Raw genomic sequence first — 115,837 nt, 5'->3', positions numbered from 1 at the left:
AGCGTCACTCCATTTTAACCTCGTCTAGAGGTTTTTCATCTCTATTGACTAGATCGAGAGGAGAGTAAGTTCATCTGACTTTGTTATGAAAGAGAAGAGTAAGTTTCTTTCGACTCAAAAATGGTTAAAGGCGAGTATGTTCATTTTTGGTGGGTCCTCGCGGTTTTCCACGGTTTCCGCGGAACTGATAAGAGATAACAACTTGGTGTTTTCGGCAAAGTTGTAGCACTCGAGGTCTTCTATAACATCGCTAAAGACAGTTATCTCTTATCTCCTATCAGTTCCGCGAAAAGCGCGAAAAATGATAAGAAAAAAAAAGTTCTATATAAAATTTGCTTTTTTATGTGCGCGATTTGCGCGCAACTGATAAGAGATAAGAGATAGATGTCTTCAGCAATGTTATAGAAGACCTCGAGTACTACAACTTTGCCGAAGACACCATGTTGTTATCTCCTATCAGTTGCGCGAAAACCGTGAAGACCGCAGAGGCTAGACGGTACTACAACATACTCTACTTTAACGCCAACAGAATCATCAGAAAACATACTCTCCTCTTTCAAAATATATTAGAATTTTTTCACATACTCTCCTCTCGATCTAGTCAATAGATCTGATATCACTAATTTTGTAGGGCTTTTTTTGAAAAAATACATTTTTATGTAGAAGTATGTCTATTGTTAAGAACGCCACACACAATCAAGCCCATACACACGAACCCATATACACAAACACAACCAAACGAACGACACATGTATAACAGCGCACAAGTCACTGCGTAGCAATGACAGAGCCAGACCCACTACGACCTTCAAGCGAACAAGACCATTGTCGATGTCGAGCGCAAGCAATAAGAAAACGAAAGGAAACACATTGTCATAGTTATTAAGTAGAAAAATAAATAGTGATTCAGTTAACAATTTAAAGCCATTGCATTTTATTGCCCCAAAAAAAAACCTTCTTGTGCACGAACATCTATTTTAAGATTTTTTTTAATTATTAGGAAATTTCAATTTTCTGGGTAACACATTTGCATTCTAATTTCACAAATTCTGGAGATTGCACTAATCTAATTTCCACCACCATTGAAAAAGTCCCATTTTCCTCTAATGCACATTATAAAATGCGGTAAAATATGATTAAATTTCAAAATAACCATAAAGAGAGTGTTAAAATGATTGTGGATTCTCATTATTTCATTGAAAAATATTAATTTCCAACAACCAAAGCTCTGGAAAGCGCATTTTTTATGTATCACCCGAACAAAAGTTCAATTTCATACATTCAGATGCAAAAATGCCGATTTATGACCAAAATGACAACGAAGTGGGTATTTTGGTGTTGATAGACTCCAATTATTTTTACGAAAAAATAGCAGTTTTCTAAGACCAAAATGTCGTCAGAGGTGTATTTCACGTGTTTTCCGAACAAAAATGTCATTTTCGGTGAAAATAGAGCAAGTTGAAAAATTCACTTCAATCCGACCTATTTTTCGACCATTAAATGCCTTCAGACCGCATTGTAACCACTTCTAATCGATTGTTCGTCGAAAATTGAGCGAATATGGTCTTTCGGTAGCCTTTTCCAGCCAGTAGATGTGTATTTTTGGCAGCAATTTCATCGTAGAATGCGACTTTTCGTACAAATTCCGTTCATTGATGAATTGCCTATGTCCAGAACTTCGAAATATGAATTTTCCCGGATATATGGCATATGCCATTTTGTTGGTATGGTAGCCTGCTCAAACAAACGCTCAGTTGTTGGTAAAAATTGTCGGACTGATTTTTGAGAAATCGCCTTTGGCGTGAAATTTAAGGGGGTCGATTTTTCATAAAAATCGACTTTTTTCTTTTATATCACATAAACATTGGCATGTATTTGATTTTTATTTAACACCGCCAGCTCTGGCTGAATATAATGAGGTTTAAATAAGTGTTTGGACGGAAAAGAGTGCAAGACTGTTACATCAATTTATAATGATAATAATTTACACCAATTTAGTACAACTTCCAATTCTTGCCTCGTTAAAAACCTGGCTCTTTCCATAAATTATACAGTATTTACAAAAGTAGGCACATGAAAACCAAAACATAGTCATACAACCAAGATGGAAATGCTTGATAGTAGTCAGATAGAAAACGGTCCAAAATAACCTTTGGTAAACGTTTCCAAAGGACAAAGGCTATGTGAAGCGTTCAATTTTACACTTTAATTGGTGACTCTAGGACAGCAAAAGTCGTCACTCAATTTATACCTGTGGATAAATTGACGAGAAGTTTTACGTCGGTTTAGGCAGATCCATGTTGGCTGCAGAGTGCTTTGAGTTAAATAATTGGCCATGATTTGAAGCGTATAAATTGCTATATGATGCTAATATGAAAATAATTCTAGAACTGGAATAATAACTCGCCAACTCAATGGATGGCTATGACAAAGATCAATATCAAAATTTACAATGAATAGAGTAAAAATCACAGTTAGGTATCATTATCTCTATACATATAGGACGATGTGGGGGGACAATTCGTCAGTCATTTAATGATAATTTGTGTCATTTGTGCCGTGTGAAAATGAGTTGAATCGCGTTCGGATGATGGAAATTCTGGTCATGACTCTTTCGTGATTGTTTTCATCAGCAGCATTCCAATCAAGAGTGGTGTCAGGGCATATGCTGCGTTGTCTTTGGTGGACTCGAACAGGTTGACGTCATGGTTCGGGTTTACGGTAACATGAAAATTCGCAATTCCATAATTAGTGAGGGTAGTATCAACGTGTTCTCGTAACATATACAAAAAAATGAGGTTACCTGGATGAAAAATTGACTAGGCGGCCAGGTAGTCATTTGAGTTTGCAAAGCGATCCAAAAGTGGTGTCCGTCATTTTGCGATCCGATGATTCTTTGAGGTCGCTGCTGTGAACAGTTCCGGCACCATGTTCGCCATTTTGCACATTTGAGGAATTGGAGCTTCGCGCACCAGCTTCATGTGCTTGTCATTGACCCTGAATTGCTCGCTGTGTCTCAATGAACGCCCATTATTAAATGAGACTTTTTCACTAACCGTTGGACAGTTAGCGTTACCATTGATGATATCGTAGAAAAAAGTCAATGACGCGTTGATACGTCGACGGCGAAGACTAATCATCTTCAATTCTGACAATCGTTGCTCGTACGGTGTGATTGAGTATTGGTTATGCACGGATGGGTATTCTCGACGAGCGTACATAGTGAATTGGCGTTGCACGGATTCGATTTTGTCACTGTGGATTTTGTGGAATGGAAGCCATACCATAGCGCAGTAATCGAGGTGAGATTGAACCAATGCAAAATACAGTGACTTTAGTGTGGTAACGTCAGTGATGTCATGGCAGAAGCGCTTGACAAAACCAAGTGCAGCCGTTGCCTTCGAAGTGACGATGTCAATGTGTTTGACAAAAGACAGCTTTCTGTCAATTAGGAAACCCAAGTCCTTGTGTTCAGTCACTTTGTCGAAGGTGTGGTCGCCATAGGTGTAGCTTGTTTCCAAATGCTGACGTTTCTTGAAGATAGATAGCACTGCACATTTTTTGAGGTTAAGGTGCAGCAAATTCACATCACACCAGTGTTTAAGTTTGTCGATGGCTTGTTGCAGTATCTCCGAATCATGCTGAGACTTGATGATTTTGGCAATTTTGATATCGTCGGCAAACAGTTATATCATGATGTCCGGGGGCATTTGATACATGATGTCGTTGATGAATAGCAGGAACAGTGTTGGTCCAAGGTGGCTCCCCTGTGGGACACCCGACGACGCTGTAAAATTGTTTGACCCACTTGCTCCGTGCTCGACAAATTGAATACGCTTTTCCAGGTACGACTTAAGCCATGCCAGCAAGTTTTGAGGTAGATTGAATGTCCTCAGTTTTTGAATCAAAATGTTGTGATCAACTCGATCGAAGGCTTTCGTAAAGTCCGTGTACAGGACAAAAACTTGAGCTCCAATTTTCAGGCCACTCTGGGCGTAGTACACAAACTCGGTTAGGTTTGATGCTGTAGATCGTCCTTTCATAAAGCCATGTTGGTTAGGCGAGACGCGATTACGAACAGTTTCGAGCAATTTTACGTTGACGAGGTGCTCGAAGAATTTAGCGATCGTTGGTAGTTTTGCTATGCATCTGTAGTTTTCAATGTCCGATCTGGCGCCCTTTTTGAATATGGGTGATACACTCGATCGTTTCCATTCGTCGGGAAAATGCCAGACTCATTGAAGATCTTAGTCAACGGACTAGCAAGCGTCTAAGCACACTCTTTTAAAATCAAAGGATGAATACCGTCAGGTCCAACAACTTTCTTGTTGTTGACCTTCGTCATTTCAGTCATGACAAAATCGAGGTCAAGCTGGAAACAAGAGGTGTTCTCAGACTGAGGTGACGGTTGATTATTTAGTGTCATAGATGTGGAGTAATTGCTCCCGAAGAAGTCCGCAAATAAATTTGCTTGCTCCGATTCGCTGGATGTCTTGGAGTCGCCGAATCGCATGGTTTTCGGTATGTTATCAGTGCTCTTTTTAGAGTTGACATATTGCCAAAACGAAGAAGGATCACTTTTCAAGTTTGATTTCATTTTGTCGACGTACTGATTGTATAGCTGAGTGTTTTTTGCACTGAATTCCTCGTGCAATTTCTTCAAATGGCTGCTTTGTTCATCGGATGCCATTCAAATTCAATCAACAAAGGAGGGTGGTGAATGTCGATTTTATCCGTCAATGACAGTTTAGTAGCATCGCTCACTGTTGTGTTGGCATGGTCGTTAGTGAAAAATAGGTCCAACAATTTGAGGTTCCGATTTCTTATTGAATTTATTTGCTGGAGGCCCAGGCCCATCAGGCAGGTAATCAAATCAGCAGCACATTGGGAGTGGAAATTAGAGGGAACAAGCACATTGCTATCCTCATCGTCATTTATCCACTCAACGTTTGTCAGATTAAAATCACCAACAATTATCACAACGTCATCGGCATTCGTCGTAAGTGATTCAATGGCTGAACGATGCAAAGCGTACATTTCGTTGGATGAGTTCGGAGGAATGTATGCATTGTAAAAAAAAATGTTGTGTGTTGGCAAGCTCGCTTTAATGCAATATTCATTAAACAAAGACAATATAAATGGCAGCATATATTTTCACATCACTTGCATTCAACGAAAGAAAAATCTTCGGTTTTGAGCACTCCTTATGAAAGTATTGGAACCCGCATTTGATTGGAAGGTTTGTTAGAAAACCCTAATAAGTAATTTGATCAAAGTTTTAGTGTAAATGTTTCAATTTCCAAATATTCAGAGCATTCCCAACAAAATCCGTCGCACAGAAAGCAGTTGTGCAGCCGTTCTGTTTGCACATCGGACTTTTTCGCATACACATCGTCGTTCATCGTGTTTCATACAAACGAAATCAGTACACAGACACACGCGTGTATGCGTGTATGTATGCGCCGAACGCTCAAAGCCGAAGCATGGCTACAGTGATGGAATGTATTACTAGAGAGCGTTCGGCACATAAGAAACACGATGAACGGACGACGTGTATGCGAAAAATTCCGATGTGCAAACGGCACGGCTGCACAACTGCTTTCAGTGCGACGGATTTTGTTGAGTTTTTCACCATTTTTGCTATGAAGGTAGCCCGAGTGAATTCTTTAGGCTTTCATGGAAGCTCATACGCTTTCATCTATGCTTTGAGTTGATCTCTATATTTTAAATAATGCACATTCAAGCGGTTAGAGTTCGAACTACAACAAATTACAACAAAAAATAATACTGACAGGCTCAATTCTCATGCACTATTTGACTACTATGACGGTATCTTCTATGGTTAAATCTATCTCCCCATATTCAACCTTAGATATGTGCCTGAAATTGGATGAATTCGAGTTAATACTTGTTAAATTGATATATCTAATTTTTCATAACACGGAAAGCAAGGTATATCTTCAAAATTCTGCTCAGAAACAAAACTTAATCGCTTTGACGTCCTTAAAACATGCGCTTTTATAACAATGATCAATTTTTGTAGTAAAATCTAGCTGAATTTAATTGAAATCAACGTGAACAGCGCTAACTATAGATCAATACCTTATTGTATTTCTTAGCAGAATAATTTTATTAACACTGGCTATTATAATATCTATAGTTTATTAAGACGAAAATGCACACGTGAATACCTTGAGATTTTCTGACAAGATTAAAGCAATAAAAACACTTGCGTTCCCCTTTAATTTTTATTCAATTTTCTTTATTTTGGATAAGCAGTTGTAACAAAAAATGAGCGCCGGCGAATATATACATAAATATTTCTGCCGGATAAAATCAAAATCTCATTCACCAAATTATTTTTTATCGGGGTTTCGTTTAAGTACTACTGGTCCCAAATTATCACCGCATTCTTTATTGTGTGCGCCATGGGATCCATCGCAATAGGGCCACTGAAAGTGAAAAATTACACATTAGATAAATGATATCATCTCCTTTCAAACTCATTATCATACAAAAAGGGAAAACGACAGCTTAACCACATGAAGACTTAGTTTTAGAGACTGTTTCATGCAACTTATCTGGTCCGACGAATTATGTCTTACGAAAAACATATTCAAAAGTTTTCAACACCCGTGTGCGAATATTGTAACTGACCAGTCAGTTAACTAATTTCGGACAAAAATGACTTACTTTGATTGACATTTCAGTACAACGTGTAGTGTAAGTCTATCAAAGTTAACTGAAATCATTTAAAGTTACAAGTTAAAATAAATTGCTAATTTTGGGACAAAGTGAATTTTCTTCATACAAAAACATAAATTCAATCAACTACAGTCAACTGAATCTAAAGTCAGTCAGTCATTTTTTTTTCCCACAAAGGTATTGAACTAAAACTCTACATTGGCATTTTGGTTTAAATAATAAAATAAGCATAATTATTTGCACGTAAATGACAGGAATTTCGCGTTCATAAGAACTTTAAATTTGAAAAGTGTTTTGATTCTTTTTAATGTTCGCATTTAAAACAATAATGTAAAATTATTTTATTTCATGTCTGGAACTGTAGAATGTCTAATAAACATTGTCTGTTATATACATACGTTTTTGGATTTCCAACATCTGCAGAACGCAGCCTTTTCAGCAATATCCTACGGTAAGTAAATGGATTAAATATTGTTCCATTATGACTTTTATGCCAAATAATACCTCGATGTCAACAAAATCAGCGACTTTAGCGTCCTCCAAACGAATCAATTTGTTGACTCGCGCTACTTTAGTCGATTTTCGTGCTTCTGGGCAGAAAGCCAAGTATGAAACGTAACCTAAACCGGCAACAGCAGCTGTCGGTGGAATCAAGCTGAGCCAATCGCGAACTTTAGATAAATAGATAAATCATTTTTCTGTCAGATGATATTATAAATTATAGAATTTTTTGTAAATGTTAATATTAATTTGTAAGATATCTATTATTCAAAGCAAAACAAATATCCGCTGTCATTTCATTTTGTTGCTATATATAGGAAATATTATGATTCAATTATCAATTATCAAAGCCAAAACCTAATTCAAGTTACAATTTGACAGCTGGATTTACGTAATGGCTTTGCATAATGTTGTTATTGTACTTGAAATGAGTTAAGTGAGGATTTTATATGCCATTTTTCCATAAAAACTTTTTCAATGAAATCGATTGCAGTGATATTCCAAATTAAATTTATGATTGGTGAACTGGTTGGGCGTTGATACAATTTATGTATTTGTGCCTCTTCATTTTTTCATTAATTTCACAACAATAATTGTTTTCATTTAAAGTGTACAAGTGTACTTGTTTTATTGCTATTTCTAACACTACTTTCACGATGATTGGATCTAAATATCTTTATCACAATAATACACAATGTTCAATTACAGTGAATAAAACATTTTGCCTATCATTTCCTATTTAATATTTTTCGGCTTTAAATCATAATGTTTTCGTAATGTAACATTCAAAGTTATCTCTTCTTACACACAATTCAATTAGAAGCGGAAAAATATGGTGAAGGCAATTTGCGAATAGAATTTCGAGTGTATTTTTCAAGAAAATGACGTGGAATTTTGAAAAGTTATTGAAATTTTAAAGAATAAACATATTAAAATACTTACATCCCAATTTAAACCATCCACCAAACGAATCCGGAATTGGTAAATTGGATAAATAATTTGGGAAAGTAACCTTTACTAAAGTTGACAGTGCCTCCATTTTTCTCAATTATAAACTCATATTTTGAATTTGATCCGAACGAAGTGTTTTTGCCAGAGTGTTATACATAGCATAACGTGTTTGTGTTCGTGTCATTATGTATGTGTGCTGAATGACATTTCAATTCCGGACGGATGATTTACGTGAAGTCATAGCGAAAAATGAGGCGATTTCATGGTTATTGAAAATAAAAATCAAAATATTCAAACAATTTTTTGGGAATTTCTTCTACCAATATTTAAGTATCAATGCGGAAAACCAAAACAAAAAACTCATTCATTGAAGTAAATATTTTAAACGAAACATGACAATTCTGGATTCGACATAAATAACGTAGCATTGAGATTCAAATAAGAAAATGGCAGCGAAGTGTTATTCCATTTGGGGCGAAACCGTCACACAGCTGAACACACTAAACTTGTTTTCTTTTCGAAAGTGTTTTGGAACTGTCAAACGCTCCACTTATGACACACTCATACATACAAACAAATATGTACGCACAACGGCAGTAGCAACAATAGCAATAGCAACAGCAGTAAAAGTAAAGTAGCTTGAAGTGAGGAAAAAACATCAACTAATACAGTAAAAGAAGCCGATATACGCTCTCCATTTCCATTCCATGTATACTTACAGAGTGTGACATCTTCTACATGAAATTTTTTTGTTGTTTTCAATTGATGCCATTATGGCTGAAGAAGTAAAGGTAGTTTTAAAAAGAAGTGAAGATTCAAGTTTTGGTTTTTCATTGTTGGGCACGTCTGGATTACCCCATATTATTTACGATATCATCGAAAATTCACCAGCTGCCGAATGTGGAGTGGTAAGAGAGTCCAAACGAATCGCACTATTCAATTCAATTTGTTTAAAAAATATATCCCACATCTACATCATAATACTTTTGTTGCCAACTATTATGCCAAATAGTTACCATTTGTTCACTTAATTTTAATTTGTGCCGATATTTTATTCGGTTATATGTTTTGAAATCGGCAAATGTTATTGTTGTTACTCATAATTTGGCTAGTTTCGATTTCGCTGTGTGTTTTGTACTGACAAAAATTGACAAGAAATCATTTCTACTTCGATTGGCTGAAAATGTGTGGTACCCAGTATTTCATCGAGATAGCAAATTTTCATTATTCTCGAGTCATATTCCAGCAGAATAAGGTTTAAAAGTTCGCTGTCATTTTATGTGTGTGGCTTTCAGTTGCAAAAAGGGTGTTTGTGTTAATGGAAAACCAAATGTAAATGCAAATGAAAAACGACAACGAAAAACCATAAAGTGCCATAAACAAAATTATTCACTTGAGTAAATGTTTTTATTGTCATTGCTGCCACTTTCGAAGATTGTTTGTGTTGGCTGTGCTGCAATACACACAATCACTTAGTTCATGTGACGAATGGTGATGAAGATATGCCATACATATAATATATAAAATATAAACGATTTGTGTTGCAAGAAACATATGCAGAGTGAGTCGAACGAAGATAAAATAAAGGCCAAATGAACAAGACAACAACAACGTCAAAATAGATCAATAGCATTTTATTTTACTTTATATATGTTTATATTCGCTTTTGACTACGCCCTCCCAAACATAAACACCAACAATTGTTCTTAGACAAAAAAAAAAGTCTTAAACTAATTGTGACTGCACCAATATCAACCATGGTGCTTTATCAATTTAACTGGAATTATTAGGTTTTATTTTGGTACTTGCGTATGCAACCCAGGGTTTTTTTTCACGCAACCATCAAGTCTACAATGTTTACTTCAAATTATGATTTCTTCTTCATTTCTCTCATTTCTTCTTTTCGCGGTGAAATTGCAACTACGACTCCAATTTTAGCTATCTCACACGAAGACTAATTGGTGCAGTTGAGCGCGAGCAATCGGTGCATATATTTTGTGTAGTAGACTAATCGATACATACGCGACAATGAGAGTTACCGTCTCAAACTTGTTCCAATTGAAAACCTGAGCCGCTTTTTAGTAATTTATCTTGAAAATTGGTTGATAATTAAATAAAATTATCAAAAAATCGTTGATTTTTCTAAAATAATCGAGTTTCTCTTTTTTGGAAAGAAAAAACAAAATACATTTACTTACAATTGTCAACAATAATTTCTTGCAAGTGGTCATCAATAATTAATAATTAATGCTATTTTCCACCTGTTTGTGACATTCGCAAATCACATCTAAATTGCTTGCTCATTTGTTTTTGTTTTGCAGGTAGAAGCCGGCGATGTTATTGTCAGGGTAAATGGTACAGATGTACATCACTTTACAACCAAAGAAGGTATAGATTGCTCAATTCCATCCAGAGCCCAGAATAGCTTTAATAGTTCTGAAACGCCAGAACCAAACTAATTTTCATGATTTTAATTGCAGTGTTAAAATGTTTACGGCTATCACAAGATCCGGTCACATTGGAATTGAAAAGAGGTAAAACACACACAGTGGCTTAATTGACTTAAAATGTGCTCGAAGCTCCCGAAAGATCATCTTTTTTATTGATTCCTGCCCATTTGTTTGTTTTTTTTTTCTAGATCCCAAAATTAAGGAACATGTTCAAAATTACTTAGAGAGCAATCAGAATTTGGATAAAACTCGCATGATTTCAACTTCGTCACATTTGTCGCGTTCAAGTCATCGAGTAACGTCATCAGATCCAAGCCAATCAAGGCCATCACGCATTCCAACAATCATACGCAGTCCAATTCATTGCTCTTCAAAAAGTTGCCCACAGTCACCGCACGATCAAAAATCGAACAAAGCCTCACACATTCAAAAGTCAAACGGTGGCAATTCAAACATATTTGGCTCACATGATGCGTCTGTGAAGAAAAAATGCGGCTTCGAAGCGTATATGATGACCGGTGATTTGATATTGAACTTATCACGTAATCAACAGAGTGCTGACATTCTGACAACTCAATTTAAAAAGGTACACACAGCTCAAATTGAATCGAACGGAAACCAATCGAATTTCCCAATATCAGCAGAAGGCGTTGACTGACAAACTACATGTATTCGATTATTTTCGTTCGTGTGCTCATTCATTTATTTATTAATTTGGTCTTATTGGTATTCTTCGTAGGTTGATAGTTTAAGCGAATTCACTTCAAAACGAATGAATCGACAGAGCAATGGTATTGCACCTCATGCGAAGGGTGAATCTTCGCCATCGCCAAGCTATTCCGAAAACAGTGATTTTGTGAGCTCAATCAAAAAAATTGATGTCGCTTCACCGAAAATAGGTTCTAAACCATTCAGAAAACAATCCAATAGTAATGAAAGTGATGTATATGTGATTAAAAATGAATATGATTCGGGTAACGAAAAGGCTGGATCACGCAATCGGTCTGAAGTCAATAGCGATGATAACGTTGACTGTTCCTCACCTCACAAGAAATATGATAGCGTGCAGCCAAACAATGTGTTCAAAATGGAACGGCCGCCACCAAAATGGAGCAGAAATGTATTGCAACACGGCGAAATAAATTCAAAAGGAAGCTCAAGCCAATCGAATTCCACATCGTCATCATCGACATCGAAAACGGACGAAAGTACTTCTGTCGAAAATTGCTTGTCGGTACCAACATCACCAGCATCATTGTTAACGCCTGTCGAATCGGATGTGGTGTTTCGACGGATGCAGCAACCGAACCCAATTAGAAAAAGTGATGTGTCCGGTTTTCGAACCAGCCGATCCGAAGATCACTTGCAACATACTCAACGGGATATTATCGATTCGATTGTGCCAATCGATGTCGATGAAGATGTCAACTCATCACTTAATACTCTACTTGATACACGAGATGATTCTGAAAGTACTCAAAGTTCCAGTGATCGTGAGCGAATTGTATGGACGTACAATGCTCCGGTCGTAACGACAACAACGACCACAACCAATAATTCGCAATCATTCTCAAGCTCGATCAGCTCTTCACCCCAACACACTGATACTCCAGCATCGCCAACGTCTGTGTCTAGCTCAATAATGTCATCAAATTCTGGATCGAAAGATGCACAGCCATCGGTTGGAACAACGCAAAACCTCATCTGTCCCATCAATTGTGCTGATTTAAGTGTGTCCGAAGCAGTATCAAACATTTCTAGTCCTGATTATCAAGACGATGAAAATTTAATGAGCACAAAAGATATGTGCGGTATTGGCATTAGCGATTTAAGTGATTCAGACTCCACTATATTAGTGTCTGATATGGCAACACAGCCAGATCGCAGAGTACATAATCGCGATTATAAGGTTATGATCAGAGTGAAAGGTGCAGATACTTCTCCAAACGGTGTCAATGGATCTGATTACAAGGATTCCGAGGATGAATTAGCAACCTTAACCGAAGACATACCAAACAATCATAACGGTACCGAAGCTCACGATTCATCACCACCTGTTTCGGATGATGGCAGCGATGTTGAATCACTGCACTCATATCACTACTCTCCAAAAGCGGTTGATCTACCATCAGCTGTTCGACTTGCCAAACGGCTATTCGGCCTCGAAGGATTTAAAAAGAGCGATGTATCAAGGCATCTGAGCAAAAAGTACTGACAATAGAGTTTATTCCATTCATCGATTTTCATTAAAATTTATCAATACTTTTCTTTTTTCAGCAATGACTTTAGTCGCGCTGTAGCTGACGAATATCTGAAGCATTTTGATTTCTCAAAACTGAAATTAGATGAGGCTCTAAGACAATTTTTGAAACAATTCTCTTTGTCTGGTGAAACACAGGAGCGTGAACGAGTTTTGGTACATTTTTCAAAACGATATTTAGACTGTAATCCAGGCACATTCAATTCACAAGGTAAATTCTAGTGCTAAGCACAAACAGAAGCAAATTGAGTTGAATAATGATGTATTAATTTAATGTGTATTTTAGATGCTGTCCATACGCTGACATGTGCAATAATGCTTCTAAATACAGACTTATACGGTCAAAATATCGGCCGAAAAATGACTTGTTCAGAATTCATAGAAAATCTGGCTGAACTCAATGACGGCGAAAACTTCTCGAAAGACATTTTGAAATATTTATATCAAGCCATCAAAGAGCACCCGCTCGAATGGGCACTGTGAGAATATACATTAAAATTTTATACATTGTACCATATAAGACTCAAATTGGATTCTTTTTTTCTTTCTTCTATCTTACTGTCAGTGATGATGATTATTTGGAGCAAAAACAAGATGGCGAAAATAGCAACCAACGAGCGCAGGCAGCAAGTATTTTGGATACACCACAAAATGTAGCCGCTATTGAACATAAAAAAGGATACATGATGCGAAAATGCTGCTATGAATCCAATAATAAAAAGAGTATGTCATTACCATTTTGAAGTTATATTTAAATTACTGTTTTGACATCATTTCATTTATTTTTTAGCTCCGTTTGGAAAACGTTCATGGAAAATGTTCTTCTGTACATTGAGAGATTTAGTATTGTATTTACATAAAGATGAACACGGCTTTAACAAAAAACAAGTGAGAACATCATGCAGATTGCAAATATGTAACCTTTTTCAAAAATTATTTCTTCCCAAATCAAACAATAGGTGTCTGATAATGTGCACAATGCGATTTTCATTCATCATTCATTGGCAACAAAAGCCACCGATTACCAGAAGAAACAGCATGTATTTCGACTTCAAACCGCTGATCAAGCTGAGTATTTGTTCCAAACCAGTGATTCAAAGGAATTGCAATCATGGATAGACACGATCAACTATGTTTGTGCGGCATTCTCAACACCCCCACTTGAGGGAGGTGTTGGCAGCCAAAAACGTTTTCAACGGCCTCTTCTACCCAATTCACATACGAAACTCTTGCTGGTTCGTACAAATTCAAAAAGCAACTAAAATTTCAAATTTTACATCATGCAGCGTTGATAACACTCCAATAGATTTTCAATGTGTGCTATGATTTGGTGTGGTGTCACATACGTAGCATCACAGTATTGAGGAAATTGCATGAGTTTACGTTTTGCATCCACTTTATATTTTACATTTCAACAGAAATTTTGTTCATGCGCTATTACGTTCATTTTCAGAGAGATCAATTGACATCACATGAAGCAAAACATTCGCAATTGACTAACGATCTAGCGGAACACAAACGAAACGCGCCACCATCCAAAGGACTTCAACTTCAAAATTACATCGAGAAGGATATGTACTTGCAATACGAGGTAACATATCTCATTTTGACTTTTGTTTGTTTGTTTTTATCTGACTAATTTCGATGTTTACATTTGGCGTCTTTAGTTGAAACGATATAAAACATATGTGAATATATTGAGTTCACCGATGAATAGCGACGGTCAAAATAACTTCCAAAATAGCATTTCCGATGAGACAAATATATTGAATTTACAATCGCATAGCGTGAATGAGTCTAATGTCAATTATTATCAACATCAATCAAACCGAACATCACCTCATTATCGTTCCACAAATGATGATCCACAAAAATATGAATTGGCAAATTTTTGATGGTTGAACATCCCTGAATGGCAGCACTGAGTATTTATATATTCCGAATTTCAATAGAAAACTTAATGTGGATTAGTATTTAAATTACTAACAATGAAAATAATGAGAACAAATAAACAACAACAACATCAAGAAAATCTGAAAATGGAAGCAGTAAAAAGTTCATGATTTTAAAATATATATGAAATATGTATGAAATTATGTATTATTTGGCTGTTGTCATTTTAATTTAAAAATATATATGCAAAAAAAGAAAAATAAATTATGAGAAATTATACATTCTGACAAGGATTTCAAGCTAAGAATTGAATAAGTTTCCGGATACAAACTAGTTGAATAAAACGAAGTAAAAACGAAATAAATAAATCAGAACGAATAATAAAACTGAGTTCGCAAAATAAAACGAATAATTTGTTTGTATGGCTTATATAGTATTATTCTGATTTTTTGTTTCATTTTATAGTATACTAAAATGTAAAAAAAAATCCCGAAGGATTAAAATAAAATTCAATAGTATTATTCCATGCACACAATGTTGTTTTTCATCGCCAATACGATGGTCTGGTGCATATCAATCATTGGCCGACTGACCATTTTGCAAAAACTACATACGTAAAAAAATGAGTAGTCGATTTTTTTTTTTGAAACTTGCAAACTTTCAAATTTCGGATTATAACAAAAAAGTAAGTGGTATCGGATTTTTGTGTGACCACAATTATTTTGGTCAGAATTTTGGAAAGTAATTTTCTTTGGAAATTCGTAAACTCTGTTTTTTACTGAATTTACGAATTTTGATCGCTTTTACCATCCTTGTTTTAAAAAAATTCGATTCACATCTACCGATCTGCGAGAATAGAAGTCTAATTTGTAGACTCAAATTTATAATATTTGGAAGTTTCGTGCATTTAAAAAACAAAATATGAACCCTGATAATTAATGGGTTGACAAGTTTTTCGTTATTTGTGAAAATTATTAATTCAATGGTCATTTTGTTTTATGAATTTTTATACCATATCTTCAGTGGAATCTCATTGCTTTGAGCCATAACAATGGAATAAGTAAGTGATAATAGTAAATTTCAACTTGGTTTGAGACCAATGGTCTTTGATATTTTCTCTGAAAAAAACAAAATTGATTTTAGTCAGTCGTATGAATATGTACATTTTAAATTAAATCAAAAATCATCTAGTCAACGCAAACTTTCTGTTGCGGATAATTTTCAATGTTTATTTTTTATTTCGTGTCAATGCAATTGTAAACGTCGGCTCCATCGATCAAACGTTCTTGTGTCGAACACACAAATATCTCAATAATTTGTACAAAATTCAACCGTCCTCCACTTGAATTGAAGAAACATTACTTTAGTATATTAAATTATTATTTCTAAATTGAAATTTCCATATAAAATTGTTATTATTCGGTTTTTGCTAATTTCATTTTCCTCTTCATAGACAAAAAACGGTATTACTTTTCATTTTTCGATGCAGTGACGGGAAAAGAACATACCCGCATTTTTGCCGTAATGATTGTCATCTTGAAGGTATTGACATTTGATTTGTTTGTAACTTCATATACTTACAGCAAAACATACACAATTCTCCGCATCAGTTTCGTTTGAAGCCAAATTTAGTTTGACCAAGCGGAAAAAGACAAGAAATGAACGACAATTCAATCCGGGATCCGAATACGGTGAATTGCCGTATTTATGTGGGAAATTTGAAGGAAAATACACCAAAAAATGAGCTACAAGCCATATTTAGTAAGTATGGAAATATTCGAGGCGTGATGGTGAGTCGGAATTTCGGCTTCGTTCAGTTTGACAGTGAATCCAACGCAAACAATGCAATCGAAAGTGAAAATCAGAAGCTGTACAATGGCCGAAAAATTACCGTCAGTAAGGTTCAGAGTAAGAACAAAAATAACCAAAAACCAATGGATAAGGGTAACATTGGTGGTGGTGGTGGTGGTCTTTTTCCGGACACTGCTAGTCAAACTACACAAAACAACTCTGCCCAAAATTCAAATGTTCCCGAACAAAATCCAAATCTGACACAAGCCAACAACAATGCCGGTCCGAACAATAACATGGGAAATAATACGCAACAAATACAAAGCACTGAAAATCACCAACAAAGACAGCAACCATGGCGCAACCGAAACAATAATCGGAACAACAACAACAACAACATGAACGAAATGAACCTGCAAACAGACAGAGAAAGATCCCCATTTGATGGACGTAAGTGAAATCTTAATTCGGATAAATAATTATTTCGTAACTAAGATTTATAACATTTGCTCATATTTTAGGCCGTGATTTGAACAATGAGCGATGGAATCAGGATAACCAAGGCCATTCAAATTTTAATAATTTCCGCATAAGTAACCGAAACAATAATATTGGCCACAAGAACAACTTTGGCAACCAAATTAACCAGAGTAACAACAATATGGGTGGCGGCAGTAACAGCAACAACATGGGAAATAATATGAACAATAGCGGAAACAAACAATCCTTTGGATTCCCTAATAACAAGTTCAAGAGTGTCTTGAATGGTGGTGTTCTTCAGGGATACGCTTCAGCCCGTGAAATTCGTGCAAAGTATCCAAATGCAAATGATTGTGAAATCGTTGTGCTGGAAAAACACCTCGTGTGAGTGATATTTTACTAGGGTGTTTCCTGTTAGAAAAATATAATTCTTCGGTACAGTTTTTAATCAATTCTACTTATGTATTGTAGGGATTATGCGGAATACGTTGAGAATCGACTGAAACGCGCCAACATAACATGCGATCTTCTGTTTCCGAATGCAGATCTCACAGTCGGAAAAATGTTGACCAACATTTCAAATCGGGGTTCACTGTTCGCCGTAATTATTCAGCCGCAGCACAAGGAAAACAACAGCGTTACGTTGAATATATTGTATGGCATACCGGCTGAACACCGTAATATGCCTCTCGAAGATGCCATTTCGTTACTTATTCGTAACTATCAGCAGTTATGCCAAGGTGAGAAGGGTGACGTTATTGGTGACACAGACGAATCGCCATATGCATCTATACCATTATCAAGTCTTCGACATCCGGATTCTGTACAGCATCTGGTTAACTTGTTGGCCAACAATCGCACATTGACTGTGCTTCAGCTTGACTGTCTATTGAAGTATCTACAAGAACGGCGTGAACTACAATATAAATTTGAACTAGGTGATACAAGCTTTAATGAACAAAAATCTTCAACGGCAGACAATGAACCGGTTTCATCGCCAATATACGAATCACAGCAAACAGTGCCAGTGGAACCACAGCAGTCAAAAGTGAATGCAGAAGACGAGATTCAGAAGAAAATCATGGAAATTCTCAACAAACCAAGTATTCCGAATATCAAACCAGAAGCGACAGTCACAAAACCAACGCCTGAAAAGAAAAATCAAGCCACTGCATCTAGTACAGATGAGGGCACAATGAGTCGACAAGAGCCAAAACTATTGGCCAAAGATCCAAATCTGCGAAATGTTTTAGATTCACTAATGCTCGATGGCATTTAAAATAATTCAAAAAACATATTTTCACCTGTAGAACTTTGAATTAAGACACAAACAATGATTTTGATGGCTTTGATTATACAACTTAAAATCAATATGAATGAAATCCAAGTATAGTAAGCACAGTCTTGTCCTTCTCCTTTCAACTATCACATTTCAAGACAGTATTTGTTGTACAGGAAATATGTTTGAATAAAGTTGAAAATATCCAAGCTAAACTGTATTTTAATATTCATTGAGTTATTTGCGAAATATTTGCTTATGTGCGAAAGAGTTTCTCACGAAAATTACAATTTTGTAAATCACTCTTTTTCACTGAAAAGTAATAGTTAGAGAAAAAGTAATTTGAAAAGTTATTTAATGAAGAAACAAAAAGTAATTGTAGAAGTAATGTTTGACAGAAAACTACATGTTGGATGTAATTTCTGGTGAAAAATTACTTTTGTAATAAGTTTTTTCCTTTCACAAGGGTGATCGACAGAATTGATGAAAAACTTTCTATGCACTTTAACTTTAGAACATCCCAAAACTCTGATATCCTATTTTTCAAACAGAAACGAGAATCATCAAATCGTCATTAAAAAGTGTTCGTTTTTGAAATAAAATTGAAATAACTCAAAATAAAATTTGACCATTGAATCGATCGAAAATTGTTTGATTTTTAAAATTTTTGAGTTATTTAAATAAAAAGTGAATTTAATTTTCAGGAATAATTTGAAACTTTGGACATAATTAATAATTTCTTTTATCGACAAATAACATTGACTTATTTTGTAAAGTTTTTTTTAGCAATCCTTCCAGTTTTTGAATATAGTTTTTGAGTATTTATCGTACAAATCTCAAAAGATTCGATTCGTTTGAAGATATATAACTTTTTTTTAAAGGTTGTGTTAGGTATTTTTACACAAGCAACGGGGTGACGGCTCTGATTTAATCGCAGCCGTCCGAAAAATCTTTTGTATAAATAATTTCATATGAAAATATGTTCTATTGACGAGAATTGGTTTGCCGCGGGTGTTGTGTGTGTTAGTTGTTCGGGGAAAAATTCTGCACAAAATCGGCACGATGTAAATCGCTGTCTTAGTTTGGTGTGAGAGCGATGACGTGGCATATTGTGAGGTGTTTTCAAGCAATACAATACAAATAACGATTTCAAATTATAAAAACCCTTTCGAATCTGATGGGACTAATAATCCCGACGATTCTCTAGAAATTTACCATAGAAATATGAATTTTCAGTTGAAAATCGTACTAGAATTCGTAAATCAGAATTCAGTTACATATACGGTCTCATTGCTTAATAAAATGGTTAAAACTTTTTTTAAATATTGATTTCGCACCAAAATCAGGAATTCTAGTCTAGGGGAATTTATCATTCAAAAATTCATAAATTCCGGTGTGTTTTGAGCTATATTCAGAATATCCACTCATATTCACAGATATTCAGTTTTTCTTATTTGTCAGTTCAGCCGTTCTCATCAGCCACCATCTTGAAAATTTTATTCAAAATATTCACAAAATTCACAACATTCACATATAATCGAAATTTTGACGATGATTCAATGAGAAAAATATCCACAATATTCACAAATATTCACATTTCTCAAGCCTTGAATGAAACCCCCACGGGTATGTGCGACAATGATAATTTTTGCCGCAAAAACTTTTCATGTACTTTAATATCAGAACATTCCAAAACTCTGATATCCTATTTTTGAATCAGAAACCAATGTCATCAAATCATCATTAAATAGTTTCAGTTTTTTCTCCGTCAATTTTGCATTTATGTAAATAGATTCAGATGAAAAACCTCTAGACGAGGTTAAAATGGAGTGACGCTCCTGTGCGTGGATTTACCACTCAAAATGACTGATATCATTTTGAGTGACGCTTTGACGCTGTATTATCTCTGGGTACGAAGTTCAAAAGTGTTTTTACAATAAAGAACAATATCGCGTCACGACTTTTGGACGGCAAAACGCTTGAAAGTTTGACTTGGAGACTAAATTCAAAAGTCATGACGCGATATTGTTCTTTATTTTAAATAAATTTTCACAATAGTGAATGCGAAAAACACTTTTGAAATTCGTACCCAGAGATAATACAGCGTCAAAGCGTCACTCAAAATGATATCAGTCATTTTGAGTGGTAAATCCACGCACAGGAGCGTCATCCCATTTTAACCTCGTCTAGAGGTTTTTCATCTGATATCTCTACTTTTGTAAGGCATTTTTTTATTTGGAAAAATAAATTTTTACCAAAAGTATGTCTGAGTAACCCATTCGCATTCTACCATTGAAAAAGTCCCATTTTCCTCTAATTGCACATTATAAAATGCGGTAAAATATGATTAAATTTCAAAATATCCATAAAAAGAGTGTTGAAATAATTGTAGACCCCCATTACTTCATTGAAACATATTAATTTCCATCAGAGCGTGTTTTGAGCTGACGTCAGCAGCACTAACTAACGTCAGCTGCTGATATTAGCTGCTGACGAGTATGCGTTGCGTTGTTTCAACGCATCTGCAGTACAAAAATCTGGATATCAATGAAGAGAATATGATATTTGACTTGATATCCAGAGAGGAATATGAATTTTGTACTGCAAATGCGTTAAAACAACGCAACGCATACTCGTCAGCAGCTAATATCAGCAGCTGACGTTAGTTAGTGCTGCTAACGTCAGCTCAAAACACGCTCTGATTTCCATAAACAAAGCAACAACAAATACATTTTTATGTATCCCCCGAACAAAAATTCAATTTCGAACATTCAGATGCAAAAAATGCTGATTTATGACCAAAATGACAACGAAGTGGGTATTTTGGTATTGATAGACTCCAATTATTTTTACGAAAAAATAGCAGTTTTCTAAGACCAAAATGACATCAGACGTCTATTTCACGTGTTTTGCGAACAAAAACATCATTTTCAGTGAAAATAGAGCAAGTTGAAAAATTCACTTCAATCCTACCTATTTTTCGACCATGAAATAGACCTCAGATCGCATTGTTACCACTTTTAATCGATTGCTCGTCGAAAATTGAGCGGATATGGCCTTTTGTGAGCCTTTCCAGCCAGTCAATGAGTGTTTTCGGCAGCAATTCCATCGTAGAATGCGACTCTTCGTACAAATTCCGTTCATTGATGAATTGCCTATGCCCAGAACTTAGAAATACGAATTTTCCCGGATATATGGCATATGCCATTTTGTTGGTATGGTAGCCGGCTACAAACGCTCAGTTTTTGGTAAAAATTGTCGGACTCATTTTTGAGAAATCGCCTTTGGCGTGAAATTTAAGGGGGCCGATTTTTCATAAAAATCGACTTTTTTCTTTTATATCACATAAACATTGGCATGTGTGTATGGAACTTTTTGAAGGTCTTCTCAAATAATTACGAGCTGACTTTGTCCAATGAGCGTCTGAGTTGATCTAGTGTGCGAAATAAATACTTGAAAAAATCGTATACATGCAGGCTAGTGAAGCCATATCCAGCTCTCCTGTAATGCAAATGTCAATCTGAGGACGGGTTTCGATGTGACCCGACACCAGCTACAGCTTAGGCATATCGGCACCGAAATCTGTGGGGATCAAAAAAGTTTCCGGACACACGGACGGACGCACATCCAAATCAATACTTTCATAAAAAATCAAGATCAAACTGCCAATGCCCATAACTTTTTTGTTTTTGGACCAATCGGGGCACTTAGACCGGCGTTGAAAAGGTGGCGAGGCGGAGCTCTTGGACCACCCCCTGAATACCCCCTTCGTAAGATATGGGTATAGATTTGAAAATATACCGAAATTTTTCAACCGCTATATTTTTGCCTAGACTACACTTTAGGCATGGGGGATATGGTGTTTCCGACTATTTGGGCCAAGACCTTTCCAACGGTGCCTAACATGCCGGGGCCCAAATAGTGCCCTGAGAAAATAGCATACTTACTGTATATATACTCGTGACGCAAAAACTGGCATTCTTGATATTTGGCTTGAAATGCACAGTCTATGGAGCGTCACTTGTCGGACTACCGTCCTCCGTGATGTTGAATAAGGTTTGGCAGAGGAAAAAATTACAGTTTTTCATGAAAATTTGATGACTTGTTTTGATGCAACAACATTCTGTGTACGCGCGAGTATCACCCATTATGTTTCGAGTAACGTGCACGATGGCACGAGGCTTTTTATTAAAATGTGTGTGTGTGTGTGTGTGTGTGTGTGTGCTAGTGTGGGCTTTATAAATTTAATCATGTTGATTTGATTGAAACTCACAATTTCGCTTACTTCCAGGCAGTCTTTGGGTGTTTTTCAATGCAATTAGTGTAAAAATTTCGTGATTTTATGTTAGTTCAAAATATTATCACTAGTTTTACCCTTCCAAAAATCTGCACATTCAGTCTCCATGGGAACCAATTAATTTTTTGTTATTGAAATCGCCTCCCGTTTCACGCATTCGCGAGACTGCCAAAAGAAACAAATGATAACATTCGCACCGCATTCGTATAGCATTCTGCCACTTTCGAATGCTGGCTCGTTGATTGGTTGGTTGTGTGGTTCTTTTAGTAATATATATATATAACCGCGGCCGCATCATTTTGAATTGTATTTACCCTTTTTATGCTCATTTCCGATGCGATTTGTGTGATGTCTAATTTGCGACGCGCTTCGTCGGATTGCATTAATTAAAGATTGTTTCAGAAAATGTATTTAGAAAGGAAGTCAGTGTGTCTGAGGAAGAATCGAGCAAAATGAAGGACCAAAGGTACCAAATGACTGCACATATTACTAGCGATCGCTTTATTTGGTGTTGATGAACATTTTTTCGCAAAATAAGACAATACACACACACACTATTGGCTCATTCAATGTCTCATTGAATTTATGCATGTGTCTCGCTTTTCTTCTTAAATTGTTTGCATCTATTTTGGGATTTGCAGTGTGCCGATACTAATTGCTGATTAAATATTCTTTCACATTTGAGCAATAAGCTAATTAATTCATTAATTAGAGATATTATGTTTATCCAACACAAAGTGTATTTTTGCATTTTATTTCTATTTTGTCGCTCAATATTCGGCTCGATGATCTCAATCGCTTGAGAGCAATGACGCTCTCGAATAATGCATCATGCGACCAAATAATATTCACTTAGTCGCTCTTATTTTCCATTTTTATTTTCGTCAGGATTCTATATACTTTGCTGGTTTTTGTACATGTTTTTTTTTTTATTTAAAAAGTTCGTTTTATGTTTCTGCTCATTTGGCTTCTGGTGAACGGACTATTTAAGAGATATAAATAAGGATTCAGTTCAATTACATGCTAAAGCAGTCAAAATGCATATTCAGAGTAAGCAACATCGGAACCGAAAAATTGTCATCAATTTGCAACACATAGCATCTAGAACGGCTCATCCTCACACACTTTCTCTCCCCCTTTTTTATCGTTGCCAGTTCTATTTACATGAAAATTAATTAGCAAAGCACTTATATATTTCAAGTGATCCAACTCCTTCATCATTTAGAGCGTATCACTTTTTGCAGTTGATTTTCGTGTTAATTCTCGTGTTAATTTTCTTTTTTCATTTGTTTCAATTTTCATCAATTTGATAAATGCATCGCGAAAAATGCTTTACACACAAGGATTTCGTTTTGTCTTTGTTTCTTTTCTCTCTGTTGTGCTCGGTGCGCAAATCACTTGCATTTGCCAGTTACGTGTCTTTCATGATTACAAATTAAATATTTGAGTTACACAATTTAGATTGAGCATCTGCCAAAATAGATAGAGATACAGTTAATTGACGAGAACACTGAATGACAGGCATGTGAAGAGAAGACATATGGCGTTTAAATGGAGTCTTTGCTGAGATGAAATGATTTGTTGGCTAAAAATGAATGCAGTCCTAACCGCAATGTTCGTGCAAATGACATTATTTTAATTACCAAAAAAAAAAACGGGCAAAAATTACATTTCAATGCCAAAACACCGATCATGACTTGGTCTCTCCTCCTGAAAGATTAAGATAAAATCACAAGCGATGTGTGCCGTTTCTTCTTTATTTTCGAAATACAAACATATAACACACTATGACAACGAGCACATTGGAACGAATTCTTTCTTAGCGACTGCAACGTAACAGATGAGAATCATCAATGGACTCAATGTTTGACTAAATTAAAAGCCAATTGCATTGCAATGCGTAACGAAATCGATTATGATCTCACAATGAAGTTGAAATGAACAAGGCCCATATTATATGACAAGCATTGTTCGTCATCCTTCATTCAATTCGTTCTCGGTTTCGCTCTGTATGCTATCTTTTAAACGGTTCTCAATGCTCAAGGTGATACTTAATTAACAGGATGTTTCTTTCCTCGATGAAAATCGATGAAAACCTCAGTGTGCCGTTTTTTATTTGCTGCTTTTCCACTTCGGAATGAGATGTATCACAAATGAAGTGTTTTCATCACTAAATCATTTATAATTTAATACTAAAAATTCATTTTGCAAACTAAAACATCTATACACAGTAGTTCACCATTAATTCCAGATCAATTTTGTCATCAGTACCACATTGTACACAAAATTTGGATCCTAAAACTGTAAAAATACACACACAAAAACACTATGAAGTGATCGGAACAAAGCTGCCTCATTTCAGCTTACATATTTTCATCAACAACCACTCTCCAAATTAATAGAGTTGTCCGTACTAGTTTATTATCAATACATTAACCCATATTAGGCATGGTGCTTTAATGCGGCTGTCTAGTGAAATGACAAAAGCAGAAAAAAACAATTTGAAATGAAGTGTGATTGGATTCAGCGTAAAGTCGTAAAGTCATGAATAAAACATATGAAGTGCATACGGTGATCATGTAGCAAAACCAAAATGAAATGGAAAATTCGGATGAGTGCGAAGCGCCTTTTGTATTTGAATTTCAGAAGATGTTTCGTTCCAATATTTTGTTTACTTGTCAATGCACGATTCTCAAATGGAAACTGTGAACAACAATACACTTATGCACCTTTTATTCCATTTTACCCTCATTTTACACGGTATCAATTGTGACTAGTTGTCGCAGTCGATTGGAACGTTGCCGGAAACAATGCGAGGAGCAAAAGAAGCCATAATATGAATTGTCGATGGGTCTGAGAAAAAGAATAAAAAATCATCACATCGAGGGCCATGTTAATAATCCCAATTAAGAGTGTATTCAATGAAAATTTGGCCATGTCACATTTTGAATTGGTTCAAAATACCATCCATTATTAGTTTTACCATCCTTTATTAGTTTTTCCATACTTGAAATTTTAAATATAACGCGTGCAATGGTATGACTTCCATTTTATTCACGATGCTATTGATCGAATATATCCCATAAAAAAATCCACAACAAAAATTCGCTCAAAATGTTCTCCATATTAGTATGGCTCACACCAACTTCACATCAAATTGTTTTGATTTTGCCGTTGCAACGGTCATTTATATTGACACATTACCTAACATTATATTGTCGGTCACATTAAAATAGCACATTTCTTTTCTTTCTTTTTTTAAAAATCTAACTCACATCAAAAATGAGCACAGATTTGATGTAAAGTTGGTGTGAGCCATATTAATATGGAGAAAATTTTAAGCATATTCTTGATGTGGATTTTTTTTATGGGATATCATAGTTATTGGAAAGATTAACACGGCACATATTTGATTGATTTGCTACCATTTCTACTTTGTGATCTGATTTGATTTTTAGTTCATTCTACAGCACCACTACGAATTAAATGTATCATTTGGACTCAAATCAAATTGACGCTTATTTAATATGATAAAATTAGATGTGCGTTTGGATTCGAATATCGAACATTGGAAATTTTTTTGTATCTAGCAAATCAACCAACAACTAACAAAGCAAAAGTGATGATTTATTGCATCACATCGGGAAGCACTAAACAATTCAAACCATTAATTTGATTAGATAATTTACAAATGAAATTTTTGTTGGAAATTTATTTACAATGCCAAAAATGACTAACGGAACAAACATGGTAATTTATTAAAACACTTTCCAGTATTGAGTGAAGAACGATGAGCGCCGTTTAACCATGACAATCGAAAATAAAATGCCTTACATCTGTAGGGTGATCTTTTCTACACGATTCATTTCAGTTGTACACTTTCAAATATAGCAAAATTGTTTTTCCAATACTACAATATACCCGTGTGAAAATTTTTTCGATTAATCGAAAGTCGATTAATTTGGGACATTTTGACTGACTAAAAGTGATTGTCTCGAACAAAATAAGCAACTGCAGTTAACTTTAATCACAAATCACTCTTAGTCAAAATGTCCCAAATTAGTCGACTGACTGAAAGAATAACTAAACGTGATTGTCTCCATACAAAACGCATGATTTCAATCAACTTAGCCAGTTTTAGTTGTGTATCACTACGTACAGTTACATACAACTGAGTGACTGTTAGTCATTTTATTTGCACACGGGTACTTTTCTATACATTCTAACATTGTACATTTTTTGGCATATTTTCTGCATACAGTGTACCACGCACCTAACCTACGACCTAAAAAAATGCCGAATTCGCATTTTTTTTGGAGTTTAAAAATCGAAAAAAAAAACAGACTTTTAAAGGGTCCAAAAATCTGGGGCGATCCAAATACTTTTCTCACATGGTCGTGTGGAAATGTGGTAATATATCTTTTAACTCAACATGTTTCATTTTTTCTTTGTTTGGGTTTTCTCTGTTTCATTTGTTGTTGACCACCTAGGTTGCGTTTCACTGAAAAATATTCACGATGCAGCAAACAGGCGTTCGCATAATCGCAATCGAAGATAATGTTTTTCACTTCTGTTATTATTATTCTTTTTGGCCACATGACCTATTGGCAGCTAACCAGAATGAGTCATCTCAAGGGACATAATTAGGTGTAATCTCTGCATTTGAGTGGTTAATTTTTGCATACAATGCTCCAAAATTCATAATTTCTTTTTAAAATTAGCCAAACTTCGCATGTTGCGTTGCGTCCAATGCTGAGCAGCATACTCACGACGGTAAAACATGAGTCATTTCCAAATTGGATTGTACAGGTTCTATTGAAAAATATCGATTGGTCTGGAAAAATGCAAAAATTCGCAGCATCATGAATGAGACAATGGGATCATAAGAATATACGGAAACGAAACAATCATTCAAAAAAATATGATCGGCCCCCTGCGAAACCACGAATCGTATATCAGAATAGATATTATTGATCATCGCTGACAGTATGTTCATTTTGAAAGTGATTTATTTAAATCTGAATTCAGATTTCATCAATGAAAGCAGTATATTACTTAGTGCACTATTCAAATTACTATCGGCTATCAACTGAGTGAAGGAGAAAGAGAAAGAAAGATTTTTAATGTATTTATAAATGGAATACTCAGGCTTATGAAGGCTTATGAATGGGCCTCCCATCACGCTTCTTCCGAAAAACGGAAAATTCGTAACGAAAAACTGGGAATTGGGCATTTAAAAAATCGGGAAAATGTGACATTTTGAGAAAATCGTGATTACATAAAATACAATTCAAGGAATAAAAACATTACAATTTTGAATTTATATTATTAATTTGTGCCTAACAAGTAAACCGTCCCAACTGTCACAAATGGATTTTAAAATTGAATATACAGATCGATTGGGGATGGAGAAAAAATAATTTTGACAAAAGAGCAGCGGCCCCTTTTGGGGCATAGTAGGGATAGACCCACCCCCTTTCCTAAACTTCGTCTGATCAAAAAATAATGTATGTCAAAGTTGTTCAGAATGATGAGGAGAAATTTTTGAGGCAGCCGCCATTCCAATTTCCATGATAGTTTATTGAGTTTTACCAATCGGACAAGATTCCTTTGTATAGCTAAAATGATGGCCACTTTAAGCAATCATTTTTTCACTACAAAAAAAAACTAACATCATATTATTGGAAATGTTAATTATTTCTATATATATATAACCTAGTTCATTTACATTTGTCAATGGAATAGTGGAAATCTCAATAACAATTTTTTGACAGTTGTCAATAATTCGGTTTTCTATTGGAATATGCCTATTAACCGCTCAGCAATTGGAATTTGTTTTTAGTTGTTGGTTGGATTTTTTCGTTCTGTTGTTTCATTTTACAATATTTCCATATGAAGTTATTTGTTGAAATGATTGAAATACAAAAAAAAAATACTTTCTTTCCTTTGGCATCTTGCCGAATTATCGATATTCTCACATTTTTTTTATGTCGATAGATGTATGGTGGCAATTTAACGGCAGAAAGAAAGGCTCTCGGAAATTTGTGCCTAGAACGTCAAAGCAATTGACAATGCTTTTAAGTCAGTAGAACGTCAATTCTGCTAATGACATTGACATTTTGGGCAAAAGCAAGATAGGCGATTTCCTAGAGCCTTTAAAAACTGTGTCCGCAAATAATATTTTTATTGTTTGATTTTTCCGTTCTCTCATAACAACACTTCTGAACGTATCTTCGGACTTATAGTGGCGAAACGTGTACCGACACAACAATAAGTGATGAAAAGGGTGGTACTTTAATTAGGCAACGGATTGTATTGGCAAGAAAGAAAAAGAACAAATTATTTGACACCTTTGTAAGGAACAAAAAAAAAAACGGAGAAAAAAATAATATATTTCAGGTATAAACTCATTGATTTTGTATTGATGTACGCGGCTTTTAATTTAAATCGATGGATTGCGATCGAGATGTAAACGAGCGATCAAAATCCATTAGACCAAAATGATAAGATAAGCAAATGATGGTTTAAGTGTTTTACAATTCTAACGCTTATCTGCCAGTGAATCAATAACTGACGATGAGATTCTGCTCATATTTGATGAATATTACATACTTTTACATTTTATGCTGCATTGTATCTGCCACTGTGAAGAGGTCAAGGTGCCATAGCTCTAAACTTTTATCGACTTAATGATAGGGTGTGTAAAAAATTGGGCCATTTATATTACCTGCTGCCCCAGACACCTTTTTCCTGTTCAACTCTAACACTTGCGCCGGCTGGAAACCGATCAGAAATCGAAAAAATGAGAGCATGAGTGACGAAGCATATTTTATTGGTCTGATTGCAAATGATATTATGATCGTATCGTTGCATCGGCTCCATTACACACATGGTATTTACTCAAAAAATTAGTCTATCATGTCTTCTTCAAATAAAATAACATTTGGATAATTATACGATGAATCCGAAACAGAAAGACTTAATTAAATAATTAATCTCGAATTGGTTAGGTTTGATACAAAGATGGAAATGTGGATAGATAATAAATTATCAAGAGATAAAAAAAATTGCATTTAAATATTTGTTACTTCTGTCCATAATTCAATTTTCTTAAATTCAAAATCATCCAAACTATGCCCGAAAAATCCCTAAATCGAGAGAGTTAGAGAGCGATAATTCAAACGGTTCGCATTCATTAAGGTGCTTTCAGTTGTAAAGTTCATATTTACAACTGTGCTAATTCGCTTCGACCGAAAGTATCATTGTATGGAAAATGATTCGCGTGTTTGTTGCAATAGCTTGGCTGAATGTAATGATAGCTTGATAGCAATTAATGCTAACTTTTCACCGTCAATACATATTCAAAGGCTAGCGATTTATTGCTTTAAAATTACCATCAGTCAAACTGACAACAATTTCGTATTATTATTTTTTTTTTTTAAATACGATTGAAGTGATATTTTCGAGTGTGTGTGTCATATTGTTGCAAATCTTAGCATTTTTACGGAAACTGAATATTGTGGAATATGTATGTATTTGCATGTGTATTGCCTCTGTCCATGTGATAGGTGGTTTGGTCGGCTTGTTTGATCATATTAAGCGTGAATAAATTTTGCACCAATACCCATGCCAATTCTATTCGTATTATTCTGATTGCATTTGATGAAACGAAATTTTCACGCAAACACATCTCGTCCAACACACCGAATATACACGATGGCTAATTTTCAGCACATAAAATACATTGATCGCTTCGCTTCGTTTTGAATCTGCAATTTCTTATGTTACTTTGTCGTCATTTCTCTCTCACTCTTCTCTGTCTTTCACAATCTGAAAATAGCCCAAGTGTTTTCGGCATACAATCGTTTAAAATCCATAAAAAATGAATTATTTACACAAGAAATCGGAATTTTTTGTCACATACAAATTAGGGAATAAGTATTCAAAATACCAACGGTTGATAATTAAACAGCAGAAATCGTGGGTGAACTAAAATTAAGTTATTTCAATATTACTGTGGAAATACAGGGCACCAATAAAAGTGGGAGAAACGAACGAAAAATCAATCGAAAAATTTTAGCTATCGTGTACAAATTACGATTTAATCGTCGTTTAATAAATCATAAAAACGTCAATTGGCGTTAATTTCCAAGTCATTACATTAGCCATATATTACCGTAATCGATGTATCGGTGCAACATGAAACGGAATAGAGCGCGAGCGCGAGCGCGTTCGAGAAAGAGTGAGTTTCCACAGAGAGAGAGAGAGAGAGAGAGACCCACAGAATGAACGTGTAGCAAATGAAAAAAAGTTGTATGTGTGAACCGGACGCGATATATACGTACATGTACATGTACATGTACATGCACATGATGAAAATATAAAAGCTATAAGCTGCGAAATAAACATAATGACTTTGGTGTGCTAAGCATAAAGCAACAACGAATCAACGCACAATACTTTATAAAGCTTGAATACGATCACTGATCGAAAGCATCAAACGATCACTCACATAGCAGCAATATAAAACAAAGGCAACGACAAGAATGCATCTCTCTGGTGCGCAAGAGCAGCGCATAATGCATATTAAGCCACCCAGGTGTCGGTGCCTTTGATCTTTGTGCATTTGGTTGACTTGCATAGAGTTTTGCCTCAAATTGCTAGGCGTTAAATCGAGCTGAATGCGTGAGATGGACAAATAACCGAGGAACTATGGCCTGAAAGTGGTAGCGAAAAAGACAGATATCGAGAACAAAACCCTGTGTATGTCCTGAGCGCAAATCATTTGTAACATTCAATATTTAGAAGAAGTGTACGCCAAATGGCAAACAGCACTAAGCAAACTATATACAAACTGGGTGAGGACAAACAGACACACATTACTACTACTAAAGAATTATCTAAGTGAACTTACTGTCAAATTTGCGCACAAATACATACAATTTCATGTTCATATACACTGTTGCTTTATTTAGTTACCGCTGTGAAGATTGTGTGGCCACTGGACTACAATTCATACACAGAAATACTGCGTTAATTAATTGAATGCACGTTCAGAATCTTCTGTTGTGTGCTCAACCGCTCTGCTGACCAGGTTGTGTTTTTATGTTTCGAATCAAGCGACCAACAAGCACACACAGACATGCGCACGACGATGACATATTATATTTGTTTTCGTTCCTTCACAGGTGATTGCTGTATTGATACACACACGTACCAATTTGCATGTTTTTTCGCGGCTTCACTTCTCTCCACTTACCGCATTAGCACAAACATCTACTGTAGGTGTGCACACATGATATTCACATACAATATTAGGACTCATAATAAATCAACCGCATGACTGTGTGTGAGGACAATAAGCTGAAGGAGAGATAAGGGCTATAACGCACGACAAAGTAACTTTGACAACTGATTTCATTGTACTGGTGCATCAGAAGTGACAGTAAGGAATTTGGCAAACTCATTTTGATTATTCATTGACTCGCATAGATGACACGATTTTTGTACCATTAATACGTATCAGACCAGTGAATTGGCTGCGTGTCAGCGGCTGCTGGTTGTATTGCTATGTACGCGATATATTATAAACATCGCGCAAATTCTAGCCGCTTCAACATTTGCATGCATGTTCCTGCTTGTTAGAGTTGGCGCGTGTATCGAGTGCATACCAACGCAACCAATGGCCGCTGTTGGAAGTCAATGTTGAAGCAACGGTTGGGCAGACAGAAAATGCACTTATATGATTTGTATAAACGACGCAAATACCAAATACGCGTGGCATTTGTTTATGTGAATGGGAGAAAAGGGGAAAAACGCACAAACAAATATAAATTAGTGCAATATGTTGAAAGTTTCTAAACACTATTACATGCAACTATGCAAATAGACCGGTGAATTGCAATAATCATTGCCGAACGATGAAAAAAGCAGTCCACAAGGAAAATTTCTCATTTCCAAATTAGAGTTTTCAGTGTAGTACGTAGTTGTAAGTATCGCGTAGCACCAATTGGACCACCGTTTATCATGTCACATTCTGACGAAATGAGAAAATAATACTGTCGGTGCTTCTGAATCAAGCATGTCCGCAAGCGCCTCCTGCGAGTCAGCTCCTGAGTACCTGAGCACCATACGAAGAAATGCAAACAAAATTCCAATTTTTTTTTTTAAATATTAGTTGTCAATGTTTCGACATTTCTTTGTATGGTAACGTCACCTAGATGAGCCAGCTCTCTCTAAGTTGAGCGCTTACGTACTGAGGAGCTGGCTCACAGGAGGCACTAGCGGACTTGCTTGTTCTGAATTCACACAAATAGACTGAAATATGAAGACTGAAGAGCATATATACGATCTACAATTTGAACGAGAAAATGATACAGATTATTTCCTTTTTGTAGGTTCAGCTATGAGATTGAGTAATTTAAATGAAATCATATCAACATTCCGACAAAATTGTTTTCCCTATAAATCGAATCATCTCGGAACATAGACTGATAGATTTATTCAATGAAAAGCACAGAATGAAAAAAACAATTAATCTCAAAATGTATTCGGAAAGCTCAATACCAAAATTACCAATTATATTATAGCCATTATTTTTGAAATTATCATAAATGGCAGTCAGGCGTTAAGAACTATTTTGTGCTTTAACTTTTTTGTCTCTATTTTTCCGATGGTTTTTTCCAGCCTGATGGATTTGTATTTTTTTTTTTGTTCATACACAGCGGCGGAATAGTTGCGTGTAACAACCGTATTTATTTGATCACCAATCGAATGAAATGGGAGAAAATCCCAACCATCTAGTATGGACCAATTTATTAGAAAAAAATACAGCCGAATTGTAAATGAGAAGCGTGAGCTCTTTTAATTTTCATCTATCCGAATGTTTGTTTGTTTGTTTTTTTTTTCAAAATAATTATTATAGCAATGAAGTTGTTCAAGTTGATCAATCCATATGCGAATGGGATTGTGTGTTGTGGTTCCATAGACATATTGTCATTAGGTTTCATTATTATTTATCAAAGTACATTTGAAAAACTGAACGTTTATTTTTACATTATACTATTTGTCTGTAATTTGACTACCAATTCTTTTTGATACGCGTAATAAAACAAAAAAAAATATACATTTTATATATGATTCTATGGAGCTATTTGTGCTCCAAGGTACTCTTACCAGCCTTTCTGATCAAGAAAATAGTAAACAATACAGCGCCGCCTGGGGACTGAGTGCAATGTGTCATACTTTCAACGTTTGAACTAACACAAACGCACCAACACAGACGCATACTTGTTACAGCAAACTATGTGCATGATTCTCTATTTCTCCAATCAGTCTCCAGGTGCCGCTTTATTGTTCTTGTTGACGTTTCCTATCTGTTTGTACAGACGATCAGAGAGACTGGCTCTTACCATTCGGAGACTCTAACGTCAAAGCGCTCGGTTAACTGCGGTGACATTTCCAAAAATGGTAGATATAATTTTGACTTTACACTGAATGTATATATTCTGAACAGAAAGTTGATACTTGACGTTCCCATGAAAACTTTCGAAATTTGCTACAACGTCTGAGGGGGCGCTAGTTGGTAGGATTTGTTGAATACAAATAACACAGCGGAATTAATACAACACTTGCCGTATGATAGAGTCATTCGTCGATGATTCCAAATGATTCAATCATAATTTCAATGGTCCATTTTGTTGGATATTTCGTTTTCGTGTTTCATCTAAGTCTACTTTTGATCTTGGGAACTTTAATGAGTTTAGACCACCAATATATAAAACCACATTAATAACACGCAATGTTTAAAACTGAAAAAAAAAAACAATGAGTGCTGAAGTGTGAACGACTTTTTGGTGCCATGCGATATTTGTTATATTTATTTCTCACGTTTAACCGTAACGACTTTTTATTATGTTTTTCCGTTGTTTAATTTAATATTTTTCGTCAATGTTACTGAATTTAATGCTTGATTTCAGTTGGTCTTACGTTAGTTCCTCTTCTTCTTCTTTCTTTTTCGAACCAAATGCTTGAAATATAAATGCTCACAAAAGTGATTCAAAAAACTTATGAAATATTTCAACAAATAAATCTGCAAACAACTCGAATTGAACACTCGTTTGAGCTTACACGTTCATTCGACGTTCTGCTCATAACACTCTACTGAAATCATGCTTAACATGAGCATTTATAATAGAGCCGTTATACATTGCGTTTTCGTTCATCTTTCCACGTTAATATTTGTCAAAATTTCATCTTCACCTTGTTTTACTTGCTTACTTCACACTTGATTTTGGCTGAAATATGTGTTGTATATAAGAGAAAATTTGTATGGAAACTGTCCAATTTGACAACTTTGTTTTTTTGATTTGCTTTGTCTCAAGCCGATCCGCATTTGCTTGATTTTCCACACCCGAAACGGCGTCCCTGAAATAAATCATTAAATCGATATTGATTTCATGGTAGTTTTTTTTTTTCTTTTCGAAAAGATCTTGAATACAAAAAAGATGAGATGGAATTGAATGGTTGGCAAATACACGGAAAAGTTCACATAAATACACAGTGTGATTGTCGTTTATGAATGTATATTTTATATATACATGCTTATTTCAGACAGAATCTTTGAAGCAAGTGCGGTCGATTTACATAATCAATGAGGGCATACTACATCTAAAAATGTCGGAGAGTGCACGCGCGTAAAATTTCATCGATATTTGCCCGTTGATACGACTAAACATAATGCATGAATAAATTGAAACTGAAAATCGTTCATTGGCTATGAAATACAGTCAACGTATTGATGATTCAACCAAGTTATAAATTCGTCAGAAAAGCGGTTGTAGCATACAAACTTGACTAAATATGTTAACTTTGGCATACGTCATACTAGTTGTTTATGTTCCCTTTTTTAGTATTTTACCAACGTGTCGGTTTACTGTAGGATTGTGAAAGTGATAGGTTGTCTCATATATAAGTGAGCGATGTTGTTTTGAAATCAAAATTTGGTAAAAATACAAAAATCTCAAATAAACTTCTGTTTCTTTCTTTTTTTTTTATTTGAAGGATAAGATATGGAAAATTGTTCCATTTGTTCAGCATTTTGAACTTATCTGGGGCAATATATCGGATTATATCGCCAATCGTCATGTACGTTGAATGTTGTTTTTTTAATTAATGTGGCTTACTGTGCTGTATGTAATCGTATTCATAAAAATCCATTATCCAGGGCCTTTAGAACAGGTGGATAATCAGAGATCTTGAACTTTTTTACAAACTGTCAGAAAATGCTACGTTGTTCAAAAGTATACACATCAATGCATCTGTCTAGATTTGCGATATATCTTCCACAAGACACTCTCTTTTCCTACAATACAGAAGTTTTGTGAAAAAAAGGCGAGTATGTTTTATGATGATTCTGTTGGCGTTAAAGTAGAGTATGTTGTAGTGCAGTCTAGCCTCCGTGGTCCTCATGATTTTCGCGCAACTGATAAGAGATAACAACATGATGTCTTCAGCAAATTTGTAGTACTCGAGTTCCTCTAAAAAAGCAAAATTGATATGGAACTTCTTTTTTCTTGCAATTTTTTAGCATTTTTCGCGAAACTGATAAGAGATAAGAGATAACTGTCTTCGGATAAGTTATAGACGACCTCAAATACTAAAACTTTGCGGAAGAGACCAAGTTGTTATCTCTTATCAGTTCCACGAAAACCGCAAAAAACCGTAAGGACCCGCCAAAAATGAACATACTCGCCCTTAACCATTTTTAAGTCGAAAGAAACTTACTCTTCTCTTTCATAACAAAGTCAGCTAAACATACACTACTCTCAATCTCACTTATAGATATGTCTTATTTACGTACACGTTGCGATACCTTTTTTTTTAACCAAAGATAATATACAAAATTCTTCATTACTAGATCATAGATTTGTTACCAGTTATCAAAATTCTTTTTTGTTTTTCAGTCTAAATGCCATTGTTTGTTTTGCATCGATAGCTTTTTGTACTGTACCGGTGGCGGTATCTGCTTTCACATATTCAATTATTTCATTCCTTTTTTCCCATCGAGTGATACAAAAAGCAAATTAATTTGAAGATATTTCCGGCGAACACACAAAGCGGCAATGCACAAAGAGTAAACAGTCGACTTGCCGCGCACAAAATCAAACAAGAACTCATCAAATGTGTTAATGGATACGACAAACAAAACAATAAAAATTAGGCTTAATTCACATGCAAAGTTGGACATGAATTAAAAGTAAATAGTCATTAATCAGATTATGCGCTGACGTAACAGTCCGGGTTTGAACGCGTGTGATTTCTAGGAAAAAAATATTAAAAATTGTGCCACATTGATATATCAATCCAAAAGACACGCAGAATCTGCGGTAGTCTATTTTTCACGTATATTCAGTAGACATACCAAAAAACGAACTTGAACAAATTTTTACAATTAATTGTACCTTTTTAAAGCCAAATACTGTAGAATAACTTACCAATGTTTGAAGGCTCATTTTAATAAATGTTTATGATTTTACGAGTACTACTTTTATTTGTCGGCACCCATGAATTCCATCAATCAATTCCATCAGACGATGAGGTGAGAAAAAGCGGTAAAATCGCTTTCATCTTCCATACAATTTACTTTAAGTAGTATGTAATATCATTCAGCGATATGGGAAGCATCGTACAATTACATGATAATTCGAATGCATTTCGGAATCTTCCCAAACAATAAATTGACACCGGCGCAATATTTGTGTGAGTTCATGTCTTCTTCGCCATCATCATATTCTTCTTATTATTATCTTGGGTCATGTATTATGTCCAAAAAGTGGACAAACATTTTTCACCTCATACTAAATATTGATCCAAACCGAAATGAACTGATGTGATGATTTGAGAATTAAATTCGATTGAATATTTTGGGTAAACTAGATTCATTGCAAAAATAATACAAGAACAGATGAAGCAATTCACTAATTTCTTTATACGTGTATATGCAGATATTTTCATCAAAATGTGAATAAGTGCAAGTGGAGAAGTAAAGTATGACACGGTTGTGTGAAGTTACGATCTCCGATTATAATACCTACGGTTGGAGGCAGAGAGAATATAAGATTTTTCATAAAATTACAATTTTGAATAATTCTGACATGAAAGAATGAATACTCGGTTTATGGTATTTTTGATGCGGTATGTAATCCGTTCGCTTACTTTCTATCTGATGATGGAATTTATGTCCATAGAATGTAATCAACATTTTACAGTGCAAATAAAGGTTTTGACCTCTTCATTTTCAGTCGGCAAAAAAAAAAAATGTAAATGTGCATTGTAGATCAAGACCTTTCAATTACATTTTTTTGTAAGATGCGTAAATTTCCAGATTTTTATCAGTCCATTGATATATTCGATGACCAAATCAAACTAACTAACTATAAATTCATAGCAAAAAAAAAAGAAGTATGTTTCATTGCAACTAATAATGGTAAAAAGAATGTATGTTCATATATATTGCGAAATTAAAATTTTCAATGATATGGTTTGATATTTTAATTTATATCGATTGACGTCCGATGGTGAAAAAAAAACGGCGAAAACCACACATGAAAATCAATTATTGTGTTGACCTTTGCGATTTTCTCCATTTTTCGATTGATTGTATTATTAATTCAAAGAAAATGTTTTCATTTGGTATCATGTTTATAATTTGATAGCGATACGTGTGGTATAAATTAAAACCTAATGAATGGACGAAAGATCGTGTTATGCTCCATTGTACCATCCCATTCATGAACGTACAGTCATGTAACACGAATCTATTTTGTTCTCAAAAGCAAATGGACAATTAATTTTCAACTTATTAGCTGCTGTTACTGCGGCTGATTTTCTTCCATTCGGTTCAACGCAGGCTTTCTGCCTTTTTGCTTCTGTAGTATTGTAAATAATTTTTAGGTAAAAGTTCACGGAGTTTTTGTTTTTTTTTCGGATTTGAGTTTATTTGAAATTTTGAAAAAAAAAAAAATCCAAACGTCCCGACGACTTTGTGTCAAAAAATGATCTCCCATTTGCGAAGAACATAAATGCCGATTTCATATTTCAGAACAACTCGCAATGTTAAAATTTCAAAATTTCACGTTTTATGAAATTCAGCTTTTCCCGAAATGTCTCATACATTCCTATAGAATTCAAAAAGAGTCATGAATTTACAAATGAGCATATATATTCATTTATTTGGAATGTTCATTATTTAAAAAAAAATACTTATCAATTTCGAATCACGAAAACACTGTGATTCGATTATAAACAAAGTGTAGGAATAGATTCGATGTCGTCACAGAAAAATCCAGCAAAAAAAAACTAATCAATTCCAAAAATTCAAAATAAGAGCACAAAATTGGCTAAATTTTCATTTGAGATTATCATAAATAGCTGACTTGTTGGGAATAAGCTTAGTTATAAAGTTGAATTTTTGGCAAATATTTTCATCGAAAGCATTGAAATAATTGCCACAAATTCAACTTTGCATAATTTCAACTATATTTATTTGGATTGTAAATTACGAAATGTCTCAACTGGACAGCCATCCAGTTTTGTTCTCTGTTGAAAACTGTTTCTTTCTTATACCCTTTTCGATCCCAAAGAAGAAATGATTGTGCTAAAAGGAACATAATGAAAAACGAATCAAGAACTGTGAGCGACGACGAGAAAATGAAAAAAAGAAAAAAAATTCGATTGTTTTTACCTGTATTTTTTCCAATCAAAGTCAATTTAATGGATGGAACACATTTCACACATAATGTGTAAATAAATAGGCATATGAGCAAAAACGAAAATTTTACCACTTCTGCTTTATACCACCAAACATTAAATGTTGAAGAGCTTCCTGTATTAAAACGCTTGCTCCAGACGGTTTCTTTGTTTGGAATATCTTGATTTCGATTCTAAAAAAAAGAAAGGAAAAAAAGAAAGATCACGAATGGAAAAATTCATTCAGTGATAATGCAAAATTCATATTTTTTTATAATGAATCAAATGCTAAACGTAAACATTTTGGCAAAAACTAAAACATTGAAACGTTTTTTTCCTCTGCGAACGAGAGAGTGCATTTTCGCTACTGGGCAGGCGTGAGCTGAACTGAATTTACTGACTTAGGCGCCGGGTACGTTATTTTACTGTGCAAAATTTGAATCCTTAGAATTTTTGAAGAATCTGATTATATAGGTTTGATGGTAGTGCTAGTGCTTGCAAATTGAATGACTTGATGTGCTTCATAAAAGCTAAATATGGCAATATTATTAATTGGGGAATTTTATTTCATACATAATATAGTGAAATTTTCATTTGTTTTGTGATTTAATGACGATTTATGATGGCACGTTTTTTTCTACGGAAATTGACAATTTTTCGCGCAATCACTCAATGATAATCTATATAGTTAAAAATATGATTTTGATTAAGATTCGCAATCACACCATTCTTAGTCCGCCCACGCGTAGGATATTTATTCTATGGAATAGTATCATTTTATATACAACATATACTAGAATCCTGAGAAATAAAAAAAAATCTTTCGGCGTGGTGCTGAATGCTCAAAAAATGCCTTCAAATTGAATCATCAAAAGGTTAAAAACAATAGGATTGCAAAGGAAACGTGCTTCATTTTTTTTACTATTTTGAACGTCGAACAGGGTGGTCCAATCTAATCGAAAAAGGCACAATTTGTGTATGTACTGTACAATGTACACACAAATAAATAATTACATAATAAATATTCGGTTGTTTAGGTGAGTGAACACGTATTTTATCAGATTGAGTTTATTTGTAAAAATGTTCAAAATATCTAATCCATGTGGGAATGATATAATTGGTTCTCGGTCAATAGACCTCGCAAACTGATTGAACTATATGTCAAATATGTCAAGCGCACTTGTTCGTGACACTGTGCAATTTTGTATATATGTATAAACGGCTACAACAGAATTCACAAAATGATAGATATTTCACACAAAAAACCTAACTCAAATCTAGATGATATAATTATTTCCCTGAGTATGTGTGTGTGTGTGTGTTGTGTGAAAAAGAGTGTGTAACACCGAAAGTGCACGCCGTGAGTTCGAACTTGGACACTTTTTTTCTTTCTATCACTTGGCTATGTGCACCATTATACATGTATAGGGATATATACAGGATGATTACCACAGATTTTTTCACATCAGGAGTAAAAAGTGTATAGCCCAAAATGTGCCGAATACTGTTACCTCAGAAAAATGACCACTGAAGAAAAAGAGCCCATACAAATGTTTACTCTTCAAGAGCCAAGGACGCTGTGGTATAGAGATTTGCACTTCGGTATGAATCACCCTGTATGGGCCAAGCCATTTATATCTGTTAAATTATTGCCTCAAAATGTACGAAAGTCGCTGCTCTTTTTTCTGTGAGCAACACAATTTCATTATACAGTTCGGTGTCGGGTTTAATTTCACATTAGGTGGCATAATAATATACATTTGGTGCGTGGATTCATGGCGGTATATGAAGAATGTGTGGAACGGCATGTGTAGGTATATGACGATCAAAATAATAATGAAAGCAGAACATACGAAACAAATCCACAGCAACGAAACAACAACAGCGCACTGGTGGCGGCAGCAGTGATAGTACTGTTTACAAAAAAAAAGAGGTGGAAACTTTGGCTCCAGTTCGTAAATTGTATTGTGAATTAATTTGTTATATTACGTTCTTTTTCCTCTCTTCAATTTTCATTCATTCTCTTCATTGCCATATCAGACACGAAGCATACCAATAAGGGCATTACAGCAACCACAAAAATATGATTTTATCCATATTCAATCACTACATTTGTGGGCATTCATTTGATAGGTGCTTTACACTTTTCGTTTTGTATCACATTCATCGATGCACCTGGGCAGGTATCGATTGTATGCATTGCAAGAGATTTCACGATCACACTCAAAATACTTCATCATAATTGCTGAGTGACTTCTAAATCATTTCTGTTTTTAGCCTATTCGTTCCAATATATATACATAATACATATATATCTCTTTCCATCTCTGTGTGTGTTTGTTGATTGCTGCTGATCTGCTTATTGTTTTTGTTGTTTTTTTCCTTTTTCTTCTTATTATGATTTTTTGTATTTATCTCGATCGTTTGTTTTCTTCCGTGATTTTGGGTGGCCCGATAGAAATGCCGTTGTGGCCATTTTTTACTTCGTTTCTCGCTTGTGTTTTTCCCATTATTTTTCATTTCCATACTGAAATGACGATAGTTAGTAGTTAGTGTTTGATTGAGAATTATATTTATCTCACCCTGGAGTTATGGAATTGAAGTAAAAAATGGAAGTAATCAAGCAATCACACATGATAACACATCAACAATGATTAATGATATCGACATGTTTCCTGTAATAAGTAATTTCATACACATCACAATTCCCAGTTGACCAGAGTTTCAAATCATTTCTGTAATCAGCGCTTGTTGAGAAATGGACATCCCATGCCAAACTAAAATCAGGCTAAATTATAATAAGATGATGAGTCAAGTCAAACAAAGTCAACCATCACACCACTACACACTGCAAAATGGAGACAGAATGAATCCCGCGCCAAATGATTCATGACATGTTATGATCATCACTGATTACAGTTGTCTGACAAAAAAAACTCAATTACTATGCACAAGTTTACTTGATACCGCTGCACTTCTATTTTCAGACAAAAAGCATTTGTAAAATATTCGAACGTGCCAAATATTCAAAGTATTTCCATTGAATGACAAAAATCAGTGAGTCTTGAATACAAAAATGTGCAATTCCTTGAGTAGTTTATAAGAATGATTTGGAAATAATTTGAGAGAAAACGGAAATTGTTTTTTTTTTTTTCAAACTTCTCCGACGCCGTATATGACAATTGGTTTTCTAAATGAGTCCAATTTTATTCTAAATCTTTTGTCACATATTTGCCAATCCAAATTCTTGGTATTTCGAAGAAAAAAAAGAATGAACATATGTCGCGTGTTATTCTTTATTTTAAATAGGCGGAAAATATAAAGATCGTATTTTTGGGATCATTATATTGCTAATTGGTTTTGTTCATTCTCTATTTGTTAGAAATGATATGAAAGTGTCGGTTACATTTGCAAAAAACCGCTTCATTAATTTTTTATTAATTAGCTTTAAATGTTCACGATGTGTGATCATTGTCGGAAATCTTTGGCATTCATTTTTACCCAGCTAGATTGGTGCGAGCAGTAAGGATCCAATTCTTAACAATCAAAATCTCAAGTTAAATTACAGAATGATCATTTTTCCTGTGTGCTATTTTTAAACTTGAACTCATTTCCAATTGTTTTCCTTTTTTCATTTACAGTCAAATTTATGTTATCCCGTTGTTATCCCGGGGAAAAAAGTTTTTTGGTCAAAATACCATAATTTTCAGCATAATTATTACTCATCTCCATGTAAATTGATGTTAAACGTTATTTCTGTTCTTATTGGTGCCATAAAAATAAAAAAAATTCCAGTCGTATTAAAATATTTGAAATTTTTTCTATACCAGGGATAAATATTGGAGAGGTAACAAGAGATAAATTGTCAATTTTTGCTCAAAACACATTCAAACTTGAAGTTCGATCCAATATTCTCTGGTTTTTCATCACATATTTCAATAAAACGGATATTTCGAATCAATTTTTTCACAAAAATGTTCAACATTTTGCTATCCGACATCCGAAGGATAAATTTACAACCAAATAGGGACATGGTTTTAAATAAATTTATCCCAAGGAACATAAATTGACTGTTGATAAATTTATTGGTGAGACATAAAAGATCGTAGATTTGTTCAACTTCGTAGAAACAAAGAGATCCCAGAAGAAACGGCCGACAAATTGATTTTTCACAATATACTTTCTACTGTATATCCATTGATAGTACCCGAGTTCTCCCTACATTACAAAAAGTGTCCCAGACTTCCCTCATCTCCCCTATTCTTAATACTATAAGATGAGACTTAAATTTTTTGGGAGTGTATTTTTTTCGAATTTTTTGTTGTTGTTATTTGCAACAGATTCAGTTCACAATGGCTGTAAAAATAGATGTCAAAAACCACTTCATTCGATACATATATGTGTCGTTAAGAATGAAAATGGGATTTATTTATATATTTAATTTTTGAAAAAAGTTTCTCCTTATAATAAAAATATAATAATAAGAAAATCGCGCAATAAAGGGGTAATAATATGAAAATATATATATGTCACAAATTCATCAATTTGTTGGAATTAGTTTGAGTCTCAAATCATGAAATCAAAATATTCCAATCTCGGCTGGGTGAAAACTCTACAAGTGGATGTATACAGCTAAAAATTAATACTGCCTTACAGGAAACCACATGAAAGGACGAAATATTTCGATGCGCGTGTAGAATTTTAATTGATTTATACCGCATGTGGTTAGCATTTAGCAATGATTTTTTTGCTTTCGTCCATGTTCTCAAACATAGGAGTAACCTGCAATCAACGCCGACAACAATGTAGCATCTGGATTTGGTGAAGTTGAGCACGCTAAAATCAATTGGAATGAATATCATCCTATGGTAAAGAGGTTTTGGAAATTGAAGAAAAATTCAAAAAGGTTCGGATGCCGAATGCAAAGACATAAATCACAAAAATCGTTGAGAAAAAGGCAATTACTAAATCATATGGGACACATTAACAATTTTCGGGTGCTTATGTCATATGTATGTGCTCAATTTCCGCAGAAGTCTTGACTTGACGATTTGGTATTGCCAACCATCTCGACAACGCGGAGCGTTTGAAATGAACGGAAATAAATGAGAAACACGCGTTCAAAGAAGAGAGTTATCGACGTAAGCAATGTATAATGTCACAAGAAACACAAATAGATTTGAAATCGGTGATTGTCCTTTTTATGAGTGCTGTGTTTAACGCGGTCGAAAATGTGAAACAATTATGATTTAATGGGGATTCGAACAAATACTACGTTTGCTGAAAAGTGTTAAAATTGTCATTGATTTACATAGAATTGCTATATACGAAAAAATTAAGTTTTAGTTAAACACTGCCAGTATAATATATACATTTGTGATTGTATTATTAGTTTTTTTTTTCTATAATTCTGATTTTCTTTCTTCTTATTATGTTTCTTTTTCAATGTGTAATTATGCAAATTTTTTTTTTTGTATTATTTGTTAGGCAAGCAAAAATAATAATCCAAACACAATCGTACCATATTATTAGTAATTTTTTCATTTGTTTCCAAAATTATAGCACAACGTATGTTTCTCTAAATTAAAATACAAAGCTGGCTAATATTGTTTTGCTGGCCATTTCTTTCTTATTTTATCGATCTCGAAATCTCTGGAGCTCAATTTACTTCCCAAACTAAAGTTCAGTATTATTTTTACCGTAATTATCAAGTTGATTTACCTTCTCTCTCTCTCTCTCCTTCTTTCTTTTTTCACATTTTAAATGTACAAAAATGATATATTTAGGCGCGTCAAGAATAGCAGAATAGATATTCGAAAGCACGAATATACATATTCGTTTCTATTTCCATTTCCAAGGCAATAATTATACGCTTTCTTTAAATAAAGACCGCCAATTTGATTTTTTTTTCTGCTGAAAGGCTCTTTTGAATGTTTTTAAAAAAATATACAGTGGATGCAATATTTTATTGTTTGTATTTATTTGCCGTGCTTCTGTCGGAATTTTAAATATCATGAAAATGGGGTTCGAAGAAATACGGTAGCAAAATTAATAAAAGTTAAGTAAAAAAGTCTTCAAATATGTAAAAATGACGAAAATTGTATTAATCGAGAAAAATGCAAAAAACGTCTTTTCCGCTCAATGCTGAGTTGTGTCACTTTTGCTCGCAACTTTATTGGACTCTTTTTTGCTCCAAGTTTTTTTCCGCCTCAGTTACAGAAGAAAAACTCATGAGTTATTCTCTTGTTTTATGGGTGTCAATTGTATTTTTTTTTTTTTTTGGATACGTATATTCGTATGTTTTAATGAATTTACACATACGCAGAGCGCTCACACGACATGGTGCGATTCGATTACGCATCGTTTGTTTTCCTGTTCATTTGAGAACTGATTATCATCGATTTAGAAGAGGAAATAAAAATGGACAACAATTTTTTTTTTTCTGAATTAAACCCACAAAAAACAATGCAGCAAACTTATAAATATTAAATCCATATCCACGCAGTGAGAAATAAAATGGTTTTGACGTAACAATTGATACGTCAAAACCATTTTATTTTTCTCTGTGCGAATTCGATTTATTAAATTATTGAATACTGTCGCAATCACAAGTAATGAGAATATATGATTCCAACTTTTTGTATCTTAATTGTTGAATCAATAATGTTAATCTTAAGAAGAAATCTGAGTTAGCGAAACAACGAATGAATCAAAAAGAAAATAATTCCAAATTCTGAACAATCGATATTTTGGCTGCATAAATTATGAATGATGATGATTTGTAAAGAATTACTCCCGCTCTGATTTTTTGATTATCATTTCAATTCGACTGCCATTGTTTTCTTTGTACTGGCTCATTTCTTGCTCGTAGAACACTTTCTTTGACTCATTGATTGGCGTCACATATACACATACAATTTAAAATGGTTGTCATAGTGTTAACATATAATTGCATGTATAGTATAAGCATTTAACTTAAAGTCTTAATGTGCTCGTCAGAAATCACAACTGCTAGATTTTCATATTGTAACACTCCGGGATCTTATTTCGGCTTAACATGTGATGCAGTCCTATTAGTCTTCGTATGAAGATATAGGAGACGTTTGACCGCATGAGGATGACTATATTAATATTCGATTGTTTTCTATGTTTTTTTTTAACTTTAAAACGCCTTCGACAGTAATAACTCAATTGCCAAATCCTAGAGAAGTGAACTCCGCCTGATAATAGAAATCATTAAAAAGGATTTTTTGAAGAAAAAATTTTTTTTCCATAAAAGGTGTGTATCACCCTCTTGATTGATGTTGATTATGTTGCTTTGCGTTCGGTGTGGATTTTTTTTTATTGCTCAAGCGTTCGGGCTGTTGATGAATTTGTTCCTAAAGTATGGGCCCATTGAGCATTATAACATACGATCAACGAAAATTTAACGAATAAAAAATTTACGAATTTATGGATTGAATGAAAATGGAAATGGTGAGAATTAAAAGAGAAATACCTTAGTATTTTAATCGCTTCAATTTTCATTCGATTAGTCGATATGGTCTGTTCATATGTTACATGTATGATATGTTATGGTCTCCCACACAATCTATATCATCGATTAACCGCACATTCACTTCATAATTCTGCCTTGATCTGGGCTCGCAATGCGGCATCGAGCAAAATACCTCTATTATTTATTATAAATAGCGCAACCAAATCCATTATGTACATTAATTTCATTCCTAAATGATGATTTGATTGTCAGACATAAACTTATGTACCAAAATAAAAAGAATTACATTGTTAGTCCCGAACTTTTCCGTACCGTTGTCCGTAGGTACTTTTGGTTATTTTTTGTGAATTTTCTTGAAATAAAGACAGTGAAAATATATATAATAAAAATAAAGTGAAAAATCGGTCACTTTTACTAAAACTTCGACAATTTTGTATGAGAGATACCCGTAAACCGATTCTTATTGGCTTTAAACTTTCTGAGGTTTCATTTTTTAGAGTAAATTTGGTTTTGGCCCTCAATTTTTTCCAAGAAAATTTCGACAAAAATTGAGGACAAAAAATCAAACTTCTGCAAATGCGATCAACATAAAACTTTCGGAATCTTATTTTTCTCCCAAAAAATGAAATCCCAGAAAGTTTGAAGCCAATCGGAGTCGATTTACGGGTACCTCCCATACAAAAGTGTCAATTTTTTTTAGGTTTTTCTTAGGACAAGTACCCCAGGATCAAATCGAAAATGGCTCATCTTCGAACTTAAACTAAGTTTTTCGGATACAAAACTTTTGGCATTTCCAGATTTTGACTATCTCAAATATTTTTTGAGTTATCGTGTTAACAAACACTAACGACGAAAACGACGACGGCACACGAACGAAAAAGTGTCTCAAAAGTGAGTGGTTTTTTACGCGTTTCATGGGTTTTCATGATGATCTAAACCAATTTTGCGAAAAAAGTTTTCGGTACCAATTCCTATACTTTTCTTCGACACGGTGTGTACGGAAAAGTAAAAGGTGACTTTATCATCCGTTTTGCTTGTTCGTAGGCATCAATAGCACAAACATATACGTACGTTGAGCGAGAGTGGTGGGATGAACGAAAAGCTGTTCATTTTTGAAATCATAATAAACACCTTTTGACATGATCCTAAATGGAAAATCATCGCGTGGAACATAAATCATTTTTGTTTGTTTGGAGGCTCTCGTAAACAAAGTAAAGCATATTTTATTTATTAGGTGAATGACCAAATTTTCCAGAGCGTGAATATGAACATGTTCCTGTATTACTTGAAGGGATGAGAGAAAGCTTCTGCGCGTATAATGGAGACAACGGTCATGCCACCCGCCGAATCATTAAATGGTTATATCTCTATACAATTTCGATTAGGACCGACTAATTTAACAAATGCACACATGGAGGCACTTCATTTAAAGCCAACATAATAACTCAAATAAATTATAATTGAGCCATAAGGCAGCACTTCCTACTCCCCAACTGAGTTCGTAAAAATCAATCCAAATTCTACGGGGGACGATTCACGAACGTTCAAGTTCGAGTTTTACAAAGTTATCTACGAATTCAGTGAGTTATAGTAGCGAGTTCAATGGGACATAAAAAGTAATCCCAACAAAATATCTAAGTAATACCAACTAATGGAACTAATACTCCTGGTATTACTTTTGTTTGAAAATTTAAAGAGGATTCAAGAAGATTCCGGACGTGTTATTTTCAAATAATTACGCGAGTTTTGCTTGTTTTATGTGAGTTTCGCGAGTACGAGTGTTCGTGAGTAGCCCCATCACATCTAGCCTTTCACGCAGATTCGTTTGCCATGCGGTAAAGGTCGTATTTTGAACAGCTTCGATTTAACGTTTGTTTTTACTCTTAATTATCTTGCATTTTGGTCGCGTATCACACAGTTTCATTGTTGAATGTACAATTTATGTTTTTTTTTTTTTAGTTTTTATAGCGATAGATTGAAACAACATGAAATGAAAGTAGAAATTTAAGGACAAAAACGCTCATGCCGTCAGTGTGATATTTGACGTGTTGTATTGACCGTTGTTCGTTTTTAATTCATTTTCTACTCTGTTTGATGTAGCGGCATTTATTTAGTTTAGATGAAGAAAAAAGAACATGCTAAGCCATTGGTTTAAACCAATAAAGCACGATTATTATGAATGTTCAAGCGTGCGATGATGTGGTTTTTTACGATGGTCTTATTTTTCAATTTATCTCCCGAAATTGAATATTGCGCAAAAACAAACAAAGTAAACGCACAATGAAATGAGCGAAAATAGAAAAGAAAATGGGAGACACACCTTGTCATCATCATCAATTCGAATGGCTACTGCCATACATCATCATCGTGATCAAATTTATACGAAATTGAATTAATTACTTTTGTTTTGTTGGCAACAATTGAGAAAGATGCGATTCATTGAGTAAACAACAACAACAACAACAATAACGCCAAACAGAAAAAAACAGGGAATGGTTTCACATAAATTTATTTATATAAAGAGTTATGCACACCATGCTATGCGTTTCGACCTCACTACTCACACATAGTTGCTTTTGAGCGGTGTTGCCTAATGCTGCGGTATAAAAATCGGTAACATAGAGGTTGCTACGTTTACGCTAATGTATTACAACTACATTCACGTTATGTGTAATACGTTGCTCGCTACACTCACCTACTAATACACAGATCTGTGCTGAGATGTGATACATTTTTGCAAATATCAAATAAATTCATCCGATATTTTTCATACGTTGTGTGGTTTTAACGCATTTGCAGTACATAAACGAGATATTGGCTATCGTATTGACAGCAAGCTATTTATTGCAAGAATGTTTGGTTTATTTACCGTTATTTGTCTACAAGTCTACCTATATCAACGCATTGCCACTGTACAGAGTATATAGTCCATTGGAAATGTGCAGATACAATGCAAAAAGATAGGCAGATTTGTTTACAAACAACAAAAAATAAACAAAACAAAAATCCCCATAAGGAATCGTATTGGCAATGTAAAACTAAATGGAGAACATTTTACGTCTCTGTACACTTCTTATGGACTATACACAGTACTATATACAGTGGCAATGCGTTGATATAGACGGTAAATAAACAAAAGAAAAATCTCATTCTTGCGATAAATAGCTGGTTGTCAATACAACTGTTGATATAAATAATCTAAATAAACGTTATAAACGTAATATCAGTTAACTAAGCAAGCATTGTATTTGAAAAGTAAAGAAATAAATTTCATTCCATTCTGATCACTCAAATGTATAACAACTAATTTCTATTATAATAGTTCGACAGGGTTATGGGCCCACGACACGCAGAGTAAAAGATCTACTGGAAAAGAATCTTAAAAAAAAAAAAATTAAAAAAAAAAAATGGAAAAGAATAATATAGAAAAATTAAACAGCACAAATTATTTCACCTAGAAATATAAAATCAGACTAGTCCTTATAAAGGAAGATGTTTGGGACACCATTGAAGGGGAAAGACCAACAACAACAGCCGATATCTCGTTTATATATGATAGAAAAGAAAATATGTATGTACTGTAAATGCGTCAACGCATGAAAAATATCGGATAAATTTATTCAATACTTGAAATTTATATGAATAATTTTATGTGAAACCATTCCCTGGAAAAAAAAAACAACACATGAAAATGGTGTATGCTAGAATGATTTTCTATTTATAGAAATTGAAATAGAAAAATAGTTTAATTTAATTTCGATTTTGAAAATGCAGTTTGAATGAATGCGCTAAAAACAAGCTCGCTTTCTAATATTGAATTGTCATAAAATAAGCGTATTGTATAGAATGTATTGTAGATTGTGAGCCGAGTGAAATAAATAATTATATGAATTAATTTGAAAACGCCCTTTAATGAACTAAAATTTCAGTGAAATATTCTCTATTTGGTAGTGTAAACAATGGCTGAATTCCCGAAAAGAAAAAAAAAAACTCCTATTGAACAGAATGACGCCACAAATAAGATCACACAGTACATATAAAAACCAATTAACACTTTATATGTAAATCAAAAGTTTTTCGACAGTTCGGGAAACAACAGCAGGAGGAGGGAAGGAAGAGGAAAAACATGATATGGAAGAAAAATGCTTGCCCAGATAAAAATAATATTTTTACGATGTTAAATAACAAGAACGAATCATGATGTTGGCACAAAGCCTCAAAATATGGGCTGCATTTTAGGTCAAACGTAGAACAGAACACCAACAGTCAATCACCCGCACATAATACCATCGCACCCATAAAAAAAAAATCTGCATTTCTACTTTCATTGTAATTTTTATGATAATCGCTTGTTCGAGTTCTGCTCGCTTGCATGCAAGAAGATGTATGAGAATTACAAATAGAACAATATTAACTATTCAGAAATAATAAAAACAGTTTAATTACGGTTTCGACGCTATATTTTTTGTTGTTGTTTTTTAGTTTTTGTGTTGATGGTGTTACTGTTGAAATGTTGTATTTTAACACTTATGTCAGATTATTCGTTGGGGATATGATGATCACCAGTTTTTACGAATAACCAAATATCATATGGATTCGCAAAGCAAACTTAAAACTCATTTCCGAGGAAATTCCCGATTGAAGAGTGCAAAAATTGATCCAGCTGAATTGAGCACCAGTAGGAAACAATCAGCCACGGTCGTAAATAACTAGCCCATATGCATTGCGTTCATACTAATTGACATTTGTGTTTATTAGCCACATGGTCGATCAATGAATGGCAACCCCTGGTGAAAATCAACAGCGACATTTTACCTTGTATCTGCCATCTTTGATTACATTTTACACCGAATAGTATTATGCTTTTATGCTTTCATATGGTGTATCTCAACGAATTTTGAATGGGAATACCACTTGAAATACTCAATAAAATGTTTGAGATACATGACAAAATATTGGTTTCGATTTTTGTTGAGGGCCATTTTTCTAACAAAGTGTACATTATCTACAAAATACCATCAATGAATTGCATAATTATTCTATATTCCAAATAGCCGTATTTGCATTAGAATTGATATCATTCATTTTAAGGATATTTATGAAAACAGGATATTTATTTCTTATTAGAAATAAAACAAGAAAGTACGCGAACATGATCGAAATAGAAAATGTTTAACGTAAACTTTTAGATGTTTGCTACTGTTATTTTCGATTTTCATTTTATACTATAAATTATAGGGCAATATAAAATTGAAATCGTCATAACAGTGAAAAATATCTAAAATTTTACATCAAAACTATTCTTTTTCATTCGAATTCGCGTAGAAATAATGGAATTTGAATCAAATTATTTGACTAAAAATTGTTTATACTTACAGAAAAACGAGATTTTCCAATTTTAAAGGTTACCCTATAAATTTTATAGGAAAGCATTATGATTGGGCCTTATTCATTATAAATGAATAGTGTTTATCGATAAAATTAACAATGTAACTCAGCGATGCGCTTTAATAGAATTTCAGCTGATACACAGTCCATTTCGCCAGTTGCAGCTTCGGCCATACATTCGATGATGCGAATATTGTTTACCCAGTTACAACATGTGTGCATAGCGCGCAAACCGAGCATTTCACAAGGAAGGCATTTTGCACATTTATTGCAACTGGTAAACAGTCACCGGGATAGTCTCGATCATTAAACGGCAAACCAACAACGCCACACATTTTGACGGCAACGCATTGGGACTGCATTGATGTTTCAATTCTGCTAAATAAAATTGTAAAAATATGCCGATGGCACGCAAGACAACCAAATTGCCTTCTTTCGGTAGTTTAAGAAAATAAATATTTTGTTTTTCGTGAATTGAACAAGTGCGTTGGCAATATGAGCGCGTTCACGCCTATAATCACGATTTGAATGAATTTCATTTTGCAAATGATGCTATTGTTAGTGTGATGCTATCCCCGCGTAAACAGTATTCTCATCAACGAATGCATAACCGGAGCCTAATGGCTTGTTTACCAGCCGATTAAATGGTGACGCGCATCGCTGAGAAAGGTGGTGTCATCCACAGATGACTTTTCTATCACACCACTACATTTATAGCAATTATAGAAAAATTGACACTTCTTCTTGGTTCTGTATTGGGCCTTGTTGTATGGTATTGAATCCATACAATTTATGTATCAGATGTTTGATAGATTACTGACAAACTAAACTCTACAGATTCAATACAATGTGTTGCTCAGCATAAAAATGGGAATACAGATCTGTTACAGCAAAAACCGAACATGAAAAAATTGTTTATTAAAAAAGTTTCATGAATTTCCATCCAACACGAGTTTAACATGAGCTGCGGTCGCTACATGATACGTTTTACCGTGGCACAAATTCATGCAACATTTTTAAGAGCCTACGTTTCCATGTTACGTTCTTTCGCATATTGTTTCTTTTTTACATTCTTTCGATCATTCTGTTTATGGAGCATTCTTCAATTTGAGAAGCCATGATTGATTTTTGGGTTTGAGGCGACAAACTGAAGCATGAAGCAAGTTTAACTTTTCATTTGAACCTTTGCAAAACTCTATATGAAAAAAAAATGTATATTGCACTTTAAAACTAAAATATTCTAAGGAAATTTCTTTTTTGTCTCAACGGTTCATTTATCATTGAAGCAGAAAAAATTGTTAAAAACTTTAAATGTTTAACATATTGTGCCCCAAAATAGTTTTTTCAGACGACTGTGTAAATTTATTTACCCATTAAAAAGAATAGCGTTCTTCTGTATTCTTAAGGTGTAACTCGCTTTATTTGCAAGTATGACGGTGCTAAAAGCTATATTTTGAAAATTATTCCTATATTATTTTTCGCTAGAACTAATACCTAGAGAGAAATTAGGTTGGTAAAATTGTAGATGACGTTTGGAATATTGGCGTTCTGTAAAGAAATTGTCATGATTTACACACCGGTCCACGGGTGCCTAGCCTATGGCAGTTCAGCGCTCACTCAAAACGGAATTGTATCTGCTCTGCTGTGCAATATTACTATGTCACAAAATGGTATTGGTAGTAATATTGCACAGCAGAGCAGATAGAATACATACAAAATCACTACTTTCGCCAATAGCAGTGGTTGTAATTTGACAGATTACCATTGGTGTATGCCAATCGTACTAATTCCATTCTCTCTGTGAGCGTGTCCAAAACAATTACTTCTGTGGACGCGTAATTGCTTTCCGACTCACCATTTTTTCCATTTCACACTTGAAGTTTTTTTCCACTCAACATACGTAGTTGAGCATTAATTATATGTAGATTTCAATTGTGATTCAGTGATGAGACCTGGCACAAATAGGCAATCAAATTAAGTAGCGGACAGAATTAAAAAAAAGAAGAACTAATGCTAAAAAGTGTTAATCTCGATTACGAATTCTAATTGTAAATCGTGTTGTACGCATGAATCTGTGGATAGAGTTTAGAGGTGAAAATGCGTTGGTTGCTTTTATTTCGAGCTAATTAACAATAGCAGAGCAAAAGATTTGGTTTTGGATGAAGTTTTGGAATTTCCGTTTGGTTGTGGTTCGTTACTTGCATTTGGTAAAAATAACAATAATGTAATGAAATTTTAATTGATTTTAAATATGTAGTAAAATGGTAGTCATACTAAGAAAACGCATAAAATGTTGAACATTCTCTCTTTCTTTATCGTTTCATCTCAGTGGTTTCATTCGCAGCATTTCACATTTTGTTTGCACATAATTGGCCATCATGGTTAAAAAGATTGTTTTGGGTAAGACAGGTTTTTTTTCTTCTTTGAATCAAATTTTCACTACACCAGATTTTCCTATTAACAGTTTATTAAATTAAGACCAAAGAGTAATTTCCATTTCTTTCTTGCTCGCCATTCCATTCCGTAGGAAATGGTGCTCGCTATTTTATCCATCCATCCACATAGAAGAAACGTCAATTAAACATACCAAGTCTTTTTTTCTCTCTTCCGTCATGAATAGTGTGAAAGGAGTGAAGGTTACAAGGAAATGTGTTGAAATGATAATCAGCTGAGAAATTGGCTTGGCATATATTATGAGAATTCAGCGCTAATTTATTCATTTTATGAATGTTGAAAAAAGAAGTAGAATCACAACACAGAACACTTCCCGCTCAGTGAAGCGCGAATTTCATTCTCGCATTCAGAGAGAGCATATTTTCTGCTGAGCATGCCTGAGCTGAGCTGAATTTGCTGACTCAGGCGCCTGAAGCGGCGGTATTCTATCGCACTTATGGTGTGCAGATGTCATTGCTAGCTGAGACCCACCTTAGAATAATTGACAAACACCTCATGTGAATCTGAGCTAGCAATGACACCGTAAGTGCGGTAAAATACAGCTTCAGGTACCTGAGTCAGCAAATTTAGCTCAGCTCAGGCCTGCTCAGAAGCAAATATGCACCCTTTGCTCGCATTTTAATTTTATTAGCTTTCCTTTTTCACCAACACAAAAAAAAACTCATACACGAAATACTTGAAGAAGTGTATATGTTTTAATGTTTGTTATTTTTTCGCATAATAAATCTAATAAATATAAAAGTCGTGAATCTTTCAAAATACATTTAGTTGACTTTTAGCAAAAGCTCAAATACCAACATTCGTAATCGTAAGCGCACGCATAATTGTTGTAATGGACGCTTCCTGACACAATGAAACGATAAACTTCGAAAAATTTAATAAATTTGAATAGAAAATTGCTCGAACAAAATGAGATATTTCTGGTTCCAAAATTCGTTGTGCAGTGTGCACCGCATTTTGCTTTCTCATTTATTTTTTACGTTTATTGTCATTTTATTTATGTGACGACAAACCCACATTAAAAGAAATTTTTAAACAAACAAATGTAATACAGAAAATCAGTTTGTTTTTGTCGCTTATTACTCATGAGTTATAAGATAATGTTTATTATGAAAGACCAAAAGAAGAATACAAAACGTATAAAGATAAATTTGAATGACGAAATAAATTTGTATATAAAAAAATAAATATACAAATGAACAGAATGAGGGAAATAACGCGATCCGCACACACTTACGTTTCTCACACCAAAAAAGAAATAATTATGAAAATCATCCAACCAATTGGTAATTTCCATCTGTCATCATTGCCATAAAAACTCATCATCATCAAGCGGCAAGCGTCTCATTTACGAAATTATTCGTAATTTCAGTATCATCCATCGATTTTGGTAACTAGCACTGGTAATAATTTGTATGGTTCAGCCGTTCATTGAATACATTGGACCGATGCTTTCTCATTCATATTTATATATGTGTGTATGAGCAAAGATAGCACGGGGCGAGTACACTCATTTCACGCAAATGGTATGAACATGAATTAATACAATGTTAGAACGAGACCAGAAAGCAAATACAGCTAGGTTGTACGGCTAAACAAGTTAAGGAACCTCCCACGCGTCCATCATCATTGCACACTCATTTTGGCACAAGTAAGTTGAGACAATACCAGGGAGCGCTGACTCACACTAATACAAAATAAATGCTTGCTTCGATCAAAAATAGCTTCCTCCCTAATTAATGGTAAATAAATTTTCGTTCGCTACCTTTGCATGATTTTCTCTAATAAATGATATATGTTCGATACTATGTCAAACAAACCATCAAATTCTCAAACCAGAACTGTTGCGACTCAGTAGCAGATTCGATTCAAACACATATAACGAACAAATCGATAATTTGATGCCGATGATTTGAATTGTCGCATTTGGTTGGTGATAAGTTTTGAAACGTATGAATCAATCGATTGGATTCTTTATAATTACTTTGCATTAACATATATGTGCTTATTAATTGGCATCTCAAGTGAGAAACAATACCAGTTGAAAAGCTGAAAAGAGCAAAAATGAGCAAAGTCAAAAAAATGAATCCTGTAAATAAGCAACACAAACTATCCTATAAACAAAATGGAACTTAGTGGAAATGATTTTTTTCCCGTTTGTTAAGTGTGCAGAGAGTGTTATTTGATTGCTGAGTAGGCCTGAGCTGAGCTCAGCTGAGCTGAATTTTCTGACTCAGGCGCCTGAAGAGTTATTTTAACGCATTCACGCCGCCACAACATTTTCATTGTTTGCAAATATTACCTTCAGTAAAATTGAGAAACATCGTAGATCATTGCAAACAATGACAATTTTGCAGTGTGTATGCAGTAGAACTACGCTTCGGGCGCCTGAGACAGCAAATTTAGTTCAGCTCAGGCCTGCTCAGCATCGAAATAGCTTTCTCTCTGTATGTGTTCATTTTGTTAGGCGTAACAACGGCGCATATATTACGGGGATACTTACTATTGTGTTTACTATGGAAACGGATAAACCATTTCATATGGAGTCGCAATAAACTAACAACTATGTGGCATTTGATATTCGATATTCAGTACGCATAGATACACACATAAACATAAAACGAAAATGCAAATGCGATTGCATGCACACGTTACCTCGCTCATTCACTTGGGCATTTCCTATCTCCATTTCTCAGCCGCGAACACACATACACACATATCAAAAGCAATCGGCAATTATGCGAACAACGCATATTATTATTCATTCCATTGTGTCGCTTTAAATGGCAGTGCCACACTAACAAAATTCTCATTTGTTATAATCACTCCAAAAGTCAATTACCGAACATAACAAATTAGCTTTTGTGCTCGCGCGATAAATTCCGAACAAAAAACCTACGACAAAATACGATTTGGCGTTGAGTAAATGCGGAATATCCATCTATTTGCTCTTCTTCATCGCCTTTTTGTAATAAAAGAGAACCGACATTTCTTTGTCGGCATAACGCATCAATAAAGTCAATTGTGGATATGGGAGAATAGGGAGACAAGCTGTAGAGCCAATAGACTAAATGCACGTCAATCATTGGCTTACCAGCGAATACACAAAATAGCAGTAGAACAATACTACTACCATAAGTCCCGCCTCTTTTCACATTGCTTTTGCTAACCATATTCGTTGTTCGCTTGAGCTTAAGAGAGAATACCGATTAACTTAGTTAACTTGATTGTGCCAACGTATTAGAAGTGACGAAGAGCCGTGCCCATTGCACAAAACGGAACAAAAATACACATTTTCCCACAGTACGGAGAATCAGTGAGTCAGAATTCGAGCACACAATTGGGTAATGCGAGCGAACGAGTGTTAGTGTGAGTGTGTGTATGTGTGTGTGTACGTGCGTGCGTGCGACTGTGTTGAACACTCTAGAAACGGTAAGGCCGGCATAAGCGACAGCACCAACTAACTTGTTTGATAAGTTGTTTTATATGTTGAACACAGTCGTATCTAGGTGTTCGAAGACGTTGGATAGATTCGCTTCGAACCTGCGCTCCTGCATATGAACGTCATAAGTCGACAATTTCAATGGATATACATCGTGTGTGACGTCGTGTTTTCATTTATTACGGCAGTGTTTTTTCTTTACCAAATTCGTACAAATTGATCGCACCAAATAATTGTTTTCGGTTTCCATTTGCATAAATTTCTATTTAAGTGGTTCAATCGATGGCATAGTCTTATTGTGACTTTTTGGATTATTATTTTAATCAAGAAAACCAACAACCTTGGAAGCCGTAGATGTATAAATAACAAACCGTTATTTCCACATTATTATCGTGTTTTTTTTTTCAATTGGTTCTGGTGTGACATCATTAAGAAGTAAATCATACAAAATAGTTACAGTTGTACAAATCGCCTGTGCAGTGAGATTTCATAGTGAAATGACATTCTAAAAAAGCGAAAAAAGGTGAATTTTTCAAACGAAAAGTTTATGTTAAGAATTACAGTAAATTCAAGAGTAAAAAATTAACAAGCGCTTTTTCACTTCACATAATTTATGGCCAAATTGAAGGGCACGGATCAAAACAAATAGTGTCAGTTCAAGTGAAGTGGCATAAAAACTAGTAAAAAAAACGACCAACGGTGAAGACGATAGAGCCTCTGTGAGGTGTTGTAATCTTAGACTTAAAGTACTGAATTAAACATGTTGTGTGCAACAAATTCATCACCTCCACCAAGCCCAGCAGGCTCTGAAATTTCAGTTGGAGCTCCAAGTCCACCGCCAAAATTACAACAGTCTTTCGAGAATGATCGTCGACGAAATGGGGACGACTATTTTCGTCCATTGAAGCGCCTCAAAGGGATAGGAAATTCACGTGAACGTTCCATATCGCCACCAGCTCAACGATCTACTCTTGAAGGTGTCAAAAGTTTCTCCATCGCTGACATTTTGGGCCATGAATCAAATGCAAATAATAATAATATTTCGACTATGGCGTCAAATCAACATCAAGCTACGGTTAGTAGAGCTCTATTTAATTTGTGTTGTTCAAGGAATCGCGATTTTTTTCCCATTAAAATATTTAGCCAGGTTTGAAACACTTGAATTGATTCTTGAATTTCTCAAATAAATAGATTTGAGAAAAATTTCGAAGATACAAAAAACGAGCACACACAAAATGCTCAAATCAAATGTATCAAACAAACTGTATTCCCTTGAATGACATCAATCGATCTGAGCTCTGATTATTGTGGTTTTACAGGACACACGAGGTAAAATTGTTCGGCCATGGGATCAGTTCCGTGGATCAGTTCATGCAGTGCGTCCATTCCTGCCGCCAGCCTTGCTTCATTATGAGCATCGACTAGCCCTCGATTATCAGCGACATTTGGAACATTTGAATGCACAGGCTCAACTGTTGCGGCACATGAACATAAATATGAGCATGGATATAAAATCGGAATCGGGCTCCGAACGAAGCAGTTCAGCGGCTAGTGATTGCTGTTCACCAGAAATTGGCAGCGGTAGTCGATTATCTGATCATCATATGCATCATTCAGGTTCACAACAATCGCAGCAATCAACACAATCTCATCATAGTCAAAAATTGACAAAACCAAGTGACACTCCATTAGACGCCCTTTTTCAAATGACTAACAAAAATTTCGACGAAAGTCAAGGTTTGTTCAATTAATGTTTTTTAATTACTTTGAATTAATGTTCTTCGTTTTGATACATTTGTTGTTTTTATGCATCGAATTCATCTATTTGCATGCGATTCTGGTGGGCAAAGTTTTTGTTTTCTTCATTCGGATCCCACGATCCAAATGGTTTAGTTTCACTAAAAAGCAATAAAATGCTTTTGCAAAGCTTGCCTTCCGAACTTTAAATATCCAGAAGAGAAAAAAAAAAAAAACAACCGTTTCGACTTGTAATAAACAAGTCCTAATTTAATTCAGAATAGCGATATCTTTGTGTCTAGACCACTAGAAGATTGCACTCGCAATTTCAGATAATTGAGCCTGCTTCATATCAAATTGTTTGCTTCGTATTTCCCATAATCAAAATGTGTGGTCACTTCGCCAGTTATCCTACTCCATTAATTTTCTGAGAAATTGAACCGAAACCTTTTTCATTATACATCTGTGTTGGACGATTGTTTGAACGACACAAAATTAACATAGCGTAGCGTTAAAGATACGAAATAAACGCTACTAACAAAATATTTTGAAGAGGATATTTTATTATAAGTTGTTTTTTTTTAAACAAATAGCGTTTAATTTCATTGTTTGACATTTTGCTAATTGACGCCCGAAAAAAATTGGTCGGACGGCAAACAATTCTGTTGATTCGATGACATGAAAAACACAGTAAAGGTGCCATTTCCATTTAAATTATGAATCTTGAGTCGTTCATCACATTTCAGCAGCAAAAACATGCACGATGATGGTCAGTTCCATGCCGAGAGCTCCTAATTTTTCCATTGCCTTTTATCGCTTCATTTTTATTTATTTTTTTCTGGTTTCTCTTCATTGGTTAATCAATTGAAACATTGTTTTTTTTGACTGAACAAGAAACAAGCAAACAGGCACATATTGCAACACAACTGTGGTATATTCGATCGCGGTCATAAATGGTGTCTATGTGGTTGATATTTTGCAAGCAATGATTGGTCTCATAGGTGCTATTCCATTCAAAATTTAATTATAATTGAGATGAAATTGAATGTTCGTGCAACCCATACTGACGATAATTGAATGATTGATAAAGCAAAAGAGGCGCACAACCAATGCGATGAAAAAATTGAGTGGTAATGAGTGATGTATATATAGTGAGTGATACACAACAAACAATAAAATAATTATTGAATATTAAGATCGTGTGTTACTTTTAGCAGTCTCGTGTCAATTCAATTATGTTTTTTTTTTTTTTTTCAAATTTAATGTCTTGCTATAGCAGCCCAAATCTTCGAAAGGGTTTTTCCTCGATTTGTAAAATACTTCTTCAATCAATAATTTGAATACATACATATATTATAAAAAAGCAATTACTATCCAGTGACCGCAGCACGTCCAACAATCTTTTCCCTTTATTCGGCATTTTCTTTGGCTACTTTTGCCTATATGAGCAATAACAAACTTATAGTTTATAAGAGAATATTTCATTTCATCTCCACAAGAAAGAATAATACCGAACGACTTATATTCAATTCAATTACAACTGTATTAATTTCTTGACCATAATTCAATTTTTTCTTATATTCAGGCGAATTAGTGGTGGTCGAAATGAATTAAAATTTAAAAAGAAGAATGGAATGAATTGCAAAAAATGAAATACAAACCTCGCAAATCATTTTGAATAATCAGATTCAATTTTGGCTTGAATGAAGAAAAAAGTATGTAACGTATATATCCAATGACTCCCAATTGATTGGTATTTGGTATCTGATTTCCTTCTTCTTTATTTTGGGAAAATTAAACAGAAGTCAAAATCAATTTTCTCGCGAAATGATTAAATAAAATCACATCGATGTTGTTTCACGTAAATTCAACATCCGTTATGAGTTTCGCATACGCTTTGATGTGTGTCAATTGGTTCAGCATCAGATGTAGACTTCAATTGGGAATGAGAAAGAGTGAGAGAATACGTGCGAAAATAGGCGGCTATCGGTAATGCCACCGCTGCGCTGCGGCTGTCGGTAAAATCAAAGCCAAACACAATCAAATTCAAAGTAGTAGTAGTTGAATTCGATTTGTGGGTCGGTTAAATGTTAATCATGATCGATCAGCTCGAAACAAACGTGCCACAAAGAAGAAATGTTTAAAATTCAATTTCTTGTCTGTTCACAAGCCTCTAATTACGATTTTCGAAGAAAATTAAAGGTAGAAAATTTGAGTGCCAATATTTTGCCGTTGCAATATGAAATCAAAAGAAAGAAAAACAGAAGAAAAAATTATGTTTACTATTGGAGTCTAATTGAGATTTCAGGAAAAGGGGCCAACATATCGTCAAAAAATCATTGGAGTAAATTTCGAACGTATCTCTTTTTAATTATCCGTGAAAACATTTACGCATAATGTAAAAATGCGTAGAAGCAACAGGCCATCATTACACAGCATACGCTTTGGGAATTAACTATTGTGTACATCAATTGATGAATGGCTGGACCTCACAGATGCGCTTTTTTAGTGCATACACATTTTAACAACACACGCAAACACACAACCTCACACTGACTGAACGAATGAAATCCAGGTTTTTGAATGGCACTTCTTATATGCTACACATCAATTTTCTCACTCCTTTTTGTCTTTAAACTTCGTGTACCGTTTAGCTAATCAGCTATTGGCAATGCTGCGAAGAAAGAGTGACTGAGAGAGAGGACTTAGAGCTGTGAATAGGGCAACAACTTGGCTATTATTTCGTTTAGATTTGTGCAAAGCTTAGATTACAACAAATACATATTTTATTAGTCACACCTCACGGGAATCCTTTTAAAGTGCCTGCATCAAACAGCAAAACAGAAGAGCATCATTCGACTCTGTTGGTTTATGATTTCGTACAATCGATCTCTTTCTTGTAGTGTGTTTCGATGTTCAAGCAAAGCAGAAACATGAAGTGCCTCTGGATTTATTGTTCTTATTTTGAAAAAAAAAAAAGAACTTTTTAAAATAGGATTGTTAATAATAATCGTGTCTGAACGAACGAATTCCGAACCAAATTGTAGAAGGTGGAATGAGAGAGAAAGAAATTCACACACACACACAGTCTTGCAACAAAGAAAACTCTTTCATCTTTGCCGACAACATAATGTGATCACTGCTTTAGTTAATTAGGTGTAACTGAAGACCAAAGTTTTGATTTCCTTTGTGTGAATTTTCACGTTCCACGTTGTCGGGATATTCTACTTGCTTGCTTCTCTCTCTCTCTCTCTCTCTCTCTCTCTCTTTCTCCTTTTTCTCATTGCGTGAATGATGATGATTCTCTCTATTTATAGATGGACGAATAAAGAACCTCAATAGGAAAGAAAGGAGAATTTGTCCATAGATTTTATACACGCAACTTCATCGACCATTGTAATATCATTAATGTTATATTATTATTATTATTTCAAATCACTTGTGGTCGCCTTGTCACATCATTCGTTATCGTCTGGTCTTTCAGTTAAACACCTTACAAATGATTTCATTGTGATTCTTCTTTTTCTCCTTTGTTGCGTGCGCATACCGGAATGAAACATTAGTTTCATTCTGCATCAAAAAGTGCTATTGTTATTTAAATTAATGAATTTTGACAGAACAGTTACGATCTATAGGGATTTTTATTTCGGTGCCACAAAATCGCTATTGGCTTTCAGTTGAACGTTTTACGGGTAGCACACTGAAAAACAAAGTGACGCGCTAAACGATTACGGTGGTCCGCTAATTTACGAACGAATCAAGCTAAAAGGAGAATTGTGAGGCGGCTGATTTTTCGATTCAAAACAGAACTTATTTAATTTTCAGAAAATTACATTTTTGGCATAAGTTAATGTACATGTTGTGAACTGTTGAATTTCAAAAATATATTATAATTGATAATTTAAAGTTTACTTATTTAGAAATTGCATGGTCATACTTGCGTCCGATTGATGTACAGATTAAATTGAATAATGTACTCGTTATTGAGAAAGGAGATAAAGCGACAAATACTTATTATTCAGTTGTGTTGTATGGTTCGAATGGAGAAATAGTACATTGAGTTCATGGTTTTGATTATAATATCATCAGCAATTTGTAGAAATGTTCAAACATTGAAAGAAATCAGAAGTCGTTAAGTTTGCACAAAATTAAACGCATATTGCTGCGGTTCTAACGATATTCCAGACGAAAATTTTATAATTTACATTATGCTATGGTCATATAAGCTGAAAACGAGCAAACGAATGGATTAAAAATCAACTACCGCAACAAAGAGGAAGAGAGAGAGAGAGAGAGAGAGAGAGAGAGAGAGAAAGAGAAAGAGAGAAAGAGAAAAAAGAGGGAAGGAAAGAAACATTTAAAAAAGAAGTGTATTGAAGAGAAGCAAGAGAACGATCAGAAGAAAAAAGACCAAACAAAATAATATTGGCCTCCCATATTGATGCGATAGAGTTATTACAAGTTCTGATCCCTACTTAAAAGATTTGTCGGCTCCTTTGAACATCATCCAATTAGCTATTCGACCGACACCTAAGGCCTTGTTCGATATGTTAACATATATTTATACATGCGGCATGGGCCAACACAACAGTGTTGCCTGTATGCCGATCATAAGATATTCTGCATACAATTGAACTTACGGTGATTACACAATTGCCTTTGAAAAGAACAGCTTTCAAAATGCTTACAAATAATCGGTTAATGGATTTCTTCTTCACACAAGCACAAGCAAGAGAATACTACGCATTGTACATCAGTCAGAATCGAACACGCAGCCGCTGACACAAACACGTATAAATGTACAAACGAATATATTGCCAAAGATACTTGTGATGATACGAAACGTCAGTGCGCTGACTATGCGTTCGATGCATCGCGCGCGCTTGTGTTACATACTAATATACAGTAACGGGCAACGGTATGGTGCATTTGTATACGTGCAGCGCGTACTAGTTGCAGCATCGTCGAGAGATGTGTAAGAATGTGAACGAAATGAAATAATTTGTGGTAAATCCGAAAATGATAGCAAAGGTAGCACACGAAGTGAAAGACGAAAGGCAATGAAAAACTGATTGTGAGCGGCACTTTTCTTTTGACCGTTTCAAATGGGCCACCGCATCATTATCATCATCGTCCGTCAACATTACGATCATAAATACCCTTAAAAAAGGCTGCAACACAAACGGCACCCGAATTAGGAACAGAGCCATCAAGTCTTTAAGAAATTGATGGGTCTGAAAAATCGCATATGAATACTTCACATGAACGAAACTAATGAAAAAAAGTTGTCCTGATGAGAGCGAAGTCGAACGATGAGCCCAGAGGTGTGATGATTGCAGTATTCCATTGATTAAACGCTGCAAACGCTGCACACGAACTTAATGCAGCGCAATGCACTGTGATGTTATGGTTTAGTAATCATATATCATCGAAAAAATCCTGTACCAATGATATAACTGCAATGCTAACGCGAATCGATCCAACTTAGATCGTACAATAATCATAAACGATAATTTAAATGTTTTCTATGTGTCGGCATGTGTTTTTACTATCACTTTTTTCTACTGCTGCTTCGTTTTCTGCGTCATGACATGAAAATATCAATTCCATCTTACCAACAACGATCAAATGAATTAAGTATTCGTATTCGTTTTCTCGTTTTGAAGTGTCTACGGTGGTTGCCGTTGTTGTGTTTGCCGTTTGCTTTGATTAAACACTGCATAATTATGAGAAACACAGCAACGGTAAATCAAATCGATTAACTCATTAAACGATTCAGTTGTTTCTATCTATCTTGTTTTATGGTCCGCTCGCATGATTTCATCTCCGTTCCTATTACATGTTGGGCGAGAAGTGATTGGATTTGTATGTATTTTGCAGAGCATTTATGCGTAATACATAATTTGGTTTTGATTAGTTTAATGGTGTGCATGCTATCAGCTCTGGTTGTCCACATGAACAAGTTAGTATTAGAATTGGTTGGCATACTTGATTCGCGTGCACATAGTATACTGATGTGCTTATTATGGCTACTTAAGACGACTGCTAGTGGATTGTGCTCATTTTTGGTCGTTTAAGTGCGACTTAATGCAAGTGCTTCTATGCTACAAATCTGTTTACATTATCATACCAAAAGCTAATTAATTAATTGATTTTATTAAAATAGGTAAAAGTAGAATTAAGGCCATTTATTTTGATGGCTCAGTCACTAATAATAATTTACCTACGTATTAGCAGTTGGGTGATGCAAAAGGTGTACACAACAACGTTTTAAGCGACAGGTAGAAATTATATCTTCAAAATTCTTTCTAATGGATTAACGGCTAACTTAATTTTCCATTTGATTTCTTTTTGGCACTACATGGAATGTAGGCTATTGATCTGGTTTTTTTTTCCTAAGAATTTTTCAGACTGTTCTGATTCTGATCATATTCGGTTTTTTTCTGATCAAATTAATAATAAAATTTTCTGATCATTTTGAATATTTTTCTGGTAATTTTCCATATGTTCGAATCATAATTAGTTAATCCTTTATTTATTCTAAAGCAGTTGATAATTTCAAAAATGAAATAAAATCAAGATGTTGTAATTCATTTTTAAGATAACTGAGAAGAAAAAAATCGTTTTTTTGTTACTACTTGCAAATATATATTTTAATTACATTATTATACATTACTGTAAACTTATTTCCGTGTGGCGGCTGTTGAACGTCAAAGTCATTTGAGGCGACGCGAGCGCCCCCAATTTCAAAGGGCCCATCAATGTAATTTAACATTTCAAATCGGAACTACACAGCGCGCCAATTCGAAATATAGGAAAATATAGTGTCAACAGCCGCACCATGCTTATTTCGATAGACACATTCCATGTAGTGGGCGAAAAAATAATTTGTTGTGGAACAAATATTAGTTTGAGTATACAAAATTAGAACGCAGTGTGGAGCGATGCGACGTTCTGTGGTTATATTTTCTCCTGTTCGAGCGATCTCTCACTCTTCAAATTTTAATTCCGTTCGGTTTCGGCATATGTTGCGTGCTCGATTCTTCGTTTTTCTTGTTCTCCATTTGAATAGCGTACTTTCGACTGATTAGTAAATATTATGTTTGCCTGCTAATCGATCATATTTCAGTGCTACTGTAATTATTGGACAAAAGGTGTTCAAGGATCAACGGATGATTTCTTTCTCTCTCTCTCTCTCACTCTCTCTCTCACTCTCTCTCTCACTCTCTCCCTCTCCCTCTACCACATACACACACACAATTCTTCTCTCTTTCTCTCTGGTATCATAACGAATATTAGCAATATATTCGTCTCTTTCGCACCCCCTTGACTTCTCGTCCGTATTTTCGTTGAAACCATCTTAAATGGTTCAAATAAAGATGAAAATACTGCAAACATATGAATGCTTGCCCATTCGATTCAGCATTTAAATACATTTTTCATGTGATTTGAGCACTGGTTCCACTGGAAGCTTCTCAATCAGAGAGCATTTAAAACAAAATTATGGTAATTAACTATTGAGAATGAAAATACAAAAATAAAACAATCATTTTTTTCTTTCAAAACAACATTTGTGTCGAACTATACGCAATACATAACCTTGATGAAGCAAAAGGAGATTTGAATGCCAAAAACCGACATTCATTTATGTATATTGTTATCATCTAGAAGCAGGGAAATAATAGAATAGTAAAAAAAAAAAATTATGAGGTGAAAATTGGGATAACAACGATAGGTTCGATCTTCGTTCTGATTTTTATCTTTGGTCTCATAGTCATTTCCTTCCGATGGGATTATTGGTCTTGTTAATATGATCACATGCAACCCAATTAGAATATCGTGTGATTTTCTGTTTTCCCTTTTTTGCTTCTCTCTCGCTCTTTCTCATCATTCATCCTCTTTAAACCAAAAAGAAACAACTGTGGTCAACTAGTTACCCAAGCAAAAATTCAAACTGAATCCACGTTGCATTTACGCATATCTGATACTGTTCTCACACGGTTTTGAACATTGAACCGTGTGGCTATAGTAAAGTAGAGTGTGAAGTCGTTTGACATCATTTTTAATTGAAATAACCGTGTGGATGCAGTGTAGATTTGTACGGGTATCAAGAGTTGACACCTAAAATGGTGTTACCACTTTTGACGGCTACAAAAATTAGATTGTTAAAAGAAACTGATAACTAATGAGTATACATCACATCAATTTGAAATTGTATGTGAAGTTTAGGCCTGCCTTTTTCATGTCTTTAGATATATGTGATAGCTCATTGAAATAAGGTCCAAACTACCGAGGAAAATACATCAGTCATATCATATGACTCATATGTTTCTTTATTGCTAATAAAACTTATAAACTAATTTTAAGAGAATAGAAAAAGAGTTCTTTTTACTTTCTTGTCACACTGATAGTAACAAAAACTGTTATTATTAACCAAAATGATTTTGTATGAATTGAAAATATTCCCAGAAATCCAATCGTTGAGAAATGATTCATGGAACACTGAAAATAACAGAATATAGTATATACCAAATGCAAATTGATCAATATTCCTCAAATAGATGCTAAATACAGCTTATCAAGAAATAAATAACATTCAATGAATCGACACATCGTTTCATATAATTTCCATGCTAATATTAGAATTACATTATTGATTCCGCAATTTCTATTCAATTCCTTTGAAAACGATAATTGAAAAATGCAAACAACACACCGGCTGAGAGTCGGAGCTGTGCCTCTTTTGCTTTCAACGCTGCCGTCCGAACCCAAAAACTTTTGTTAAAAATATTCCGAATGAGTGGAGTGAAACAACAAATTCAACAAATACGACAAAGATAACAACATATAAATGGCTTATGGGCGCAGAGCAAATAAAATATGTGATGAATGTTCCAACGGGCGCGAGTGAATCCATGTCATATCAGCAGTGTGTGTGCCTCTTTGTAATTGAAGTATGCAATAGGGAACAGAAGAGAGTTGGAAGAGAACACACACACAAAAGAAATGTTCGTTGCAAATGTGAATGCCGACGGCATTGCATCGCGCCGAATGGCTTTCATGTGGATACAGCAAATTGAAATATAATGGTCGACGCATATGTATGCAAACAACAAAAACTTCGGCTTCATAACAATAGCTTGCCACGTTATTCATATTAAGTCGAATGGTTTAAAATTGTATGCAAAGTACGCATAAAGTGCAGAAAGTGATGCCTTTTGTCAAAATGAGCAAAATGAAGAAGAACGAGTCGTCTACATCATCAACGGAAAGAGCATACTTAAACGGACAAAAATTATGCACGCGAACACGCACGGCACTGTGTTTCCACATTACAAATTATATCGAATCGATTACGTAAATAATAGTTTGAGCACTTGTTTTTTTTTTCGGTAATTGGTCGGCCTCGTTACTTTGTCCGCATACAGCGGATTGCCCTTGTTCGCATATTGATTACGTTTTATACTAATTATGTTTCCATTTTGATTTTGGGCACTGAAGTACACCTATATTTTCTGACGGATTCTTTTTTATTTTGACATTTTTTTCTTCTTTTACTCATTACACTCGATATGGTTGTACTGATCGTCCCATACGTTTTACTTAGGATTACAGCAATCGATTTTGCTTAATTACATTTTGTTGCTCTTTCATACATTTCCATTCGACACCATGATAATTACATTGTATTTTTTTTCTGCTCGTGCAAAATGTTCCGATACATACATTTGACCGTAGTATTTGTGTCTCATATCGACTGGCTTTTTATTTTCATTATTTACATTTCCCTACTCGTTGAACATTGGCCAGTTTTAGGTGTTGAACAAAGCAATACTGCTTATGCAAAAGAGTGGAATTAATTGGCAGAATTATTCATTTTAAACTATAAAGTGTTTGCATTCGATGAACGATAAAAATATTTGAAAAAATACGCAAAACATTCCGGTACTTTTACTTCATCTCTACATTATGAATGTCAATGAAGCTAAACACTATAATGTGATCAGTTTCGAAGATATATTCGGCGGTTTCGTTTGCGACTTATTCCGGTTCCTTTTGTTTACATTTTCTTATGTTCGGTTTCAATAAAATGTGTTAGAAATATCAAAATTGATGTCTTTAATTAAATTTACCTACCGCTATACAATTACTGCTTCGAAATTCTCGCCGTCGTCTTTGCCGTCCTCATTTGCTTTTGGGCTTTTCTGTTGTTGTTGCTGCTGCTTCAATTTGGTTTGGTTTGGTTCGGTTCGGTTTGGTTTGACTTACTATAAGTAAACACATATCGAAATGAAGTTTGAACACAGTAATATTGTGAAGAATCATCAGAACAGATGAAAGAATGATGCAAAAAAAACAACTGCAGCCCAGCGATTTGGCTATTGAGCATTAATTCGGTGTTATGTTTCGCTTCATTAATAGGCGTTTGGTTGGCAGTTGGAATATATACATTCGATGTGTGTTCTTTTCGTTCGAATGGTTTGGTCTTCCTTTTATATTCGATTTAGATTGTTTGATCGCAACTCATTTTCAAGTAATAGTTTTATTCAAGTGTCAAGTAATGATGAACTAGTTTGGGAAAATGTAAAAACACATTAGGTATTTGGCTCTTTTTTTTTGTTACCATTCTTGCGATGGACGACAAGCATTATAAATCATCATTTTCCATGTAATTTTTGAATTAAATGTTTATTTTTTTTTTTTAATAATTACATTGAATTTGTTTTACACAGCTTTTCGAATTGATTAATTGTTTTTCCCATTTTGAAATTATGTTATGCCAGTTTTGAGCGTATGTGTGCCGAAATCATGTCAACACAATAACATTTTTTTTTTAACTTTTCCACATAACTATACTCATATGAAATGAACATAAATAAGTAGAGAAAAAGATATTGCGCGGTGGTACACAATAGTTTTAGCAGTGCTCTGAATATTTCGAAAGAAAGGGAAATGACTTGTGAAATTATTAAATATTTCATTGACACAAACTGTCACATTAAAAGTCACGCGGATATAGAAAAATTGTGCACTGTTTGGGTACGCATCCAAATCGGCCACGCGCAATGGCGATGGAAATACGTGAAATTGATTGTTACAGTTCCATGATTTTATAGCCGGTCATTTGAAATGCCGCGCGATCGAATATGAATATCAAATCATCATCAGTTGTAACAACAGCAACAACGACAACAACAACTGCCATCACAAATCCCGTGCACCTGAGAAACGAGTAATTTTTTTAGAATGATTTCCATGTGTAATCGTTCGTTCGTTCGTTGCTTGTCATTTTGCTGTTTTACCTAATGATAATGATGATTGCCATCTACATAGTTTGTACTTGTCGTCGTTACACCATCAATTAATTATACTTGTCATAATTTACCTAATAGATAGTCTTGAGGGATTTCACTTGAATTTTTAATTTGTGATTACGAATGAATTTAAAAAAAAAATCGAAATAGTTCACGAACTTTTGTGAGCTAGCAACACAGTAGAAAAATGTTATAGAAAAAATTGTTTTGAATTCAGAACATAACGGAAAAGATTTGAATGTGATTAACATAACCTTAATATATTAACAAATTTGCAGCGTGCATCCAAATATACGGGACATGTTTTCTTCATTTTCAATATTCTGCATAAGTTGAGCAAGGACATGCAAAATTTCCTTGAACTTTGGTGTAATTTTATGTTCAATACATCAATTGCACAAAAATAACCACAATAAAATCTAGTGATGAATTAAAGCCGCATATTGCATGAGTTCCTAGTCATATTCGATTGAATATATCGTCAGAACTAACGAACGAAACCAATGATATCTTAGAGTAGCTTCTACAGCGCTGGGTTGCGTAGCTCTGTCGCTACTCAATTTCAAAGACACATACACACTAAGAACAAAATGTAGAATATTACACAGTCTGATCGATCAAAATAGGATTTATGCGACAAATCGTGTAAAAGCGTTGAAATATCGTGTAATATTGAATGTTTCAAAGTTGACGCATACTGTATGCGGCATACATTTGACAGATTCGTACATCGGATAATAGTATTGACCAATTCATTGTTTTATTTCAAATTTCATGATATTTTATCGTTTTTACACGATTTGTCGCATAAATCCTATTTTGATTGATTTTACTAGGCATTGGTTTACATTTTGTTCTTTAGTGTGTAAGTTTATCATTATTATTTAATTATGTTCCAGTCTTTCTTCATTTTCTTTGGACACCTGCTTTTCTCTCTCCGGTTGAGAGAAACACTGACTGCATACTACCGATGCGTCTTTTTTGTTTCGCAAAAATCAAAACTTCAAAGCCCAAACTTCCAAAATAAAAAGAATTACCACAATGGTACATGGAAACGGGAGAAAACGAGGGTGGCGGCAATAAACTAACGTAAATGTGTAATTCGCACACTATATACCAAGTGTTATTGTTTTTTGTGCACTTTGCGACGGCTATAAATGTACGCATGAAGGATGAATGATCGAACGAGTTCAAAAGAAATTCAATCGTCGTTTTCATTTTATTATACCTTTTGTTTTATGGCCGCATCATTTTGTTGTTGTTTTAGCAATCACTTTTAATGAAATATGATTTCGATTTTAATTTTGATTTGGGTCATAGTTGAAAAACAATACACCAGACCAAACCAAAATCAAGAGCCAATCAATCAATTCAACTTTGAATGAATTTTTTTCTTTCCTGTTTCCATTCAGTTTATGGTACACAAAATATTACATGCTCCTGTATTTTCATCACGCGTATATTCTTCTGATACAACAAACATATTGAATTGTTCAGCTGGAACATTAAGCAGAATCATTTGACAATATTAACTTGAATTAACTTCCACGTCATCAATCGCCTTTAGTGAATTTATTTTCTTCTGGTAAATTTGCTGTGTGCAATGTGCATACAAATGCAAATCGAATCAGCCATAGTATTGTGTTAATTTATCTCTATCACTTGCAATAAAACAAGTGTGCGTATCCTATCAAATTATTTCCAAACCTGTAATCACGCATTTCATATTCACAAACAGGACGACTGTTTTGGGTTCGCTATAAAACAGGGTCCTCTTATATGTTTTTCTGTGTATACACTTTACAGTAGTATGATATTTTGAAATGTTTTTTCAATGTTATTCCGAAGGCATAAAGTTAGAATCGTATTTTGAACATTTTTCAACCAGTGGACATTGGTAACAGCAGAAGCAGCTAGAAATTTTTCCGAAGCGACATCTATGCCGCCTCTGTCATCCTCACTTGCTGCAGATTGTATGCTGTCAAAAGTAGTTGTTTGGCGCGGTAATTTCTGCTATAGGTGGCGCGTCGAAAAAATTTCTGACGTCTCAATACATACATTGAATACGATGCTAATTCCCACCGTTTTCAACAATTGTTGGTCGAATTCATAATAGATGGCATCAAAATTCAAAACCAATTCAATTTATATTTTTCCGTGCTCAAACCCATTCTACGCGCTTATATTTAAAGGTCTACAATTATTGAAAATCGTTTGAAATATGATTCTAACTGGCATATAAAACCATTCGATAAATGTTAGAAAATCTTTTCTAAAAAACTGTACAAACAGTTGCCCTCAGTCAATGACAGATAGCTGAGGATATATGCTGAGCATAGAAACTCAGTAAGCTGAGATTGGGACATTTTGACTTTATGACGTGTAGTCCATACAAATTTATGATGTCATTGACTGGTTGCCCTTCGGATATTTGAATGAAGCCCGAATCGAGAATGCTATCTATATACCGTATCTCGAGCCCGAATAGTTTGCGGAAAATTATGCGAAGACCAACAATCCGTCGTGTATCCGCACTACATTTCGAATACACGCAGTGCGAATAGACTTTCAGTGTTAAATGTTATCGCAAAATTCATCATACGATTCCAACATGAAGTTGGCTGCGGGCGGCATTTCAGAGTATTTGCGTGGTACTCGCCGACTATCTATAATGCGATTATTCGCAAATTTCTTGTTGGGAAGATTCAACTTGAGGATAGCATTTGGCAGTGACAATATCCTGTTGCTAAAAATCGAAGTAATATATTAAAATTAAATATATTTTTGTCTAAAAAATTCTTCCGTTCCTTGTTTAGGAAAGTAATTATAGTCAGTGCATAAGGTATATAGGAAGATTTATTAATTTTCTCATGGGTAGTAGACATTGAAAAACATAGTAAGCATACCCTTTCAAACATGCAATACCACATATTATATATGACGCTGCTGGGGTATGCAGCGAAGAGATACGGAAGAAAGAACGAAGGCTACATGTGCAAGTGCAAATAAAGGGCGGAATTTACTACCGGTCCATAAAATAAATAAATGTTTATGTTTCATAGTCAACGATTAGTGTGGATAATAATGTATTTTGTTATCATTGAAATGCTGTTAGTAATTTTTTTTTTTTTTTTCTGTTCTTGCTTCTATACATCGTATTCGCTTGAGCAGTTCTTTTTGGTTCCTTTGTTCCATTCATTCTTTCATTATAATTTTATTTATGATTATATTAACTTCGCGTCAATACAATAATCGATTTCCTTTTTGGCCCTTTTATTCTTACTCATTTCATACGCGCGCCACTTTTTTGTTATTTTACATGGGTTTGCTGTGAATTTTGTTATTGTTGATTTTTGAACAATCAACAATTGTGGGGGGTGGAAATTCAAACTATCAAAATCAATGGGTAAATGGTAGTTTGTTCTTTTTCTTCTCTTCTTCTACTTTCGTAGATCGTTCTAATTTCCCTTGTTCGTTTGCTATTGTCATTTCCTATACGAAATAGCGATGGAATGATTTTCATCGGTGAAAACAATGAATTCAATAAATAAGTGTTAGTCTTAATTATGGTTCTCGAATCTGACCACAATGATTATTGGGTGTCCAAAGAGAAGTTCAATTCATAATTATGGCTATGTGGAAAAAGGGATCAACCATTGATATATGTATTTTATAAAGTAAAGTTCAGTGTGGTGTTTCTGTGTGGCTTCAAAATATTCCAATGAACCGCATTTTTTCGGGAGCTCAGCTTGAATAATGTTTGATCGCCTTCAGATGTGCTGTCAGATGTTTTTTTCATGTTTGTTTAACTTGAATTTCGATGGTGTTTCGTTGAATGTTCGGTTCCTACCATCGCAGTTTACTCTCCTTGTCAAAGTGTTGCATTTCTTTATTTATTTATTTATTTATTTATTTTTTAGTGAGGAAGGGAAAAGAAAAGCCTCAAGCAAATGTGTTTTTTTTTTATTTGCTGAAGTTGAAATGTTTAAAACACACAATTCGATGACCCAGTTACAGGCAAAGCATATTGGATAAAATAACATGTGGTGATATGAATAGACAATGAGCTGTGTAAAATGAAGATGACAGAATGAATCTGGCGCCCTGCTGCGTACTTAAGTGAGTTCTCACTTATTTTTAGTTCCTTTTTGGGCTTAAAATATACTTTCTATGAAATCCTCGACTTGCGGATTTTACTGTAGCATATACGTATCAAAGATCCTCACACACTTTTCCATGCCAAAAAAAAAAAAAAATGAAAGAGAAACATTCAAAGGAAAATCATGGTGGTGCAGGCAATTATGATCTTTCTCTCTTATCCTTGTTCATTGAAAAAATCATATTTTGGCATCTTTACGATCGAAAACTGTCGATATTTCTTAATATGATTGAAACCTGAACAAACATATCTCTTTTCCAATGTTTTTGATAACTATGTTTCGAATTCACGTTTTTGAATGTTATGCAACTTGTTAACAGATATTTTTTCCTGGGTTTGTTGGGAATTCCAAAAAGTTATTTTATTCTGACATAAATATCTAAGAGAAACGGCGAATATGTTCTACGTCTATTGCACGCCGTCCAATATATATTATTTAGCGAATGGCGTATGATGAGTGTAGACAATATTAAAGGATATTGGTTTTGGTTAAGAGCGTACAACATCGCTCTCTGGACGCCAAGATCACATCCATTCATTGAATGTGTCTTATACTTTTTGTACGACACTCGCTAATTAATATATGTTGTGTACCTCGTCCAATCGGCGTAGAAAAGCAGCACATCGCATCACGGTTAAATAGATTGAGTTTTTTTTTGTCTATAACTGCAAGAGATCGAATCTTTTCTACAATATTCAAAAACACTTTCAAATTTATGAAACGATATCAGTGTTATTGCTTCCGGATGATAATATTCTATTTGAAGAAACTTTATAGCATTGGAAACCAAATCAAAAACTCTTCAACTTGCTTGAGACTCGATTTCAGCCGAACCTGACCCGGCATGAATCATATTTATGTTTACATAAAAATTAACTTTCATATAACTTGTTGTTCTTAATATCATTTGATTTCGTGGTATGTTTTGTCGGTTGGCGTATTTTTTGTTATTGTTTTTTTTTTTTCTAAATTTTTTCAATCTGTTGTAAAAAATGAGGGATTAATTGCCAGCAAATATAATGTGTGTATTTTACAAACGATTGCCTCGCCAACAGAAATAGCGGCAATGATCAAAAGACAATCGGCTATCAGAAACAGTCGACGCGATCACATCCACTTACACTTGATTACAAGCGATCGAGCGAAAGAAAGAGAGCGATAATGACATTTATAGACGCGACCGGTTCCATTTTCATAAAACTATATTTTATTAACGAGTATGTTGCTCAGCGCGACGCGGAATAAAATACGCATAAGCACAATTTACACACCGATAAACGAATGGCAGTCTCATTCTCATTGGCATGGATTTCGATGTGATCTGAGTACGAGAGAATTCGAGACTCGAAGATAATAGGAAAAGAGAACACGATCGGCAATTCATTCACATCGAATCGTGCGCTGGCCACAAATTTTCGGTTATTTATGGAAATTGATTTTATAAATGAGCTGAAACAGAAGAGAATATCAATTAAGAAATTAATAATTGCATGTGATTTTGCTGATGGTGCTGTTCGCTGTTCACTGTTTGCATGAACTGCTGTTTTGCGTTCCTTTGTTCGCGACCGCTTATTTTTCCACTTATTTTTCACACTGTTTGTTCCCTTACTTATTTCCTATCAACACGTTTTCGTTGTTTTGTTCATTTTCTGTCATGCTCTTGCTTTAAATCATCAGTATTTTTCGATGCAATGTGTTTTGTTTGCACTACGACATATTTTTGTATTCAAAAATATTCGTCTTTTCTTGACTCGTGATTCAACTATCGCTTTATTTGGAGCGAATGGTAAATGCAAGGTATACGTTCCTCCATTTAGAATCCGTTGAAGGCGTACAGTGTCACACAAATATTTTGTGACCATCTGCAATTGCTAAATGCGGCCAAATTAACCATGTTACTACTTTCTATCAATTCTCGACATTATTGACCGCCAAATCGTTGCCAAGCTTTTATCACATACTCACGTATCTGAATTAACCACATTCAGAAGGTGCTGTGAAGACGAATTTTTTTCGTTAGAATTGGTCATTTGTGTAAAAAATTGTTAGTGTTTATCTAATTTTTTTTTTCCACAAAACTACAATTTCAGATGTTTCGTTGATTTTGTGCTCTGCTTAATACTTTTCAAATTGTTAAATTAGGTGATATCGAACTGAAAGTGATAAGTTTAACGTTCTGCATCATTAGTTTGATGAAATTTCATTTCTAGGGCAAATACGGTGTTTTTTTTAGTTTTCCTCGATTTTCTCGAGAAATATACGATTTTCCGGAAAGCTTTTCTCTATTCGTTCCGGCACATAACATTTATAATAATCATTTGAAAATGAACAATTGGGCATTTGAGGTTTATTTAAAAAAAAAAAAAAAAAAACTTTTTCATTTCTTCTTCTCATTTCTTTCGCTTGAATTGTTTGAAAATTCCGTCGCTTCCAAATGAACGGCTAATTGAGATGAGCCACAAAAAAACCTAATTGAAAAGAAGGCACAAATAAAAAAATTGAGAGGAACTTCGATTGTGACATATGCGGGATATTTGGGATTTTTATTCTCATTGGCGGCATTGCTTCTGACATTTGCGGTTGAAAACAATAAAATCTCTTTGAAAGTACACATAGCACTAATTGCAGGCATTTTTTGATTGCGCCTTCCATTTGGGCCGATCTGTTTATTGATTTTGTGGTTTAGGTGGATTTATCATTGGATATAAAAATGCGGCTTCTTTCAACGGAATGCAGATGACAATAAAACAATTACTACATGTACGACTGTGCTCCAAAGTCGAATGCATGAATTGAAAGTGATGAAGATGTTATGGGAACACATGGGCTAGAGGTAACATGGTTTTTTTTTTTTAATAGTATTGACAATAAATAATACAATATCCTGGCTTCGTTAATGGATATATCCTGGGTGAAATCGTCGAGAACACCAATGATGTGCTGCCGCATCACCGCAATCAATCAAACTATTAGGGCAAGTTTGGTCTCAAATTGGGCAATGAAGTGAAAAAAAAAACAGACGCCAATATATATATTATAACATCTTGCGATTTCATCCGTTGCATAATGTATTCAATCTATACGCGTGTTTGCGATCGTAGAACATTTGAAGTACCTTCTAACTTGATATGGGCCCGAACGAAATACGATACCGACTGACGTTAACAGTCTAATATTGCTGCAATACCAACACACACACACATACACACAAATATCCCACAAACATGTCAATATAGATAATGGCGTACTCTTTGGTACAACGCATCGTTTACAGACATTTTGGTGCAATGGGTCCAATGGGAATATTTTTTTTACATTTGCCAAGTGTACATATAAAGAAAAGGCTACAGTTGAATGTTTTATTTCTTTTTCGTTTATCATTTTCGTGTCGTGACATCGCGTTGACACATATATTGAGTGGTAGATACAATTTATTAGCTTTTTTCTCTCATTTCCATCGTCTCTCAATTTGAATATTTTTCTTGGTTCTGAGGGAAAAAAAATAAATTTTATATTACATCTTTCTTCTTTTATCTATTTACCCTGAAAGTTTGTTATCATTCTGGTGAAAAGCGACAAAAATCGACGACATCCAACTATGCTGTTGTGGGACAAATTGAATTATCTTTTGAAACATCTATCTGTATTCACAAATTTATGATTTCACCCATCAAATCATTCAAATCGTATTTTATTACTGAAAACGATTTAATTCTTTCATCGTTGCAATGAGATAGAGAGGACAGATATTCTAATTGATGCTCTTTAAGCAAGCTGTACCAATAAAATTAATTTGTTAATTGCTTGTGTATTGAACCGAAAAGAAAAACAACATGCAACGTTCTTACAAATTATTGTGAGCATGAATAGCCGCAACGATTTTCGGGCGAAAAAATACAATGAAATATTCACTTTCTCCTTGCTCCTCATTCTTCTCACATACACATGATCGTTCGTATAATAAAAGAAGCGCATAACCGAAAACAAACACGATTTTAAACGTATCAAAATTAGACTTAAATGACTTGCCACAAATTGTAAACACATAAAAGTGCCGAATTTTGTACAGACTATGCGCTAGTCGCCCATTTTTTTTTTTCGAAATTCTTCAATTTCTCCGCCGCACACGAACAAAAGAATCCGAATGTACGTTTCATACTGACCGTTTTGCTTCAATCGTAAGCCGAATTATAAATTGACGAAGAAAAAAAACCGAACATAGGAATCCAAAAATGTGCATACATAATGAAACATGGAATAGGAACTCTAGCAAGATCAAGATTGTTGCAAAATTCACCGATTTTTCTTGGTTAATCTGCAAAATTGCATTGTATAATTGGTCGCTCTTCAAATCTCCGACGGCATTCCGTTTTACGAGAAGAAAATCGATTAAATTTCCCTCTCTCTAGTCTTTAGGTTAAAAATCAACCCTCTGCACTTATTAAGTTGTGGTAATATAGAGGTTTACACTATTCTAAGATGAATTTACTCCGAAATTTCGGTAAAATGAGTTATTGCGAATATCCAAATGGCTAATGTCGTGCATTAAAAAAAAAGGAGTCAATTCCGACATTCTCGATAAATACGAAATTTTTTAAAAATCTAAGTATGAGGTTTTTTCTCTATTTATCGTAGAATCATTCAAAAATAAAGAATTGCGCATTAAAGGGTTAACGTTTCAATTCAAATATGTTGGAGTGTAGCATGCTCACATGCAGTTCATTGAAATGTTTGGCATCGTAGCAGCTGTTCTTTATGTATGTTGCGCTTTTATCTATCAATTTACAGCAGCGCGCATTAATCGCAATGATTTAAGTTTTCTGTTAATGAATGCGTGTGCGTAGACTCCTCGTAGATTTCGTACACATAATTTTTCTGTTGTGGATTTGTTTTCGGATTCACATAAAATTCTGTGCACATAACATATACATTATACGATTGCTGCATTCAGGAATGTTGTGGGTATGCATACGAAAAGAACGGTGTGTCTTTGACTGTGTATTTTTTTGTTTCTTCCGAATTGAGCTTCTACACATTCAGCTAACATACGCTACGGTTTCTTCATAGTCATTGTATTTTTCTTCTTTTTTTTGGTGGAAGCAATTAACTTGGCGCGTTTTTTTTTTCTTTATCTTTTGATTGTTTAATATACAGATTGTAATGAAATGATATGTTCATCTGAGATGACTTTACAGTTTATGCTTTAAGCATAGAATCGGTTATCTCCGAAAAAAATTCAACAAATTAAAAACTAACCCGTTCAAGAAATGATAAAACTAGAATACAACATTCTAATGTATAAACTATGACACAAAAAAAACACCACTCTCACTCAAGTACCATAAGAGCTAAAGTTACAGCAAAGTGGGCTCACATCGATTAGTTTTGTATGCACAATGCTCATTTGGTATTGAAAATGAGCAAGCTACAAGCAGCCAATTGTTTCACTTTCGCTACGCTGTCACATTGATCGTCAAAGCAATATGTGTGACTGACTAGAAAAATTTATATTAATTTTGGTTATTTAATCGAATAATAATAGTGTTCATTAAGTGATGTGTATTAAACTATGTGTGTTCTATGTCATTTATGGCCACCGAACATGATTACGAAAGAAACAGAGAGAGAGAGAGAGAGAGAGAAAGAGAAAGAGAGAGAGAGAGAGAGAGAGAGAGAGAGAGAGAGAGAGAGAGGGCGAGAGAGAGAGGGGGGGAGAGACAATGTATGATGATACATAATTGCCAGAAATAAATCATTCTGTAGCGAATCGATCGACAAGGGGATGAATGGATTTGAGTGAGCAAATGTGCCACTGATTTGTATCGTTCCTATTGTTCCGAATTGCGACTATTGCCTCTTACGAACCATACGCTGTGTTTGACGATAAAACAAATCTGTGTTGGCTGAATGCTGTAATTTAATCATCAACCAAGGCAATGCCGACAAGTAAAACGCAATTCATTAAAACACACGTTGAAGCAGATTTATCACTTTTCATTGTGAACAGTATGCTGTGCAACTATGGTGGTTGAAAATAAAAGCGTTGGCATTTTCTGTATTAATACCTCGTATTGTCACTTCATGTCAACTTCCATACCAATTCTATTGCCGAATAGGGGGAAATCGGAAGATAAATATCATTTGGTCGACATTTTTCGTAGTTATTCTATTAGAGTCCTTTAGTTACGTGTAAAATTTTGAACTTGATATCAAATTTGGTAAGACCCTTTTTCAATTGAGTTTTATTACTACATCAAATCGTCATAATGGTACAAAGTACAAGCAAAAATAATAATAAGAACATTGATACGTTAATAAATACAAGATCTATTCATTGTTATGCGCACTGTGGTTGTCGAAGTGAACAAATACAATAATTAATAGTGCGAAGAAAAGGGCGATCACAATAAAGCAACCTCTATTCAGTCAACTGGAAAATAAGAAAAAAAAAAAAGAACTAAATAAACATTACGAAAAAAAATCTCCATCTACCCTTCCAGAAGGTACAGAGATAGGGAGAAAGAGATAAGGCATGCTACTGTTGGAAATCCATTTAATTTAATATTTCGAATGTTTTCTTTTAATTGAACCATTTCATTCACAATGTGATATGATATTTGTTATAAGTCGAAGCACTTTCGGTTTTTCTTTATATATACTTGTATATATTACTTCACAACCATTCATTAATCCAATTCAAAATATAGTATAATTCTCTATATTTCCTGCATTTATCTTTAGAAACATTTAGCGACGGTGATTGTTTATGTTCAACAAATTATTGTGTTTGTGTTCATCTCTGAGTTTTGCTTAAAATAGATTTTCGATTGTTTGTGAATTGTCTCCAGCACCACGATAATCTCTTGGTCGGCAGAGCGAATTGCATTGAAAATGTTGATGCATTTTGATGGCGAGAGTATCCGTTTATTTTCTCACCAAATTGATGATTTTTCTGATTTTTTTTTTTGCTTAAAAAAACTGTCAAAATATACGGTACATTTCATCCTCAGCAGCCTCTGTGTTACTAATGTGCAACATTGCACAACATCAATTAAAAGTAATTATATGTGAGTAGCGAAGACGAGGAGCATAATATCGTGAGCCTTATTCTTTGGATTGTTTCTGACCAATCCAGTAGAAAAATTGACGGTTTAGAACGAGCCATCTCCAATTCATTTGCACAAAAGTTTTCGACGAGTGGTTCGCGCTCGCGCTACTCTTTATCTTTTCAAATGTCAGCATTCGACATGAAACAATGGCATGTATTCACTGAAGCATTGTTTCATGCTCGATTCGGTTTTATGTATCGGTGTGAGCAAACAATAAACACTCGCTATGTACCAAGAAGCTTCAATAGCACGATCTTCGATTTATATGAAGTGAAAAAAACGTATAGAAATAAAACAAACAATCAATTAACGTCTAAAACAGAAAAGTTGAAGTAATAAAAACAATAATATGTTTTAACAGCTAGGCCGCTGAAAGACATAGACACGTGAGCGCAACTATCGTGTCAGTGAGGTAAATTAAATGGCTTCTACACCAGAGATACAAAGGGCAAGAAAGAGAGAGAGAAAGAGAGATGAGAGAAACTACTTGCCATTTTATTTAACTTCGGTTCGGATTATTCTTTAACTTCCTTGTCGGTATTTATCGCTTTTCTCAGCTCGTTGTTTATTTATCACGTTTTTGCAAATTTAATTAAGAAGAACTTTGAAATGCTTCAGTTGACATTGATTGTTTTCGAATGGTTCGTTGCTCGATGTTAAGAACTCGGTGCTGTTGCTCATTTGACATAGATGTCATTGCCGAAGTAATAAATGGATGAAGTGCAAAATGGAATTTTCTCAACAACAACAATATTCTTTTCTCTTGAGTGATTGAGCAAACGCCTGAGAATCTTTTACGGTGTAAGTGTGACTGTCGATAAAATTCACCGGAACTGGCTTTGTGTAACATATTACCGATTTTCCCCAGCTATTTTCATCACGTGACTTGTGATGCACAGTGTGGCTAGCCATGACAATGTTTTTTGCGCTGTTCATTTTGAATTGTCACCGGGCCATTTCGTTTGATTCTCTTTTTCATACACCATTTGAAGGAAAATTTCATGCTACGTTTATTGCTACAGCCAATGAATTTCATTTATTCACATTGTTCGTTGTGTCTCGTATAATGTCCACAGCCATTGCTACACAGTTGACAAATTTACAGTTAAACTTCAAGTGATTCCATGCATGAACAAATTACATAATACACGAACGCACTAAAAACAAGATGGAACAGCAAAAGGCATCCCCGCACAAAAATACCAACAGCGATGCGCATAAAATTGGACAAGCCAGGCAATGTATTTAGATAATATCAGCTAGCTATTCATATGTATAGAGATTTTTGTTTTTGAACAAAACAAAAATTCCCATATACATATATGAATTTTGTACTGCAGATGCGCTACAATAAAAAAAAACTCAACGTATAGAATTCAGCCGCCGAGCTCAGCTAGATATTTTCAGTTAGCTAGCTAATATTATCTAAATACATTGTCTGTGACAGGCTCCTTATCTAGTGGCAAAATCCATCAGAAACGAAAAATGCACAACAAAGGAACCCTCATGTTCAATGTTTGTTATAAAAGAAGCGTAGGAAAAAGGACCAAAATCAAAATAATTTAAAGTCAAAGACCGTATCCGCCTACAAATTTCAGCATTTAACTCACAATATCCAAATGGAGCGCGCCGCACAAATGAAAAATGTTACTGGTGCACAAACGATAAAACGACAACAAATTGCGTGTTCATTTCCCATAAATACACTCCCACATTAGAAAAATAAATCTAGCACTACATACAGAAATTCCTCTTCTTCTTCGTTTTATGTAACAGCAACACTTGTACTTGCCACGTTCGTTTGCCAATTTCTACGTTGAGACTATGTGATATGTGTAATTGTTATTATGGCCACAAAATTTCCAAATTCAAGTGTTTCGCGTCGTCCGACACACAAAAGTTGTCGTTTCATTTTCGATTAGATATCAAGTACATGAAATATGTATATCCTCATGAAGAGGGACGGATTCAAAATTGGAAAATGAACGACGTACAAGAAAATTCAATGCTGTTCAGCGCTTTGGCATTTGATCAAATGGAAAAATGTACACTGGGTTTTTATAGACAAAATTTTGTATATTGCATGCCATCCTTGATGGAAGTTTTTGAAAAAGATGACTTTTCTCGTCGTTGGTAAAGCATCACTAAAATATCGAATAAAAGATGTGGTTGAAAAATGTGTAATTGTGTGTGAGTTTGTCCCACACAAAATCGGATTCAGATGAGTTCTTTGTGAATTTTCTCCCTTACATTTCCATTTATATTAAATTGGACTAAATGAATGAACAAAAAAATCGTCCATTGCGTTGAATTTGACGTAAAATGAACCATAGAAGAAACACCCTCAGTCACCATTCGATTGCATTGGTTTTGACACATACGTGTAAGCACCGCACAATTCGTGGCTTCGTTAAAAGTGTTCTTTTCAGATTTTGCATAAAAAACCACATGATCTAATTAAATTCGTTTCAAATAATGTAGTTTTGATAAAAAAGACTCGTTGAACACTTTGTCACTGATGCTTAAATTCTGTGAATTTTGGCTGGACGCGTCCGCGGTTACAATGCAATCAAAGCCAAACACCACAGAAGAAAAATCGATAATAATAACTCTATTTTCACTGTAACCCATGTTACTCCTTAGAAGTATTATTATTATTAATATAAGCGATGTCATTAAAAAAAACTTGAAGATGAACGATGATTTTTTTCTTTCAAATTGTATATTACAAAAGACTTCTTTGAATGCCGTTTAAAATCAATTGTTGCCAATGCACGTAATTGTCTAGCACGAAATTCTTCAAATAGTTTTGAATGTCATTTTATTATGCTTTTTCTGTGATTTTGCCAGCGGCTTACGATTAATGGACACCTAATTATATACCATAAATTGCGGTTTTTCCAAAAATAGATTACACAGCCATTAATCATACACAGCATTATCTTAAAATAGCTCAATCAAGAACAATGCTTTTGGTTAATACAGAAAAAGAAACGGAGTTTCCTCCTCTAAAATTGAACATATAATGCACCGTTGTTTGGAACGAAAAGTTGTTGTTTTTTTTTTTTTTCAAAGATTAAAAGTATGCATTTCTTAGCGTTGAAATTATTTTCTCGGAAAATTACTTTCGACTGAAGCAGCCGCAATGTATTTCGATCGTTTTACGAATGTAAAAAAATAAATGCCGACATTTTTCCTACAACAATATTAGTATGATTAATTAAATTTGATAAACTCTTGCAAATTCTGTAGCACAGACTCTGTACACCTGCAATGACACGTTTGGCATCAATTTTCCATCATTACGGCAAATATAATGATAAACAATTGAATTATTCGATTCCATTGTATTACAACGAATGTAACACATGAAATCCGTATATATGTATATATGTCTGTTATGCATAAATATCATATTACGAATCGTCGCACATGCACATTTCAACGTCGAGAAATTTTATGTATGAAATCGCATATCGATTTCGGAAAACCAATTATTTTATCATCGTAATAATTTCCTATATAATAGACGCTATAATCTATATTTTTGTCTATCGCATTTCATTCCAATAAATTGGCATCATTATCAGTTGGTTATGGTTTGGCGGCGGCAAATGCTAACAATTGACATTTCTTCCAACGAATTTCGTTTTTTGTGTCATAGCGACAGCAGCTCATGGTAATCACTTCGTATACAAATGCCAATGCATTCAAACATACCATATTATTGATAAGACGGAAACCAGTGCAGCCGCCTATGTTTATTCTTATGTATATCAACTCGAACGCTGTAATTTCAACTGTATTCGATTAGATGCATTTTTCTGGTAATAGAGATCACTTTCATAATATTCAAGACATGGTTTGATGGGGAAAGAGAAAAAATACTCAAGTTTTGTTCGAACCGCTTCATTATCTTGTGTTGTTACATCATCTTATGTCATCATTAAATAGTCGTAGAAATTTTCTGTTGAGAGGCTAAACTACCATTTAGACGGCAAGCAATCAGAAATCATAAGTGTTTTAGGAACACATAAACTAAAAATCGAAATTAGACAGTTTGTAGTTTGTTTTTTTTCTTCAAATGCTATAAATCAATTTTTATCAACGTTATTGAAAATGCTGCAGAGATGCTAGTAAAAAACCAAAATGGAAAGCGAAATGGTGTTATTTGAATGTGCGCGCGCGGACTACTTTATCCACAAAGAGACTTGAAAGCTTTCAATTGACAGATGTCATTCGGGAAACAATTAAACTCAATTAATTATACGAAATGATGATAAGTATACTTATAAACCTTTAATTGATACATATCACTTGAGATGTGTATGTGTGTGTTTTTGTGCTTGCTGTTTCTCCGACGTCGTTTATTTTATTTTTTCAATTCCCAAATGTTTTTTTTTTTTTGATTTGTATGTGGCCTTTACATTGCCGTTCAGTGATATCAAGTTCAATGGGAAATGAGAACTAGATACAACACAACGGCAGTGCGGCTTGAATTAAAGTTATTTTGTTTTTGTTTTTAATTACGCATTAATCATTAAATCAAATGAAATATTGCTAAAGGGCAATAATACTACAAATTAATTTGCATTAGTTTATATGCAATTTTTCATTTTGTGTTTTAGTTATTAAAGAGAAAATTGTAATGTTGGTTTTGATATTGCTCCAGCCAATAAAAACGAAGGTAAAACACAAATCATGCTAGTACATCATTCGAACTGGCAAATAATTTGATTGTGCAAAGGAACAGCAAAGAAAAATAGAAACCACAAGAGCTGAGCACATAAACACCACTCAAAAATGAATATATATATATAAATATATATATATATATATATATGTATATACAACCAGCATTAAATGAAGTTAAAAGTGAACTAAAAAGAAGGGACATATGCTGTGTGACTGACATTGTGGCTTTCTTTATATCTTGTGTTTGATGATGATGATAATAATAACAAATACAATTTTACGCATCTCATTGCATTTGCAAATTCGTCCAATTGTAAAAGAGTTCGCCGTTAAGAAACGATTATAAAAATAGAAATTTATATTTGCACATAGACATTTTGAACTATGCATTTGCGCACGGAAAACGATAAATTCGAGCACAAATCTATGTGGGGGAAACAGCTTTATTGCTTAGTACAAATGTGAATAACAGAGCGATGCAATACTCGCATGCAGACAATAACAACCAGAACTATTATTTCTAGTTGCGTGCTTGATAATTATGCTCGAGCTGGGATTTTGATTTTCAAATTTGTGTGTAAAACTATTAACGAGGTATAAACTTTTTCGCAATTTACTCGGTGATATATACAACGGCTATGCACACATATATACATACACACGATAAGGCTTTAATTGTGACATGTCTATTTAACCTAAATCATCCTGAATATATTCCTATCGGAGTTTTTTTTTTCAATTTTCTACCATTTGAATTATAAATAGAGATACGACATCAAAAATTTCTCAATATTTCTCATATACAGCAGGAAATCTATGGAACCAAAAATTGCCAAAATACTGGTAATTCAAAAGAAGAGAGTGTAAGAATGTTTGTTCTATCAATAATGAGTGTCGTTGAGCGGGAGGTTAGTTTGGGTTAAGAGAGTGGGTACGTTCAAAATGCGAATCAAATGCACTGCTATCATTATTTGTTAATTAGGTTTTATTTTCATTCTGTTTTATATCACGCTTAGATTCAATAGAATAGTTTTGTTGAAGAAGAAAATAAGACCAAATACTTTTCTATAGAACGTGCTGTTCCAGCTTCTCAAGCTAATAAAATTCAGCTTTGAATGTCTGACATTTGGTAGTAACGGAAAACGCTTGATTCTTTTACACTTGTAAATTTACGTGCGCGCGCCACGCATTAAATGAATTTAGATTAGAACGAATAGTTTCTTCTTTTCCCACTTAGAATGGTGAAATCGTTGAATTGTAAACTTATAAAATTTCCGTCGTGCTGAACAGAATCCATAATGTTGATTGGGGGAAGCAAAAGTGATTGTTTTTACGGGTCAAAGGTACGCGGTATAATGAAGCAAAATATCGCTGATTCATGTAATCGATCTCAATAGCCCATTCAATTTCCTATTGTTGGCGGTGGTGGTTTATTGGGTGCTGAAGGGAAATCCGTGATTTATTGCCCAAACGATAAATTATTGTTACAAATTTTCCAATTGCTTCTCGGGGGTTATTTACGCACATCACATTCTCGCAGTGTGTTACACTTGTCAATGTGAGAGTCTGTTGTGTCTCCACTCTCTCCCTCCCTCTCTCTCTCTCTCTCTCTCTCTCATACACACACACATTTTGTCTTTGCTCTGTATTGAAGCGTTGACGCACCGACTATACAAATATAAAAATAAATTGACAGTCCACCGAATAGCAAACTGAGTTTGCCAATATCGCAGCGTGACAGAGAGCCGGCATTAGATCAGAAAACTAAATGCTTTCCATTTAAATACCTATTAACTTTAGATTTTGATAAATTGTTTTCTATGCTTCGTTCTGCATAGTTTAGCAATCTGTTTGTTTAACATTTCCACCGCATTTCCGACGCACGAAATCGATTGGGCCATCGCCAGCATGAGCATTTTCAATGGCGTGTTTAGTAACTTTATTTTGATTTATTTCGATTTTTTTTTAGCTTCGTTTGATTCCCCCGTTGATTTAGCTGATATAGTTCTGAATTCATTGTTGATTCACAATAGTTGCACACATAAATTACAGTCCACAAGTCAATAGTCGATTTAAATTAATTGCATTGGGTTTGTGACGGTTTTCTGTCAGGTAAATCAAATATTGAAACAATGGACGCTCGGTGCAAAAACACGAGCGAAGAAAAACAAAACTAAAACGGCACAACACAAAGCTCATCGTACGCGAACAACGACACAATTCGAATGTATAAAAGAAATCATGAAACGACACACTTAGCCAATTTTGACACTATCCATGTCATCCATCTTTTATTCGCAGGGCCATAAAATTTAACGCATCACAAAAACACAATAAAAATACTTATTTAATGTCCCTATGTAAATATTTTTTTCGTTTCTCAGATATTTATTTTCTGTAATTTTTCATCGTCAAGCTAATTAATGACACCAATATAAACAAATAGCTAAATGACATGTGTAACATGTAAACCGATGTACCGCAACTCCATCACATTCGGCTAACTCTCTCTCCCACACACACACACACACACACACACGCGCCAATGCGACAATTTGAAAGGGAAGCATGCTTTAGTGCTGAGAGCTCACAAACACCGCCGCATTTGTTAATTATTGACTGCCGTCGCAATTCATAAACACAACAATTAAATCGTGTTTCAATAAATTTACCGCTATATTTTCTAAGAAGTATTTTATTGTTCATAATTTTTCTTATATTTTCAATGCATTATATTTTCTCATCGCTTCGATCGTTTTGATGATTGAATTAGGGCAATATTGCATTAACGCGGTAACAATGAAGAGCCGATAAACATGTCTTCAATGATAGAATGAATTCATTTTAAATCGGTTAATTTGTTGTGTGTCACACAAGTTCTTTCTTGTATTTGTATTCGTATTTGAATCGATTCACCATGTGATTTGCTTTCGATGAATCTGGGGCGGCAACCAAATGAAATTGGCTTCGGAAACTATATTTAACGTATTCGAATTGACAAAAGACTATCTTGGGACATATATAGTGGGTCCAATGGAAGGTGTTGTATTCATTTGAACATTTCCCTCACACCTTTGAATTGTATCTTAGCCGTATTATTTGAATATTTGTTTTCATTGCTCCTTTTCGATTGCTCATAGGTGTTAATTGATAAATAGGTTGTTGCGGTTTATTTTTGTTTTCAAAGACCAAAGAATTACATGTAATGTTATACAAATCATGGATTTGTCCGAAAAACCTTGCTGTCAAAATGTACACATTTGTCAGACTTGTAAATCACTGAAGAAATGTATGTACTATTTGAAGCAGCTTCGGTCGTAATAAATGGGAGCACAATTTGAAGAATAGTTTAAGAAAAACGAAACCATGTTTTTATTAGATTTGAATGACGACAGCATGATGAAACGTACTCACCTACAGACATATACAATTCCTAACAGCATATTGACCAGCATTTTCTTAATTTTGATTCAAGCATTACGAACGCAACACTCAAATACCTCCAAAAAAAAAATTTGACGTCATTCACGATCAAAATTACCCCCCACTGCCATTTATCAATAAAGAATAAAATTATCGCTTGTAAAACTTTTTACTTTTCGTAAACATGGCAATAGCATTTATGTTTAAAAAAAAACATTGCGAAAAAGTCAAAACAACAGATCGATGGAATGGTGCAAGCGAACAGTCAGACACGTCAACGCGTCATCTTCGAGTCTAAAAGACTGTTCAAAAATTCTTTTATGGCATTTACAAGTTTGCACGAGTTACAGCAAAGTATACGGTGGTTTAAGGGATTCATATAATATTGCGTGCGACTTGTGAAATACATTAAAGGGAACTGAACTTGACGCACGAGCAACAACATTAATCGATACATCAGAGAATGCAACAGTGCTAATGCGATTGTGCGCTCAAATACTCACTGTCAATATTATTTATGAACTGCAAATTCTCCAACAACATCAAACAAACTGTGTACAGGTTTGAGAAAAGAGAGAGAGGTGGGATAAGAGAGAGAGAGAGAGAGAGAGAGAAAGGGAGGGAGCTATCGAATGTGTGCGTGCGAGAGAAAAAGAGAGAGAGAGAGCTCCCACCCTTCGCTCAGTTTTTCAAGTTCAGTCACACGAAACAATAAATGTAGTCGAATACGAGTGCGAGTACAAAAATGCATAAAATCAACAGCATTGAATGCAATTCTACTTAGCAGTCGCTATTTATTGCTCATGACATAAGCTTAGTAGTGAGTGTTCAGTTTTACAGTATAAATGCTCGTAAATCGTATCATTTAATCAAAAGGTACACAATACTTGCTGTACAAGCGTAACCGTATTTGCATCGAACATAAAAACAATTTCGTGCAAGGAGTTAATAGGCAGGTAGGCCCATAACTCCTAAACTCGTGTTTGCTTGGCATACATTCGTGTATCGCTGACAAATTAAATCCGATTAGAATATTTAATTTCGAGAAGAAAATATTTTATAAAAACAGCGGCAGCCAAAACGATTGAATCGACGTATAATACCACACTGGAAACTAATCAGAAATGCTTGAATTTGCATTTGCCGCAGTGAAAAAAGAAGAAATTTAAAAAAATAAAGGAACCAACTGCTTTCGTTTGAAATACGATCGCAAACGCATGGCGTTCAACCTTGAATGCTCGAATATCTGGGCAAATTTGAAATTTTCTAGCTGCTCAGAAAACAATATCGGGGCTACCGGCACAGTCAAGATATATTTGATGCATTTAAACATTCATTTTTCCTTTTGTGGTCGATTTAAACTTCCAGTCAGAGTCAATTCAAATTCGTTCGATTCACTCAAGAGTCAAAAAAAAAAAAGAAATTACATTTTTCCCATGCTGCATTTCAAGATAATCAATGCTGTCGCTTTCGCGCCGCTGCTTCTGATATCGCGCGCCTCAGCAATAAGTTCATGTTTATATTAATATGCTGTGTAAAGCAATAAATAATGGCATGATAAAATTATCATAACACTACGCCACGATTAAGCGAATGTGTGTGCATACATGCAGACGGCGCAGTTGCGTCGTTATTGTTGCTGTATCGCAAGAAAACGCCTCAGGCGCTTGAATACGTTCTTGTGCGGCCACAAATTTACATCGGCGTTTGTGTACGAACAACCTGAACACACAGTAACACAGAGAATGCAGAATGGGCCGCTTGTTTACGGGCTACATCTTACTCGCAAATATATTGAATGATTAAAACTCAATCAAATGTTGTGGATGCCATGGTCGAAATTTCAACTCTTTAATGTATTGTGGCATCATGAAGAAAAACTTCGAAAATCAATGCACAATGTGCAAGTGCATTGCACATAAATTGCATGAATTCTATATGATGTTGCACCGTTTCCTTTCCATTTCTCATCATTGCATGCGATTCATTTAAAATACTTCACACCGTTGTTGCTGTTCCTCCTTATCTATCGTTCTAATGTTGTGAGCACAAACTTCTAAAGTAAATGAAATGTTTGTATGTCATTCCTCATTTTATTCAGTTCCAACAAGTCAATAAAATGTAATTAGCGTCCGATGTATTTTTTCACCACTTCCTACGGCAACGTCGCATACGATCGAACAAACGAACGAAAAAATAAGTATATATATATGTATATATATAACCTGATTAATGCAAACGTAATTCACGTTTGAATTGCTATTTGCAATGCACATGATTTAACCATTGCTCATTTATATGCATGAACTCAAACACTTACAATTGCAAGCTAAACGCAAAAATATTCAAGCTAATGAGTATAGTATATGCCTCATATTAAACGCATAATTATAAATAAATAAGCAGTCTTGTTATTTATGTTCTTGTTGCCTGTGCCGCGCTGTGCTGCTTCTCTTTTTATTATCGCAATGTGTGATGATAATTGTCATTGTTTTTACTAACACGATTTAACATTTTCTTCTTTCCGCCTAATTGTCTTTCCGTTCGCTTTTTTCGCATATCATCCTTTGAAACTTAACTCTTTGACGAATGGCTGTCAATATAAACACATTAGAAATAGATCTAGAAGAGAGAGTGAGAAAGAGAGAGAGAGAGAGAGAGAGAGAGAGAGAGAGAGAGAGAGAGAGAGAGAGAGAGAGAGAGAGAAAAATGTTGAAGAGGACAAGAAAGGCGTTTAGACGAAGCTTTTATTGGAATACAATATTACTTTTGAAAGTGAAAAAAATTAGTTCGACAGTCGGAACAAGAGTCAAACAAACCGAGCACCACCTTGCATGTCATTTTTTCTTATTTTTTTTTTTCTTCTCTACAACGATGACACTGTGCTTGTGAGAAAGGTGCTACTATATACCATGACCATAAAATTATGGAAAATATTATCGCTTTTTCAAAAGTGCTGTTGTGCCATGTGCCTGCATTTTGAATGCATAAGCGCAAAAATACAAAGAAAGAATATGCAAATGGCAATTTAATGGAGAAAAAAAGGAGTACATACTATTTAACTGTTATATAAATACACCGTCGACAATCTCAAGATGAACTTGAATCCAAACACTTCGTTTTTAGTGTGGCTTTTGTTTTCCGATGGATTCGAATTAATATTTTCCATCAATATAATTTTGAAATATAGAGAGCGGTTGCAATCAAACAATAAAATTCAATCATGGCTATTGAATTGATCAAAATGAAATATCAAACGGGCGAACGTAGTCGAGCCTGAGAAGGGTAACAACATTGTAACAAATTGGACATGTTCGTGCTGCTTTTAGTAATTTTATTTCAATATATCTAGTGTATTTTTTTTTCATACTTCTTCACCCGATAATTAGTTTCGTTATGGGTACTCAACAAAAGAGTTTCTCAAAGAGCAAAAGAACGGACGCAAACGCATCATCGGATTCCCCTTTATTTTTTGTTTTCTATTTGAGCATAACAAGTGAAATAAGAAGCATCGCATCACATAATCAGTTGCTAAATCGTATGCGCCTTGGGTATAAATATCATGTGTGTGTATGTTCAGATAATTGAGTACAACATTCATAACGAGATATCGGTATGTGTTAAGCTGAGAAGTCATTAGTATTGAAAGTAATTTGCAAAATAACTTACTAACAAGATTTCGATAAACTTCGATTTGAAAATGCATTGCAAAGAGTGAGCGAAAAAACCGGCACACACAGTTTCGTTCTTTGTGGAAAAGAGCTGAAATGAGATGCTTCTAATACAAACAAGTGATCGCATCAAATTTCTTCGGTATTTTTCTCAAGCCAAATGGATGGGGTTTTCAAATTTTAAAAAACACGGCTCCTTTCTCCCGGTAATTATTTAGAAAATGATTTGAATCTTCTCGCATTGCATATACCATTTTTTTTTTTTTAAATTTAACATTTGCTACACCGCAATGTAATTATTCGAGAAATAATATATGAAATCGATATTTGTTGTTGTAAAGGGGAAATGACGAATATTTATTTCTCTTTCGTTGGAATTGGAATTGGTAAGCCGCAAAATTCAATCCGAAATAACTGTGTGACAGAGATCAAGAGTCCATATTTTAATTACTATCGAATTTTACACAATTTAATTATATATAGTCTTTTACACGGAGGTGAGCACTGAGCACTCACATCAAAGCCCACGAACAAAATCCGATTCTCAATGAGTCTCTTTTTAAACCGGTCTTCACTTCAAAACACATTGTGCTCTTACCAAATTAAAACTAACAAACAAACAAATGTCTAATTCAATTCGTCGAAAGTTGAGCCAGTGGTGAATGTTTCGTTGCGCGGTATTTATAATTGGTCGAAAAACATTGCCATCAGAATAAATGTTCGGTCTCGCTTGGTGATTTTCAATTTCCTGCTCTGAACAATCGAACATTTTTAAATATAATTAGGTTTTCATTCATTTTACCACAAACTATATATTAAAATAACAAACTGATATCAATGGTGCGAACTTTTTTTAAAATTTTTATGTGGAGTCTCTTACTATTGTTGTTTTTGCATTCAAACGATTCGTTGGGCAATACACAGTTATGAGCAATCTGTTCTGGACACCTTGACTACAAATTCGCCAGCCAATAAATAAATTCATTGTCGCGTGGAAAATGATATTATTGATGAGTGAAACGCCTGTGGTTCATTGATTGGATTAGAGCGCGAATGGCACGCTTGAGTAAATCTGAGCTGATGAGAGAGAGAGAGAGATATCCATAAGCATGAGTTGGATTCCGTATCGCATCTCTGCGATTCGTATCTAATGTACTTTCAACACACCATCATCAAATTCGAAAAATAGACAATTTATCAAGTTGAGCCAAAATGAGACGAAGAAGAAACAATTCATTTATTTGACACTTGATCACGGTTTTCAGCTCTATTGTTGGTACTATTTTCACCATTATATGCTGATGTTTAATTCTCTCTCTCTCACACTCGTTTCAAGCATATTTAGTGTTTCTTTTTCTTGCCTCTAATTCGACAACTGAAACATCAACTATCGACGCTCGCACTCGTACACTAAAACGATTAAACAATGGATATTTTAATAGGAAATTAAATTGAACACACTTAACAAATCATCTCTAACATTTAATACTCAATAACCGAGAACCGACAATAATTTGTGTGTGTGCCGCTCGAAAAGAGCATATCGGATTTCAATGTGAAACGAATCAATTCTTTGGTCGTAAACAATAGCCAAAATGGACGTGTGTATTTATGGCGAATGGCTCAGTCCGGAATCCCACTGTAGCCAAAATATCGAAACTCGGAACACGAAACAAGCGAAAGGGCAACAATATTAAAGACCGATGCCGAACGTCTGCACTGGCATCGACGGCACTGTTGATGGCAATACCGAAGCCGATGATGAAAAGTACGTTCAATTTTGGCTGCGACCGCAAACAGATTTCTTTTGAATATTACTAGTAATATGTATCGCTGTGGGGAAATCGATACAATTTGTTTATTTATTGTCAATTACTTTCAATCCATCCAAATCACACCAATAATTTCGAATCATGATTTGTGTACGTACATTCATTGAGGAAGCAATCAATTGTATGCACTGCGCACGATGATGTCGTATAGCGTAATCATATGGTCAAAATCGAAACACCGCGATGACGGCAACAACAAACAAAGTGACACAAATGACTTGCTTGATCTTCCTAACTAATACTTTAATCTTTAATTAATAGAATAAAAAACTACCAGATCTATTAATAAAATCAAAAGATCGCGCATTAATACACCGCTAATGGAACTTAAGAAATGCTTTATGCTCTCCGTCTCCATTGGAAATGTTGAGTCATTATGGCGTGCTTATGTGTCCAGTGCGTTTAATACGTTAAAATAATTAAATACACATAAATAGTGTACCTAAAATGTGAAAATTTACTATTTTCGTTCCACAATTATTAATCAATTGATACGAGTGGTTTGGTTTGTTTACTTTGGATTGGCAGTCCAATGTTGTTGTTGTTTTTTTTCGTAATTACATAAGACAAAAGGTAGTTTCGTCACTCTCGAATTGGCGATACAACTCTGTTGGTTTTTTATGCGAAAATTTCCCAAAACAAAAGACGCCTTTTACCCAAATTACCAAATTATTTTCTCACTCTTTCCGTCGGCCTTTGTTTTCGAAATAATCGTTCTTGACAAACGAAAGGAAATACGGTAATATAGAATGATGCGCACGTTAGACCTCACACCTGAACATATCAATAGGTTGAAGCAAAGTGAAAATGAACGACGTGGAGGAAAAAAAGAGCCGAAATGCACATTCATGAATTAAATGATTCCGTTGGTAATATACATTTTAGAGGCGCGAAGATGAATGCAGAGTGATAAAAATTAATACAGATAACTCATAACCGTCATCATCTTTGGATTCTGCTCATACAGAGGCTCAAATAGGCACTACACATGCTTACACATACCAATATCAATTTCAATGTTATTATGTTCGACAGAAAAAGCCGTTCCATTCAAACACAACGAACGATCAAAAGGGCCGAAACAGCCAGAAGAGACAGATATAAATCAAAAGCGATGTGCGGCAACAACAGGCATATAACACTAAGAGCTCTTGATTTCGAACGCATTCGCGCGAATAAGAAAACATGAGAATCAATGGAGGAATATGCTGTACATTCATCGCAACACCACGAAATAACAACGTAGCAGAGAAGAAAAAAATGAAACGTGAATAAGAGGAGAAAAAAAAAAAAACGAAAAATCATTACTCATTAAAAACTAATTTACCCCCCGAAAAAGCAACCGTCAAACTTATCCGCCGAATGTTTGGTTAACAATTATTAACATGTCATAATTCATTAAATATAAATGTACACATTCTTTTAATTTAATTACGTAATGGAAATCATGTTTAAGCCTTCAAACACACATAAACGCACACCGCCTGCTTCATCACCAATTTATAATGTTACACACTAAACGTGTTATTCGTTTCACTTTCCATATCGACAGCCTTTCCATCTCTCTCTCTCTCTCTCTCTCTCTCTCTCTCTCTCTCTCTCTCTCTCTCTCTCTCTCCCTCTTCGCGTTCTCTCGCTTCTTTTCTCTATGCTGTTTCCGTTTCTTCATTATCTTTCAATGCGAAATGCAAAGAAATGAGTAGAAGGATCCTATTAAGACGCACATTCGAATTTAGCGCATTAACGTAGCTGCGTAGCTGTAACCGCTCTGTATAAAGAACAGAATCCATTCAAAATGGAAGATTGGAAGAGTGGAAGCGGGAAAGAAACAGCTGCAAAAATACAGAGAAAAGGAAATTAACTAACGAAAAATCTGCATTTCTTCTTTGGATTTGAATAATGTGCACATATTTCCTGTTTTTGATATGCTGATGGGATGAAGAAAAACCACAAAATTAAAGTCGCGTTGCTTGTATTTTCGCTTTCAACTTTGTTAATTTCACGATATGCTTTGAAACAATCTCCAATTTAAATTGTGCCGTTTGTTCTTTTTTCTACTGGTATGGATAACAAAAGAACCGACACCGAAACCGTTCGTGCGTATGTGTGTTTGTCTGCGTAAGCGGATCGAGGCGGGTGATATGGGCAATTTGAACAGGAGAAAGAGCGAGCGGAAGAGAAGGACTTGTGGTTCGGCCATTGTCTCATGTTCAATGCCATGTTTATCGAGGATCGAATTTCAATTGGAAGATATAGGTCATTGGTGGTTTTATTTCAGGAAAACCTTTTGTAAACGGCTGATTCGATCATATGGCGTATTTTTGAGGTAAAACATCGAATTGCCACTTACCAATGCCATCGTTGTACAAACATTTCGTGATACGAATTGAGACGAGTGAACAAATTTGAACACATTAGCTATATACAATAAATAAAAAATTCAACTATATACATATATTCCCTTTCGCATTGAATTTCGAGTGACAATTGGTGCGGCAATGCCATTGTTTAGCTTATCCAATTGAATTAGTTTGGACAAACATATCAATTCCCATTACATGTTTATCGCACTCTTTAAAAGAAAAAAATAAGTTACCGATAAAAGGCGACAGCATGTCAATACAGTCAACGAAATATGAATATATTCTATTTCTGATACAATTTAATAGCAAAGCCGACTGCTTGTACATAAAATCCCATTTTTATGCCTCAATGTGCACAAAAGTACATGCACACATATTTCACGGTTATTACACAGCGCTTCTAACAAAATGGGATAAGAAAACATGTTTAGATGTGCGCTAAAATGGGTTGAATAAGAGGCACGTAACCCGACCATAGAATTATAGGAATAGTATATATAATCAAAGAAAGCAGAGAGGGAAGAAACATACTGAACCATGAAACAGCAGCAAAACATGATGTGATATTGAATATGTTAAAGAGAACTCTTCGAACATGTACATCATCTGCCGTCGTCTGTAGTTTCACGATTTTGGTTTGCGTGCACATAGAAAGCACACTTAACAACCTTACCAGAAGCAGCAGCAGAACTTACAACTTATAAAAGTTTGACTCATTACGGAATTCAGCATTTCTTTTTGTATTGAAAATTTCTCTTAGTTTTCACATTTTGGTTGTCCCGAAAATTTCAAACACCGACACATCTTTTATACATGTGTAAATATTGGTAATTGCAGACATAATGATTATGCAGCCCATTAGTTTTGTATGTGCGAAAATAATTTCATACTACTAACAACTCAATTACTCATCTGCATTTTGCCAATGCGCTAATGGCGGGTATGCTTAGTAATGTGTACACACAGAGAACTCTGTCTGAAAAAATCACAACTGACATTTAGAAATGGCCGGTTTACAACTTTTCTTATATTGAGATTGTAAATTGTCCAACTTTTTTGGTAATATCGTTTGGCAGAAAAAGTTGGACAATTCACAACCTCCATATAAAAAAATGTAAACTAGCCATTTCCAATTGACAGTTGTGAATTGCTCAAACAGAGTCCTCTCAATGTAAATATGTCAAAATTCAATGTTTGTGGAATCTAGCCTCTGAATCAGTTTAATTTTGGTAATTTAAATGTAATGATGATGTATCATATATACTATATATTTCATAGATATCTACTTCTGCGATGAACTTTATCCCAATTGTAGTTTGACAGATCACCATTGGTGTTTGTCAATCGCACTAATTCAGTTCTGAGTGATAACTTATTATCTAATGATTTTGACATATACAATTGGGATAAAGTTCATCGCAAAAGTAGATATCAGCATTATCAAATGTGTAGTATATCATATAATATTGGATAAATTTGGGATTATGTTTTTTTGTGTGTAAATATGTAAAAAAAAAATTGTTATTATCGAACATTAGCCATAGTCTGCAGGATAATTTAATATCAGGAGGATAACTGAAAACCCGAACACAATTAACACAATTTTCCTGCAATTGTTTGGTTTCTCGAGACCATTTGTCTATTATTACGGCTCTAAACCATTACAACAAAAGCATATTTATGATTATCAACACCAAAAACGCCGCTTGAAACCAGATCGGTAACTAATGACAATCAATCATTTTATTACCTGTTTAACTTGTTTTGTAAATACCATTTTCATAATGGATTTGGAAATGATTTTCATTCAGTCATACAAAGCAAAATATTACTCGATGGATTTTTTTTTTCTTTCTTCCAAAGAGACCGTATGGCATTACGTATTTTGATGAATTAAAACAACCCAAGTAATGTTATTCAATTCAAAATTATATTCCACCGACCACAAAGAAGGTTTAGCATTTTAAACGGTGGGATTTTACTTTTTCGATTTTACAGAAAAATATTGGACGGCAATTTTAAACGAAAGCGATAAATGATGCTTTTGTGTGTGTGTGTGTGTGTGTGTGTGTGTGTGTGTGTGTATCTATTTGCTAGTAGTTTTTGAGAGTTTTTGTGTATAAATTCTTTTAGCATCAAATCTATTTGATTCAGAATACAAAATTGTGTTTGTGTGCACATGATTTATATTCGAATTATATTCGATTTGTAGATTTGTGGCCAGACCTACATCTTTTGGATGTTGTTTGATCATTTTTGGCGTGATTGGATTAGCAATACACAAAATGTATCGCCTTAAATTGACAAGTTACTGTTGGTACTCGAATTCATGCAAACAAAATGCTTGATTCGTTGCACAAACGTTGGTATAAGTGATTTCTTTTTTGGTAATTCGTCAATGGGCTTCAATTAATCGATAATTACAATGTATCCGAGCGCAAACTATAAGCGTTTTACGTTCTTGTAATGAGAGTTTCAATGAATGAATATAGATCGAAACACATTGATCATCCGTATAAATTACAATTTTCCTTCGTGTTCGTTCACCTTCTTGTAGTTAGCCCAACAAACTGGAAGCGATTTAAATTATTACATTTAATTTTCAAACGTTACAATTCTTTTTGCCTAATCACTTGATCATTAATAATGATGGATCCAATGGACGCATACAAGCACTCACACAGAAGTAGTCACGTTTCTTTGATTTCGAATTCTGTGGCGGGATTCTGAACAACGTCCAAAAATAATCTCAAATTTTTATGTGAAATATGCAAATTTTATGAATAAATTCCATTGTTTTATTATTATTATGAAAAGCATCGAACTTGTCGTCACACGCGTAGATGTACCATTTCACTTGATTTCGCAATTCGTTAGTTGCCGAAACATCGTCTATGCAGTTCACTCTATATAGCACGTGAAATCCTAATATTCGGTTAGCCGAAGTATGATTTCGTTTGCGGCGCCGCGCGTTAACTAAAGTACGGTCCAAACAAAGAGCACGGTCGTAGACGCACTTACCTTGCGCTCACACTGTCAAACATTGACTAGTGTCAAACATTGCCGTCAAAATGTGGGGCTCTATTTATAGATGTAACTATATGTGCGCCAAAACCGATGTAAATTTGATTTGCTCCGGACAATTCGATAACTTTTTTCGAAGCAAAATTCTAATCTCCTAATTACTATGGATCCTCATCCACACAGTCTAAATCTACTTAATTATAATGCCTTCCAGATCCATTGATGGGCTTGAAAAGAATGTAAGTTTGTTCAACTCTGTAGCATTAGATGAATGTATGATTTTTCATACTATATAAAATGTTAGAACCGAAGTATGTGTTTTACGTTTCATCAGATTTTATATTAATAATATTATTACGGAAAACATAAGGTCTTTTTACGATCACCAAACAAAAAATACGCTCATGAAAGCACGAGCACAAGCATGAGTTCGCTAAATTCCTTCATTCCATCCATCCGAATGGCCTTTATTCCAATCATACATGCTTCGAACCCATCGAAATCAAGGCATGAGTGGACTATGTCATGTAGTTCTGTTCGTTAAGCTGCTCTCCGATAAATACCATTCGATAATTTGTGTTGTTAATTTAATTTCCGTGAAATAAGCACACAACGACTTGATCAAATGTAATTTGTGATGTCTGATTTTAAAACACGTTCGATCAATTTACCAGAAATTTGAACTGTGCCAACGAATGCTCAATAAACAGTGTTGAGTAAGTTTTCGCTTTTCAGCTGTGTGCTGGTATGCTATTTTCTCTCTCTCTCTCTCTCTCTCACTCTCTCTCTTTATCATTCTTTCTTTTTCTCCTACCTTGATGTTCAGTCTCGATCTTCAAATTATATTAAAATCGCGGCTGATTGACCACGCAAAAACGCCGATTAAAATGAAATTGCCTGTCTAATGGAAAAAACACCAAGATCATCATCGACAAATTGAGATCTCTTTTATTACGGTACAATTGACACCTGGAAAATCTATAACTGGATAAAGATAGCAAGGTGTCTTCGGCTTATTTGTAGTTCTTTTTATTTTCTACAATAATGCCGAAGACACCTAATCGTTATCTATTTCCAGTAGCGAGAAAAATGCAAAACACGTCTTTTCCGCTCAATGCTGAGTTGTGCCACTTTTGCTCGCAACTTCATTTGTTTTTTTTTCCGTCTCAGTTATGGATAAAGAGTTCATAAGTTGTTGTTTTGTTCTATTGGTGTCAATTATTTAAAAAAAATTGGTTTTTCTCAAAAACAAGAATGAACACCAGAAAATTGCACCATAATTATTCGTCGTCGGTATAAATTTTCTTTCAACAGGAATGTTTTTACGACAACAACAAAACTGGTATACGAAAAATTCATCCAAATTTTCATTCTAGAATATACATCAGTCGAATATAATCAATAAATTTATGATAAACTCGCATAAGTTCTATTCTCAAAAATAAAAATGATTTCTGTGGTGGTTAACTACTAGGACTTGTTGATGCTCCCTTGGTGGTATTATTTATTGTTTTGTTGTTGCTGCACACATCGAATCTATGTAATGCGTCTAAAATATTTAATAATACTTTTTAAAAATAATAAAACTGCTCAAAGCGTATTATTTCGGCCTCATTATCCGTCACTATCATCGGTTTATTAAATCAAAGTGATCATTTTTGTTCATTTTTACTATGTATTAATATATGTACTTGAAGAAAAATAATTGAAATTTGATCGTCCGCGATATGTACTTGATGCAAATAATTTTTTTTTTTTTTTTTTCAAAATCAGTGTCTTCATCGACTGACTTCGCAGAAAAAATCATAGTTCTGATGGAAATGGTACTTTTATCAAAAGAAACTGAACAAACGAACAAACGTGCAGTAGCCAAATAATTATTCATTACAATAAAATAAAAATGCCCAAACAGTTTCGATATAGTATATAACGTGTTATTTTGGAAAGAGTTATGTTTTTGAAAAAATTCAATGGGAATGATGTGATTACTCGGGTAGGTAAAGTATGCAAGTTAACAGTGCCTGTGTGTGTGTGTGTGCGCTTGTACTCTCATTGATCGCATGTGCGTTTTGACTTAAATTTTTTTTTCCTTTCATTTTCGGCGGCATTCATGTCGACTTATGCTGTTGTGATGCAGCTATCGGTGTGTTCTACGCCGATAATTTAGCCAACCAATACTTTAACGCTTGCGTTCTCTTTTGCTTCGTTTGTTCTTTTCATTCTATCAACAATATAATTGTTCGCTTTTTTCTCATTCTATTTCATTTAACAGTGTGATGCGTTATGAAACTAAATTGTTGCACCGAGTGCTCTTCTTCTTTCATCTTTCTTTTTTTCCACCTTTTTCGATTATTATTTAATTCGATTTACAAACTGAATGGAATGAGAAGGTATTAGGCTTTAGCGATAATTTAAAGAACGAACGAATGAACAAAAAAAAAATCAACCACGCAGAGATCTGATTCAGATCAGTCGCGCGATGAATGTGTACGGAGCGCAACGCGAAGCCTATTGCTCTCTGAATGAGTTTCGAACAGAACGCATTATCAAAATATGGTCGAGATGTTGGCGAGAAATTTTTGTTGGTGTTATTGTGCCAATAATATTTTAACCTTTTTTATGTTCTGTTCTTCGCTACCTTGAATATGCATCGCGCGAGTGCGGTGTGCACGTCTGCTTGCACTCTCCGTGTGTGTGTTGTGTTTTGTTATGATGCGATAGCACGGTTGTAGTTGTTGTTTTTCTTTTTCATGTATAAACGGTGGTCAGGAGACTTTTGGTCTTTTTGACGAGAGAGCGCCATCTCTCACATGATTAGGCGTGGCCAGAACAGAATTTTTTCCACACAGTCTTATGAATACATTTAAGTATAAAAGGTGCCGCTTTCGATTGATCTTCTACCGACATTGTTCGTATTCACATCACTACAATCAGTCGGGACTCAGTCGTACTATTGCCGCAGTATATTTATTATACACGCCGAACCGCGTATTTTACATACGAAAGATGGAAGAATGAAACGATGTAGAAGAGCGCGTGTGCTGGGCATTCATACACCACCTTAAACGACACAAAACACCAACGGAGTACCACATTCACGTGCTTGCATGAGCAGAAAACGAGCTTTCTTTGCATCTTTGTCGCTCGTTTTCCGTCGCAAATTTGCGTATTGCCATTTGTTCCGCGCACTGGCATACACACATACATGAGATGAGCTGAACACCGCAAATAGCACTGTTTTTTTTTTTTGTATCTTGAACGGATAAAAATGAGAAAATATACCATGTCACGTTGGAATGATAAAGTACTTTAGCCTTTGTGTTTGGTTTTATTATAGCTGCTTTTTTGTTTCATTTCTTTATTTGATTTTCTTGGTAATCACACACAGCTAACTCGAAAGCTCCAAATGACCATTTTCCTCTCTTATTTTGTCAATAATTGGATGTACAGACATTCGAGTTGAAATTGTAAAAAAAAAAATGAAATAACCCTCTAGTGCATTCATTAATTTTTCCCAGGAATGTTCTAATTTTGAAAGGAAATAATAATTTTATCGAATTTTTGTTTTTGCGCACATTCTTGTTCATAACACAACAACCGCTTGATGTAGACTAATAAAGCAAGAGACAAAATTAAAGAGGACACCTAGGCCAATAAAAATGCTTTTTAAAGAAATGTAATCCGACATACGGTTTACGGTATACGGGCGTTCAAATGTTGCCCGCCTAAAGGCGGTTGTATGCACCAGAGGGTTAATTGTAGCTATATTGATTGCAATCATCAGATAATGATACACTTGCCTAAATGGCAAACACAGATTCTGGGATCCGTGACAAGAATCATTTGTCAATTGGGAATCTTGCGCATAAATGTAGATTGCGACTTCGAATATCATTGCTGTTGTTTTTGTTGTTGTTGTTCACAATATATTCATTACTTCACAGCCAACTCATCAATTTTATTTGAATGAGGCCAGATATGGTCGCAATCGAAATTAAAAAGCGAACAATAATAGTAAAAAAGAAAGGAACAATATTTTGCATATCGATTGGATGATGTCGATTACTCTTTTCATCGATTAAAATGTTGTTGTTTCTTCTTTGACCAGAAGACAGTTCAACAATTGGTTAGGTGAATATGCGCATGATTTATTTATTTTGATAATTTCAAATAATGTATACCAAGTTCGAACCAGTCGATTGATTGGTTACACAGTTACATTTCATAAATCGACTATGATGGAAATAACGATGATGATGATTCTTCTTCTCTAGCTGATTGATTTTCGGTAATTTGCGTAATTGATGTTTAGTATTTGTTTCTGGATTTTAAAACGCTATGGGTCAAAGTGGATAGTTGAATGAGAAAAGAAAGAGAGAAAAAACAACGATGATGTGGATACGTTTGCGACTCTCACAGACAATTTTACGCTTATTTTATTTGTGTATTCAATTTTCTGATTCAATTTGATGTTTTGCGCTCTTTTTGTTCGTGTGTAATGCTTCGCTTCCAAAGAATATTTAATACTTTTCGCCTTTTGTGCAACAAATCTATCTTTTGTTATTTTATAATTAGATATTTATGATCCATTCCATTCATCTTTACCGAATTCCAAAGTTCCAATTCTTCGTATCTTTTATTCGTTTCTTCATTGCGTCGATTTAAACGTTACGTCGCCGAATCAGCCGCTCGTTTTGTGTTAGTCTCTCACTCGTCTGTCTCTCAATTCGTGTTAATTCCTTACTTCATCAAATCATAATCAAAGCGCTGCTAATCGTGCGGTGTCGATTTTACTGTAGTTCATTCGTATTTAGGAATTTATTAGTGATAATCAAGATGATGAGCAAAGTGAATCAATTCCATAAAACTCTATTTGTGTTTATTGAACAGGCATGAGCATCATTTCGATTAGCGTCAGAGATATTCATAACGTTGTGAATATATGCACAATCGTCCGCAATATGCTTGTATTTCACACTCTCTATCTCCATTTATCACTCTTTCTCCCTCTCCATAGCGGCCTCTCTATCATTAAATGGTACAAATTATTTGATGAATTTACGGCTTTTACTGTGCCAATTTATCAACCCATGGTAAAAGTCCGAACTCCGAATAGGAAAGTTTTTCTATTTAATAATCAAATCAAAGCGCAAAACGGTAATTTGATTGAGCACGTTGTCCGTTCCTAGTTTGGCTTTGCGCTTAGTCACGGTCAAAGTTGCCAAAAAAAATTGTCGTAAAAGGTTTTTTTTTCTCATTTGGCTTGATTTTTGTGGCTTTTCTTTGTTAATGACATTCCCATTTAACACAATGGACAACGAAACATGGAATTCAAATCCTATTTAAACTAAATTAAAATTTCAATAAGCTATGCCACTCATTCTCCAATTTATGTGAATCTATGTTTGGAATTTGATCATAATTTCATATCCAGTTTGGATTTATATTTTGGCTTCACCATGTGCCGACATCAAAAATAAAATGCCGACAAGCTTGTTAATTCCTTTTAATTAGTTTCGACTCATCAGGGTAATTTGTGAATGCAAAAAGAAGAAATAAAGAAGACCGATGCAAAAAATTTGATAAATCAAGTAGTAGCAGAAAAACCATTTCTACTGCGGCTGATGATTAAGTGCGGAAATATGTTGTGGCATCTAGAAGTTGACTATGCATATTTTATACACAGTAAACACGATTGTTCTAACTTTTAAAACCGCAATATGAAATTTGGCACTAAAATCCATTTAAGTACCATTTGTACTAGAAAAAGTTCAAAATGTACTAAATCACAAATCAAAGCTTCATGTATTTATTATAGAACTTTTGAAATTTTTCTAGATCAAATGGTATTAAAACCAAGTTAAGTGTCAAATCTCAACATCCCTAGAATCATTGTGTTTACTGTGTAGTAACTTTTTACGATATCAAAATTAATCGAGAGATTTAGTTTCGTTTTCGATTTCTTGCTACTTTGAATTATGCAACACTTTGCCCTTTTCGGCCAGAGCCGCACACTGCACGCAGTATACGTTCATAAATGAATGTTTTATATATTCCACAATTATATTTATTTATGCGATATTTATGCAAATGACATAGAAGTTTTCAATCGAACCGCAGTGCCATATCGAAATATTTGGAGAAAAAAATCCATTCGGTGCCGGATTGAACAAGCATTTGAGTAATTATTTATTGGTTGAAAAAAAAAAAACATCACCGCCGCCTTCGTCGTCGTCGTCGTTGTCGTCGTCATCATCATCAAAATTACATATTTGAAGTCTTTCATTTTCGTTCTTTTCAATGTTTATACTTTCAATAGCTGTGTTTTTTGCTCATTTCATTCCGTTTGGTTAGTTGTAAATTTCTTTTAAAATCATTTAAATCATAAAATGTATCAATAAAATTATGAATTCTATCTGTGGAAAAGAGGTGAAAAAAGCGGTCTCCAAAACGGCAGCGAAATAAAGCGAGATGAGAAAAAATGCAAAAATAAAATGAGGGACAAGAAAGGTATCGAATTATTAATAACAAAGGCCATACAAAAACTAATGAAATTCATAAATTTATGCCGCAAAGAAATGAACCGTCCATGTGTTTGGTCGTCAAACTACCTGACCGCTTTATTACAAATAAATAATTGCTACCACCTTTTCTCTATCTCTCTCTTTCTCGCTCTTCATTTGATCATACATTCTTCGGTTACCCATCAAATCCAGTGTGTATGCTATGCTGTAAGAGACTTCGTAGAGATTTGATAAATAGCTAACTAGAGTCGGTAATTTGATAGCTTTTCGACAGGTATCGCCAACGAGAGATAAAATAACACCGCTCATCAACATGAAATGCGCGCCAGAAGTGTGAACTTTGAATCCATTCGTTGTTTTATATCTTTGTATATGTAAAATAACGAAGTTTCTCAGGCAAAGATGCAAGTTGAAATATAATTTTTTTTCTACTTCGAGATTCTCTTTATGTTCGGCTGGCGGGTCTTTGTGTGTAATTAATTACATTTATGGCTACTGGCTTAGCATAGATTTTCTTAATGAAAAATATTTAATTTTACTGCTTTTAATTCAATTCGAATGAATGCTTCTCATTTGCCTGTTTAAATATTTTGTAGTTTTTTTCTTTCTGTATTTCTGAAACCCGCTAGAACAAAACGAAAAAGTCTGATCTCAATGCCTTTCCGAAAAACTGAGACTTTATATATAATAAAAATGGCAATCGGATATGTCTGCATTGCACACAGTTTCGATAATCGAGAAAATAAATATATTATTGAACATGTGTTAGCAGCGTTAGCTCTTTTTATTCGATCGCTGCATGATTACGGCTTATCGCTTTTCATTTTGCATAATAAGTCATAAGTTTAAAATAAATAGGCTTATAAAATATGCGTGTAATCCGTTTCTGTCGTTGATGATGTCGTACCATAAAAAGTCGAGAGCAATCAAACGAGAACACATTGCGGGGAATTTCGTGATGACATTTATTTGAACGGGCAATTTATTAGTTTCTTTATCATATGCAATGTTTCGGCGTTATTTTTATTTTTTCTCTTTCTCTTCATCTCACTCTACCTCGTTCTATCTCTCTCTCTCTCTCTCTCTCTCTCTCTCTCTTCTCAATCCACTTCACTTCACATGTCGAGGAATGAAAACGAGAGGATGGTTTAAAAAAAATGTTTTGAAATTGAGTCACAGTGATTAACAATCAATAAAAATCTTGTTGACTTCAGAACTAACAACATTCTGACTGTTCCACCGCTCTTCCGCTCTATTCAGGTCTTCAATTCGTTTAACATTAGCGTAATGATCAAAAGAGGACATATAAAGAATCACAGTTCAACACGAGTTGAGACACTTTCAAAGGGAACAAAACGAACAAATTAAACATTTAAAACGCTGCTTCAGCTCATAGAGTTCGACAAAACCATTTAATATCAATTCAGACGGGTCTGTTCGTCTTTATTCTCCTTCATTTTCTGTTAGTCGTGGTCATTATTTTGCTTATATGAGCATATTCAAAGGCGCCGATCTGTGTGCGTGTATCTTGGATTTCGGTTCTCCTCTCTCGCTCCCTTTCTCTCTCTTGCTCGTTTATGTGTGTGTATGTGTGTGTGTTTTTGCAATGAAAACTGATTTTCATAAAATTATAATAAATCGTTTTTAAATGTGGCAAGCCGCCCTGAAATGCACATTCTAACGAATTTTTGGCTGGCTCTAAAACGTTGGCTCTCTCACTTTTTGTTCGTTCAACACAGTAGCTCAATTCATTTCGCTTCGATATTCTTGCACACAAACGTATAAAATGAAGGATCAATCAGAGACTTTGTCTTTTGTACGTTCCGATGTAAAGTAGTTCAATTAAGCAGGGAACTCAATGTGTTCTTCTACGAAACTCAGGTGCAACGTGACACCTTGTGCCTAGGAGCACCAAGCAACTATTAATTCATTCAGTCGATCGATTAGACTGAAGTGGGTTTAATCAAAATTAGTCACACTCAATCAATTATGGAAGCCCTGTTTTTGGGTGGAATTTTTAAATTACCCAAACAACAAACAATACTTCAAGCAAATTATTCAAACAAAAGTTTTTCCGTTCAGCTTGGACGGACCATCTGTTTGCGAACTAATCATAATTTTTTAATGTGTTCTGAAATTTTCTATACGCTCATTCAATGATTTTCTTCATCTTTGTAGATCAATCTCACGTCAATCTATTTTCATCGAGACCACAACCAAAGAAAAAACGGAAATCACGCACAGCATTTACCAACAATCAAATATTCGAACTGGAGAAACGTTTCATTTACCAGAAATACCTGTCACCAGCTGATCGGGACGAAATAGCCTCTTCTTTAGGTCTATCAAATGCTCAGGTACGCATCGAATCTGCTTCAATTGGAGTTCATTTCACAAGCAATAATACAACTAATGAGTTTTTCTATTGTTTACAGGTGATAACATGGTTCCAAAATCGGCGTGCAAAATTAAAACGTGACATGGAAGAGCTGAAAAAGGATGTCGAAAGTGCAAAAGTACTAACAGCGCATAAGACTTTTTTAGAAAATGTAAACGACTTAGGCATCTTAAAGAAGAAAGCTATGCATGATACAACAACGGCGATACTGATGCAGTCCGGCAGCCCCGAATGAAAATTACAAGCAAGCAAACAACCGAAGAAATAAACACAATTAGTTCCTAGTACAGATGATATTCATCTTTACGGGAGAAAACAACATATTTGATGCTAACGAATTACAAACTACCCACGATTTATATTGATAAGACCAAAAATGATAAATCTTCCTATAATTTGCCACAATTTTACACTAAACGAGTTTTTGACAAAGTAAAACCAAACGAATAAAGAAGAAATATGATGAAATGGCATGATTTGAAATAAATTGTAATGAAATGAACACTTTTGACAAAAATTGACTTGTGTGTGCGTGTTATTCGTGTATTTAGTGTGTGTTGTAGGTTGTTTAAATAACGATCTCAAAAAGAAAGGAAAATCGGTACATGTGCTTCGTAAGCATGGAGCTCATTTTTCCGCAATTCAGGTTTTGCCATTAGACGATGCCAGTGTCAATGCAGTCAATCAATGACAATAGCCATTCGTATAATTACATTTTCCTTTCAATCCATTTCGGGACATTACCTCAGCCTCTCCTGCAATTACTTATATCATTTTGAAATTCATTTTCAACGTCTCACTTACATAAATGAATCATATATGGACTTTGTTTTCCCATTGAAAATATGAAGATAAAAAAGAACCTTAATAGTACAGCATTTGCTCTTCTCATTTGTTACAACCGAGAGAACATAGAATAAGTTTTAATCGAAGCAAAATCTAATATGTAAATAATTTATGTACTTTCGCTTTTAAGTGCTAAAATTTAAATATGATAAAAAAAAAACTTTCAGAATTTGCTAAACAAGTAAATGAAGTAAAATTATGTAATAAATTAAAATTTTGTAAATATTTATGTATTCTATGTACCATAATGTAACTGTAGTTGTCTGTGTAGTAGTTAGTCTGTACACACACACATTGGGATATTTCAAGGAATTCAAGCAATTTTTTTTTGTAGGAATTTGTGGTCAAAATAACTTCTTCTCTAGCATAACAAACTAATAACATAGGTCTTTCAGTTCATAAATGGTACAAACATTCAATGAATGGGATGCTACTGTAGATTTGTTCTATGCTGTGTGTATTTTGATACTAATTGAAGAAGAATCAAACCAACTCTTAACACAAATCTGACCTTTTTGTCAGAAATGGAAGCAAAAACCTATGTATGGATCTACATTATATAATAACCCATTTCTATGGGTGAGATTGAGAGTGGAGTATGTTTTTTCTTCGACATACACTACTCTCAATCTCACCCATAGATTTATTGATGATACTTACTAAATAATTTAAATTTGTGATTTTTGAAACATGCAAACGAGTTTCTTGTCTCTTTCAACGTTAAAACCATAAAAATTCAAATTGTAAACGAAAAGAAACTAACCAGTGATCGAGTAGACAGAGAAAATGTTATTGTAGAATTGGAATAACAGTCAAAAATAGTATTTTTCGTTTGATTCCTCCAAAACAATTCAATCCATCTTTAAACAAATAAATTTAAATGTTTTTGACTATACAAATTGAATCATTTCACTTCAATATGAATTGAACATTGAATAAGTTAATAATGTGTAAGAAACATAATATTTTTGATGATGTAAAATTTCCTTTTTAGTACAGAGAAACAATGAACATTAAAAAAAAAATGCAACAAATCCTAGCACATAATGAATCATTGAAATAAAATTCTATATCGTTTAGTGTCCAAACTTCAAATTACAACTCTTATTTTATGAATTTGGTTGCCAACAAATTCAGTAGATCATATATTTATGCAAAAGGAAATTTAATTTTCTTCGATATATATAGAATTCACCTTAGTCGTGGATTTTTTTTAAATTTGTGACCAGACAATTTACATTTCATAGTGTTTACACTTTATAAATTTATTTCAATGGAGTGAGTCCTCATGCCCTCATATTTTCATCAAAATTTAACAATTGATTGATTGATACATATGACAAAATATGACTAATTCGTAGTTTGGGTAAATTATGATGCATGCACCATGCATACTTGTTGGCCTTGTTGTCACAAAAATCAGCAACACAAACAGAATTCAGTATATTTGCAACAGAATCAGAAACAAGTACTTTTGACTTATTTTAGTTTCTGTTGCAAATGTACTTCAGTACAGTAAATTCCGTTTCTTTTTTTGCTTCTGTTTCTGTTCTTTGTGACAACAAGGCTTTACAAGAAAAAGAACATTCATTCTTCAATTAATTAATAATATTACTCAATGAAGCAGCGGACTTGTCGTCACACGCGTACACATAACCTCTAAATTTTATCGCAAACCGGAATAAACCATATAACCACAACCAATGGTGCTGACATCTACTTTTGCGATGAATTCTATCGCATTTGTATATGCCAATGCCTTTAAATGTATTGTTTATCCCGATTTGTCATAAATTCTTTTTGTGTGTGTAGATGTAGCATTTCACTTGATTTAGCGATTCGTCAGTTGCCGAAACATCGTCTATGCAGTCCACTCGATATATCACGTGAAATCCTAATAGTCGATTAGCCGAATAACTTTTGGCCACTACGATGAAGTACAACGTTATATCTAACGTGAATTGCTAACGCGCGGTGCTGCAAACGAAATCATACTTCAACTTATCGAATATTAGGATTGACGACAAGTCCGCTGCCTCAATTGAGTAGTGAATGAATTCGCATTGAATATTATTGACACATTTTGAAATGGAAATTTAAATAAAATGCAATCTAAAAACATACAAATGTGTTGTTATTTTCGTTGAATTCTATAGACTAGACCAAAATTGACGAAAAGCATGTGTGAACAAAGTAGGTATTATATAATCTTCATCTTTGTCGGGAATAAGCAAAAATTGATTTCAATTATTTATTCTTAATGAATTTTGCATTGGAAAATTTAAATAAATCGCTACGTGAAGAAATTGTATAAAAAATTGTGAAAATAGAAATGCACAAGAAATAGCGGTAGAACCAGTGATTTAAATAGTCGACAGTTCTACCGGAAACCGGTAGTTCTAAAATGAAAAATGCAGCACTTAATTCGAATTCCGGTAGTCGATATTTGAATGATTTCTATTCTTTTGCTCAATTTCTAAGTTTACAAAATAAATTAATTTTATTTTATTTTATTTTTATTAAACACCGCCAAGCTCTGGCTGAATATAATGTGGGTTTTGTTAGAGGTTTGGCCGGAAAAGAGTGCAAGACTGTTACAATTTTTATAGATAATGAACAATAGTAGCAGTAACTTTCGATAAATTTCAGTTCTCGCCTCGTTAAAAACCTGGCTCTTTTCGTAAATTATGAGGAAATCACAATAGTAGGAACATGAAAACGAAAGCAGTCATACAACCAAGATGGAAATACTTATAGTAGTCTATAGTAAACGGTCCAGGATAACCTTTGGTAAACGTTTCCAACGGGAAAAAGGCTATGTGAAGCGTTAACTGTTACGCGTTAAATTTAAGACTTTGAGACTGCAAAAGTCGTCACTCAATTTATCCGATAGATAAATTGATGAGAAGTTTTACGTCGGTTAAGGCCGATCCATGTTGATTGCAGAGTGCATTGAGTTGACATGGACCATGATTTGAAACGTAACTAGATCATTTGATGCTAAATGGTAATAATGCAAAATTGACTTCAAAGTTAAGAATATTAACTCGCCAAATCTTGGATGGCCACAACAAAGCACAAAATAAAAATAAAAATTTACAATAAATAAATAAATGTAAACATCACAGATAAGATCATCTTTTCAATACACATAAAAGAATGTTTGGAAAATTTCGTCAGTCTTCTAATATTGATTTTGCTGTGTGAGATGAGTTGAATTCCACTTGGGTGGTTGGAACCTGGGAGAGCCTCGCTCATATTTGTTGTAATCAGAAGCAACCCAAGTGGCACCCGGGCGTTGTCCTTGATGAATTCGTCCGCTTGGGATCATGGATCGGGTTTAACGGCAACATGAAAATCGTAATTCCGATTAGTGAGGGTAGTATCTACGTGTTCTCGTAGAGAACATATACAAAAAAAATGAGGTTACCTGGATGAAAAATTGACTAGGCGGCCAGGCAGTCATTTGAGTTTGCAAAGCGATCCAAAAGTGGTGTCCGTCATTTTGCGAACCGATGATGCAAAATTCGTCTTTGCTGCTGTGAACAGTTTCGGCACCATGTTCGCCATTTTGCACATTTGAGGAACTGGATCCTCGCGCACCAACTTCGTGTGTTTGTCATTGACCTTGAATTGTTCACTGTGCCTCAACGAACGGCCTTGATGGAATGAGACTTGGTCTCTAACTGTTGGACAGTTAGCATTACCGTTGATGATGTCGTAAAACAAAGTCAATGCCGCGTTGACACGTCGACGGCGAAGACTAATCATGTTCAAGTCTGACAATCGCTGCTCGTACGGTGTGATTGAGTATTGGTTATGCACGGATGGGTATGGTTCTCGACGAGCGTACATAGTGAATTGGCGTTGCACGGATTCAATTTTGTCACTGTGGATTTTGTGGAATGGAAGCCATACCATGGCGCAGTAATCGAGGTGAGATTGAACCAATGCAAAATACAGCGATTTTAGTGTGGTTACGTCGGTGATATCGTGACAGAAGCGTTTGACAAAGCCAAGTGCAGCCGTTGCCTTTGAAGTGACCATGTCAATATGTTTGGCAAATGATAGTTTTCTGTCAATTAGGACACCCAAGTCCTTGTGTTCAGTCACTTTGTCGAAGGTATGGTCGCCATAAGTGTAGCTTGTATCCAAATGCTGACGTTTCTTGTATAGATAGCACTGCACATTTTTTGAGGTTAAGGTGCAGCAGATTCACGTCACACCAATGTTTAAGTTTGTCGATGGCTTGTTGTAGCATCTCCGAATCTTGCTGAGACTTGATGATTTTGGCTATTTTGATATCATCAGCAAACAGTAATATCATGATGTCTGGGGGCATTTGATCCACGATGTCGTTGATAAATAGCAGGAATAGTGTTGGACCAAGGTGGCTCCCCTGCGGGACTCCCGACGACGCTGTAAAATCATTCGACTCACTTGCTCCATGCTTGACAAATTGAATGCGATTTTCGAGGTACGACTTAAGCCATTTCAGCAAGTTTTGAGGTAGATTGAATGTTTTCAACTTCTGGATCAAAATGCTGTGATCGACTCTATCAAAGGCTTTCGTAAAGTCCGTGTACAGGACATCAACTTGAG

General features: G+C 34.5%; 4 protein-coding genes across 5 annotated transcripts; 3 read left to right on the top strand and 1 right to left on the bottom strand.

The window, feature by feature from the left end:
* Nucleotides 1–6,234: 6,234 nt before the first annotated feature.
* LOC129575695 (CDGSH iron-sulfur domain-containing protein 2 homolog) lies at nt 6,235–8,290 on the bottom strand. The gene is made up of 4 exons (XM_055459626.1): nt 8,149–8,290; nt 7,210–7,376; nt 7,104–7,151; nt 6,235–6,452 (listed from the first exon to the last, which is right to left on the bottom strand). Exons 1-4 carry the CDS (start codon nt 8,243–8,245, stop codon nt 6,357–6,359), a joined length of 408 nt encoding a protein of 135 aa, XP_055315601.1. The 5' UTR covers nt 8,246–8,290; the 3' UTR covers nt 6,235–6,356.
* A 158-nt stretch (nt 8,291–8,448) lies between these two features.
* LOC129575694 (PH and SEC7 domain-containing protein) lies at nt 8,449–15,165 on the top strand. 2 transcript variants are annotated; one of them, XM_055459624.1, is made up of 12 exons: nt 8,449–9,065; nt 10,479–10,545; nt 10,638–10,691; nt 10,796–11,193; nt 11,347–12,815; nt 12,885–13,078; nt 13,154–13,346; nt 13,433–13,590; nt 13,658–13,755; nt 13,827–14,102; nt 14,321–14,458; nt 14,535–15,165. In XM_055459624.1, exons 1-12 carry the CDS (start codon nt 8,931–8,933, stop codon nt 14,760–14,762), a joined length of 3,408 nt encoding a protein of 1,135 aa, XP_055315599.1. In that variant the 5' UTR covers nt 8,449–8,930; the 3' UTR covers nt 14,763–15,165. The 2 variants fall into 2 exon arrangements, with proteins under 2 accessions (XP_055315599.1, XP_055315600.1); XM_055459625.1 differs by having other exon boundaries at nt 9,051–9,489.
* Nucleotides 15,166–16,307: 1,142 nt separating this feature from the next.
* LOC129575693 (putative uncharacterized protein DDB_G0282499) lies at nt 16,308–18,519 on the top strand. Its single transcript, XM_055459623.1, has 3 exons — nt 16,308–17,001; nt 17,073–17,415; nt 17,503–18,519. The coding sequence occupies exons 1-3, from the start codon at nt 16,419–16,421 to the stop codon at nt 18,308–18,310; spliced, it is 1,734 nt and encodes a 577-aa protein (XP_055315598.1). The 5' UTR covers nt 16,308–16,418; the 3' UTR covers nt 18,311–18,519.
* A 39,678-nt stretch (nt 18,520–58,197) lies between these two features.
* Nucleotides 58,198–111,808, top strand: LOC129575692 (homeobox protein Hox-B1b-like). Its single transcript, XM_055459622.1, has 4 exons — nt 58,198–59,213; nt 59,458–59,875; nt 110,170–110,348; nt 110,427–111,808. Exons 1-4 carry the CDS (start codon nt 58,899–58,901, stop codon nt 110,622–110,624), a joined length of 1,110 nt encoding a protein of 369 aa, XP_055315597.1. The 5' UTR covers nt 58,198–58,898; the 3' UTR covers nt 110,625–111,808.
* Nucleotides 111,809–115,837: the final 4,029 nt, after the last annotated feature.

Source organism: Sitodiplosis mosellana, unplaced genomic scaffold, assembly GCF_009176505.1.
Source record: "Sitodiplosis mosellana isolate CC-2019 unplaced genomic scaffold, AAFC_SMos_1.0 Smas_scaffold_6167, whole genome shotgun sequence".
NCBI lineage: Eukaryota > Metazoa > Arthropoda > Insecta > Diptera > Cecidomyiidae > Sitodiplosis > Sitodiplosis mosellana.
The sequence above is the reverse complement of the archived record's forward strand: the minus strand, read 5'-3'. Positions and strand labels throughout refer to the sequence as shown.

Excerpts from the sequence above, each read along its gene's own strand:
- LOC129575694 (XM_055459624.1), top strand. The coding sequence starts at position 8,931 with ATGGCTGAAGAAGTAAAGGTAGTTTTAAAAAGAAGTGAAGATTCAAGT. Across the intron at positions 12,816-12,884 it reads TCAAGGCATCTGAGCAAAAA|CAATGACTTTAGTCGCGCTG; the intron begins GTACTGACAATA and ends TTCTTTTTTCAG. Across the intron at positions 14,103-14,320 it reads CACATACGAAACTCTTGCTG|AGAGATCAATTGACATCACA; the intron begins GTTCGTACAAAT and ends GTTCATTTTCAG.
- LOC129575692 (XM_055459622.1), top strand. The coding sequence starts at position 58,899 with ATGTTGTGTGCAACAAATTCATCACCTCCACCAAGCCCAGCAGGCTCT. Across the intron at positions 59,876-110,169 it reads AAATTTCGACGAAAGTCAAG|ATCAATCTCACGTCAATCTA; the intron begins GTTTGTTCAATT and ends TCATCTTTGTAG. Across the intron at positions 110,349-110,426 it reads TAGGTCTATCAAATGCTCAG|GTGATAACATGGTTCCAAAA; the intron begins GTACGCATCGAA and ends TATTGTTTACAG.
- LOC129575695 (XM_055459626.1), bottom strand. The coding sequence starts at position 8,245 with ATGGAGGCACTGTCAACTTTAGTAAAGGTTACTTTCCCAAATTATTTA. Across the intron at positions 7,152-7,209 it reads CTGATTTTGTTGACATCGAG|GATATTGCTGAAAAGGCTGC; the intron begins GTATTATTTGGC and ends TACTTACCGTAG. Across the intron at positions 6,453-7,103 it reads GATGTTGGAAATCCAAAAAC|TGGCCCTATTGCGATGGATC; the intron begins GTATGTATATAA and ends TTTCACTTTCAG.
- LOC129575693 (XM_055459623.1), top strand. The coding sequence starts at position 16,419 with ATGAACGACAATTCAATCCGGGATCCGAATACGGTGAATTGCCGTATT. Across the intron at positions 17,002-17,072 it reads AAGATCCCCATTTGATGGAC|GCCGTGATTTGAACAATGAG; the intron begins GTAAGTGAAATC and ends CTCATATTTTAG. Across the intron at positions 17,416-17,502 it reads GTGCTGGAAAAACACCTCGT|GGATTATGCGGAATACGTTG; the intron begins GTGAGTGATATT and ends TATGTATTGTAG.